General features: G+C 43.1%; 1 long non-coding RNA gene across 1 annotated transcript; it reads right to left on the bottom strand.

The window, feature by feature from the left end:
- Positions 1–45,354: 45,354 nt before the first annotated feature.
- Positions 45,355–141,911, bottom strand: LOC137223151 (uncharacterized). The gene is made up of 3 exons (XR_010942735.1): positions 141,648–141,911; positions 110,893–111,009; positions 45,355–46,417 (listed from the first exon to the last, which is right to left on the bottom strand). It is a non-coding gene; the product is annotated as an uncharacterized lncRNA (long non-coding RNA).
- Positions 141,912–144,179: the final 2,268 nt, after the last annotated feature.

Below are 144,179 nucleotides of genomic sequence, written 5' to 3'. Positions count from 1 at the left end.
CAGGGAAATTCAAAGACGAAGTGAATAGTAGATGATATTGAGGACATTAGATGCTATTAATTCTTGTGCATAATAAAGGCATGGTGAGGTATTTATGAATGAAATGACATGATTGATGCCTGATATTTCCTTTAAAACACTCTAGGGGAAAAAGTGGTGGAAGGAGATAGGTAAAACAAGATTAACAAAACTTGATAATTTTCAGCAATAGGGATATGTATACGGGACTTAATTTTATGATACCCTCTGCTTTTGTCTAGCTTTCAAAATGTCTATCATACATTATAAAGAGTTGAACAAATGCTGGGTAGCTCACGGTATTTGGGGGAGGGCCTGAGAAGGTAAGCTCCCAACAACCAATCCTCCAGACCACACCCCAGAACTGGCATGATAGGAGACAGCCCCAATGGTTCCACCCCACTGAGCACCAGAGGAAACTACTGCCCACTCATGCCTCCTCTGCACCAGCAACTTGCCTTTAAAACTAGTACTTCTGACACTATGGCCACTAAAAGACAGACATCTCGATTCCTCCTCCGAGCCAGCAAATGACGGAAACTTCACACAGAGCCTGTTTCCTCACAGCGCTCACTTTTGAATTGAAGTCTTATATAAGTGCATCTGATGTGTGGAGTCTAATCTGTGTCCTAGCTACAAGGGAGTCTGAATTTAAGTCCTGGCTTATACATTAGCAAGGCAGAATGTGTAATACCAGCAGGAAGCTTGTCCCAATTTTCCTCAAATATAGAAAATGGGCAGCCATGCCTAGAACGGATATCCACTGTCTCCTACACCATAATCACCATAGATGGATTACGATTCACTTTCGGGCTGGAGAGGGACTCAGTCATCCCTGAAATATATGGGCACCCCGTACCTGACTAATATAGGGTTCTAATGGCAAGGAAGAAAAGGGCATGGGTAGGGAGGGCCAGGCAGGGGACGGCTATTGGGAAGGTAACCCATAGTGAGTTCCACAGATGTTAAAGCATTAGTATGATAGTACATATGAAAGTGAACTGATCTGGAAATCAGATTTATATGCTAGCTGTATAGTCTTGGGTTACTTAACCATCTGCCCTCAAATCAAATAGCAAGTTGGCTTAGATCAGTTGTCTTCCTCCCTCCCACCCCCTACCCCCCCTCCCTCCCCTCCATCTCTGAAGAACCCTAGGGAGCACCTCAGACTTTTAAAAAATTACTGGACTAGTTGATATTTTAGTGTTTTTCCCCCTAGTTCTAGTATTTTCTTATTCAGTGACTCCCCCTTGGACCAATTTACATTTCATACTTGGCTTTACATGAACAGAGCAAAGTTTTCTGTGAGAAGAGTAAAATACACTAAGGGTCACAGCAGGTTGATTTTACTCTGTCCCAACATTATTTACTGTGTTTTGTCATTTGTCTATACCTCAGTGTTTCAGGCAGTCCGACGTTCAGGTCTTCAGATTGCCAGGATGTAGATCTCACATATGCTCTGTTCAAGCTCTCAGATTGTAAACTGCCCAGGGAAGAGGCTCTGTCTAATTCCTCTTCACGTGTGTCAGTTTCCCACAATGCCCTGCCCAGAGCAGGTGCCTAGGAACTGTTGTCAGATTACTGGATGATATACAAATACCGTTTTAACATTCTGAGCAGTTTATGTCTTCATGAATCACTAGTACAATGGAGACTGACTAGGGAGTGGGTTCCTCTGGGCTTTGGGAGCAGAGGGAGGGGCCCCCTTTGAGGCCACTGACATACAGAAGATACTCCAGAGGTGGTGAGACAGGCTGGGACCTGGGACCCTTTGCTGCAGTGCTGCATTGCTTGCACCTGGACAAACCTCTCCTGGAGGAACAAAATACAAAGAAACCATATGGGACTAAAAATAACTGCATGCATGCACAGTCAGGGCAAATTCTGGACCAAAGATACAAAGAGACCAAAAAACCCAACTGCCACTTCTGAAGAGCCTAGGGCAAAAACAGGGTGTAGGGAGCTAAAGCAGGGTACTGCACATACCTTCTGCACACAGCACCACCTAAGGGGTGGGCAAGCCACTAAGCCATCCCTCCGGCCTGACCCCTGGATACACCCCTACCCTCCCTCCCATGGAAGGAACCACTCGCCCCCACCCCCATCAGCCAGAGAGCCAGCAAGGGAAACTGTTACTTGTTCTCACTACCCCCTGCTGTAACAGGGGCCCCAATAAAGGCTTGCCTGAATTTGTTGCCTTGCCTCTTAGTCAATTTCTATTGATTGGGGAAGGCCAAGAGCCCTGGTCGGTATCAGTGGCAAGTAAAGCTGCATCTCTTACCATCTTCTCCACCATCTACTCTATCTTGGATCACTGATTTTTAAACGATTCCACCTGTTTTTCCAGATCCTTTTCCTTTCAATCTACTCATCTTCCAAGAGCAGCCTAGCGTGTGTCCTAGTCAGAATCAGCGCAAAATTACACGGATGAAATTCAAGGTGAGGCGAAATTCATAGTCAGTGTTGATATGACTAGCATTTTTCTTACAAGAATCAGACCTATCAGGAGACATTATGATTCCATGATGTCTCTTTGATGGTCTTGCTTATCATGAAGAAGGGAGAGAAGGGGGTAAATGTTAAAGAAAAGAACTATTTAACATTCTGCAATGGGTGGTCCTTTCAAATACAATTAGTTTCACACAGTATTCATCTCGTCTGCATTTGCTAAAAGACAAAGTGTCCTGTTAGTTCATCATTTCTGTCCTCTGCCTTTCAAACCACATTGAGTGTTTCAGCAGGAAAAGAGCTGAACCTCACTCCCTCTTATAAATTGTGTAATTGGAAAGCAATAAATTTAAATATCTAAAAGAACCACCAGAAAGAAAGTGGCAAACAATAACTTGCTCTAATTAATAATCATTTAAGTCTCCCATTTTGTAAAGTGCTTTGCAAACGCAATCACCTTTTAGTTTAAAGCATATTCTTTTTTGTGAATAGAAAATGATTTCATTTGTGAGAATGAGAATTAAATATGGCTTTAATCAACCTAGAGCTATTTAGTGCTGGGGGGGCTTTAAAAATTTTAGTAGTACTATGAAGAGTTAATTTGCTACAGTAGTTTAAAAATCTTATCTTACTATAGATGCTAATTTTTACTTATTTCTAATCAGCAGAAAATTAAACTTAAAGGATAAAAGCATACACACACACAAGTATATAGTATTAAAACTTAGTGTTTAAAATTCTCAAATGTTAGCACTATTTTTGAAAGTCGTGTCTTATTTGTGACTTGATTTTTTTATGGTTTATCATTTCAGGTAACAAGTTGCCCTATTTAGAACCAGCCGTCCAACTATTGCGTTGCAAATACAGAAAATTCTAAAGATATTGCTACCACTAATAATTTCACATTAATGGCACTAACTGTTCAGTATCTGTCCTTCCAAGAACAAATGTCATTTTCTGAAAAGTTTAGTGATTTTTTTCCCTAACTTCAGACTACCTTGTAGAAATCTTTGAAGTTTGTTTTTAATAAATGTGTGCTCTATAGGAGTTGGGAAGACATGGCAGTCTGTGGAAAGATCCTTGTAATCTTTGATTGGATTCTCACTATTAGCGTGGTCCAACCAGAAGGACAGAGAATGGTAGCCTTTTTCCCTCCAACATTTTATTATGAAAAATTTCAAATATACAGAGAAAGTTAAAAAGAGTTTTACAGCAAATACCTGTATACTCCTCGATAGAGTCTACAATTAGTATTTTGTTATATTTGCTTTATCACATAACTATCCATCTATTCATCCTTCTATCCATCCATCAATCTAGTTTATTTTTTTTAATGAAAAAGTAAGTTGTAAATGGTAGTATACCCTCTTATAAATATGTCACTATGCATGTAATAGCTGGAGTTCTATATTTTCAGCTCGTTATGGAACTTTTTTGGTAAAACTTATATACATTGAAATATGTAAATCTTAAGGATTTTATCTGATAAGTTTTGACAAGTGCCTGTAGCTGTGTATCTGAATAATTATCAAAATACAGAACATTACCATCACTGCAGAAAATTCCCTCTTGTCCTGTTCCAGTCAATCCCTGCTGCTACTTCCCCACTCCCATTTAATCACTCTTTGGATTTTTTTTCACCATGGAATAGTTTTCCCTGTTTTAGAACTTCATATAGATAGAACCATCTAGTACATACTAGATGTATAAGGCTTCTTTCACTCAGCAGAATGCTTTTGAGATTCATCCATATTGTTGTCTATTTAGTAGTTTGTTTCCTTTTTATTTCGCTGTAGTATTTCTCTGTGTTAATGTATCAACTTTATTTATCTGTTGGTGGACATTTAGGTTGTTTCCAGTTTGGGACTATTTCGATTGAAGCTGCTTGTACAAGTTTTTGTTATTCTTGTGGATGTTTGCTTTCATTTCTTCTGGTCACCTAGAGCCTCCAGAAAGGGATGTAGCCTTGATTTTCAACTCCTTACTGTTAGCCCATGAGACCTACAGAACTGTAATATAATAACCTTGGGTTGGTTTAAGCCACTAAATTTGAGGTGATTTGTTATAACAGCCATAGAAAACTAATACAGACTTTGGTACTGGGAAGCAGGGGTGCTGTTATCACCCCTCTTTTATATATCTATATATTTCTCATTGGTCCTGTTTCTCTGGAGAACCCTGAATTATACATGGTCATAATGTATTGTTCTTTTTTATATTACTGAATTAACTTTATTAAAATTCAGTTAAGAATGTTCATGAAGGATATTGGTCAGTAATTCTATTTTATTTCTAATGTCTTTATCAGGTTTTGGTTTCAAGGTATGCTGGCTTCATAAAACAAATTTTTGGAGAGTTTATCTAAGATTGATGTTATTTATTCCTTAAACATTTGACTGAATTTAGCAGCAAAATTATCTGGCCCTGGAGTTTTCTTTGTGTAAAGATTTTATATAAAAATTCAGCTTCTCTAATGAACATAGAGCTATTCAGATTTTCTGTTTTATCTTGTGTCAGTTTGGGAAAGTTGTATCTCAAGAAATTTTGTGATTCTAAATTGTCAAGCCACACTGGCTTCAGGCAACTATAAATAATTTCCCCATCCACAACCAAATACAAGTACCTGACACGCTGCTTATATAGCTTATTAATCATTATTTAGTCAAAGGAAATGTCAAGCAATGGACAAGCCTGGACAGAAGATGCATCTTTTGTGGAGAAACTCTTTTGGCTTGTTATATAACTACCAATATTTTATAACCATCATGATTTAGAATAAGACTGTTGAACTATCCTGCAAACTCATGGCAAGCTTTTGACTTTATAAAAGTGACACAGCTGGGTAATTTTATTTGGAGGAAAAAAGAGAATTTGATGGGCACGTACTGTTTGCTTTCCTCATTGCAAGCTCTTTTTTTCCTTTAAAAATATGTTTTCAACATGTTTTCATGTAACGCTAACCTGAGTGTGTATATTGTTTTGTGATCTATTTTTGCACTTGCGACTACTTTCTATACACATTTTTACATAACGATACAGATTATATATTTGTCATCATCGACTAAGGAGCGTTCTATCATGTTAAGATAATTTAGTGTGCTTAGCTATTCTCCTATTCTTGAGAATTTGAATTGTTTCTAATTTGCTAGCTACTCTAACAAATATTGGGCAAATAAGGTACTATCTGAATTATCCTCCCTCCTTTGGGGTTATTCCCTATGTATATACTATCACCTGCTCTGCATATTATATTAAAGCTTTCTTTGAGGGGGGATGATCAGAAGGAAATCTTTATTCTGAGTTAATTCTTTGTAATCAGATTTTACTTCAAATATTTGAGCAATGGGTTACTTTTCATAACGACGTTTCTTACGTTTTTTTTGCAACCTATGGGGCATTTCAGAATTATAGAGTCAAAATAAGAACTTTGGAAATAAGTTATTCAACTAATATATATTGTACATTTATTATACCTTAGGTATTATGCTAATCCCAGCCCTCCCCCCTTTTTATAAATGAGGAAAGTGGGACCTGGAACAGAAACTCTGACAGTGAAATACTAGTACTTTGGTCTTGTATTTGCATATGACGTTTTGCATTTCAAAATTTTTACCTTTAGCTATTACCTATAATTATCCCATTATATTGTCCCAACGGTCCCATAAAATAAAAAAGGACACATTTGTTGACTTTTATTTTGCTTTGATTTACAGAGGAGGTATTAAAAACTTACAGAACTTATTCAAAGTCACGTGGTTAACTCTTGGTCAAGCCAGGATACAAATTCATTTTAGTGACTGCTTTTCCATGATTCTGTCCTCAAGACTATATAAATATTCCAAAATTAGAAACATAAACCAATATCACACACGTGGGAATGTAACTTGCAGGCTACTTTTTATAACTGGGTTATAAAATCGTAGACTTCCCACCATAGGATTTTATCATTTTCAAATATCTGATCATTAAAAACATTATTTCTGAATGGATAAGTGAGCAAAGGTTATAAGTTAGAAATATATTTTTAAAAGTATTTATTGGGTGCCTTCTGTATGTCAGACACTCTTCTCAGCACTAGGGATTCAGAAATAAGAAAAATAGACACAGTCTCTGCCCTTATGGCTAATATATATTGAATTAAAATGTTCAACTTTATTAATAATCAAATATATACATAAAGAAAAGCAGCAACTATGTACTTTTAATTATTATTTTATCATATCCATCTTTAAAACAAAAAGAGAAAATGCTCAAGGCCTACAAGTATGTACAAAACTGATACTTTCATACACTACAAGAGGAACTCTGAGATACAATCTTATGCTGGGAAAGAAATTTTGCAATAGACAGAGAGCCTAAGAAATGCCTATACGTTTTAATCGAAAAGTCTCACTTCTGGGAATCTTTCCTAACAGAAAAAACTAGATGCACAAAGATGTTCATCTCAGAGTTCTTTATAACAGTTTTAAAATATTTTAAAAAAGGAAGGATGACAATGAGAACGATGAAGAAAAACATGAGGCATCCACACAATAGATTTAAATATCAGCTTTCAAATAAGACATTTAAAATACTTTGTGTAGAAAAAAAGGCTATGTAAAATGGTACATTCAGTATGATCTAGAAGGAGAAATACCAGAATGATAACGTTAGGAGAAATACCAGAATGATAACAAATGTTAATGATAACATTAACATTTATTTTTCTCCTCCTGTTACATTTTTGGTACTTTCTAGATTACGACAGCAAGATCTTATTACTTTTATAATCAGGAGAAAACTTTAGCTCTTACTCCCCCTGCCCCCTACCCCAGTACTCCCACCACCACCAAATAATGCGTTAGCTACCGATACATTTGTCTTTGTGGAGTCACAGCACTGAAAATGCTAATGGGAAGGAAAGAGTACCAGAGGATGCGTGAAAAATATGTTTTATTTTTCTCAATTGTCATCTTGTCTTATATTTAGCTCTGAATAGTTCCTTTTCTCTCTTTTATCTTATTCATGCTGGACTTATGTATAACAGGTTTCCCAAAAGAGAATTAAAACATTAATTTTACGTTAAAATTTTATCCTCTTGCCTTACAGACTGGATTAAGGCCTGCATTTGTTACAATGTTCACATTCAAACATCTTTGGGCAACTAGAATGATTCTCTTATTGGGTAAGCTCACTGTGTCCCTGATCCCACATTAGTCCACAACTCTACCTATCCAGGAAAGGTGGAAATGAATTCGGGCAACAGGCTCAAGAAAACCTGCCGGGAAGAAATGTCTTCATTCAGCCTTGTTTGTCCACAACTTTTCCGTGAACTGCTGTGGGTTTAACTGGATAGAACGTTCCATGCTGGCAATGGCAATGTCAACTTAAGAATTAAATCTGGCCAGGTCAGAAGAGTGCTGGGGGGCAGTCTGAGGGACTGGAGGGGCGGGCAGACAGTGAGGGGGGATTGTGATCCTGCCCAGCTGTTCTCAGGGTCTTGAGAGACTTCCGATCACCTGACCCTCCTCCCCTTCGGTCGCTTCTGCTTGTCCTGATGGCAGGTGCCAGGGGCTGTTAGGATCACTGATCTAAGTGGAATGAAACAGCAGAACAAATCTTGGCTACTGACGGAACTTCCACCAAGTATCAATTCGTTGCTGATGCATGCTGAATCCTTAAAGAAAAATCCTTAATAAGCTTGTGTTTAATATTGTCATTCAGTTGGAAAGCCTAGCTCTGAAGGATTTAGAAGATACATGTTTATTTCTTTTATTATTAATACACGTTTATATGTGTGCATTATTTAACAATTTTATTTAGAACAAAATATTATTCTACTATATCATGTTGTATTATGTTACACTAAATAAAGCCTTTAAGATGAAACTAATCCAGAATGCCCAAATAGTTTCCAAAAGAAAATTATTTAATATAACTCAACTCGGGACCCTGACAAGGTACAAAAGCTCTGTGCCTTCCATTGAGTAATTTCTACTGAAATATTTGTATTCAACTGAAAAACGTGCTGGAAAGAGAAGCAGGGAGACAGGGCACGGTGCAAAAACTCTGGACTGCCTAACCAGCTGTAGAGTTTGGGGAAGATGGTTACTCTCCGCCTCTGAGTCTCAGTCTCTGTATCTGTAAAATGAGATCATTGTAAAACGAGAGCCTCAAAGTCCTCGTCCAGAGCTTGTCACAGACTTGACGGGCTGGGCTCCCAGGCATCCGTGGTGGTTACTAAAGAAAAGAACTCCAGGGCCCAGACTCTTGCCTCTGCTTCCACTCCAGATCTCTAAGCATGTGCTGTGATGACACAAGAGTGTGTGTCCATGACTTCAGGCAAACAAACATGTTTCAAGGGCTAATAATAGTGAGACGCAAGGGAGGGAGAGGAACCAGAGAGAAAAGATGGTTCTGGGGTTATAGGTAGAGCCAGACATCATAGAATAGAAACACAGCGCTGAGAGAAGCTGGCCTGGGTACTGTTACCCGCTCCCCGTAGTCAGACCCAAACTCTCCCATCCCTTAGCAAGGACCACTATAATCTGCTCTCACTAAGGGTAACAAATTCCTTTTATCCTCCACAATTCTGAGGTTGGTTCAGGCTAAGGACAGCCCCCAGGGTTCAGAACTGGCCCTCAAAACTCCAGCAGTGGGCTTCCCTGATGCCACAGTGGTTGAGAGTCCGCCTGCCGATGCAGGGGACACGGATTCGTGCCCCGGTCCGGGAAGATCCCACATGCCGCGGAGCGGCTAGGCCCGTGAGCCATGGCCGCTAAGCCTGCGCATCCGGAGCCTGTGCTCCTCAACGGAAGAGGCCACAACAGTGAGAGGCCCGCGTACCAAAAAAAAAAAAAAAAAAAAAACAAAACCTCCAGCAGCGAAATACATATAATGGTTTTTTGCGATAGAATTATTCTTTTATTTAACCAGCTCTTGCCGGGCATCTTTTTATTGCCAGAGAGCTGTTGGGGCTGAAGGCATAAAGAGGATATAGTCCCTGCCCCCAGGGATAGCAAGAGCCTTGCACATAACCACTAACTCTCTTCTCAGTTCTATAGGATTTACAATGTGTAGTACAGTCATCAGAGACATGATCATATCGTACCTAGAGTGATGTCTTCTTATATCCATATCCTATCTCCTGGGCCAGTTATTAAGTAACTGTCTTTCAGTTTGAAGCCCACCCTTCTCTAGCCTGCAACTGGGTTCCTGCAGACTGCAGCTCTGCTCTGCCAGTGGGCCTCATGCTAGTTTGTGCCAACGTAGCTGCAAGGCAGAGGGGGGCTGTGAGGCCGAAAGAGGAAGAGACTTGCTTCTTCCTCTCTGCCTCCTGGTCGTGGGACTGTCATCCCAGCAATGCTTCTTCATTCCAGCAGTGACAGTTGCTTCCCAGAGCAGTAGCTGAATCCAGTTTGCAGTTTTCCGGACATTTAGAACCTGCTTTGTTGGGTCAGCCTCCAAGACATCGGCTGGCACAGGGCTTCTCCGAGTCTGAGTCCCACACTCCTCTGAGCTCAGAGACGCCAACACCAGCAAGTAGCATCCATTCTTCAGAGGCCCAAGTTTCAGTTCCATGGGGCCTGTTCTCTCAAGTTCTAAGTTTTAATAATGCAACTTCTTCCTGTTGTTTCCTCAGCCTGGGGGCAGTAGCTACTTCCTGCTGCAGCCACCCCCACGATACCTGAAGACTTCCCTTTTCATCTTTCATTTACCTGTGAACAGCTGCAAATAAGGGATCTGGTTTTTTGTCTCCTGATAAGAGTCTGATGGATAAGCCTCCCTGGATAAACTGAGAGGCAGCAGAGAATAGTGGGAATGGAATGAGTTTTGGAGTCACCTGGACTTGGATTTGAATTCTGGCTCTTATACACTTTGAACAGCTACCTAATTCCTTCCAGCCTTCTGATTCTCTGGTAACAAAGACGGGGTTTCCAGCTATCCTGAGGGTAGCTGAAGGGCTTGGCACAGATGGCCTGCTCAGTGATAGCAGTCATTATGATTACCAGAGTGTTAGCTTCTAAGGCCAAAGCCAAGGTCTTGTACATCTTATCATTCCCAACAGGATGTATCATAAATCTATTTATATGATATATGCTTGATAAAGAGATGCTGAATGAAAAAAGTACATAAACCATTTGTTGCTCTGAAGGTTACAGTTCATGGATCTAACATGAAACCCTTTGCGGTGATCAGGTTTTGTCTTGAAGTTATGGTTTAAAACATCTTTTAAATTGTTATTTTAAAATGAGGAGCCGTGAGTTGACCTGCATGATAGGAAAAGAAAATCAGTGTCATTCATTCTTCTACCGACCTGGGAAGTCTTCTTAGAGCCTGGATAATAAGACGTCGAATGTACCATAACTTCCAGAAAGAAGCCAAATTTGGTCGGCGAGTGACACATTTGGGGCTCTTTCCAGCTACACAGCAGACATTAGTTTTGTTTTTTGTTTCACTGCACGCTTCATAAACAAAAAAGATTTTGACGACGCATACAATCAGTGATATCTGAGTGTTGAATTCAAGACTCTAATGTAAACCCTGAAAATGAACAAGGTCCCAGAGGAGTGTCCGGTGCCTTCACGAGTCAGTGTGAATAAAAGTTGTTCCAACACAGAAGGGAGAACAAAGCATCTATTCTTTTCAGTACAACAGATAGATAGACACCCAATCTGGGTAATGGCTGTGTATGCTGGAGGGGTGGAAGTCAGCAGTGTTTTCTTGTTTCCCATTTAGGGTTACGTGGGGCAGGGACTGATAAAGTTATTTGCATCTAAGTCTGGAAGGTGTACAGCCCCGGCCAAGGCTTCCCCAGTCCCAAAGGCCTGAATGGGGATGTGGAAGAACTCAGTTCATTCCAGAATATTGCCTCCCCACAAAAGCCTAAAACTTCTATAAAGAGAAAAACAGCTGCACAAGATCCTAAATCATTCCTTTCTCAAACAAGCCATGAATCTCAGCTAACCAGGCGGGGCAGGTTTGAGAGAAGCAGAGCTCGCTGTCATCTTGGATGTCTTTCCTAGCCTCGAAGTAGGTGTTGATTGGGACTTCCCTGGCGGTCCAGTGGTTAAGACTCCGCGCTCCCAATGCAGGGGACCCGGGTTTGATCCCTGGTCAGGGAACTAGATCCCGCATACTACAGCCAAGATCCCACATGTCACAGCTAAGACCCGGCGCAGCCAAGTAAATTAATTAATTTTAAAAAATAATAATAAATGTCACTATTTAAAAAAAAAAAGAAGTAGTTGTTGATTTCTTTGTAGAAGAGCGTGACGCCTAAACACAGGAAAAGAGACTGCAGTGTGCAAGAGGAACCAGAGAACTAATCATTCTGTTTCTGGAAGACTTTTCTTGTCTCCATACCTACTTATTTGGGGTCCCCAAGACCATGTGCTCCAGGAAGCCTTTTCTGAGCATGCTCCCTTCTCCTAGAGCAGGTGGGCATCACAACGAACACAGAATCCCATCTGGACTGTGTGCAGGCACTGTCTGCTCTCCTATAGCAACACACACACACACACACACACACACACACACACGCACACACTGCATGAAAAACAGAAAGAAAGAGGGAGGAAGGAAGGAAGGGAGGGAGGGAGGGGGAGAGAAAATATGAGAGCGAGAGAATCATTCAGAAACAAAAGCGCTCTCAGGCTGTGTGAGCACCAGCCTTTTGTAGAGATCATTGCTGCTACACGGACTGGTATTATCTTTTCTCCAGTTAATCATTGCTCAGGTTGCCGGTGGAGTGCCTGAACCATCTGCAGAGAGCACCTGGGGGAAAAAGTCTGGGTAACCTGAGAGGGGGAAAAGATTTACTGTGTCTTGGACACTCATTAAGCTGGAGTGTGCTGTCACCTCTGCTCTGCTAATTCACTGCAAGCTAGAGGTTTTCCCTTGGCCTGGACACATGGCTGGTGGTGGTACACTAGGACCCCAGCTTTATAAACAGGTAGAGACCGCAGCTTTCAGTGAGCCGGGGCCAGGGCAGAGATGGCAGTGAGGGGAAGGCCCAGATACCAGGCTAGATCGAAGCCAAATATCCCATCAAGCCAGAGGGAACAGCTAGCTGATGAATATGCCTCAGGCAAGTTCAAGGACAGCTGGTTGAAGGCCAGGCAAAGCACAGAGGCCTGCGTGCCCTTTAAGTTGAGCCTGCACATCCTCTGTGCTGGCCCAGCCCAGCCAGTCCTCAGCTGGCTCTTATCTCAGGACACCAAATCTGTGCTTCTCCGCCCAGCTATGCCCAGCCATTTCGTTACCTTGGAGTTTCTTTCTCTCCTAGGTTTCCTAGCCACACTTATTTTGAAAAACGTTAACTCTTTCTTAGCTGAATTAAGGTATAAAGGGTATGCTTACATCTTAGCTAGGAAAAATAAAGAGAAAAAGCACACGTAGCCTAGGCATGAGTGACCGTACAATCCACTTTTTCCATTCTGTCAGAGGATCATACAGGCTTAGGGGGCAGCCAAACACTGTTCAGTCCCAATCCTTCGTTAATAGCCTTTCACAAGTTAACCTCTCTGAGCCTTGATTTCCTCATCTCTAAAATGAGGATGATGATCGTAACCACCTCACAGGACTGTGTGATAATAAAGATCAAGTAAGTTAACAGGATTGTGGCAGAGGCTGCTACATGTCCACTGATAATGTCTACTCCCTCCTTTTTTTCTAATGGAATTTTAGAAAAAAATCCAGGTAATGGATTTTTACCTGGACACATGGCCGTCTGAAATGAAGACTGCATCTCTGAGTGTCCCTGCAGTTAGTTGTTCCATTTGACTAAATTCTGGCCACTGAGTTACATATGGAGACATGGTGGTCAACTTCTAGGGAAGGTCCTTAAACTGAAAAACAAATGCCTTCTTATCCTCTTCCTTTTGTGCTGGTTAGAATGTGGAAGTGATGGCAGAGCTCAAGCAGCCCTCTTGGGTCAGGAGGCAGCACACTAACCATGGTGGAAGAACAAGAAGAAAGAAGCCTGGATTCCTGTAAAGCTGGAGGGGGCCATCATACAGCCAGCCCTTAAGTGCCTACCCCGGGATTCGTTATGAAAGACGAATGAACTAACTTTTGAAAAAAAGTTCATTTGGAGGGAGTCTTCAGTTACCATTGAACTAAAATCTAACTAGGGCTGTAGAGTGTGCAGAGTGATTAGCATAGAGTAGGTAAGATCTTATTGTCGTTCATTTGCTTTTTAGGAAGTACATGTCAAGGTTCTCAAAAATACACACATGAAGCAGATGGACCAAGAGGGCCAAAGAGGGAGTATTGGCTCACCCCTCCCTGGCCTTGGCACCACTCCCAAGGCCATGTGGGTGGGACAAGAAACACAGTTTTCGCCAGGCAGAGGCTATGGGTCACCAGCCAGGAGGGAGCACCCAACTTCCTGGCCTCACTTTATCCCCACTGCTAAGCCTCTCCCACAAGCAGCACTATGATCTGGAGGAGGGGGAAAAGAACAGAAAGAAGCCCCATGAACCACACAAACTTTGGACATAAGAAGACCTGGGCTTGCGCCCTGGCTCCTCCATCCACTTGCTGTGTGACTTTGGGCTAGTTATGAGCCTCTCTGAGCCCCAGTCTTTTTGTATTAAAACGGAACATGGGATAATATCAACTCCATGGTGTACTTGTAAGGCTTAAACAAAATGTCAGTCAAGGTCTGAATATAGTGCCTGACACATTATAAGTATCTGGTAAATGTTTAGAAGTGAAGCCTGGACTTCATCTCTTACCATTCCCAACCACAGCCCCAGGCTTCATCCAGAGCCATTTACTAACTGTCCGCAGTACGGACTTTTACCAACACTGTGCCTGTTGTTCACTTGGCCTCTACCTACAGCTCCATCACTTCTTTCTGTCCCTCCCTATCTTCCACAAATTTTCCGGGCAGCTTTAAGTCCTTCTTCACTTCCAGCCCTGGATGATCTCTCTCCCTCTTCCCTGAACAGTGCCAGCATCTGATGTCCAGCCACTCGTTAACATTGTACTGGTGTTGAATTTTGAAGTGTGTGTCTCATCTTACCAGCCTTACTTTATGCTCTGCGAGGGTGTGGCTCGTGCCTTTTCCACCTTATATCCCCTTAGCCCTTAACTCAATGAATACTTGTCTCCATGAATACCTGCTGAGCAAGGAAACCAAACCCAATTATCCAGAGCCCTGTAACTAATTTCTTTTTCGGTATCCTTTTTGAACCTACATGCCTATTGCGCACCTATGTTCCTCACAGTTCAAAGCACATAGACGATGGTACCTTCCTGTGATGTCATCAGGGGCTCAGTTACCTTTGCACCTAAGCATCCAACTTAGGTCCAGCGGCACAGATTGCTTGGCTGACCTTGGTCAGTCATGGGGAATAGGGGGAAAATGTGAGAGAGGACATCATTTAGGAGAAATTCATTACTCCAACCAAGTAAAACGATTTAAAAATATGTTTTATGGGTGATAAGTCAATACTACTATTTGGAGTTTGGGAGCACATCAAATTTGTCTTTTGAAAGAGGAATATTGAAATGTAAGCCATCACTATTGTTTTGAATATGAGAATGCATGTCTTTTTAAACAGATAGGTTGGACTTCTTTTCATGTAAGTGTGCGTTATTTGCATGCTGCCTCCAATGTCTCAAGGAGATGAACTGAACAGCAAAAGCCCTGAGCTGGTAGCTCTAGAATGAGTGTCCTCCCCCAGGACGTGAGGCCCTGCCTTCCTTCAAGCAAGCTAAAAAAGGCCCACAGGACTGTGAGGTCATTCCAGCTGCATGGTGGGTCAGAAATATTACAAAAGGAATTCTCGCGCCACCACTATCACTTTTCAGGTAATTGAAGACTCATCAGGGATGCTTATTAATAATATAAATTCCCTGGTTTCTAACTCCACCCCCCAATCCCCCAGTGACTCAATAGGGCTAGGGTAGGACTCAGGAATCTGCATTTCTACCCAAACTTCAAGTGCAGGGGGTGGTCCGTGGACCACACTTTGAGAAACATGACTTTAAAGGAAAGATGTATCACTCTGAACAGGAGCCGCCACTGCCTTCCTTCCTTCAATCTTTCTACCTGAGATGTGGCAATAATAAAGTAATAATGAGTTAATAATCTGAGTTAAAATGTAGACAGAACAGCTATCTGAGTATAATTTTGAACTAGAGATCCTCCCATCCTGGAGATGTGTGGGTGACTGTCTCTGCCAAAGGAGCTTTCCCTGGAGGGTAGGTCAAAATGTTTTTTGGGGGGTTAGGGGCAGGTCCTGAAAGTGCTCCCCAGCTGTGGACGAGAGAAGTATGTAGGCCACCAGCTGCTCTGGGAGGGTGACTCATTGGCCTATGCGGCAGTAACCGCTGGCTGGTGGAATGACTCCCTTGGCTGTGGGGGGCCCTGGGGGGGGTGATGGCTGTGGCTGGAGAGAGCAGTACATTCCAGAGGAGAACCAGACCTCCTGCAAGCATGCCGATCTGTGCTGTCAGTCATCTTGGCAGCCATGAAGGAGGGAAAGGGAGGGGCAAATGAGAGGCCTCAGCAAGAGGGCAGAGGCACCATTTAGTCATCGGCGCCCACAGTCCTGTGTTCACTATCCCTGGACTCATATTCCGCTTCCCCACCCCTGAATCCAATTATTAAGCCTGGTCGATTCTACACTTTAGTGTGTTCTAAGTACCCGCTCTACCACTACCATTGTTTCACCGCTGTCACATACTGTGCATCTTTCTCTTTCTGCATATTCCCACCACCGTGACCCAGGCTCGAGTCCCCATCATCCCTCACTTGGACTCAGTAGACTCCTAACCCATTGTCCTTGCCCCCTGTCTCCTGCCCCTAATCCATCTTTCCTACAGCCACCAATGTGTTCTCTCCAAAAATGAAAATCCAAGCATGGCCTTCCCTTACTTGAAATCCACAGCTTACCACGGCTCAGTGGTTCTTGAACTTCATTGTGTCTCAGAACCACCTGCGGGCTTGTTAAAACACAGCACGGGGCCCCAGCTGGAATGCTCTTCGCTCTTTCACATTTTCCCCCTTTACCCACTGAGTTCCTGACCCTATGGTCTCGGTGAAGCCTTCTCCATCTCCTTGCCCTCATTCTCACTCCACCTGCCCCACCACCATCACCATCGCCCACGCACATTGAGTGCTCGCTATGGTACAGCCCATGGAATCCTCAGAGGGGGGAAAAAATCCATCATGTGGGTCCCATTATTCTTCCCATATTATATAGATGTTGAAACTGGGGCTCAGATAGGTTCAGAACCTTGCCCCAGCCATACAGCTAGAAAATGGTGAAGCCAGAATTCAATCCTAGCAGCCTGTATCCAGTGCCTGGGCTCTTGACCAAGTACCAACTCATCCAGACGAATCAAACCTTTCTTCCTCTTCCTGTCACTTCCAGATATAAACCCATATACAACAGAAGGTAAGGTCTTGCTTACCAGGCTGAGTTATTCGAGGGTGGGTCTTCAACTTTGTTTCCTATGCCTAGCACATAGAGGGAACTCCACTCAGAGTGAATAAAAATATGAATTACTCGCACTAGAGTGTTGGCAAATGTAAAGTAAAATATTTTTGATGGGCTATGAGAAATGAGGAATATTCCAGAAGATTACTTAAGTTTCTTATAATATGCCAACTCAACATACAGGTACCATTTTATATTGGGGATACACAGGTATCACTCTATATTAGGGGAAACCCTGACAAGAATGAAAATCCAAAGAACACGATTGCCATCAGTTCACCATCTTGACCATTTCCATCTTGGCTCTCCTGACTACATCTTTTAAACATTCACAATGCATGGAGGTTTTCCTCTGGAATAGCGGGAAGGCAGAGGTGTTTGCATGGTAATTTTAGAGGAAACTTTGGTTAAGTCTTTTCTACTGGTCTAGAAAAATACCCTGGGATATCAACATTTTAAACCAAAAAAAATAAAATAAAATAACAGGAGCATGTGCCTCAGAGTGAAATTTCACGTGTATTTGGAACCAAGGCCAAAACAATGTTTTTCCGTAAATTAACACCATTAACAAGAGAATATCACTTACAATCTATATACAAATCCAAAGTATAGGCAAACGTCAACTTTCTGCTTCTTCTCTCTTTTACTAGGAAGGAAATTGTTGCCAGCCAGCCCTCTCCCCCTGCTGCAACTTTTCTTTCCCAGGTTAAGAAATTACAGTTTGGGTCAAGAAAGGGAAAAAAGCGAGAGAATGCTACACCCCGGAGTAAAAGTGACCTGTCAGCACTCAGTCACTCCAGAACTAGTGCATGCCTCAGAACTCCTCCCCAATCTCACTCTGGGCTTCGGGCCATGCAGTGCCAAAGGTATTATTTCTTTTCCATCTGACTTCAAAGCCCTTGTCAGAGTGCACCATAAGTTAATAGGCTCTGTCCATGTGAGCGCCTCCTTGAAGGTACCTGAAGGCCAAGTGTCCACCTGCACTGTTCTGGAAGACAGAGATGCAGTGAAAAAAACACATCCCTCCCTTCCCGCAGTGTACATTCTAATTCTCTTGCTACCAACTGTACAAATTCCTGTTCTCTCAGGCAGGTTTTGGACCCAAGGTAGCTCGTTGTCTGGGCCTCCGTGTCTTCTCCCTCCACACAGCGCACAGCTTTCAGGGCCTGCTAAGACCTGCGGAGGCCCAGAGCTTGGGGTCCTTTCTCAGTGGCAATGTGGCAGATTTTAGTTCCTTTCACGCAGTAGGCATATAGGTGACTTCGTTCTGCAACTCCCTGAGGCTGGTTTTTCCTTCCCTACAATTCAGTAGGCACAGATCTTTGCAGAGAAGCCTGCACACACACACACACACACACACACACACACACACACACACACACACACACACACACACACACACACACACACACACACACACACACACACACACACACACACACACACACACACACACACACACAACTTTTCCAACTCAGGCCCGTTAAGGGCACGGTCTCAGACATTTCCTGCCTGAGCCTCGCGGCTTCCTCCTCTGGCATACATGCTCCCCCTACTGCCTGATGCTGGCAACGCACCCCTGGCTCCAGGAGACCCAGGAACGCCCCAGCCTGGCCCTGGAAGAGCCGTGTGGGAAGACTGCAGAGGAATTGCCAAAAAATGGAACAGTAGATCCGTAAGAATTCTTCCATTGCTGTGGTGAAGGGCCCAAGCTCAGTCTTTTCTTTACATTTCAAGAATAAACTCTGTAATAAAGACTGAATAAAATGTAGGTGTGTGTCTATAAATTGAAGGATAATCATAAATAAAACAGTAATATCTATTAAAAAAAAGACTGAATAAATATTCAATAAATCCTCCCTGAATAGAACGTTGCCAAACAAATTAAATGCAGGCTTCCCCTTAAGAGTTAAATAAATGAAAAGAGCTTTAGACTTGGATTCAGAATCGGGGACTGACATTCAGGTTTTGCTCCTTTATTTGATGAGTGACCTTGCGCACTTTAACCATTTTAAGTCTCAGTTTCTTTATCTGTAATTTGGGCATAATATTATGACTCAGCTCCTAGTGTTATGGAAAGTGAATGAAAGAATGTGAATGTATGAGAAAAGTGTTTTATAACAAAAATTTAATGTGAGTTGTCATTATTTTTTTCCCTTCAAATCCAATACACACATACACACACACACACACACACACACACCCCTCCTTTTTCCATATATTTGAGAGGAAATGGTAGTGGAGGCAATTTAAACCCCCCAAAAGGAAGTAGGATAAGGAACCTCAGTCACAACAGGAAATAACAAAAATGCCACCAGAAAAACTGGCTCAAGTAAAAGAAAAAAAAAAAACAGTCCTAGGTTACATTGTAAAGATCAAGCTAGATTTAGTTCATGATTTGGGGCGTTGCCAGCCTGGTTTGACCCCCTAAATTAGGGGGTTTTCAGAGATGATTAGGTAATTCTTTTGACCTTGATTTGACCTCACAAATGGGAATTGTCGCCGGGCATTTTTGGATCTCTCTGTAGTCGACAGGCTCCTGCCTGTTTAAATGTAGGTCTCTCCTCCTTTTCCTGGGGGGCGGGGGTCGGGGAGCGAGCGCCGGGAGCTGGGGCCCCGCCCCCGCCCGCGCCCGCGCCCGGGAGCCGCCCTGCCTGCTCTTGGATGACTCCTCCCTTCCTGGCCTCACAAACTTGCCACATTGTAGGTTGGCTTCCGGAGGGAATGTAAGAAAAGCACTGCCCCGCCGGCCGCACAAAGAAGTTTTACAGTGTTCGGGTTTAGGTCCAACTTTCCTTCCAAATTTTTGTTAAGAAGAGACAAAATCTTGGATATTTTTCTAGGAGGAAAAAAAAAGAAACCCTAAAGGGAAACATAATAACTTGTCAGGACACATTGCGCTGTTTATTTTCTTGTTTTTCCTGTCTTATTCTTGAAACCTCCCTTCAAAAATCTTACCACCTTTCTTGCCTCTTCCTTAATTTTGTGTTTTTAGGGTAAAGAAGGGAGAGGATTCGAAGCCTAAGGATTTTAAGTCAGCACCAGGCATTCCTCAAACTTGTCATTTGTTTGCAGAACCAGTTTCTCTTCTGGCTGAGATGAAGAGACTACTTTCTGCTTCCTTTCCCCACTCTTTTTAAATTAAACGATCCCTCAGCAAGATGCTTGGTGCAAGTGAGATTCAGAAAGTGAGGAGACCCGTGTCCGTCCTTTAAGTGACTCCAGCCTAAGGACAGTGCCACAGTGACAAACAAGTATTCTAAAGATTGTACTGCAGCTCATGGTAAGCTTTGTATGTTTTGCAGTGACCTCCAACTGTACCTTGGCCTCCAGTTGTACGTGCACGATTGGAAGCTACTGTCGGGATGACGATAATGATGTTTTCAAAGGATTTTCACGTTTGGGCTTCATAACCGCTCTGGGAGCATGGTGAAGTGATGGAATTAGCTGGTGTTACAATGAAGAGGTGAGGCGCAGAGAGGAAAAGTAGTTTGTCCAAGGCCACTCAACTGGTACCCTGTGAAACCCAGACTAAGAGATCAACGTCTTCCAAATTCTACTCGCGTTTAATGCCCATTCTGTCATTACCACCAACAGGTTCTACTGGCTCTTGTTTATGCCAAAAAACAAATAAACTCTCACCATTTTTAAACAGAGGGTAACATAAGCATTTAAAGTAAGGTAACTTTATAAATTCCGTAGGGTGTGTATCATTTGCAAAGGGACTCAGAAGCCCTTTTCAATAGATAGTACATTTTCTAAAATTAAAATTTCATTTTTAATAAATGGAGGAATTCATTTACATGATTGAAAAGTCACAATTCTAAAGGCTAGTGCACCTGAGAAGTCTGCTGCCACCTCCTTCCCCTTTATCTCTTTTCTCCACTTCTCTCCTTCACTGGTAAGCATTTTTATTGTTTTAATCCTACATCTGTTTCTTTAGGAAAATACAGATAAGTACAAAAACGTATTCTTATTTATTTGCAGTCCCACAAAGAAGAGAGCATCTAGTGCATTTTGAATTGGTTTTCTGGACATGGTGGTGGGCTTTGCTAAACCATCTCCCTCTTGCCTGGGAACCCTAGGGATCTGCAAATAACTCTAGTGTAACTGAGAAACCAGAGGTTTCAACTGGGTTGGGGAAACCTAGGTCCCTCCCTTAACCAGAATCAGATGCGGGCCTCTGCAAGCCTGGGATTCTATGCCAGACTCTTATGGGACAGCTAGCTGTTTCACAAGGAGAAATCTGTCTAGATGCCCAAGTAAAACCCAAATGATACGGTAGGGGCAATGGTTTAAGCAGTAATTGTCTGTCTCTGTTGCTTGAAGGATGGTTAAGTGACGAGTCCCAGGAAGTAGCATAGTGTCTGACAGACAGAGGGGCCTTCTATGCAATCTCCAAGTAGGATTCTTCTACCAAAGGAGCTTTCACGTCCTTCCCATCATCAGTGGGCACTGAAAGAATGCAGAAGATCAAAGCCAGGCCACTGCAAGGAGGAAAGTCAGGGGCTCTCTGAGAACAGGAACACCAGGCCAAGAACTGAGAAATGGAAGGGCCAGTGTAGGTCAGACCACCTGGACCACCATTGGTCTAGACTCAAGAAAGGAAGGACACAGACCAAACCAGCAAATGTAGAGACTATCTAGGGTTTACAGCAGTTCCTCACAAGGAGGGACTGAAGGGGCAACGGGTCCCCTCCAGATTCTCTATACCATTGACAAGATAGGTCCTGAGGAGATGGCTAAGGGGTGTGTCACAGAATCACCTGCTGTCCCTTGTGTTAGTTTACTAGGGCTGCCACAACAGAGTACACATAAACTGGGTGACTTATATGACAGAGATGTATTGTCCCACGATAACTGAGGCTAGAAATCCAGGATCAAGGTGTCTGCAGGCCTGGTTTCTTCTGAGGGCTGTGAGGGCGGAATCTGTCCCAGGCCTCTCTCCTTAGGTTGTAGATGGTCGCCTCTCCCTGTGTCTTTTCACATCATCTTTCCTCTGTGTGTCTGTCCAAATGTCTCCTTCTTATAAGGACACCAGTCACACTAGATTAGAGCCCACCCTAAAACCACATTTCAATTTGGTTACCTTTGGAAAGACCCCGTCTGCAAATTAGGCCACATTCTGAGGTACTGGGGGTTAGGACCCCAACATATTTTTATTTTATTAATTTATTTAATTAATTAATTAATTTATATATTTATTTTTGCGGTACGCGGGCCTCTCACTGTTGTGGCCTCTCCCATTGCGGAGCACAGGCTCCGGACGCGCAGGTCCAGCGGCCATGGATCACGGGCCCAGCCGCTCCACGGAATGTGGGACCTTCCCGGACCGGGGCACGAACCCGTGTCCCCTGCATCGGCAGGCGGACTCTCAACCACTGCGCCACCAGGGAAGCCCCTATTTTTATTTTTTTTAATGTTTAAAGAATTTATTTAAATTAAAACTTGCAGCTTACCATGGACATTAGTAATAACACACTGCTAATACTTTTTACCCTTTTAACTGAAAATACCAAAACCCAAGATTTTCCAGGGTTGTTCTTGTAATTATTATCATTATTATTATTATTTTGTATGGCTCTTAATAAAGCTTTCTGATGTTAAGTGTGAGGAATTTGAAAAATCACATTCTACATTTTCTATTCTCATGGTATTTACACTTATAAAGTTTACCATCTTAACCATTTATAAATGTACAGCTCAATGGTATTAAATACATTCATATTGTTGTACACAATCAACACCTTCCATCTCCAGAACTCTTCGTTCTGTAAAACTCAAACTCTAGACCCGTTAAGCAATAATTCCCCATTCGCCCCTTCCCCCAGCCCCTGGCAATCACCATACTACTTTCTGTCACTGTCATTTTGAGTTCTCTAAGGTCCTCACATAAGTGAAATCATACGGTATTTGTCTTTTTGTGACTGGCTTCTTTCCCCTAGTATATTGTCCTCAAGATTCACCCGTGTTGTAGCATATTGCAGAATTTCCTTCCTTTTCAAGGCCGAATAATATTCCATTGTGTGTGTATATATCACATTTTACTTATCCATATATCCATTGGTGGACACTTGGGTTGCTTCCATGTTTTAACTATTGTTAAACATGGGTGGACAAATCTCTCTTCAAGACTCTGCTTTAATTCTTTTGAATATATACCCAGAAGTAGGTCACTTCATAATTCTATTTTTAATTTTTTGAAGAACCACCATACTGTGTTCACAGCAGCTGTGTCATTTTACATTCCCACCACCAGTGCTCCAGTTTTTACACATCCTTGCTTATTATTTTCTGTGTTTTCGATCGTAGCCATCTTGATGGCTGTGAGGTGGTATCTCACTGAGTTTTGATTTGCATTGTCCTGATGATTAGTGATGAGCATCTTTTCATTCCTTTTCAGATTCACAAGTGTCCTTCCCATTTCTAGGAGTGCTGGCCTCACACCCCTATTCCGGTATTGAGAACAAAGCCACACAGAGTCTGTGGAAGTGTTGTATTAATTAGGCGTATTTGGGGAAGTAGGAGGCGGTTTAAAACTCCCTACTTTATAATTGGTTGCATATATATTTAATGTATACTAAAACTAACGTGCTCTCATTTTGGAGAGTGGGTCCTGTCGTTTTCAACAAACCCTTTCTTTGTCTTTATAAAGTCCAATGCAGGAAAAAAAAACTCTCCAACTGCTACGCCATAAACCAAGCTCCTTCACCACTGTCTCCCCGCAGTACACACACCTGACCACTGAAGTTGAGATTCTGATGCCCAAATTGTGCAAAATCACATGCTGCTTTTACTCAGAAGTCAGATTTTTCTTTACCTACCATTTGGAAGATATACTAAGCTAAAAGGTACATCACTCTCTAGAGCTTTTAGTGATGTGGTTATTAATCACTTTATTTTTGTTCCTGTTAAATCTGGCCTGACATCTTGCTGAGACGCTGTGACAAACACTTTGGACCCATGACTTGGCGGGACCAGGTGTGGCTTGGCCTGCCCCTTGTCAGGCAGGCGAAAGCCGCCAAGCTCGGTTCAAACATGCTCGAGGGATTCGGCACCTGGAAATCCCCACAAAGCTAATTCCGTTCCAGATCTTTCTCAACACCCAGAGGAGGGAACACAAGCACTGATTGTCCTTACAAGTTTCCCTGCCTGCAACTCCGTGGTCTAGGGGTTTGTGAGGGCTGAGGGTAGGTAGACATGTCTGTTTATCAGCGTAGGGTCTCAAGTCAGGAAGCAGATCTGATGCCCTAGAGCTCAGTGACCCAATGTTGCACCCTGTGATTGTGAGGGGTGATATTTAGAACAGAGTGACTGCCAGCCCGTGGGTGCCAATGGCAAACCCCTTTCCCAGGCTCAGACCAATGGCCTATTTTCCTTAGGACTTTGTGATTCTTGTTGCTTCCTGTCATTCTTGTTTTCCACGTTTCTTGGGTTCCATCCTTGTTTTCCACGTTTCTTGGGCTCCATCCAATGCTGAGTAATGACTCAGAGCCAGAAGCCCCGAGGCATGAAGCCGCCACTCCAAAGAGGGGAGTAACTAACAGCTCCAGGCACGAAACAGTGGGCGCCTCACCTGGCACGCAGGCTCGTGGCCTCTAGGCGCCTATAGGAGGACTCGGGCGCAGCCAGGGTGGGGTGATTCATTTTCTGTGGCAGGGCTGGGGAGAAGCGGGGGTGTTCCTGGCTGAACCTCCATCTCTGGTCTTCCTGGGAGAGGTCCATTACTTCACACACAAAATGTGACACCCTGGAGGCTCTTGCCCCCCTTCCTTTCTCCTCCCCTGTTCCATCCCACGCCAGGTCCTTCTTTGGAAGTATTTTACTGCAACATTGCCTTGCAGGGAAGGAAGGAAAGATCTGAAATGGGGAAGAGGCAACACATGACGTCCCGTGCATGACCCCAGCCTGTGACATCCACCGGATTCTGCACTGGCCCCAACTCCTGGTGGGTGGACCACAGGGCTGGCATGGGAATTCAGTGGGGCTGACGGAAGGCCTGAGTGAGACGCCAGCCTCGAGAGTGAGCTCTCGACGTGCACTGTACAAGATGATGGCAAAGGTGAGGGTAGTGCCAACAGCCAACGTTCACTGAGTGCCGTCTGTGTGCCAGGTGATGCTCAATTTCATCCGCCTAACAATCCTATGAGGTCAGTACTATTACAGTTCTCATTTTACCAGTAAGGAAACTGAATCACAGAGAGGTCCAGGATCACACAGTTAACACAAGGCAGAGCTGACATTTTAGACCTGGCAGTCCAGCTCTGGAGTCGGCACTGCCAGTCATAGCTGTATATCAACAAAAACATGGTATTATTTTCCCCACATTACAAATGAGAAGACCGAGGTGCAGAGAAGTCCAGTCGCTTGCCCCGTCCACACTGCTGGGTGACACAGAGCCACCAGCCACCTCCCGTTCTGGCCCTGGCCCGCTCCCATGTCGGTCAGGGGAGGCTGAGGATGGGGGGAGTCAGGATGTAACTGCTTCCTTCTCCCCCTTCTCCACTCTGAGTTTCCACCTTCCTCCTAAAGCTTTGAGCTCAGGTGACAGGAAGCTACCAGAAAAAGAGCCAGATAGTGAGTGAGCGGGTGAGGAAATCAGAAACCTGCACCTGCCGATCCAGGAATCAGTCCAACACGCCTTATGGAACTGACACCTGGCCACCCAGGTAAAGTGTCCAGATGCCCCAGGCAAAGAGAAGTGAACATTAGAGGAAGTTAGAATTTCCAGAAAGGCGAACATGGAGTAGTAGAGAAAATAAAGAGGGCTAAGATGTGATGGAAACAGGCTGGAATCAGATACCCTAGATTTCTATGGTGGGAAGAACAATAGAGATTAATGAGTCCAACCTCTTGTATATTATTAATAATGCCCAGTAATTGATTGGGCACTTAATATGTGCCAGGCATTGTGCTAAGTGCTTTCCTTGTGCCTGCAACAATCCTATGGTGCAGGTGCTGTATTTTTCTTCATTGGGAAACTGAATCAAAGGTTAATTGGCCCAATAAAAGGTAGATCAAGGCAGTCTCCCTTCTCCAAAGCCCACATTCTTTTGTACTCTTTAACATTTTATGATGGACCATTCCAAACATACACAAAGTTAGAGAGAATGTTATAATGAACCCCCATAAATCCATTGACCAGTTGCAATAATCAACACAAGACAGATCTTGTTTCATCATCTATCCCCCATCCACTCTTCCACTACTCGATTATTTTGAATCTCATACATATTATTTCTGTATCATATCAGCCTCTTAGTATGTGTACATACCTTAATAGCTATCCCCAAGAAAAAAAGGACTTTCTTAACCTAGCCATAATACTAGTGTTATATCTAAAGAAAATAACAATAATTTCTTAGTATCATCAAATATCCCAACATTGTTCGGATATCTCAGACTATCCCATAAATGTATTTTTACAGTTAGTTTATCTGAATTGGAATAAAAAGTAGTCCCCACATTAAAAATAGAACTACCATATGATCCAGCAACTCCACTCCTGGGTATATATCCAAAGAAAATGAAAACACTAACTCAAAAAGATACATGCACCCCAATGTTCATAGCAGTATTATTTACAATTGCCAAGATACAGAAACAACCTAAGTGTTCATCAACAGAAGAATGGATAAAGAAGAGGTGGTATACATATACAGTGGAATACTACTCAGCTATAAAAAAGAATGAAATTTTGCCCTTTGCAACAACATGGATGGACTTGGAGAATATTATGTTTAGTGAAATAAGTCAGAGAGAGAAGGTCAAATACTGTATGATACACTTATATGTGGAATCTAAAAACCAAAACAAGCTAGTGAATATAACAAAAAAGAAACATACTTGCAGATATAGAGAACAACCTAGCGGTTACCAGTGGGAAGAGGGAAGTGGGAAGGGGCAAGATAGGGGTAGGGGATTAAGAGGTACAAACTACTATGCATAAAATAAATAAGCTACAAGGATATATTGTACAACACAGGGGGTATAGCCAATATTTTATATTAACTATAAACAACCTTTAAACATTGTGAATCACTGTGTTGTACACCTGAAACTTACAATACTGTAACTCAACTATACCTCGGTGTTTTTTAAAAAGTCCCCCATTGCATTTGGTTGATACGTAAGGTACCCTCCCCACTGCCATTCATTTGTGGAAGAGATGGAGTCATCAGCCCTGTAAAATTTCTGACATTTTGGATTTTGCTGATTATATCCGTGTGTTATCATTGAACATGTTCCTCCATTCTCTGTATTTCCTGTAAACTGATAGTTAGATCTAGAGGTTTGATTAGATTCACATGTCATTGTTCGGCAAAGCCACTTCATAGGCAGTACATAGTCGCAGCCCCGTGCTCACGCCTACTTTTCTCCAGAAGACAAAAGGTCTAGCCCAAGCTCACAAAGCTTATGAAAGCCAGAACCAGGGCTGGAACTCAGTCTTCCAACTCCAGGCCTCTGTCCTTCCACCCGTCACAGTTCTTGAATCTAGAATTTTCTCTTGGAAAGGGAGGACACTTTGGCTGACATTTAATCTTCTACCTTCTTCTATTAAAGAAGCCAAGAGAGGAGCGGTGGGAACGTTCAAAACTTTCTTTGGCTTATGGTAATATTTAAATTTTAAACAGATGATGGGAGGGAGGGGTCTCCCCAAGGCTGGGTGGGGCTATGCACCTTCTGCTTTTGCCGGAGGAGTGGAAGCACTTAAGCCAGAGCTCTGGCACAGAAAGGAGCCAGAGCTCTTTTCCAATACTGAGAACCAATTTACCTGAGTGAGTGCTGACAGGAACACTTCATCTTTTTGACTTATTCATTCTTCTTGACTGGAAAGAGGTGGGTGCACACTAGTAGCACTGGAGGCCTAAGGAGACACACAGAATTCCACTTGGGGGAATAGGAAAGGAAGAGCTAATGAAGGTAGCAAACATTCTGTGCACTTCAGCAGTGAGCATTTTTTTTTCTATTTCTGCTACACTGAGCATGCAAACGCCAGAACCAAGACTGCATGACACAGTAAACAAAACTCTTCCCATTGCAATGGGGAGAAATCACCTTATACCAAAAATTGGACCAGGGGAGGTATGGGGGAGGAAAGATGGCCCAAACACACAATAACAGTGGGAGTTCACTGGAAAACTTTATGGAAAACTAAGTATAAAACTAAGTTTATGGAAAACTAAGTATAAAACTAAGTTTATGGAAAACTTAAAACAGGCCAGGTACATTACATGTAGTATCTCATTTAATCCTCACAACAGCCCTGCAAGGTAGAACGTAGGTGATTTAACCTGAATCTGCAGGTGAGGAGGGTTGTGAAGTCACACAGATACTATCAGTGAAGTCAGAATTCAAATCTCTGTCTTTCTCATTTAGTGTCTGTGGCTTAACCATTAGGCTACAAGGTCAGCTAAATGAAGATGGGGTAGCAATTTAGAAGGGAGCTTTTGTAGGGTTCAGGAGTGGCTTGGGTAAGGCATACAGGGGTCCCCAGCCTTGGGGGACCAGTCATCTGACATTTTAACACAGGTCTCCAAAATCCATGAAGCAGATTTTACAAGTGGAGGGATCGGAAGGCTCCACAAGGAACTGATGTGGAGAAGCAACAGTTAGGCACTCTCCTGCTCTCTCTCTGTCAAGTTTAAGGCTCCTAACTGGGAAGGATTATCAGGGTCACACCTGGCACATGCAAAGCCTTAGTGTGAATTCAAAAGTGACACCTCCTGTGGGTGGATAAATTGCAAAAGCTGCCCCTCTGGGAGGCCCCTTCTGCAAGGGTGATATCTGTGTAGGGCTCACAGCCTGAGCCAGTGGTGGGTCAGATTTCAGCCCCCTTTGTGCCCTCAGCCAAGCCAGAGAGAAGGCAGAAAGCCCTGTAAGAGCGAAGCTGGTTTCCCACGCAACACGCTGTATACTTGTCAAGCCCAAGTCACCCTTGCTGAGCTGTTTCCATCTTTTGGTGGTTGGTTCACATGACTGTGGTCTCAAGTCAGCTCAGAAGAGGGCAAAGCCCAGTTACTAGATTACTCACAGTGCTAGTTTTCTTTCTTTTTTCTTTTTTTTCCACCACATTCAATGCTGTGGCAGCCAAATTTTCCCCATCTCACTGGTTTGACCCAAAAGGCCAGGCTGATAATACTCTAGCCAGCCAGACAGCCCAGAGATTGCAACCATACCAATCTTTCTTTTTTAATAGAGCTGATTAACTTAAATGGCTTATTTTTGTCATTGGATTTTGTAAAAGAACATGAAAAATATTTGGCATTTTATAAACATTTTTTAAACCGTGCTAAAAGCTCAAGGTAAATATGAATCAGTTCAAACCGTCAGGAAATAAATTTGGTCATAACTTAGATATGGTCATTCCACTTTTGGAAATTTATAGTCAAGAAATGCTAAACAGAAAACAAAAACTTCTATTTACAAAGATATTCACAGCTGTATTATTTAAAATAGAGAACAAGTGGAAATCAGCTGTTCTTTATGAGAGAGCATGTAAGTTGGTAAATTATGGCATGTATCACATAATAGTTTTACATAGTTTTTATAACTTGTCTTTGTTAGATGATATAAATGCCTATATTGTTATATTATGGGAGAATATCAGGAAACTTATAAAGTGTGACCACAGCTACGTAAGGCTTGCTTAAAAGAATTCAGAAAGACAATATACTAAAAGCAGTCTTATTACACCTAATGATAAAATAACTAACATTTCTTGAATTTCTACTATGTTCTGGGTATTGCTCTAGTGACTTATGTGTAGTAACTCAGTTTATCCTTGTAACAACACCTTGAGGTAAGTACAACAATTATGATCCCATTTTACAGATGAAGGAACTGCAGCAGAGCATTAAGCAACCCGCCCAAGTCACATAGCAAAGAAGATCAAATCTGCAAGAGAAATCCAGGAATCCTCAACAACCATGCCTCCTAGCCGTCGATAGGTTCATGGAAAAATAGACAAAGGATAGATAGTATGGAGAGATATCATTAAAAATGTTACACAGAACAGAGTGATCCTGGAACATCTTGTCATAAGGGAAAGCAAGGAAGCTATCAAACACTAGAGGGCTATTGTCAAGAGCACTCAAGAGCTAAATGGAAGAGGTTCCCCTCGCCTAAGGAAAATATATCTGAGAATCAATAATTGTGGTGGACTGAAATACATCTCTCTCTCTCTCTCTCTCTCTATATATATATATATATATATATATATTTTTTTTTTAAACCATTTTTGGTTCTTTTTTTTTTTTGGTTTTATTTATTTATTTTTGACTGTGTTGGGTCTTCGTTTCTGTGCGAGGGCTTTCTCTAGTTGCGGCAAGTGGGGGCCACTCTTCATCGCGGTGCGCAGGCCTCTCACTATCGCGGCCTCTCTTGTTGCGGAGCACAGGCTCCATACGCACAGGCTCAGTAATTGTGGCTCACGGGCCTAGTTGCTCTGTGGCATGCGGGATCCTCCCAGACCAGGGCTCAAACCCGTGTCCCCTGCATTGGCAGGAAGATTCTCAACCACTGCGCCACCAGGGAAGCCCACATCAATATTTTTAAACCTATATGTTTAAAATTACTCAGGGAAAAAACCTCATTGGTCCCTTTAGAGGAACTAGGAAATAACTCATTATTTTGAAAACTGGTAAATAGAGGAAAAGGAATCAAGCATTTATACTGTATAGAACCTAGGGTAACTAAATTGTTGATAGGAGCAAATTTTGCCTTATGGAAATAGTCTAGATAGTAACTGAGGCACGAATAATAGATTAGCACAATTTTTAACCCCTGATAAAATAATGGATTAGGCAATGGATGCTAACGTTACAGAAAAGGACATAGCCAGACAGTTGTGCTTACTGAGGGAATTATCACATCACCATCTATGAAGTATTCAAGCCAAAAAAACAAAACCTGCATCAGATTCCACCTCTAGATGTGACTTCCAATTTATAAGAAATGCAGAAGACAGAGAAGTATTTTAAATGACACAATGGGGAATGAAATTAGCAAAATCTAATTTTATAAGACAAAAGAGCTAGTTTCTTCAACATGTAAATTGCAAGGGAAAAAAAGGGGAGCGGGACCTTAGAGATTAAAGAGACTAATTGCAATGATCTCATTTGCATCCTATTTGGAGGAAAAATCCCTCAAAACATTTTTGAGATAATCAGAGAAATTCAAATACTGCTTGGATATTTGACTGAATTAAGGGATTACTGTTCATTTTTTGTGTGATGATGATATTGTAGTTATACTTTTAAAAAGGAGTCTTGTCCACACCATCTCGAGCATTTATTGTTTGTAGATTTTTTCATGATGGCCAAGAGGCACATGAAAAGCTGCTCAGCATCACTAATTATTAGAGAAATGCAAATCAAAACTACAATGAGGTATCACCTCACACCTGTTAGGATGGGCATCATCAGAAAATCTACAAACAACAAATGCTGGAGAAAAGGGAATGCTCTTGTGCTGTTGGTGGGAATGTAAATTGATACAGCCACTATGGAGAACAGTATGGAGGTTCCTTAAAAAACTAAAAATAGAATTACCATAATGATCCAGCAATCCCACTACTGGGCATATACCCTGAGAAAACCATAATTCAAAAAGAGTCATGTACCACAATGTTCATTGCAGCACTATTTACAATAGCCAGGACATGGAAGCAACCTAAGTGTCCATCGACAGATGAATGGATAAAGAAGATGTGGCACATTTATACAATGGAATATTACTCAGCCATAAAAAGAAATGAAACTGAGTTATTTCTGGGTGGACCTAGAGTCTGTCATACAGAGTGAAGTAGGTCAGAAAGAGAAGAACAAATACTGTATGTGAACACATATATATGGAATCTAAAAAAAAAAGTGTTCTGAAGAACCTAGGGGCAGGACAGGAAGAAAGACACAGACGTAGAGAATGGACTTGAGGACACAGGGAGGGGGAAGGGTAAGCTGGGACAAAGTGAGAGTGGCATTGACATATAAACACTACCAAATGTAAAATTGATAGCTAGTGGGAAGCAGCCGCATAGCACAGGGAGATCAGCTCAGTGCTTTGTGACCACCTAGAGGGGTGGGATAGGCAGGGTGGGAGGGAGATACAAGAGGGAGGGGATATGGGGATATATGTATACGTATAGCTGATTCACTTTGTTGTAAAGCAGAAACTAGCACAACATTGTAAAGCAATTATACTTCAGTAAAGGTGTTTAAAAATAAAGGAGGCTTGTCTTTTAGAGATGCATTCTGAAATATTTGTGGATGAAAATATAAGATTTCTAGAATTCACTTTAATATATTTCAAGAGCAAGGGGGAAGTGAATGGGGGACGGATGCAATAAAGATTGGCCATGAAGGTTTCCCTGGTGGCGCAGTGGTTAAGAATCCACCTGCCAATACAGGGGACACGGGTTTGAGCCCTGGTCCAGGAAGATCCCACATGCCACAGAGCAACCAAGCCCATGCACCACAACTACTGAGCCTGCGCTCTAGAGCCGTCAAATGCGCCATAGCTACTGAAGCCTGCATGCCTAGAGCCTGTGCTCTGCAACAAGAGAAGCCACCGCAATGAGAAGCCCGCGCACCACAACGAAGAGTAGCCCCCCGCTCGCCGCAACTAGAGAAAGCCCAGGCGCAGCAACGAGGACCCAACACAGCCACAAATAAATAAATAAAATTAAAAAAAAAAAAAGATTGGCCATGAATTGATCATTGTTGAAGCTGAGTGATGGGTACATAAGGGCTCATCATACTCTTCTTTCTGCTTTTATACAGGCTTTAATATTTTCGTGATAAAATATTTTTAATGGTACAAACATATCTTAATTTTGATCTTACTTAAAATATTTAAATCATTTGCTGTAGAATTGAGGGTTAATATCAGGCGATGGATGAAGACACGGACTAGGGACCAGACTACCTGCATTTGAACGTCAGCTCTATTGTTTACCAGCTGGGTAATCTAGAGTAAGGAACTTCATGTCACTCTATCTCAGGTTCCTTATTTGTAAAATGGGGTTAACAATGCCACCTACTTAATATTTCATTGAGTTATTATGACAGTAAAATGAGTAGAATTTCTCCAGTGTCTAGAACAGTCCATGGCATATATTAAACGCTATATGGATATATGATATTTATTGAGTTTCTTTTTTTTGTCTTTGGACATAAGAGTCCTGAAAAATGTCTCCACTCATTTTGCATTTTATAAGTATGATTCTGATTCTGATCCCACTTCTGATCACCAACTCCGATTCTGATACCAGCTAATGATTCTGGTACCAATTCCAACATGTGGCGTTTTTCCTCACGTATCCAAGCAATTAATTCTCGAACTCCAGCTGGGTGTCCTACTATTCAACTCAGTTCTGACACCATCTACCTGGAGAGAGCATCAAATCCCACAGGTTAAGGGCTCAGTCCCACAAGACTGCCCACACACCCCCAACTTCAGATGCCAATCAGAGGTGCAGGCACATTTCTGACCCACCAGCTATAGACTGAAGATTCCAACGACCCCCTCCTTGGGTTCAATTAATTTGCTAGAGGGCTCACAGAACTCGAGAGAAACACTTTACTTATAGATCACCAGTTTATTATAAAAAGATATAACTCAGGAACAGCCAGATGGAAGAGATGCATAGGGCAAGGTATGGGTAAAGGGCATAGGACTTCCATACCCTCCCCAGCTGTGCCTCTCCAAGTATTCATGTGTTCACCAACAGGAAGCTCTCCAAACCCCCTCCTTTTGGGTTCTATGGAAGCTACATTGTGCATAGGCATCATTGATTAAATCATTGGCTATTGGTGATTGAACTCACCTTCCAGAACTTCTTCTCTTCCAGGAGGTCTGAGTGTGGGACTGAAAGTTTCAACCCTCTAATCACTTGGTTGGTTCTCCCAGCCAGCCCCCCCATCCTTAGGTTACACAGGTGCTTTGCAAAAGTCACCTCATTAGCATAACAAAAGACACCTTTAACGCTCTCATCACTTAGGAAATTCCAAGTGTTTTAAGAGCTCTGTGCCAGAAATGGAAGACCAAATATATATTTCTCATTATTAATCACAATATAACAATATTTACCCATTCAACTGCTCACCCTTAATGCATCAGCTACAACTTTCCACTTTCTTTAAAGTAGAACAGGAATTTAAAGACGCTAAGGGCAAATCCTGCTAGATTTTTAAAAAATAAATTTATTTATTTTGTTTTATTTATTTTTGGCTGCGTTGGGTCTTTGTTGCAGCATGTGCGCTTTCTCTAGTTGTGGCGAGCAAGGGCTACTCTTCGTTGCAGTACACGGGCTTCCATTGCAGTGGCTTCTCTTGTTGCAGAGCACGGGCTTTAGGTGTTTGGGCTTCTAGTTGTAGCACGTAGGCTCAGTAGTTGTGGCTCGCGGGCTACAGAGTGCAGGCTCAGTAGTTGTGGTGCACTGGCTTAGTTGCTCCTCGGCATGTGGGAACTTCCCGGACCAGGGTTCGAACCCGTGTCCCCCTGCATTGGCAGACGGATTCTTAACCACTGCACCACCAGGGAAGGCCGCTTGTTAGATTTTAATGATTTACTTTCAGTTTTTTATAGTTGCTTGTCCACACCTAATCTAACAGTTTGGTTTTTTTTGCGTGCATCACCTTTATAAGTCTTTTCAAAGCAACTTGGTTCTCCCAGCCAACCCCCATCCTTATTTTCTTAAGACTGTTCTTTCTGCATTATATTTTCATAATTTACATGATTCCTAACTATATTACAAATTTTAATTGCAACCATTTTAAACACATCGGGGAACAAAGAAACTGGCTCTTGGTAAGGAGACAGCACAACTGGTGGAAGAAGTGCTCAGACGCTTTCTGAGAATGCCACTGGCATGTGTTAAGCTGGCTGAGGGCATCAGACATATGCTTTACAGATGGAATGGAGGCTGCATCAGTTCATCTGGTGGGTTTGTTAAGGGGAAATCTGTTAGGGGAACCTGGTATATGCAAGTTAACAGTGGTATGTTTGAGTAGTGTCATCTTCCTTCTATTCCAATTTGTTTTAATGATGATGTATGATAACTCCACCACAGAAAAAAATCAACACTTCAAATCTTTGAGAATATTTGTTTAGCAAATCCATTCACAGAGGACTAGAATGCAAACACAAGGAAAATGTGCAAGAATATTGCTAATCCATACACCCTTGTATGCAAACAACGGGTGGCTGGATTCTACAGAACACTAGGCTCTGAGCATCTGCAGTCCTCATTGTCACTTGTTGCAAAGACAATGTATATATCGAGCACTGCTGTTACAGGGTGTGATTCCCTAAATGCCACATCAGTCCAGCTTCATACTCATAAGGTTCACACGCTCTAATATTCACATTCTGGTTTCATTTTGACTATTAATTCTCATAGTCCTTCTTGAGCAGGAGAAAGGAAGTGAGAGATGTGTGTAGCTACTGCTGTATTAATTTTCATCACTTGATAGAGGGGGAAGCCAAAGTTACAAGTCAGATCTGTTTTTATCACCCCGGGGCATTCCGCATCTCTCCTCCGACTCGGAGATTGGATCATAGGGGCACTTACCTTATGGGTGCACTCGCTAGAGAAGTATTTGAACTAACTTCACCTCATTGCAGTGACAGTTTAAAAGGACGGGTGTAAGATATTGCGTATAGTTCCCTGTGCTGTACAGTAGGTCCTTGTTGTTTATCTATCTTATATATAGTAGTGTGTATCTGTTAATCCCAAATTCCAAATTCTTATAATAACCTATGATGGAAAAGAATCTGAAAAAGTATACATACATATATATACATGAATACTTATAACTGAATTACTTTGTTGTACACCTGAAACATTGTAAATTAACTATACTTCAATTTAAAAAGAAGGTACAAATATGGTAGAACTAATATTTTTTTACGAAAAGTACAAGTGCAAAGTTGTGGCTGGGAACCACCAGTTGCTACTCCTCAGCACTTCACTACATGCTTCTAGAAGTCTGAGTCTGGAGTCCTTTCAGATGGGTCCCACCACTTACGAATTGTGCAGATGAAACTGAACGAATCTTGTCCCTGGGCTACTTAAATATAATGATGTCACTCACAGATAGTACATTCACAATTACATTTAATCAGGGGAATGTATTTCCTCGTTATCTCAACGTTCCTCATGAAAACAAGGTCAAACAGAAAATAAAGTACACAGCAGCTCCCTCTGAAGAAACATCCTCAATCTAATATTTCCCGCAACTCACTCCACCTTATTCTATTTTTCTTTTAAATGCCAGCAAATCACTCTTTCATAGACTGAAATCTTGCTGGCATTATTCAAAATAACTCCAAACCACAAATATTTATTGGATTCATTCATTCACTTAACAATTGTTGAAGGATCACCAATAATTTATGCAAGATGCATGAGAACCAGGCTTGGAAAAGAAAGATCACTGTGGCAGTGCCATTTCTGAAGCCAAGGAAAAATGGTATCTATATGATTATGCAATCAGATACTTCTGAAATTATTGTTATTCTCATAGGAGTCTATGAATATAATCATAGTGAGAGTCTGTGAGTTTCTGCAGTACAGAAATCCAACTAAAGGCAGTCTGAAGTTATAAGAGCATGGAGTATCACTATGGTTTCTTTGGAGTCCAAAGGCAAGAAAGCACCCAACAGAATCCCAAAAATATAAGTTGCTTTAAGCCAAAATCTAGAAAAAGAGGTACATTTATCACAAATGTGTTCCTCAAACGCTATCTAAATTAAGCCCAACTATTTGGTTTTCAATCTGTCATTTGTCTCAGTCTAAAAAATAAAAAGTAGAAGACGAGAATGAGGTCGGTGCTGCTTGTGCAAGACTGTTTTCAACAATTTCTGCAATAATTTCTCTTTGCGTGGCATCTGTGCAGGGTGACTTTGCTGCTCTTTTAATGAAGAGGTGGCATATATTTTCCCCTCCTTTAATCTGGGCTGGCCTTGCAAATTGCTAGACTAATAGCATGGGGTAGAAGCAATGCTGTGTGAGTTCCAGACCAGAGCGTCACGAAGCCTTGTAGCTTTCTTAGAGCTGCCCTGAGACTGCCATGTAAGAAAAACAGTCTAGACTACAGAAATTTGAGGCCACATGCAGAAGCACTGCAAGGCATGTGAGTGAGGCTGGCTGGACCTTCCAATCTGAGCCTCCAGCTGGATGCAGACACACAGGTAAGCCCAGGTGAAATCAACAGGAGAAAAGCCCAGAAGGACTCATCAATTACTGTTGTTTCAAGCCATTTAAGCTTTTGTCGTTGTTTTTATATAAAATAAAAGTTACCATTCTAACCATTTTAAAGTGTGCAATTCAGTGGTATTTAATATAATCACAATATTGTGCAACCATCACTACAATCTAGTTGGACGATACTTTCAACACCCATAGGAAACCTTGTACCCATCAAGCCGTCACTCTCCATCATGCCTTCCCTCCAGCCCCTGAAAACAACTCATCGGTTTTTCTGTCTCTGTGGATTTTCCTATTCTAGATATTTCATATAAAGAGAATCATATGGTATATGTCTTTTTGTTCCGGACTTCTCTCCATTCAGCATGATGTTTTCAAGGTTCATCCATGTTGTAGCATATATCAGTAATTCACTACTTTTGCTGGTCAAATAATATTTCATTCCATGGACATTCCACATTTTGTTTATCTTTTCATCAGTTAATGGACATTTAGATCATTTCTAACTTTTGGCTCTTAAACTAATGCTGCTCTGAATATTTGTGTGTAAGTTTTGTTTTTCTTAGACTAACTGTTTTTCAATTGTTTTCAATTTTGGGGGGTTTATACCTAGGACTGGAATTCCTGGATCATATGGTAAGTCTATATTTAATTTATTGAGGAATCACCAAATAGGTTTGCACAGAAGCAGGTTTCCATTTTGCATTTCCACTGGTGATGCATGAAGGTTCCATTTTCTCCACATGCTCTCTCCCCATTCTCAGCAACACTCGCTATTCTCTCTCTCTCTCTCTCTCTCTCTCTCTGTCTCTCTCTCTCTCTTCGCTCTCCACCATCCAAGTGGATGTGAAGTAGTGTCTTATTATGTTTTTCATTTCCCTGATGACTAGTGATGTTGTGCATCTTTTCATTTGCTTGTTGGCCATACGTATATCTTTGGAGAAATAGCTGTGTCTGCTCAAGTCCTGTGCCTGTTTTTAAAACTGAGTTGTTTTTCATTCTATTGTTGTGTTGTAAGAGTCCTTTACAAAGTCTGGATACTAGACCCTTATCAGATACGTGATTTGCAAAAATTTTCTCCCATTTTGTGGGTTGTCTTTACACTTTCTTGATAGTGTCTTTTTTTTTTTTTTTTGGCCACACTGCACAGCTTGTGGGATCTTAGTTCCCCAACCAGGGATCGGACCTGGACCTCAGCAGTGACAGCGCCGAGTCCTAACCGCTGGACTGCCAGGGAATTCCCAATAGTGTCTTTTTAAAATTTTACTTTATTTATTTTATTTTTGGCTGCATTGGGTCTTTGTTGCTGTGCGTGTGCTTTTCTCTAGTTGTGGCCAGCGGGGGCTACTCTTCATTGCAGTGTGTGGGTTTCTCATTGCAGTGGGTTCTCTTGTTGCAGAGCACGGGCTCTAGGTTCGTGGGCTCAGTAGTTGTGTCACACGGGCTTAGTTGCTCCAAAGCATATGGGATCTTCCTGGACCAGGGCTCAAACCCGTGTCCCCTGCATCGGCAGGCGGATTCTTAACCACTGTGCCACCAGGGAAGCCTGATAATGTCTTTTTTGATGCACAAAATTCTTAACTGTGATGAAGTCCAATTTATCTGTTTTTTTTCTTGTGTTCCTTGTAATTTGGTGTTATATTGAAGAAAATGATGCCAAATCCAAGGTCATGAAGATTTACCCCTAGGTTTTCTGCTAAGACTTACTGTTTTAGCTCTTATATTTAGTTCTTTGATCCACTTTGCATTAATTTTGTATATGGTGTGAGGTAAGGGTCCAAATTTTCTCTTCACATATAGATTTCTAGTCGTCCTAACACTATGTGTTGAAGACAACTTCTTTCGACATTGAATTGTTTTAAAACCCTTGTCAAAAATGAATTTACTAAATCACTAAGTTTTGAGGCTTTTGTCACATAGCAATAATTAACTGATACCCTTCTTGATCTGGTGAACTTATATGCTGTGCTCATAATTATACTGTACCTCATATTTCCTTGAAACTTTACAAACAAAATATGTTAAGAATAATGGAAACTAAAATAACCTTTCCTTGACCACACACACAATCATCAAATAAGCCACGAATGGAAAGTCAGCCTGCATCACATTTAACGTTAATATTCTAGGGATGACCAGTCACGTCTTGATATCTAAATTTCCAAAAATATGGCTGAACTTATAGCCTTTGTATTAGTTGTCTATTGCTGTATACAAAATTACCTCAAAACTGAGTCGCTTAAGACAATAATAAACGGTTATCTCATACAGTTTCTGTGGGTACGGAATTCAAGCATAAGTCTGCTTAAATATCCCTATGTTATGCTTTCTCCCAGGTAAGTGATCCAAGCAAGGACTGTGATAGCCTGTGCTCCGCAACGGGAGAGGCCACAGCAGTGAGAGGCCCGCGTACCGCAAAAAAAAAAAAAAAAGAAAGAAAAAAAAAAGAAAGAAAATAGTATTGGCAAAACCACCTCCAGCCTGAACTGAAAGAGACAAAGATAATACAAAATGAAGAGAACTTTGGACCCCAAACTTTATAGGAAGAAGTCTGAGAAAGCTATTGAACTGTAAACCTTTTATGGGAAAGGAAGGATGCCTCAGAGGGCAAAAACATGAGCCCAAAGGCTGAAGTCAATAGCCATAGAGAATTATTACCAAAACTCGACTCCCAATCAAGGAATTACCAACAAATGCCCTGCTGAATTTCAGAATTTCTGTGGACCAGTGACTCTAGTGTATCTCTCCTTCCCCTGATGTGGTTTTCCTACTCCTATGTTACCATTCTATACTGGGTCTGTTGGGGATGGGGGTGCAGATAACTTCACAGGACTTCCAATCAAGAGAAACTCTACTCAAGGAACTGGACTTGAAGAGCCTCATCTGCACATGGACCTGATTTAGATGATTTAGGTAATGAGAGTCTGGGACTTCCCTGGTGGTCCAGTGGCTAGGACTCGTGCTCCCAGTGCGGCTGGAGGGGTGTGTGTCAGGGGGTTGCGGGGTGGGTGCTGTGTTTGATCCCTGGTCAGGGAACTGGATCCCACGTGCCACAACTGAAAAGACCCCACATGCTGCAACAAAAGATCCCGCATGACACAACTGAGACCTGGCACAGCCAAACAAATAAATAAACAAATAAATATTTAGATAATGAGAGTCTGGACTTCAAGCTGATGCTATGATGAAATGAGAGTTTGGGGTCCTTGAAAGGGGGTGAGTATATTTTGCATGTGAGAGGGCATAAATAATTCAGAAGATGGACTGTGGTAGCCAATCTCTAAGATGGCCCTCAATGATTCTCTCTTGGAATTCGTGGTCTTGTGTAGTCAGTCCCCTTCCATAATGAGCAGGGGCTGGTCTGTGTAACTAATAGAAATATCTTGAAAGAATTTTATATGACTTTAGTGACCAGGTTATAGAAGTCTTTGCAAGGCAGGCAGACTCTCAACCACTGCGCCACCAGGGAAGCCCATGGGGTTGTCAGTTTTTATAGGGGTAGGTAATTTCACAGGCTAATGGGTGGGAGGAATAGTCCAGCTATTTTGGGAATGCTCAGGGATTTCCAGGAATTGGGCCACCACCCACGTTTTTGATCCTTATGGTCGGCCTTGGAACAGTCATGGCACCTGTGGGTGTGTCATTTAGCTTGCTGAAGTGTTACAGTGAGCCTATACTGAGGCTCAAGGTCTAGTGGAAGTCATGACTTGTCTGCCATCTTGGACCCATTTGGTTCTAATCAGTTTATGTCATGTCCTCAGACTATGTCGTTCTTTCAAAGGTTGTGCCATGCCCCCTTCCTTCCTGTTTCAGTAGCAGAAAGTTTAGCAGTGTTATTGCCTGTGATAACGTGGGAAGAAGAAAATGTACCTGGTGAACTGGGGAATCTAGCTAAGGAGATTTTCAGGCAGATTATTAAAGGTGCTCCCTGATTTAGCCTTGCTATAAAATGTGAGAGAGAGAAGACAAATAAGCTAAAAGGAGAATTGTTAATCAAAAAAGAGCCAGGAATTTCTGGATTTGAAAATTTCTAGCCTCTCTAAATGTCAAATGATACTAAAATTTACAAATGGCTTCTGGGCAAAGATCGAATCCAAGGCCTCTTAGGAAAGCATGATATAAAGATGATATAAAGGTGTGCCTGAAAAATCCTTGGTAAGTCTAGAAAGATCTAAGGCAGTGCCTTAGAGAACTGTTGAGTCAAACAACAAGACTCCTAATAAGCTTAAGGGTGATGTCCCTGAACAGTCTCAGTAGAAGCTTAGAATACAGAAAAGCTTATCTCAAAGAGTTTTGTGGGTATGATTTTTGACTAATATAGTGACTATCAATAATATTTATATGTGATCCACGAAGTTTGAAGAAAATAGTATTGGCAGGCTTCCCTGGTGGCGCACTGGTTGAGAGTCCGCCTGCCAATGCAGGGGACACAGGTTCGTGCCCCGGTCTGGGAAGATCCCACATGCCGCGGAGCGGCTGGGCCCGTGAGCCATGGCCGCTTAGCCTGCGCGTCCAGAGCCTGTGCTCCGCAACGAGAGAGGCCACAACAGTGAGAGGCCCGCGTACCGAAAAAAAAAAATTAAGAGTTTTACAGACCAAGTTTTTAAATGGCGTGGTGGCTTTTGCATTACCATGTGTAATTATTTTTATATTTAAATTCTATGTATAGTTAAAAACAAATGTAACTATGTAATATACACATTAAAGTGTATACCCAGACATATAATTAAAGTCGTCCACTGGTATCCGTCAGGGATTGGTTCCAGGACTTTCACAGGTACCAAAGTCACAGGTACTCTAATCCCTTTATAAAATGGTGTAGTATTTGCATATAACCTATTCATATCCTCCAGTACGTATATTTTAAATCATATCTAGATTACTTATAATCATATCTATATTACTTATAATTTTATTACCTAATAAACTGTAAATGCTATGTAAACAGTTGCAGGTGCATGGCAAATTCAAGTTCTGCTTTTTGGAGCTTTGTGGAATTTTTTTCCAAATATTTTTGATACACAGTGGTTTGACTCTGAGGATGCAGAACCCACAGATACAGGGAGCTGACTGTATTTATAAATACTTCCTCAGCCTAGTCAGTGAACCTAAATCATACGTTTCTTATTATAAGCTAAAGTGATCTTTCTCAGCTGTAACCCCAGCCCACCCCCTCATCACTCAATCGTAAGCAAACTGTGCATTTTATAACATTCTTCGAAAGAATAAAACAATCAACTCGAGTGCCCCTTCAGGAAATGAATCAGCAGAGTACCATCTGTAGGAAACCAAGCTAAGGAAGTGGCCAAGAAAGTTAAAGGCATCCTTTGCTGGAGTATATGGGGTCTAAATCATCGGCCTTATGCGTGGTTTAGAAGACAATGCCTGTAACAGTGAGCACAACAGCATGGAGATTTTCATGCACTGAGTCCATAATGAATTAATGCCTGGAATAAATGTTATAGGACATATAATAACCAGGCTTAGTGTGGCCCTTACTTAGAATGTGAGCCATATGACTTATATCAGGGATCCCCAACCCCTGGGCCACAGACGGGTACTGGTCCAAGGCCTGTTAGGAACCAGGCCGCACAGCAGGAGGTGAGCAGTGGGCGAGTGAGCGAAGCTTCACCTGCCGCTCCCCCTCGCTCCCCATTGCTCGCATTACCACCTGAACCATCCCTCCCCAATCTGTGGAAAAATTGTCTTCCACGAAACCGGTCCCTGGTGCCAAAAATGTTGGGAACCACTGACTTACATGACTTCCAAAGTATGACTACTAATTCCGAGACTGAATTTTTAAAAAACACTCAGAATTGAGATAGTTGAGACAGTTTGTCTTTCAAGAGAAAAATTATATACTGATTCCAGTAGTGCAAGTATTTATCAACTGCCATAGTAAAGTACCAACCAATCAAAAGAGAGACTCAACAATAAAAATGGCTGCCCAACCAATTAAAACAAAAAGAAGTTGTAAGCAGCCTGTGTGTCCATTTTGGGGCAGCCTGGCTGTGATAGTCACCATCATTGCAGAGAATGTTTTTGAAACTCTCCATCTGGCACCTTAGATGCATTTATAACTAAAGCCAAAATGTCAGTCATGATATGTATTACAGTTAGGCATAGCTTTTGATTCTGAATAGTAATTCTCGACTTGATTGTAAACTCAGTTCACCAGAACTGGCCCCAAATGGTCTGGACTTTTTTCCAAATCCATTCAAAAGAATGTTCAGAGGCAATTCAAGTGAGTCTAGAAGAGAGGTTCCACCGGTGGACAGATTCTGCCGGGGGCCTGCTCTTTCCCAGGTTCCCTCCATCCTCCCTGCCAGAGGCAAGGTGAGGGGAGGTGAATTCTGGGAGTCAGGTTGGGTGAGGAGGGGCATCAGTCACGGTATTACATAAGTGAATCACCCAGATGGAGAGATAAAGCCCATAATTCGGAGAAACAGGGACACGTATCACTCCAAGGGACCTAGTGAGAAAACGAGGGCAGATTAGAGTTTTTCAAGCGTGGTCCTAGGATGGCTGCAATAAAAATTCTTACAGTGTTTCTTAAACATGCAGATCCCTGGGACCCACCCCAGACCTAGTGAATCAATCTTTGGGAGCAAGGCTGGGTTCTGCATTTTACACCAGTCCTCCAGGTGATCTTTACGCAGGCTGAAGTTTGAGAACCACTGAGTCCATGCAGCAAAACTTGGAAGAGGAATAAGACAAGGAGAGAAGTATTGGCTGAGCCAGGTGAGGCTGAACCCCTGGCACCACATAATACAGTGTAGGGAACTTGGGATTTCCTCAATAATACGCTGCACCTTTCCTTTCAATTCTCACATGCTGCGTAGGGCCTCCATAGAGCTTCATGATAAATTTGACATAATCCAGCAACGCTTTCCAAACAGCTTCTGGAAGCAGAAGGCAGGGATGAAAAGACAACATTTTACAGCAACTTTCCAAAGGAGGATAAAAGTGTATTTAACAACATCCTTACTTTACTCCTACTTTGATTTTTTTTTTAAACTTGCAATATAAAGTTAAAAGATGATTGTGTGTGAGAATAGGCTTGAAGGCATATTACAGAGCTGCCCCAGAAGATCGCAATGGCCAACATAGAGAAGGAAACTGGTCTTTCCTAAGAGTCTATCAGCAGTAGCATCCAGGTAGACTATACCAAACCGGAGTTGGACAGCAATATTCTGGGTTCCAAATGCTCACCCTACAGACGTACCACACAGAATGCCTTGTGCTATAGACTAAATGTGACCCCACCCCCACCTCAGAATTTGTATGTTAGATCCTAACACTCAATGTGATGGTATTTGGAATTGGGGCCTTCGGAAGGTGATTAGGTCATTCATTAGAAGCCCTCATGAATGGGATTAGTGTCCTTATAAAAAAGACCCCGGAGAGCTCAAGGACACAGGGAGGAGACAACTAACGATGAAACAGGAAGTGGACCCTCACTAGACACTGAATCTGCCAGTGCCTTGATCTTGGACTTCCCTGCCTTTAGAACTGTGAGAAATAAATGTTTGTTGTTTATAAGTTACCAGGCTATAGTATTCTGTTGTAGCAGCCCAAATGGCCTAAGACACCCTGCATTTAAGAAAACTACAACTTGACTCTGTGGAAACTAAAATCACGTATGAAAGTTATATTTCACAAAGAAAGAGCGTAGAGCAGTGAACAGGACCTTAAGAGGTTTTCAGAGGCCTGGGCCACTTTCCCTTTTTGGAGATTTCAGAACATTTAAAAAATAAGGAAACGATGGTGGGGGGTGGGCAAAATGTGTGAAGGTACAAACTTCCAGTTATAAAATAAATAAGTCATGGGGCTGTACATATGTACAGCATGGCGCCTGTAGTTAATAATACTGTATGGCATATTTGAAAGTGGCTAAGAGCATAGATCTTAAAAGTTCTTATCACAAGAAAAAAAAAATTTTGTAATTATGTATGTGATGGATGTTAACTAAACTTATTGTGGTGATCATTTTACAATATATACAAATATTGAATCATTATGTTGTACACCTGAAACTAATACAGTATTATGTGTCAATTACACCTCAATAAAAATAATAAAAATAAGTTATATTTATAATAAAAAATTTTTAGTTTAAATGCCAAAGCAAGGTTACAAAAACTATGATATATTTTAAACACATGCATCTAACAAATTAACTTTTAACAGCAACAAAAATAATACTAGTAAGTAAATGACAAAATATAATTTTCACACAGAATTTATTTTTAAAGTGGTAATTTATAATGCATCAAAAGTAGCAAGGTCTTGGGGCTTCCCTGGTGGCGCAGTGGTTGAGAGTCGGCCTGCTGATGCAGGGAACACGGGTTCGTGCCCCGGTACGGGAGGATCCCACATGCCGCGGAGCGGCTGGGCCCGTGAGCCATGGCCGCTGAGCCTGCGCGTCCGGAGCCTGTGCTCCGCAACGGGAGAGGCCACAACAGTGAGAGGCCCGTGTACCGCAAAAAAAAAAAAAAAGTAGCACAGTCTGGTTATATAGTAACGGAACAGGTTTAAGGTGATATGAAGGACAATTCTAAACCTTTCAGTGTGTTGCTTTGACTATATCTGTTATAACCTCTTTTGAGGGTAAAGAGAGAACACTAAGATAGAAGCATATTGTGAATGGGAGGTCCAAGCCAAGAGCACCAACACTTACCTTTCCACAGGGTCTGGTAGTGATGAGCTCTCTGGGCTGAACTGATTCTTGGGACACCAACTAGAAGTGTGACCTTGGGCAGATCATTTATGTCCTATTACGTGTGTTTCCCAAACTGTAAGATGAAGGAAGATGATTGCTGAGGTTCCTTCCAGCTCTATGCATCTATTATGTTTTCATCTATCATGGTCTATTTACTATGCATTTCTACAATACCTCTCATCTCTTACCAGAGGGGTACATTTCTAGAATTTCCCTGGTGCCAGTCAACTGTGTAAAAGCTTCCTCGTTCCTTTTATGATGCTTCAATTCAGTCTCTTGCTCTGAGTTCTTTTCTTTGTCAGTGGTACAGCTCTTTGATAAACATTTCACGTGCTGTCTCAATAATTAACAACTAATTAACAAGAAGGCTTTGCTGCTAGGGGTTGGTGCTTTCAAAAAGAAGTGAGCAGGAAAGTTGCTTTGCTTTCTGTCTTCACAAGGTCCTGCCATTGTCATTGTAATATGCTGGAGGTGGTGGTTCCTTAATAATGTGAACAATTTCATTAAAGATCTCTGCTGGAACAATCCATTTGCTGTCAGAGGACCACATCGATCCTGAAGATCTGTCACTGGGTTCCAGGGTGCCTGTAAAAAACTGACAACCGGAAGTATGCTTCAGTTTGGGCTATTTATTTCTCTGAGAAACACATTATAATCAGATGGTATCTAAGTGGCTCCTGCAGGCTGAAAACACTGACAAGGAATTTTTGGACAAAAGTTTTAGGAAGATGCCTGTTCCAGATACAGCAGTTACTCTGTCCCCTTCTGTTGTCCCCTTCTGTTCTGTTTTCCCCTTCTCTTGTTGAGATGGCCCTTCTGAGATGGCCCGCTCTTTGAAATTCCTCAATTTGCAAACTTGATATAATGTGGCCATGTTTCCCTGGCCACAGCTGATAGGACCCAAAGGGGCTCATCTCTCCATTGACCAATAAGACAGCCAGGCATAGGAGCTTTGCCCAGTGGAAGTACCGAATACTCGTTCTGTTGGAGAGTGGTTTGGATGAGGGGGAGAGACTATGGCAGAGCTGCCAGTGATAGAAGCAGAGGAAGCAGAGAGGGGAGCGTGGGGTCGCCCCAGTGGTGAACCGCTAGACTGTGCAGCAACAGACATGTTATAAGAGAACTGGTCACCGTGCTCTGAATGACAGCCAGTGGTCCATTAAGACCACTGCACAGTAAAGGGGAGGGAGCAGTTCAAGTCTTCATCACCATGCCGGTAACCTGGGTGTGCAGCTGGAGGTACCACCGCCACTGAGAGAGCCCAGTACCAGGACTCTGCCAGGACTCTGCCAGGTCAAACACCACCCTCCTGCAGCTATTAGGGTAAAGAACGGTGAGTCTCAACTTTACCCTCTGAAATAATAACATGAAAAATACGTCCATGCCTACACATGTTGATCAATACATTGGATATGACTTATTCAACTGATAATGTAGTACTTTTTTGATAAGGAGAAAACAAGTAGAAGACTGTGCCATTTCAGTGGAACTGGTTGAGTGGTAAAAATGAAGACTAATGACCCAAATTAAAGCAGAGGTTTAGCACCTGGAAATGCAGACTCCCATCAGTGGTGCTTTTCATGTTTGTAGGTAGTCAAAGGGCAGGCAGAGAATGTTATCACTTTCTGTATTAACTTCCTGTAAGGCATACATGGTTGCAGTGCTGTGCAGGAGACGTAAAGGAGGATGTTGTCTGGGGAACAAAGAGCTCTAAAATAACCTAAATGTACGCCATGAAAATGGTGGAATAAACCGTGGTTCATCCATGCTGTGGATTTCCACCCATCAATTTTGAAAATGAGGTTGACCTATAGGTATGGATACGGAATGATTTACAAACTATATTGTTAAATAAAAGAATACTATACCACAATTTCACTTTCTTTTTTTAATTTTTTTTTTTAAAGATTTAATTTTATTTATTATTTTTGGTGGCATTGGGTCTTCGATTCTGCAGGGAGGCTTTCTCTCATTGCAGCGAGCGGAGGCTACTCTTCGTTGTGGTGTGTGGGCTTCTCCTTGTGGTGGCTTCTCTTGTTGCGGAGTACGGGCCCTAGGCATGCAGGCTTCAGTAGTTGTGGCTTGCGGGCTCAGTAGTTGTGGCTTGTGGGCTCTAGAGCACAGGCTCAGTAGTTGTGATACACGGGTTTGTTGCTCCGTGGCATGTGGGATCATCCCGGACCAGGGATCAAACCCGTGTCCCCTGCATTGGCAGGCGGATTCTTACCCACTGCACCACCAGGGAAGTCACAATGTCACTTTCAATAAAAGTAAAAGCAAAACTTATACATTGTACCTCCACATATCTATGTATATAAATATATAGAAAATGGTTAGGAAGGGTGTACCCCAAACTGTTAATGATGGGTGTATCTGGAAAGGAAAGTGGGATGGTAGTATGGAGTTTTTCTTTTACTATATATTATGTATTGTTTATGTGTGGTTATTTGTTTATGTATATTTATAACAAAAATGTATTCTTATATTTCTTATTTAATGTAACAGTTTTTTATAATAGTTTTTATCGAAACTTCATTAATGGACCAAGCTCTCTCCCAGTTCTGCCACAGGCATCTATTTTTCCCAAGAAGGTTTAGGATTATTGCAGCATGAATTCAAGAAAGAACATTCAGCTTTTGACATTTAAAAGAAATGTAATGGCCCAAGCAATGCTCTTTAAAGCCAGTCTGAATTCCTTTAACTCCCAATACATATCAGGGTCAAGCTTGGAAGACTCTTACCTACAGCTTCTTCCCCAGTGCAAAGAAAATACTCCTTCCGTTTATGAACCAAGATGGGGAGAAAAAAGGGGAGATGATGGAAGAAAAATTAGGTCAGAGCCCAAAGCTTAGGAAAGAAAACTCAAGACCCTCTTGGGGATGTTGCAGGAGAAGGTGGATGACAACTTCTCCAGGCCTAATGAAAGGAGGTAGTAGGCTTTTAGGCTGGGACATGTTTAACATGATCCAGAGATAATGATGGGGAGGTGATGGAAGACAGTTCAGCACCATGAGTCCAAGATCATTTATCTGACTCCTCACAACCAGAAGAGCCCTTGTACCCCTGAGAGAGGACACAGTTTCTGAGTAGACGAGGGGCCCGGCAAAGACCTGGGGTTGGCCAGAGAGGCCACAGAATGCAGGGACTAATGATCAGACTACGGGCAGGATGAGAACCCAGACAGACTCCACTCAGCAGTCCCCAGTCAGGGAGCTGGTCTGTCCAGATGTACCATGAGGACAGAGAGAGTCCCCCAGTGTCCCCCACAGCATATAGACACCATCCTGGGGAAAAGAAAGGAAAGGACACCCTCTAAAAGGTTATTTATCCCAAAGGACAGGTTTATCCTGAGGAGACTTTTTAGACCACACTAGGTGACACCCAACTGAACTTGGAATAGACTGTTTAAATAGAGAGGAGACTGTTTTCCTCCAGAAGAGACTGGACTATTGCTTATTGTCAAGCCTGAACTTTCCTGGGTACCCTGAGGGCTGAGACATATGAGGAGCTAGGAGCAGTTTTGAAGAAAAAAGAAGTTACAGTTTCTTTGCAAATCTCAGTTGTGGTGAGAGAATTTTGTGACTCACCATATTTATATATATTTTTTGTCCTGGAGTTAGAACCAGTCTTTGAAGGCCATTCTAATAGGTAGCCTTTTATTTATTTATTATTTAAATTTTTTATTTATTATTTTATGAATCTCTATCCCAACATTTTAAAATGAGCCTGCCTGCTTATAACTCTTCTCTTCTTAATTGTTCCCTCTTCCGTTTCTATTTTTTCTGGAAGAGGTCATTTATGTCTACTGGAAAACCGTTTCTCATCCAAGAAGTGGTATGAGTCCCAAATAGCATAGAAATTAATTAATTAATTAATTAATTCCATCACAACAAACTCAAAAAAATTGTCCAAGTTTATTTGTGATTTTAAATTGAATATATTTTTTTTCTTTTCAGCTGGGCTATTGCTTAGCTTCTGAAGAAAAAAAAATACGTACATAGACCTAAACACACGCACACAGATTTCTGGTAACCTTGTTACCACAGAATTTGATCTGTAATAAAATCAATAACTATGACAGTGTTGAGGTTTAAAATATTTCTTTGAGAGAAGTAAATCTTCTTTAAGGAAGTGAAAAGGTAAGAGCAGAATTAAATATGTCAAATATTTAGAAATATACCAGACAACAATTATTTTATGCCCAGCAACATGAAGTGATAAAAAGACTCTCTGGATCTAGAGTGATGAGATGTATTCAAATCTTTTTCCATCCATCAATGAGAAGTATGCATTTGGACAAGTCATTTGACCTCCCTCGGTTTCAATTTCCTCACCAGAAACTGGAGATAACAACATGTAATCCACCATCCCACAGAGTCATTATGACAGAATGAAGTGAGACAGTGCATACGTAGGAACATTGTAAGATGATGATGTGATGATGGTGATGACCATTGTCAGCATCTGAGACGTTGACTTATGTGCAGGGATGGTCTCGGGGACAGAGGGGTGGAGCCAGCTCTTGCTGCCTTTGTAGCAGTTTCCCCACCTTTTTGCCTTCAGAATTCTGTGACTACTCTGTAACACTCAAGCTGTTTCTAAACAATTTCAGAACACTGGTAAAATGGTGACAATATGGTCAGTGAATAAATTACTTGGCAAAGTCAAGCCATGTCACCAAATTCTACTCTTATTTTTCACCAAATGGCCTCATCACCTAGTTTTCACAGAGTGACTAGGAAGAGTTAGGAGAAAGGAGCTAACTTTTGAGTGCTTGTGGGTGCCAGGCATATCACATACATCATTTCATTTAATATTCACAGTGAGAGGGGCATTATTTCCATTCTACAGATGAGAAAACCGAGGCTTAGAGAGGCTTGGTCAAGATCACGGAGGTAGTGCGTAGAGACGCCAGCATTTAAACCTAGAGCCGACTGTAACACCCGTGGTTTTCTCCTACTAGAGCATCATCTGCCCAAAAGCCTAGGAGCTGACCTGCGGGCAAATCTTAATTTTCCACAGCAACAGAAGACTGGGACACCAGTCTGGATGATTAAAATCTCAAATGCATATTTGCCAGTAGTTCCATCCTCTTCTTTCAACCTTAATTAATAACAAGGAATAAATTTGGCTGATTGATTTTCTTTTTCTATCCTCTGCTGTTCAAAATCCCTCTTGAATTTTGGTGAAAGGAACCAACAAGACATGAGTGGACTGATAAAGAAAGCAGGAGGACCACAGACTTTTCTCCAATTGGACTGCAGTCCCCAAGTAATCAAGGGTTGATTATGTAATTGGGATAAAAAGTCAAATAGGGCAGAATTTGTAAATGCTCAAAACCCTCCATGGCTAAAACTTAGGCTGTTTCCTACCTGGGATCCCAAGATACCTGGGTTTTCACAAAGGAATAAGGCAAGGGACAGTTAGAAATTATTTTCAATATTTTAACAAGTCTAGCATCACTCATGTATCTTAAGGTAAACAGGCCAAAATAAATGTCCAAGGATCTTGGCTTCAGGCTGGAGTTCAAAACACACTCATATGAAATATAACTATTATTACCTCCAACTTAATAATAAGAACAGCAAAATCAACAACAAATATTAATTGAGCACTTTCTCTGTGCTAGGCACTTTATACTCATTTCATCTGATGCTCAAAACAACCCAATAAGGTAGATAACATTATTCCTCTTCTCGTAGATGAAGAACTGAGGCACAGAGAGGTTAAGTTCCTTGGCTAGGGTTGTTACCGAGTCCAAGCTCATACTGCTCACCACACGACAGGTCAATAAATTGAGAGAGATTGTTGGGACATAGCGACCTTATTTGGAAAGCCAGCAGACTGAGAAGATGGTGGACTAGTGTCCCAAAGAACCATCTTACCCAAGTTAGAATTTAGGCTTCTTTTATACTAAAAGGGCAGGGGTGTGGTTGGTTGTTGCACACTTCTGGGTGTCAGAATCCTTTGTTCTTACAGTGATCCATGTGCAGCAGTCAGGATGTTCCTGTAAACCTCCAGCAAGACAAATGTTATTCTCTGTTCTGCAACTTTTTATCTCTATATGAATGGAAAAGTGTTATACCTTTAAAGGTCAGAGCCTTAAGAATGGGCTATCCTGTATATTTCAAGCTATAGGCAACATTCTTAAGGTGTAGCAAAAGCCATAGCCTATGAAGGTTAAAGTAAAAGAAACAGATCCAATATGGAGTCAGATTTGTTTTTCCATATTATAGGTTGGTACAGCTAATAAGTATAAAAACTGAGCTTCACTGGTTATTAGTTATCTCCTGGTGATCAGATGCCATGTTTGGCAGATATATATGTCTTTGAATAATACAATATGGGAGGAAAGGGGGAAATTTATTTTTACTTAGTCAAGACAGAGGAATAAGGAAAAGCAGTCCTTCATGGTAAAAAGTTTCAGAAGCACTGAGCTATGCCATTCTGGTAATGAGAGTCATACTCTGGGAACAGTAGAACCTGAAGTGGCTAGAGTGCTGGGAAATTTGGTCCCATCTGTATTGGAAGAGACCACCAAAGGTGATGCTAGGAAACTGATCCTTGAGATGAATATGATGTCCAGCATGGACACACACACACACACACACACACACACAGCTAAATTAGTTCACTGCAAAGATGGAAGCAGGGTTGGGTTGCCTCAGTCTGAGGCTATAATAATGCTACTATAATATTCAAATTTATTATACATCTGTGAGAGGGACTTTACAGGTATCAGAACTTTTCAGCGCAGCTTCCAAATCTCATTACAGGTATCAGAACATTTCAGTACAGCTTCCAGATCCCACTTAATGAGAAACAGTACAGTTGATAGGAGTGCAGTCTTGGGTGCCAGACTATCTGGGTTCAATTCCAGGCTCCTTACTAGCTGTGTGACCCTGGACAAGTCACTTAACCATTTGTGCCTCAGTTTCCTCATCTGTAAACCAGGGTGACAACCAAATAACCTATCTGATAAGGTTGTTGTAGGGATGAAGAGAGTTGGTATTTTGTCAAGCATTCTAAATATCGCCTAGCACACAGGAATCACTGCATAGGTGCTAGCTATCATTGTTGTTGAATGAAGAAGTCTATGGAATCAGTAAAGAAATCTGTGTCTGGCCTTTGAACAAAGTGAAACGATAAAATTCAGGGTCGTGTTTCCAGCAAGGGGGATGGAGGGCACTTGGGAAGTTTCTGGAGCTGACACTATTTTGTTTCTCGACCTGGGTGGTAATTATACAGGTATTCATTTTACAAAACTTGACCTAGCACTTCTCTGCATGTGTGTGTTTTTTTCCAACATCCCACTAGAAAAATATAAAGTAGAGGAAGGAGAAGGAAGGAAGAGAGGAGGAAGAGTGGAGAAAGGGGAGGAGGAAGAAGAAGAAGGAGAAACAGAAGCTCTGTCCAGTGTGACTCCCCGGGACTAAGCACTTTTGTAGCAAATGCCATTTCACAGAAAATCTAAGCCACGGATTTTTTTTAACTCCTGTTTTTCAGGTGAGAAAACCCTGGTATGGAGAGTGGTTATGTAGCATCTTGTTCAAAGTAAATGAATACCTAAGTTGAAATGTAACTCCTGAGGAATGAAATCTTAACCATCAATGTGCTGACAGGTCCACAGGGAGGCCCAGGGTGGGGACTAGGAGGGGCATGTCATGAGCCCAGCTCTACAACTAGATGGCAAGTGTGCGTGGTCCATGAATCACTGCACCTCCTCCAGAAGAGGTCCAGAAGAGTGAAGAAGAGATCTAGACACACAGCACCTGAGAGGAGGTTCTAGGGAGTCTGTTTGTAGAGTATCAAAGAGGGGTCATCAGTCTAAGGATATCTGAGCAGCCAGCTTGTAGGTGAGGAAGATGACATCTCGGCAGGCCTGGAAAATTATCTTGACAACCTGCCTATCATCAGAATTGGCACATATGAGGCTACTGCGGTTGGTGGCACTCCCCCCAGCATCATTGTGGAGGGCAGGGTGGGCAATTCAGGTAGGCAGTGGCGACATTTTATGGCTACATCCCCAGCTCCAGAAGAGAAACTCCTGGAAAACTCCCACTGCCCGTAACATCTCGTGCAGAGACCCTACAGAAGTGATAGGCCTAAGTGAATAAGACTGGCATTTTAGAGCTGGAGGAATCGTACAGGCCAATCAACTGCTTCTTCAAGGACGATGGTCAGAGACTAGTGAGGCAAGGGTACTCGCTCAAGATTACTTAGTTAATTAGAGGAAGAGCCAGGGGCAGAATGCAAATGTCCTGCTCCGGGGGAAACTCCTGAAAAAGGCAGCCATTCCTTGTAATGAAACAGACTCCCTCCAAAACTAGAAAGAAGAGTGTGAAAAATATTGGTAAGTGTTACGTTAGGCCGTAAATCTCAAAACTCAAGCTCATCTGCCCTAAAATAAAAACATCAAACGCACAAGCATTGCAGGTCTAAGAAAGGTCTCAGGATTTATTCCCCCACCTCACCCCTGACCCCAGTTTTAAGGATGCCACCCTGTAACAGGCACAAAATGAACTTCTAGAGATAAGCAGTGAGCGAGACAGAGGATGCCCTGTCTTGATGAGCTCACAGATCAGGGAGGGAGAGAAAAAGGACGAGGAAGAAGGAGAGAGGTTAACATAATAATCCTGTATAAATGAAGTGATTTGAAGAGAAAGCACAGGCTTCTAGGAGAGCAAGTAACAGGTGGATTATGCTAAACGATGAAGAGGTTGTCTCTTGGTTTCATTTCTCACCCCCTAGATGAAACTCTCAAGTGTAAAACATTTTTTTTTTTTTTTTTTTTTTTTTTTTGCGGTACGCGGGCCTCTCACTGTTGTGGCCTCTCCCCTTGCGGAGCACAGGCTCCGGACGCGCAGGCTCAGCGCCCATGGCTCACGGGCCCAGCCACTCCGCGGCATGTGGGATCCTCCCAGACCGGGGCACAAACCCGTGTCCCCTGCATCGGCAGGCGGACTCTCAACCACTGCACCACCAGGGAAGCCCTCAAGTGTAGGACATTTTTTACAACCAAGTTTAACCCAACAGAGAATACCACCCTAGATGCTAGAGACCCACTGAATCCTAGGGGTGAGTATTTTAGCCCCTCGGAGCCTAGGATGGAGTCCTCCAGCCCTTAGGGAAAATTTAGACAGTCTTTGAGAAACACAGGCCACACCTCACAATCAATCCTAAACCCATAGCTCACCTTTGTGGAAAACATGTTTTCTCATATCTGGCAAAATGTTGCTTACCAGGAACATGTCACTCTGCTCTGTTAACACAAATCAAAGACATTCATTGGAATGTGGCCTCCATGAGGCTGAGATTTTCTGTCTTGCTCCCCACTCTGTCCTCAACATCTGGGAGACATCTGGCCTGTAGAAGGTGCTGTCAGGCACTGCTTTGCAGAGTGAATCAGCGTGCTCTCATGAAGAATTCCCCCGTTCTGATCTCATGTCAGAAAATGTGAAGTCAGGAACAAAAGCACTAGCTCTGTGCCAGGGAACAACAACAACAAAAAAAAGCAGGGGGAGTCCAGTGTAAATCGGGCAGTGGAGACAAATTTATCAAAGAACCACTTGGAAACTCCCCCAGCTCTTTCCTTATTTGGCACGCAGGCTAGTGGCAAGCAAGCTCTGACAAGTCGAGGCACCCTGCTTGGGACTCCCCGCGCCCGCCCGGGGAAGGGAACTGTGAGTAGGATCTGAAATGTGCAAGCTCCGGGGTGCAGACACCTGAGCACAAAATGATGGGCTCGGGGGAAGTGCCCCTCCAGTGCTGCAGGCACTGGTGACACCAGAATGGTGCAGAAATGCACACGTGATCCCGACCCCTGTGGAACTCACAGTTTATGGGTGTGACAGATAAGATACAAAGAATCAGTTAGTGACAACTGCGACCGGTACCACAGGGGGAAAGCACAGGATGTTACAGGGGTGGGTGTCTCACTGGGGTCCTGACCATGCGTGTTTGGAGGGGGGAGGATTTAGGGAGGCTTAAATGTGGAAGTGATAGTTAAGCTGAGAACTGAAGGTTAGTAGAAATTAGCAGGTTAGCGAGCAGGCAAAGTGGTGAGGGCAGTGTGGCTTTGGCCCCAAACCAGAGAGGCACTGGCCATGTTTGAGGGACTGAGAAAAGAGGGGTTGCCCGGAAAAAAAAAACCTGGATCACTGGGCACCACCCTCAGAGCCCTGCTCTCATAGCTCTGGGGGTGAGGCCTGAGAATTTGCATTTATAACAAGCTTCCAGGTGACGCCAATGCTAGAACTAGAAGCCAATGCTTCTAGTCTGAGGACCACACTTTGAGAGCCCTGGAATGAATCATATGCATGGAATTAATTCTGACTGGTGGGGAGGAAGGAGTTTGGGAAGAATCAAAGTCTGTGTGGAGTTTTGAGGGATGAATAGGAGTTTGTTAAACAGACAAGGCGAACGAAAGGCTACTCTAGATTTGGGAAAAATCATGAACAAGGAGGCCAGAGGAGCTTGGTTGGGTGTGAGAAACCACAGGTGAGAAAGATGAAGCTGGAAAATTCCTAAGTGCAGCAAAGGGGGTGACAGGGGAGGAGGCTGCTGCCGTCCCCAAGGGAGAGATCACTGGCTTTTACCCACTCTGCTTAAGAGGCGTCCATCTGTGGGGAGGGCAGGCCGTTTCCAGAACCCCAGCCCCAAGCAGAGAGAGAGGCTGGCTGTGGGAAGGGCTGGGTCTCCCCTGCTCCAGCTCTTTGGGAGACGGAGCAGAATCGCCCGAGGTTAACTCAGCTGCATGCCATTTTTTGGTTTTGTTTTTGTTTCTGTGGTACGCGGGCCTCTTACTGTTGTGGCCTCTCCCGTTGCGGAGCACAGGCTCCAGACGCGCAGGCTTAGCGGCCATGGCTCACGGGCCCAGCCCATGTGGGATCCTCCAGGACCGGGGCACGAACCCATGTCCCCTGCATCAGCAGGCGGACTCTCAACCACTGCACCACCAGGGAAGCCCAGCTGCATGCCATTTTTTTCCTTCTCAGAATAGGTCACAGGTCTTTTTTTCTCAGGTGGCTTAGCTGAGGCCCACAGGGTCAAGACCAGAGCTCTTGACTCTGCCAGCCGGGGAGAAATTAGGTCAAGTTAATCACCATTGATGTCAAAAAAGCTGCTTTCTTAATGGGAGCCCTGATGGAGGGCGGGGAGGGGAAAAGGCTGAGGTCACCGTGGAGGAGAATTCCACAGACTACTAAGAAGCGCGGGAGAAAGGTGGGTCCCTGGGCACAGTGCCCGCCCAAGGCCTTTGAAGTTTCATTTGCTGTGGTTTACGCCCACCTGCTCTGAGGGAACCGCACCTGCGGGCCGCTGCTGCCCTTTACCCTCCCTGGCAAGCGGTGGTGGAATTCACACTAATGGTATCTGTTGGGAGGTAAGTGCATGGGGACCAGAGGGCAAGAAGGAGATGGGGTCGGCCTGTCCCTGACCTTGTAGCGGGTGCTGTGCAGCCCTCTGCTAAACTCCTGAGGGCCCTCTGCTGTCTTCCCGTATGTCCCACCGCCCCTAAGCCACCCTCTCAGGGCAGTTTGGGCAGGTCTTTGAGGCACCTGAGGTCTTAAGGATGAGGAGGAAAGCATTTGATGTTTCCAACCATGGCACTGAGTCCGTGCAAAATCAGAACTGAGGTGGAGGTGATTTTTGAGGAGTTGTTTGCTTTTGTGGTTTCAAGCAATCTTTTCCAAACACCTGTGCACGGACCAGCTGCCTCAGATTTGAGGCGCCTGAAAAACATACAGATTCCTGGCTCCGAAGGCCTGGGGTGGAGTCCATCCTTTGCTGAAAGGCATCCAAGTGAGCCTGGTGACCCACCAGATTTTGAAAGCTTTTGCCTGGAGGACTAAATGCAGAAGAGACCTTGAATGAGGCGGTGGGCTCCGAGGAGTGGTTGTCCACAGCTTGCAGCTCAAGTGCCCCTGCCAACCAATAGCATCACCTGGTGGGAGCTCGTTAGAAATGCAGAATACCAGGCCTTCTGATGCAGAATCTGCATCTCAGTAAGCTTCCCAAGTGATGTATGTGTAAATCACCACTTGAGAAGCGCTGGTCTGTGTACTCTACATCGTTCAAACAGCCTCTCCCTTCTATTGGCTTACCTGCTGGAGAAGTCCAAGTTGGCCTCAATGGTGGTGGGTCTTTGAACTAGCTTCTGATTCAGAGACCTGGCTGCTGGGAGCAAGGCTGCTCTGGGCATCAGCTTCTGCAGCTTGAAGTGAGCTCTTTGCATAGATCAAAACGTAGTAACCAATCTCCTGAAGAGGATTTTTCCAGCAGGGATCCTGACTCCTGGCACGGCTTTAGTCACTTTGAACAAGTGTGTATGTTTCAAAAGGGGGGAAATTTCTGAAACGGGACACATCATAGGATGAAGTGCGCTATGGTACAGGATTCTCAGATTAATTTGTGCCCATGAGTTAAGTGCAGATTCTGCTTCGGTGGGTCTAGGATGGAGATTAGATGGCACATCCCTAAAAAGTTCCAGGTAATGCTGCTGCTATGGTCCACATACCACACTTTGAATAGTAAGGCTCTAGTTGGCTTGGAGACACAGACCTGGGGTTGCTTAACTTCTTTGACCTTAAGTTTCCTCTCATCAGGAGAGATGCAATACACATCTAGTAGGATTATTAGGGAGATCATTGTTTCAGTCTCCTGTTGCTGCTGTAACTAATTATCACAAACACAGTGGTCGAAAACAACACATATATTTTTATCTTATGGTTATGGAAGTCAAAAGTCCAGAATGGGTCTCACTGGGATAAAAATCAAAGCTCAGCAGGACTGTGCTCCTTCTGAAGCCTGTAGGGGAGAATTTGTTTCCTTGCCTTTTTCAACTCCTATGGGCCACCTTCGTTCCTTGGCTTGTGGCCCCTTCCTCCATCTTCAAAGCCAGTACTGTAAGGTTGAGGTATCTCCTTCACTGCCTCTGTTGCTGTTGTCGCATCTCCTACTCTGACCCTCCTGCCTCTCTCTTATAAGGACCCTTGTGATGACATTGAGCCCACTTTGATAATCCAGGATAATCTCCCCATCTCAAGATCCTTAACTTAATCACATCTGCAAATTCCTTTTCACCACATAAGGTAACAAAGTCACAGCTTCCAGGGATTAGGACATGGACATCTTTGGGGGCATTATTCTGCCTCCCACAATTGTATAAAACAGTTTACGTGGAGGCCATCAACCATGTGCCTGGCATGTTAAGTACTTAATAAGTGTCGACCTGCCTGCTTTCTTGCTTGGCCCAGGGGAGAGATTCTAGAACTTTGGTAGTATCACAATCCCTCTCTACTACTGTAGCAGCGTTTCTGATTCAGTCGGTCTGGGGTGGGGCCTATGAGTCTGCATTTCAAACAAGTTACCAGGTAATAGTGATGCTGCTGGTTCCAGGATAATAGTTTGTGAACTACTGGTGTAATGGGAAGGCCAAAATCAGGCTAACCAGTTTCAAACCCACTCTACCAGGGGCTTCCCTGGTGGCGCAGCGGTTAAGAATCCGCCTGCCAATGCAGGGGACACAGGTTCGAGCCCTGGTCCAGGAAGATCCCACATGCCGCAGAGCAAATAAGCCCGTGTGCCACAACTACTGAAGCCCGCAAGCCACAACTATTGAAGCCTGTGCGCCTAGAGCCCATGCTCCGCAACAAGAGAAGCCCTCGTGCTGCAACGAAGAGTAGCCCCTGCTCGCCGCAACTAGAGAGAGCCCGCGCACAGCGACGAAGACCCGACAGTCAAAAAATAAATTAATTAAAAAAAAAACAAAAAAACCCCACTCTACCATTTGAGATATTACATAAGCAAATGGGACTCAGTTTTCTCATTTGCAAAGGACTCTTGTAAGGTTTAAATGATTCAGAGTTCACCATGGTGGTTTGTATGAAGATGTTTAATAAATTAAACATTAATTAAATTAAATTTTCGAACAAAAGTAGCCATAGATAATACATAAAAGAGTGAGTGTGTCTGTGTTCCAATAAAGCTTTATTTAAATAAATAAAGCTATATATTATAGATTTTTTCTCTTCATTTCAGTTAATAGACTTTCCTGTTGTGGTGCAGCATAGGCCTGCAGTGGACAGAGAGAGCCCCTGTTATAAGTTGAATTGTACCCTGCCCAAATTCATATGTTGAGTCCTAACTCCTAGTACCTCAGAATGTAACTTTCTTTGGAAATGATGTTATTACGTATATCATTAAAGTGAGACCATTAGGGTGGCCCCTAATCTAATATAATTATGTCCATATAAAAAAGGTAAATTTAGACACAGGGTACAGAGAAATGATGATGCAAAGATACAGGGAGAACAGCCATCTAAAAGGCATCTAAAAGCCAAGAAAACTACCAGAAGCTTGGAGAAGGCCTGGAGCAGATCCTTTAGTGCCTTCACAGGGAACGTGGCCCTGCCAACACCCTGATTTTGGGCTTCTATTCTCCAGGACTAGCATTTGCTATTTGACAATACATTCGTTATTTAAGCCACTCAGGTTGTATTATTTTGTCGCAGAAGCCCTAGGAGATTGATAAAGCCCCATCAAAGTAATTGCTTTGTTTCTTCATTACTTACTGGAATACCCTAGAGGATTGACCCTAGGAGAGTGGACAGCAGAGAGGAGCTCCCCTGTGAAATCTGAGAAGGCCTAGCGCCCACTATGAGAGCAAGGCTTCCTCCCCATCTTTCTGAGGCTGCTGTGGGCATTCTGGTGCCCTTGCTGTGCTGCTGCTGCCTGAAGGCCTATGGGCCTGGGCCTGGGTACCATCAGCTCTGAGGCTAGGCCCTCCCCTACACTGAAGGTGCACGCTGGCTCAAGGGAGCCCAACTCAGAAAGAGGAGGGTGTCCCACAGAGCTAGACGGTGGGGAATGGGGTTGTGTGTCTGGAAGGATGTATCTAACCCGGCAGCTGGCAACTGTGAAGAATCAGATAGTAAATATTTCAGGCTTTGCCAGCCATACAGTCTCTGTCACAACCACTCAACTCTTCTGTTTTCGAACAAAAGTAGCCATAGATAATACATAAAAGAGTGAGTGTGTCTGTGTTCCAATAAAACTTTATTTACAAAAATAGGCAGCAATACCATAGGCGGGATCTATGGAAGAGATAGTTGATAAGTTGGATTTCATTAAATCAAAAACCTCTGCTCTGTGAAAGACAATATCAAGAGAATGAACCGGCCACAGACCGAGAGAAAGTATTTACAAAAGACACATCTGATAAAGGACTATTATCCAAAATATACAAAGAACTCTTAAAACAATAAGAAAACAACCTGATTTTAAAATGCGCAAAAGACCTAAATGGACACCACACCAAAGAAGATATGCAGGTGGCAAGTAAGCATATGAAAAGATAATCCACATCATATGGTATTAGAGAATTACAAATTGAAATAATGAGATACCACTATACACCTATTAGAATGGCCAAAATCCAAAACACTGACATAAACAAATGCTGGCAAGGACATAGAGAAACAAGAACTCTCATTTATTGCTGGTGAATACAAAATAATACGGCCAGTTTGGAAGACAGTTTGGTGGTTTTCCTACAACATTAAACATATTCTTACCATACAATCCTGCAATCATACCCTTTGGTATTTATCCAAATGAACTGAAAGCTTACAGAGACACAAAAACCTCCATGCAAATGTTTATAGCAACTTTATTCATAATTGACAAACCTTGGAAGCAACCATGATGTCCTTCAGTAGGTGAATGGATAAACTGTGATATATCCAGACAGTGGAATATTTATTATTCACTACTAAAAAGAAATGAGCTATTGGCCATGAAAAGGCATGAAGGAAACTTAAATGTATATTACTAAGTGCAAAAATTCAATCTGAAAAAAGCTACATTCTGTATGATTCCAACTATATGACATATTGGAAAAAGCTAAGCTATGGAGACAGCAAAAAGATTAGTGGTTGCCAAGGGGTGAAGGGGGGAAGGAAGGATGAACAGGCAGAGCTCAGAGGATTTTAGGGCAGTGAAGCTATTCTGTATGATACTACAATGGTGGCTACTGTCATTATACATTTGTCAAAAGCCATAGAATGAACACCACCAAGAGTGAACCCTAATGTGAACTATGAACTTTGGGTGATAATTATGTGTCAGTATAGGTTCACTGATTTAGAATCAACCACCCTGGTTCAGAATGTAGGTAGTGGGGGAAGCTACATGTGTGAGGACAGGGATATATAGGATACCTCTGTACCTTTTGCTCAATTATGCTGTGAAACTAAAACCACTATAAAAATAAAGCTTATTAATTAAAAAACAAAACTAAACTAAACCAGGCTATAGCAGGCTGGATTTGGCCTGGGGGCCACAATTTGCCAACCCTTGCCCCATTGTTGGGGCCTGAATTTTTGTTTTCAAACTTTATTTGGCATTCTGTGTAGCCACCATACACCCCATGCAAATGGCTATCAATGTTGGGTCAAACTTAATGCCACAAGAAACCCATTACCAGACAGTGACCAGACACAGGGATGTTGTATGGAATCCAGCAGCTTTTTCTGCCTATAAGCAGGAATTCCTCATCTTAAGGGTGAATGATAGAAGTGGGCCTTCAGTCTACAGAGAAAAATCAGGGACCTTGGCTCCCAATAGGCAGCTCTTGGAGCATCTCAGCCCTTACACAAATCCTCAGGGTACCATCTTGTGTGAGTCAGTAATGGGTTAACAGCCAAACCCGAACTGACGTTTTACCTCCACTGCACCTTTAGAATAACAGCCCGGGTCTGGATTAACATTCAAGAAAATAACCCCTCAGGAAAGTGTTCTCTAATAAAAGGATCCTATTTCCACTCCACCCTCCACCTTCTTTTTTTAAAGCCAAGTCTGAAACAAGCTCAGAAGGCTGTGAAGCTAGGAGTGAGTGATGAGTCAGATGTTGAAGCAAACAGATTTGCTCTCCTTGTGCTATTTGACACCTGCATCAGGGTGAGGGTGTGGGGCTTGTAAAGAGGTAGCAGCCCCACACATGGGGCCCCGTGCAGGCACAGGCAGAGCACCTCCAAATCAAGGAGGGCAGCACAGCCACCCACATCTTTGGCACTGGCCTGGGTACCATGTTCTTTAGAGTTTTGACCTGAACTGTGTCATTGCTGACCTTTCTTAAAGTAACTACTTAGACCTGTGAAATAGTCAATGCCCAAGCCAGATGCTTAGACAAAGGGATGCCCTGGCAGCTGTGCCTTGAGAGGGCTGAGGTATTTGTGGGCTAGTGGAGGATTCACTCTACCTTCTCCCTCACCTCCTGTCAGCTAGGAGCAGTCCTCAACTGTTAAATCTGGGAGTAAAGGAAAGACATTACATTTACTATGTTAAAACATATTACATTGAATCCTCACTTTAACTTTCTGAGATAGGTCTTATTCCCCCCATTTTACAGATGGTGAAACAGAGACTCAGAGAGATGATAACTGTCCAATGACCCAAAGCCAGGAAGTAGCAGACACAGGGATAGAACCCATCTCTCCTGTCTTCCAGGGCACTGCTTCCTCCACTGTACCAGCTGGGGACTATCTCCATTCTTATCTGGAGCACCTCATGAGAATCCAGAAGTTTCTGGGGAAGTTGGAGGGGGCATGAATTTGCAGTAGCTCCAGAGTAATTGTGGGGATCTAAATCAAATCCAAGTACTGATACTACCCTCTTGTAAATCTAGTCTTCTGGGTTGGCCCCTAAGCAAAATGGAAATTTCAGACCCACATCGGGTAATCAGGTGGAATTTGTTGGGATATACACTACATGAATTCATCTTGCAGGCACTGCAGTCAATGAGGCTTCAAATATATATTACCTAAAATTTTACTCATGATTACTCCTAGAGATTTAGGCCCAGATGGAAATGGAGGACAGCTTGTTTATACTGAATGAACTGCAGGCATGTGGGAAAAAATAGAATAAAGGATGAGGCCCTCCAGTACACACCAGGAGCTTTTAAAGGTCCATATCCTTTGACCCAAAGTTGTAGATGGTTTGTAAAAATGGCCCCAGTTCTCTGCCCCTTCCTGTATCCATGTCCTTTGCAATGTGACATTACAGCGTTCCCATCCAAGGGTGGAGATTATTTCCCCAGTCCTTGAATCTGGGCTGGCCTTGTGATTTGCTTTAGCCAATAGAATGTACCAGAAGTGATGGTATGCTAATTTCAAGTCTTGCACACACTGCTTGCTGTCTTAAAGCTCTGTGCGTCCATTGTGTGACAAGCTGGGGCCAGCCTTCTAGAGAATGAGACCAGGTGAAGCACAGACAAGCTATCATAGCGGATGCCATCTTAGAAAAGCTGGCCCCCACCTCATCTAGCAGATGATTACGGATGCATGATTCAGACCAGTCAAGAGGATAAGAACCCCCTAGATAAAGCCAAGCCAAATTGCTGACCCCAGAATTGTGAACTAAACAAATGATGCTAGTTTTAAGTCACAAAATTTTGGGCTAGTTTGTTTACAATAGCTGTATCATATACTTAATAACTTTTTTGGTAGGAATCCATCCTAGCAATACAGTTAGAAACTCCAACTAAATATGGAAAAGCTTCTCAGTACTAATTATAATAGCAAAGCAATTTTTGTAAAAACTTAAATAACCAGTAATAGGGGAATGGTAAAATAAGTCTTGATATAGCCATACAATGCAATTGTAGAGTGCAGCTATTTAATGCACAGAGATTAAATAGCTTATGCTACAGCCACACTGCAGAGTACTCTGTAGGTATTAAAAAAAAAAAAAAAAAAGCTCAAGGAATATCTCAATACCCTATAGTGATCTCTAAGACATTGGATTAAAAAAAAAATTGAAAATGTATGCATATCTGGGCTGAGAGGAGGGAGGATGAATAGGGATAGAAGATTTTTAGGGCAGTAAAACCACTCTGTATGATACTCTAATGGTGAATGCATGTCATCATACATTTGTCCAAACCCATAGAATGTATATCACCAAGAGTGAACCTTAATGTAAACTATGGACTTTGGTGATAATGATGTGTCAATGTAGGTTCATCAACTGAAACAAATGTACCACTCTGGTGGGTGATGTTGATAGTGGGGAGACTGTACATGTGAGGGGGTAGAGGGCATCTGGGAACTCTACTTTCCACTTGAGAACCTGTGAACCCAAAACTACTCTTTAAAAATTGTCTTTTTTTAAAAGTATGCATAGCTAATCTAGAAAAGGGGAAGATAGCAAATATATGTGTTTGCTTGGATTTTAAGATGCAAGGGAAGAACAAAACAGATTTTTAATGGTTATCATAGGACGGGGGAGGAAATAGGTAGAATGTACAGAAACAGAAGCTGAACTTCTCTAAATGTACCAAGGTTTGTAGATTTGACTTAGGGACATGTAAGTATTTTGTGTAATTATGAAATAAAAATGTATTAAGTCCCTAAAGATAAAAATTAAAATGAAATATAAGAACCTAACAGTACATGGAATTGGTGGCATAACCACATAGAAGGCATTTTAAACAACTTTAAAACATAGTAAGTTGATTTGACACCGGAGAAGGATATAAACTAAGACCAAAAAAAGATAGAGAGCTATAAAAAGTCTTAAATTACTATCAATAATTATTGTTGGTGATAGTGCTAGTATAATTATTTTGAGGCTGTTGTGCACGTATTATGGGATTAAACCCTTGGGATAACTGTCAACATGTTGGTGTTGTTAAGAACCAGGGAGGAATGAGATACAGATATTAGATCAATGAAGTTAAGAACCCATAGAGTCCTGGAATTGAATTGCAATATTTTTATACACTTTTGATATATTTTCTCCTTAATTACAAAATCTTAACTCCCGACTATTGAAAAGGCCTAAAAATAGTGACTACCCCAATAGCACTGAACACCCTTAGTCCCAGATTGTGGTCTCTAAATACCTTTTTGTACCAAAAGGACTCTTGAAGAAATGACTGAGTCTAGGTCTACACAAGAAATGTCTGAGGTGTAAGTATGAATATCTTAGAAAAATAAGGAAGCTATCAGATTACAAGTGTTATACTGTCAACAGACACAGGAGCCAATCTGAAGAGGATCTCACTTGTTAAAGATGCGAAAATTTGAGCCTCAGTAAGGACTTTTACTGCAATTACCTACAGTGAATGGATTCATAATGATAATGATTTTTTAAAATTTATTGTTTCTGTTAGCAGATACTAGAAACCAACTCATTTAAAAATAATTGGTAAATAAAGTATCAAGCACTTATCTTGCATTTTCCTTACAAAATGTCCTTCAGGGTACCAAATAGTTGATGAGAGGAAGTTTACAGAATTATTCCAGCTAATACATGGGGAAAAAAAAGAATTAAAATATCATTATTTTGCAATTCCTAACAAATGAATGAATCTAGGCAAAAATTATGAGTGAGGCTGACATCATACAAAGAGTGACAACAAGACCTCATGTGTCTCCTTGTGAAAGTTCACAGCACCATCTACGAAGTATTCTTCCCAAAAGAACTGAACCTGAAGCTGATAGCGCCTCTAGTTCTAATTCCAATTTACAGAAAATACAGAGGAAACAGGAACATGTCAAATGACATCACAGAGATGCAATCAGCAAAACCAGACTGAGGGACATTCTTCAGGACAGAGGACCCCGTTTCCTCAACAAATAATTTGCAAAGGAAGTAAATACATAAATAAAAGATATGGAAGGAAAATCTGTAGGTTAAGACTTATCAACCTATTTTAATAATAATAATAATTATGAAACAACTGCAGAAATTTGTGCCTGGGTGACAAAGGATTATTATCAAATTACTACTACCATTTAAAGAAGGGACTAACGTGCGTTATTATTTATTAGGAATCCACTATGTGCTCAGCACCATGCAAGGCACCAGATGTTTAGTATCTCATTTAATTCTTACAGCATCCCCCTGCATAGCAGCTATTGGTCTTTTTTTTCAGTGGGGCCCCAGAGGCTTGAAGTACTTTTCCCAAGTCCGTTCAGCTACTGAGCTACCAAACCTTGTGCTCACCTATGATCCAGGCTCATTTAACTCATTTTCTATTAGAGCAAACGTTGGCTTCAGCCAAAATGCTTAACAGCTATGGAAACATTTGGTAAGTTATGGCAGATTCTCCCAGGGGAGTATTGTGGAGTAATTTAAGATGATAATTATGAAGACATGGTAGCAATTTAGAAGTATGCTTATGATTAAGCAATCACAACATTTTACATGTATTCTAATTCTAACCACATTTTAAAAATACATAGTGCCAAATATTGAAAGGAAACAGGATCTAATGACAGACTTATTGCCACAGGGTGATGGGACTTGGATAAATTTTATTTTGACTTTGCAGTTCTTTAACGTTAGGTTACTGTTACAATATAAAATATTTTCTGACCCATGTTTCATTTCTTTAGGACTCCGTTCTCTGTTGAGGTAATATATTAGTTTCCTATTGCCACTGTGACAAATTGCCACAAATTTAGTGGCTTAAAACAATCTTACAGTTCTGGAGGTCAAAGTCCAAACTAAGTTTCCCTGGGCTAAAATCAAGGTAACAGCAGGCCTGAGTCCCTCCTGAAAGCTCTAGGGGTGCATTTGTTTCCTTGCCTTTTCCAGCGTCTAGTAGCTGCCCACATCCCTTGGCTCAGGGTCCCTCACACCATCTTCAAAGCCAGCAGTGTAATGTTGTCACATGTCCTTCTCTGCCTCTGCTTCCATCATCACATCTTCTCTGGCTCTGATTCTCTTTCCTCCCTCTTATAAGGACCCTTGTGATGACATTGAGCCCATCTGGATAATCCATGACAATCTCCCCATCTCAAGATCCTTAACTTAATCACATCTGCAAAGTCCCTTTTACTACATAAGTTTACATAGTCACAGGTTCCAGGGATTAGGAAGGACATGGACATCTTTGGGGGGCTATTTTTCACCTACTGGGGGTAGATCATCTCACCATCCTCTCTGCTCACATGTTGCTGGGTACTGTGTGTTCCTGTGTGATGCCGACAAGATCTTAACCAAATGGGAGAAATGAATAGTGGAGAAAAGTAGGCACCAAAACAGGGCAGAGGACAGGTAAGTAGCCAGTGAGCATCTCTGGAATAGTGTGGAATCCTGGGGTCACATCCAGTGTGCAGAGTCACTGCTTTCTGGGAATCACCAGGAAATGCGCTACTGATAGGTGTGGTATTCTTGTAAAGTAGGCCAACTCCCTTCGGTGTTTGGGAGCCATGCCCAGGTCAGCTGAGGCTGAGCAGTTATAATAAACAAACAAACAGCTTCCTGTAACTGCAGGTGTCACACATAAAGGGCTTTTGGAGTCAGGAGTGTGAAGTAGAGACTGGGGGTTTCTTGCAGTTACCCAGTGGCGGACGAGAATATGAAGAGAGACCTTGAGTGCTTGAGACCTGAAAAGTAGGCACCTGGGAGCCAGGAATTCCTCTGAGAAAAGCAGACCACTGTGTTGGGACAGCTGGGAGACATGTAGCAAGAACCCCAATGTCAAAGTATTTGGCTGTTTGGGGAGCCAACAAAATTGTTCAACTCCATCCCACACCTAGTGGTAGCACTTGTACCTCCAAATCCTCTGGGGATTCTTGGGGTTATGGAAAGGTTCTCTGGGTCTTCTCTTCCCCCCCCACCCCCCATCACTTCAATCTGTGAGCATCTTTTCCCTGAATTAGTCCAGTGAACAAGTTACCTTGCCATTGTCCATGGGCTACCCCATGTGAGGGCACACAGATTTCTCCCTTGATTTCTCCAAGAACACCATCCATGCAAGGCTTAAGTTTGAGGCTCAAAAAAGAACTATGGCACCAAAACTCTAAACATCTTCAAGTTGAACAATGGACCTTCCTCTTCTTGTAAATCCTTCTGTCTCATTATTAGTAAATCCTCCACTGTGTGTCTTTGTTCCCTTAATCTTGTTCTAGACTTCCTTATTTTCTGTTCTCCCACTACCACTCTTTGTTTTCTTCTCTCCCTCAAACTCAGTTCTCCTCACTTTTTAAAGCAGATGAATTGATCTCTACTCTCCCTCCACTCCACTGCGTAACTGAAGAGTCATTACTGTGCCCTGCCAAGCCCCGGGTAGTCCACTCCGGGTGCTACCCTCTTAGCAGCAACAAAGAGCAGAAGTAAGTTTTGAAATGTGACCTTTCTTTTCTATCTCCCTCTAGTCTCTGTGAGAGAAAGGGGGCACTACAGAGGTAGATTCTCTTGTCTGAATGTATGCAGTATCCCTTAGGTGCTTTGTGTTTTAAATAGCAATTCTCCTCCTCACATTATATAGACAACAAGATAGGGAAAGCATCAATTTAGGGACCCAAAGACCCAGTTTCCATTTCCAACGTTGTCAAGTGACCTTGTGTAAATCACTTCGCTCTCCTGAGACTTGGTTTCCCTGCTGGTAAAGAGCCACAATTATGTCCCAGAGCTGTTGTAATGCTTATAGAAGAAACCACGTGGGAATCTTTAAAAGTGGTAAAAAGCTATAGATGAATAGAGGATTGCTAGTAACGTTAGCAAGGAAACTACTATTTATGCAGTTGGTAATCAATCAGCAAGATAAGCCGTTGGTTGGTTGGTTGGTTGGTTGGTTGGTTTTGCCATACTGTGTCTCAGAGAGCTGAATGATACAGAAAACCAAAATGAGTTCACTGGATGACCGGTTCAGCCCACGCTGGTTTGAGAATCAGGCAGTCCTATTGTCAAGTGCAGCCAAGGCCACCCACAGTTGCCCTAGCACGTGCAGAGGGTGATAGGGCAACTGTGGGTGGTCTTGAGAGGCAACTGGCATTTTCCATGGTTTTAGAAGAAAAGAAGAGAGTGACACCATCACCAGCTGGACCCATGTGGGGGCTGATGTCATGGGACTTGGCTGGCCTTTACATGAGACCTCTCACTCCTGCATGGCAAAGCCAAACACAGACTAGTTAAATACAAGGTGTGCTCCCCTTTGGTTTGGAGTCACTTTTCATTGACTGTTAAAAATTGGATTGTTGCCTGTAACTTAACAACATCAACTTCCATATTATCCTTTCAGTCTTTTTATTTTTTTTTGCTTTTGCTTTTAATCAATAGGTTTTAAACTAAAGCAAGTTCTTGAGGATGCAAGAGCTGTGAGATACTTTTAAAGTAAAGGATCCATGGTCATGGCCAACTAATTTTGGTAAATCACATGGCCCATCAAACTGATGGACCAACTAAGTGTGGTCCATTAAAGAACCACAATGTACATTTCAGAGCTCCTAAGAAGTCCTAAGTAAAAAGATCTGTTTAACTTCATTTAACTCAGTATTCTCCAAACTTATCCTCTCGCTCAACCCTCTCTAATATTCCTAAAGAATACTTCTTAACATCCAGGAGAGAGAGTTTCCAAACAAGAAGATTTGAGGAATGCTGCTTCACTGGACATTTCCGTGTGCCCACAGGTCTGTTCCTGCCCTTCTTCTTGCTGCCCTGTGGTTGGAAAGGCTGGCTTGTCTGAACTGCTTCAGGAGTCCCTTGCCTTCTGGGTTGGGTCCAACAAATGGGAGAAATAAAAGGGAAGGAAAAGAGTGAGGTCAAAGTATTGATTTCCCCAGCTCGTTCCTTTCAAGGTTGCTGCGTGTTGCTACTTGAAGGTCACAGTGGCCCTCTGTACACAGTGATTTCCTCCAGGTTCCAGTGACCAATCTTTCTGCTTGCCCCTTCAGGCCAAGTGTGGACCTGCTCCCCCAGGCTGCTAATCCATCCTGGTTCCTGCTCCATCCTGGTCAGTTTCCCTTAACTCTGCCTGCTCCTTGGTAAATTGTCCTTTTAATGCACTCTTCTTATTTACCCCATTTGCATATACTCCCTTTTTCCTGCTAGGACACTAACTAATGCACTTCTTTAAATCCATGACAGGCTAACAAAAAAATCTAACGTGATAACATAAGAAAAATATTTTTAAATCTAGTTAATAGCCAATTGCATATCCTGTAAGATATGGAAAACAGAGCCTAGGCTGCCAGTATAATATTCAAATCCAAGAAATGGCTCAGCCTGACGTCACTGGCATCAGTTCCTGTCCTGACTCATCCTGCATTACAACCTCATAGCTTTGAAAGGACTTTGACAAGGTCAGGTCACGGTGCCCATCCATATCCTAGCTGTTGACAAAGACTTCCAGTTCCTTTTAGGATATTCCTGTTTCTAAAGTGGAACACCAGTTGGGAAACAATTTCTAAAAGAGCAGTTTTGATGCCAGACTAGGCATCTGTAGTGGGACAGATGCCTTTATAAATGGGACACTCTCTCATGTGCTTCCTTGCCAGGATTTTTGAAGACTAATGAAAAAGCAAATTCAATAGATAGGTCCCTCATCCTCAGTTGGTTATTAAACATGTACTAATGTCTACTGAGTGTAAGCACTGTGCTAGAGCCAGGGGGCCTGCTGGGAGGGGGAATAGAAACGAATGAAAATGTTGGTCCCTTCACTTGAGGAATTTACAGTGTCATTAAATAATTAAATATATATATATATATATATACATATATACGTATGTGTGTGTTTATATATATATATATATATATACTCTCAACATTTGAGCCCATAGAAAGCTTAAAAATGGTTGCTATAAATAGTACAGTTATCTAATGTAGGTACAAATAAAAATATTTATATTTTGTTCAACGTTGAGGCTAGGTCTTGTGTGTCTGTCTGTCTGCATGTCTGTCTATGTGCATGCCATAAAAAGCGGGGGGCAAGTTTAGAAGCAGTGTGAAATAAGGAAAAGAGTGTGAGTTTTAAAGTTAATTATATAAGTTTTAGGCTTAATTATTTGAGTTAATTTGCTTAGACGTAGGTAAATGCTTTAATCTTTCTAAACTTTTCACAACTGAAAAATAGATGAAATATACTGAAGACATAGATAGACAGAGCTGTCCTGAAGATCTGATGACATGAACCAAGGAGCCTAGACTGAGCTGGCACTCTGGAGGCCCTCGTGAAATGTCAGTTGCCCTCTCTTCCTTCAGAAAAACAATAAACTTTGAAATCTATTTCTAGTTCGTTTATAAAGGCTTTATGGAGAAGGTGAATCTTTTAAAGAACTTTGACTAGTAAAAAGCAGGGGGCCAAAATCATGACCTTTTCAGATACTGCCAGAAAGGGAAATCAGAAAATTGAAAAATAAAAAAAAAATTAAAGTATCCGCCTAAAGGTTATGCCACCCATTCTTTTGCCTCTAGAGAGAATTAAAGTAGTCCAGAGAATACTCTCTTTTCTAAAGGAATTTCTAGAAATGTAGTTTCATAACCCACCTAGGTAGTATCTTTTAGAGCCACTCAAATTTACTCTTTAAACTTTTACCTTCAAGCACTTCTCTCTACTTTTCAATACAGATTTTTCATCTGAAAATTCAGCCCCACTGCCCCCTCCCCATCAATCCTGTGTCCCCTGAGATGGTGTAATTTACTCCCATTTCATACCGTGGCTGTCTGCTTTTCCTGTATACCATTATTTGTACCCTTTGTGTTCCAATCTTCAAGAAAATTTTATGTAGGAACCAGACTAACACGGGAAGGAGACTTTGGAAATAAATTCACCTTAGATCCTGAGCTGCCTTAATCCCAGGGAAACTTTAAAAAGCAGCTGGAGAAGAACTGACCACTTTGTTCAGAAGAGCTAGAAAGCCTCCAAAGCCAATTCACACATCTTCCATGACCCTGTGTGTGTGTGTGTGTGTGTGTGTGTGTGTCTGTGTCTGTGTGAGAGAGTATGTGTGTAGGACATTTGCAAACTGCTTCCTCAGGGACTGTGCCCCCTGCAACAACCCATAAATTAGCCACTGGAGAGGTGACCTCTGATGACTGCAAATACTGTTGTACCCAGAACTTCAAACATCATTGAAAGAGAGGCAACAATTCATTTCCAATCCACAAGACAGTTTATTTAGCAGGAAGACACAGGACCCTCTGTAAATTGGCAAGAGACTAGGAAGAGCTGGCAGAGAAGGGCTTGTTTGTTTCCTGGGGCTGTGCCCGGTGGACTGTGGAAATTAGAAAAGGTGCTGTCCTAATTACTGCATTTTATTGAGATGATACTTGAGGTGTGGTTATTACCGTCTGTTGAAGTTCATTAACTAGACCTCATAAGTGGCAGGCTAGGGCTTTAAAGGGAAGTGACAATATTACAGATTGCCCTGGAGCCCTTAACTGGAGACCGTTCAAAGACCAGGTTCAAATGGTCACGTTAAATACAGGGATGGGCTCGGCGTTTTTGCAATGAAACCATTTTGGGGAAGAAGATACCTCTGGATGCATGGCCCTCTTTGGGGTATCCAGTGAGCATTTGAGCACCTGGGGACAGGCATATATGGTCCTGGCCCTTACTGAGTTTATCGTAATTTCCTGTCTGCCCTGCTTGGCAATAAAATGTGACAATTTCTATGACTGGGAAAGAGTAGAGTGTTCTGAAATCACATGGCAAGGACAACTAATGGAATTAAGAAAGTCATGGGAAGCTTCCCTGAGGAGGTGACATCTCAACCAAGACCCAAGGTGAGGCAGTCTAATCGAGCCGAAAGATAAGGATGGCAATACCACCTCCAGCATGGTTTACCAAACCGGTGCCTCTCAAACTTGACTGAGGATCCAAACCACCGAGAGATCTTATTTAAATGTGGATCTGATTCAGTAGGTCTTGGGGGCCCTGAGATTCTGCATTTCTAAAAAGCTTCCAGGTAAGTGCTACTGGACCAGGGATTACTCTCTGAGGAGCAAGGTGTTGGATGACCTTCTGAAGTACTCAGCTTCTCTATGCCTTAGTTTTCTAGTCTGTAAAATGGGCTTCCAAGGGCTAGAGAAACATGGATACGAATTCATCTGTAGCATATTCTGACATGATCACACTACTGACAAATACTTGCTGATTGAATAAGGACCCCTAGGAGAATTGCCAAACTGCTTTCCCTTATATCTTGTCAGTATTTTCTTCACCTAGTTAAGTAATTTTTTAAAAATCCTTTTCCTACTTCAGGTTTTGTACTATTATTAGCCAGATGACAGTTCCTAAAGTAGGATATATTACGCAAAAGAACAGGATTATTTAAAATATTAAAGTTCTTCAGCTGAAATTCAAAAGCTGTTGGTGTCTTGTAATTTTGGAGGTTACCTGTTTCATGGATACATGTCATAATCTCTGAGCAAAAGCAGGGCCTGTGTATATGCTGATTTCCTAACTCAGTGACAAGCATTTGGTGACATACAGCCTCCTTGCTATAATTAGCTTTCAGGTTAAACAGCACATCATTCATCTCAAAATTGCAAAATTGATACTTGCAGTCAAACAGATGTTAAGTTCAGGCGCTTCATGACTAACCGTGAAATTCACCCTTTGTACTCTGACATCTTGGTTTTCTACAGCATCTCACCCAGAGCCTGAGTCAGGGTGTGAAGGGAATTTTTGAAAAAGCACGCACAGTTCAAGCAAACTGAGATGTGGGCGGGGTTCTTCTCAGATAAGAAAGTGATAGCAAAACAGGAGGAAATTCAGGCCAAGCAGACTTAGTCGTTTTTTGAAGGGAAATTATATATTCCATTGATTAGTTCACCAGCACTACTCTCTTTGAGAACACTTTGTTAATATTATTCTTTTCTTGCCTTTAAGACATTTCAGATCTTTTTGTTTGTTTTTATCTTTTCAATTTTTTATCTATAATTTTTTTATTTTTTATTGAAGTATAGTTGATATACCATATTATGTAACAGGTGTACAATATAGTGATTCACAATATTTAAATGTTATTCTCCATTTATAGCTATTATAAAATAGTGGCTATATTCCCTGTGTTGTACAATATATCCTTGTATCTTATTTTATACATAATAGTTTGTACCTCTTAATCCCCCGCTTGGGAAGTTTTTTAAAACTCCCATTTCTTAATTTCTGCCTGATTGCTCCTTCCATCTAATTCATGCTCAGAATTAATTCTTCACAACTGTGTTGTATGAGAGTGAGAACAAGTTTTATGTACTTTGGTGAGAAGACACCATCCTTCCTCATTTATTGAGTTCCTACTATGTGCTAGGGCCCCTGAGGGGCCCTGAGCAACCAGTGGTGAGTACAGTGGAGATGTGTTCTGCCTTCTTGGACTTTTTAGTCTAGTTGGGGGAGGTAGAAACTATGCAAGTAAACAAACAAATAAGTGCATAACTTGAACAATGTGCTCTGAAGGAAATGGAAGGGGTTTCATTCTAGAGAACAACAAGGCAGGGGCACAGGGTCTGGTTTATTAGCCAAGTAGGGAGGGTCTCACTCAGGGAGTAGTACTGAAACCTGAACTGAAGAATGAGCAGAGGCCACTGTGCAAAGCACAGGGAACATGTTCTTGGCAAGGGAAGAGCATGTGCAAAGGCCTGGAGTGTTCAAGAAACGGAAATGGGTGCGTTTGTGCTTCTTAATACCCCAAACCAGCTGCCTGAGAACCTTAATGTTCCTCTGTAGGAAAACAGTAAAAATATTGTACATAGAGATATACTATAGAGGGAGTTATGTGATATGATGGTTAAGAGCATAAACCCTGAAGATATACCAATTTCTGGCTCTAGCTGTGTATCCTTGTGCAAATCATTAAATCTCTCCATGGCTCAGTTTCCTCACCTGCAAAACAGAGAATAGCAATAGCTCCCACCTTATAGGGTTGTTGTGAGAACAAAATGATGAACAGGTTAATACTTTTCTGGCACATAGTAAGTGCTTTGTAAATGACAGACCTTCTTACATGCAAGTTTTAGGATATAAGAGAAGTGGGAGGGGTGCTGAAGCTGTAAAGAGACAAAGTGCTATGAAAGCACGGAGACAGAAAAAAGAATTTCCACGGGGAGATATCATGGTGGAGGTAGCTTTTGAACTGTATTTTGAAGGATGGAGAGAAGTTCACTCTCTAGAGGTAGTGAAAGCAAAATCAGCCACCTAGGAATCTTTCTCAGCCCCTCTTTTCCTCCTTCATCTTTCACATCTAATTGATCATCAAGTCCTTTCTCTGATCACCCACCACTGCCTTTATTCAAGCTCTTAGAGTGTCTTGTCTGGACCACTGCAAGGTCCACAGACAAGGACCAATTGCCTTGTCACCGGACTCCCTTCAGACCCATGCCCACCCCTGTGCTGCACTTAGTACCACAGTACAGGGAAATTGTCCATGTTAAGTGCTTGTCTTCCCAGGAGGCTGGACCTGCTCCCTAAGTTTGTAATCGATGCCTGTTGAGCTGAACTGCTATCCACTGCTGTTCTCCTCTGTATCCATCAGAGTTCAGTCAGAATAAAAGAAACCATTCTAGGTGTTGCCAAAAGTGGGAACTGAACACAGGGGATTGGTTCACAAAAGAAGAGTCAAGAGGCCAACAGGAGAACTTAGGCAATTCGTGGGTTAGCATGTGCAGGAAGCTGCTGAGGTGGGAAGGAGGTAGGGTTGCCAGAGACCAAAGACTGGCACTGTGTGACCAGGGCTGAAACATGGCAGGAGCTGGAATGTTTGGAGGGGCCCTCCCACAGAGGAAATGGAGAAATGCAGCCTCTAAGTGAGATGCTGCCAGAGGCCGAAGGGGAGTGAAAATACCCTGGCTTCTCCCCCACTCCCTCCCGCCAGGCTTCTGCCAGTGCCTTCCAAGAGCCTCATCCAAATGGAAGCCAAATGGCAAAGGGGCCTGGGAAACATAATTGCCGGGACACCGTGCAGAGCCAGGAGCAGGGGAAGTGGGACTGGGAACAAATAGATAACCTATGGGCACCCTCTGATTCTCCCCCCGCTGCTGCTGCTGCTGCAGATCTGACCTGGCTGTCCCCCCAGCTCCCCTAAATGTAATCAGAACAGCCCCTAGACATCTGCAGGATAAAGACCAAACTCTGAAAAATAATAATAGTATCTGAGAGGCTGGTCAGAGAGGACCTCTGTGAGAACACCCCCCCACAGCACCACAGGTGAGACCCGAGGCTCGGCGAGGGGAGGGAGGCCTCAGCTCATCTCTCCAGGGTGCGGGGTATTGAATAGGCTTGAGGGCCTGCAGCTGGTCCTGTCGGGACTGTTCGCCAGTGTTATCACAACGAAGAATAGGAAATAGTCACGTGCGTGTTCGAATCACTTCTGATATATTTCGAGGGGCTTTCAGAAGCATCGTCCAATTTTATCCTCACAACAACAGGTAGGAGGGACATTATTATATCTCATTAAAGTAATGAGTGAGCACAGGAGGCCACAGGAAGGTGAGGTGATATGATCAGAGCTCGGCACAGGCCAGCGACAGGGTGGTCCCTGAATCCGGGACCCCTTATTCCTGGTCAAAGGTTGTTTCCATCAGACCCAGGGGCCCAGGCCTGGGGTCTCAAACCTCTCAAAGTCCTTGCAATCAGGATGGGGCCTCTACACAAGGTTCTCATACACAAAACGCTGATCAGAAATAATCACACGTTAGCTAAAATTAAATGTGAGGTTGATTTTTTTTTCCATTGAACTTCAGACCCCTTAGTTTGGTAACTAAAGTTATCTGTGAGAAAAATGAATTATTAACTAATAAATTAACTTTATTTGGTGGAGAAAAAATAAGCTCCAACACATGGGAAATGAAGAGGGCAGGAGGAGGTGGGGGAGGACCGGAAGCTATGATATGATTCTTTTCCATCATCCCCTTTCTCTATGTGCAGCCCTTCATAAAGTCCTCATACTTTGTTTATTGGCTAGAATTTTTCTGTTAGGAGAGGGCAAGATGAGGAAGGTTGTGAAATGGGGACAAAATAAAGAGAGCTTAAAAATAAACTTATGGAAATTGGTGCAAACTCTCTGCAGGGCAATTTGATGACACCTATATCAATATCCCTAAAAACATGGCTTTCCTTTGAACCGGCAGTGTCATGCCTAGGAATTTATCCTAAAGAAATAAATCATGCTTATCCACAAATATATACATGAGAATGCTTATTGCAGCTCTACTTATGAAAATAACAAATTATATAGTACTTAAATGTCCAGTACTAGAGAATTCGTTAAATAATCTGTAGTATGTTCATACAACAGAATGTCATGCAGCCATGGGAAGTGATAGTGTAGAGAAATGTGTAAATATGTTAAGAAATCAAAGTGAGCTACAAAAATGTATATCAAAAAATGTATGTACATCAAGTTGTTAACACTGACCATCTCTAGGTACTGTAATTGCAGTTGATTAATTTTTTCTTGCTTATTAATGTATTTTCTAAACTTTCTACCTGAATTTGATCTGGTTATCTTTTTTTAATGTTAAATACATCTATTAATGTTATGGTAAAGGTAGATAATTATGTTAATCAGGTTTATTAAGGTGTTTTCTGTATATACAGAAAATATTACATTTTAGTATATAGTGCTATGAGTTTTGACAAATATATACAACACAATCAAGATACAAATTTTCCATCACCCCAAATAAGTTCCCTTGAGTCTCTCTGTAATCAATCCCTTCTCCACTCTCAATCACTGATCTATTTTCTCTCATATAAATAGAATCATATCATGCGTAACCTTTTGAATCTGTCTTCTTTAACTTAGCATCAAATTTTAAAATTATATTCTTCCATGAATTAGCTGTTCATAGTATGGATATAGCATAAAAATTTGTATATCCATTCATGAGTTGATAGACATTTGGGTTGCTTTTAATTTTGAGCTATTATGAATAAAGAGCTGGGTTTGGTGTGGACTTAAGTTTTCATTTAATATACATTTCATAAATACTTAGAAGTGGGATTGCTGGGTCACATTGTAAGTGATGGTTAGGTTTATAAGAAATAACCAAACTGTTTTCCAAAGTGGCTGTACCATCCCAAGCCTCACCAGCACTTGGTATTCACAGGTTTTTTTGTTTATTCATTTTTTTTTAAGCCATCCTGATAGGTATGTAGCGGTACCTTATGGTTTTAATTTGCATTTATTTAATGCGTAATGATATTGGGCATCTTTTCATATACTTATTTGCATCTGTGTCTCCTCTTTGGTGAAAAGTTTGTTCAAATCTTTCACTTGTTTTTGGTGGGATTGTTTCTTTTCTTATTACTCAGTTACAAGACTCTTTCTTTGTTCTAGATACAAATCTCTTATTGATATGCAATTAGTAAATTTTTTCCCAGTTTGTGGCTCTTATTTTAACAGTATTTTTAAACAGAAATTATTTATTTTGATGAAGTTCAACTTATTAATCCTTACGAATTGTGCTTTTGTGTAGTATCTATGAATATTTCCTTCGAGAGTTTTATAGCTTTAGGTTTTACATTCAGGGCTTTCTTTAGTCAGGTATGTGTTTGCAAATATTTTCTCCCAATTTGTGCCCTGTTTTTCCGTATTTATCATATCTTTCGGTGAGAAAAAGTTTGCAATTTTGATGAAGTAAAAACCAATTTTTATGGCTTGTGTGAATGTTCTTACACCTATATTAAAAAAAAATCACACACACACACACAAACTTTCTCTTTCCCTCACTCTCTATCTCCCTCCTTTCCATTTTCCCTCCCCCTTCCTTCCTCTCTCCTTGTCTTTCCTTTCTTTCCTCCTCCTTCCCTGCCTCCTTCCTTTCCTGGCAGAGAAAGGCCTAAGAGATTTGCAGAGGGCAGTGTAACACAATGGTCTATGAAAACCCAGCTCCTCTTGAGGGTTTCTGCACACTGTGGTTTTCAGGACACAAGTCATAAGCATAAAAGAGGTAGATGAGCAAACCTGGTGGATAAAATCACAGAAAGATTATAAATAACAGCCTTGTGGTTAAGGGGATTATTAAACCCATACACTTCATAACCACACTTCAAAGGTGAGATGGGCACACATTTTTCCTCTTGTGTCTCAAAATTTAAAGGGGGGATTGCTCTGTGGAAATAAGTGAATACTTGCCTTCAAAGGGCATATTTCAACACTTTCAATCCAAAATTTTGACTATGGAAGTTGAAACCTTGGTCAGTGAAGCCCATTTTCCAGGGTAAGGGAGCGTTTGGACAGGTATCTTATTTCATGGATCAAAAAAGGCCAGGGCCACTTCACAAGTGTTTTATGACTTGCACTAATTTGAGGTCTTAAGCTGACCTCCATTTTATATAGCTTTGCATGAGTTAAGGGCCAATTAAAACATAAAAAAAGAACTGTGAAAAGTATAATGTGTCTGGACAAAAATACTTAAAATCAATAATGAACTGGCTGAGAGAAAAATGAAAAAAAAATCCCTTATCCCTATGAAATCATTCAAGGAGGAAAAACTTGAGGTCAAACATAAATTTTCATAGTACTATGTTTCAGGAAACACAGTATCCCTCTCTCTCCCTACCTTTGTCTCAGACTTGGGATTGGCAAAAAAAAAAAAAAAAAAAAAAAAAACAGCAGGGCTTTGAAAGGAAAATAACTTCCAAATTCTCTTTCAGTTCCCCATGTTTGGATGGGAACCACCTCAGGACCTTTGAACAAACAAAGAAATCAAGACACTGACGTATAAGGTGGCAAATGGTTTTGTAAGCATTGGTGTCAAGACTTGGAACAAACATCTACTTTTATTGGGCTGCACTCTTTTTTGATACCTAGAAATAGTGGAGGATAGAGCAAAGGAAGGAGCACTGACAGCCAACATGTTCCCCAGACCAGTGAAGTGTAACACAGTTTGCTCCCTGTTTCTCTAGGGCACTTTTGGAGTCTTAGGAGGTGATTCAATACATGACAATTCACATTTCTTTCTGAATGTCCGGAACAAAGAAACCTGTGGACAGGACATGAGCCAAATAAATAGGTGTGTGGAGGCACCCAGGGTTTTACAATGACTCCTCTTTATGAACCCTTTAATGACAGGACTCTAAGAATTTTTGCAGGAGGATGAAGGCATAGACCAGGCCTTCCTTAGAACTCTGTTGTCCCACGGCTGCCATCTGGCACTTGGCACTTACTGGCTTGAGTTATGGTTAGCTGTCCTCATAGAAATGACTTTCCCCTGGCTAAATCTTAAGCTCCCCGAGGGCAGGAACACCCACAGTACAGCACAGTAAAGTCTTGTATAGAATAGGAATACAATAAATATTTACTGATTGATATCTATTGATGTAAACACAAGGGTATATACAGCTTCTAGAAGATTTTAAAACAATAACTGAAATAATCTTATACAACTCCTAGAATAACAATACAAAATATTTGGACTCTTTCCATGATGTACGTTTTTTTACATAGAATTTTAAAATTTTAGTGCCCATTGCAACGTTATCACAAGCATAACTTTCAGTTTCCTTTACAACCCTATAAGTCTAAGCATAAACCACTTTAAACTTCTACATTTGTGTCCATCCTCAAAGCCATCAAATAAAAGGCACTTTAACCTGATGTGTCCATATATGTAAAGTGATTAGAACAGTGCCTGCCATATGTGGGTGTTAGCAGTTATTACTGAAGGTACCTGTGGCAGATTGGATTATTGTTCACAGCTCTTTACTCTCTCCCTGTAATGGAATTATATGTCCACATTCTGTGATGTGGCTTTGCTGTGCCTTCCAGAGTAGCTGTGAGGACAATGTAAAAGAGAGTGTGTGTGTGTGTGTGTGTGTGTGTGTGTGTGTGTGTGTGTCCCCATATCTGAAATATAATAAGTGCTCATTAAGAATTTGTTGGATAAATAAAGGCCTAAACCTAAGGAAAAAAGGACATTACCTCTATGTCTTATATATATATCAATACTATAACCATATCCTTTTCTTTGAAGGATACGTATTAGTCAGCTATTGCTGTGATGGTAGTGTATAACAAACACCATATATAACAATATATATATCTCCCTGTCTAACTTTGAGCTCTATGACTTGCTTTGGCTAATGAAATATTAGGAGATATTATGCAATCAGAGGTTTTAAATGTACTTTTCCAGCTTGGTTTGGCCTCTTAATTTTCTGAATCCACCATGACCTGGTAGCTGCTGATCTCACAAGAGATTTAGGCAGCAGACTTGAGCTCAAACTAAAATAAAGCCACCCAGTCAACCCACAGACTCATGACTCAAAGATCTTGATGTTGTAAACCACCAAGGTTTTTAGAGTTGTTTGTTATGCACTATTACCACAGAAATAGCTGACTAATACACAACCATCAAAGCAAAGGACATGGTCACAGTATTGAGATATATATAGATATATATATGACATATATATAAATAGAGATAAAATGGCCTTTTATTCTCAAGTTTAGACATTTATTCACTCAACAAATTCTTAATGAGCTTTTATTAAGTTCCCAGACATGGTGATAGAGATTTAAAATTAATAATATTAAAGAAAAAGGACCCAAATAATGCATAAGATTGTTTTAGCTTGTTCTTCCTCCCACAGTGACTGGTGTTCAAATCCTTCTCCCCATCTCACTCTTCAAAAACCTAAACCCCCATACCCACCATATACACAGCCCTCTCAAATCCCTAAGGGCTGCCTGCCACTTTCCCTGGGCTGGGGGATTTCCAGCCGAGAGTGGAAATTCCACATTCTCCTGCATCTTCGCAACTGTCTGCTGTGATACGCAGTTGGGGAACTGCAGGACACCTGGCTACTGGGTGCCCAAGTACTGCTTGTTGTCCTGCCTGCCTGGCAACACTCATCATTCATATTGCCACCTCTCACTACAAGTATCTCACGGCTGGAGCCAGATCATTACTGAAATATCTCAGCATTTAACTCTTAAGAGCCACAAAATCAACATTCAACCTGCTTCTTTTTAGCTCATCTTCCTCAGAGGGCTTGGGTACCCAGGCAATGCTTGAGAAGGCCTCATCATGGAAACAGGAACAGAGAAAGATTTTGAAGGGTTGCTGTTGGTAACCTCTACAGCTGGGTCTTGATGCCTTCTGGTTGCCAAACAACTCTGTGAAACACAGACTTCAGAGCAAGGAATATTATCAAGGATAAACGAGGAACACTATAGAATCGTGAGGGGTATCAATTTACCAGGGAGACATAACAATCCTAAATGTGTGTGCATCTAACAACAGAGCTTCAAAATGTGTGGAACAAATATTAATAGAACAGGAAAGAGAAATAGACAGATCTTCAATTACAGTTGAAGCTTCCAACACTCCTCCCCAGTATCAATAGAATAAGCAGACAGAAAATCAGTAAGGCTAAAGAAGACCTGAATAATACTATCAACCAAGTTAACCTAACTGACATTTGTAGAAGACTCCAAAAGGTCAGAATAGACATTCTTTTCAAGTACATATGGAACATTCACCAAGGTAAACAATGTACTTGGCCATAAAACACATTTCAACAAAATTTTTATTATTTTTTATTTTTTAATTTATTTTTTATGTAACATTTATTTCTAAAGGATTACAAGATATGATTTTAAAATGGGTGTATTTTATGGTTTTTATATTAATTGATACAATCATAGCAAAATACCTATGTGTATAAATTATTTGGCCAGTATCCGCTCACTTCATACTTTTAAGAAAGAGAATATAAGGTCATTTGCAATAATAATAATTAACTAGTTAATAACATAAACCAAGCTAAAATAATTTTTAAAGAATCAATAAAATTTTTAATTGAAATCATGCAAAAGATTTCTAAGACCACAATGGAATTAAATTAGAAATCAATATCAGAAATACATGAGGAAAATCTCCAAATATTTCAAGATTGAACAGCATGCTTCTAAATAGAAGTAGATCAGAGAGGATTTCACAAGGAGCATTAGAAAATATCTTGAGTTGAGTGAAAATAAAAATAAAGCTTATAAAAATTTGTAGGATGCAACCAAAGCAGAGATTAGAAACAAAGGTATAAGATTAAATGATTATATTAGTTCCAAAAGGATGGAAATCAATTATCTAAGTGTTCATCTTAAGAAATTATAAAAAGAAGAGCAAATTAAACCCAAAGCAAGCAGAAGGAAGGAAATGATAAAGGTAAGATCAGAAATTAATGAAGCCAACAACTGATTCTTCATAAAGATTGATGAAATTTATAAACATCTAGCTGCACTGATCAAGACAAAAAGAGACAACACAGCCAGCCCCACCTGTGCAGAGAGAATCCTGCTCATCCTGCTATTGAGAAACGTCAACTTAAGAAAGAGTGTGACTTTTCTAAGAGAAGTAAAATGACACCCCCTAAAAATAGTGTTGAATAGTGGAAAGGGAAAAACATCCAGAAAATTCAGCAAGAGGGTGTGTGAAAAATTTAGGAAGCATGTAGATACTCCTAGTAGAACGTGAGATGGAGCAGCCTCAGTGAATGAGAAACACAAAGTCCATGGAGAGAAACAACAGATAAAATAGCATCAAAATGAAATGTCTCCTAGGATGAGAATAACAGGTAATGACTTAAAATAAAGAAGGACTGCAAGGAAACAAAAATTATTTTCTTGAAGTTAATAAAAAATGTATAAAAAATAAATAAATAAACCATTTTGTACATGTTTAAAAAAAGAGAGAAAGATGACGCAAATTACCAATATCAGGAATAAGAAAAGTGATATCTCTTCTCTTATAGATCCTACAGACATTAAAAGGAAAATAAGAGAATATTATGAAAAACTATGTCAATAAATTTGATAGCTTGGCTAAAATGGACCAATTCCTTTAAAAACACAAATTCCCCAAACTCACCAAATATAACCTCAATAGCCCTATCTCTATTAATGAAACTGAATTTTTAGTTTAGAGCCTTCCCACAAAGGAAACTCCAAGTCCATATGGCTTCACTGGAATTCTACCAAATATTTAAGGAAGAAAAATGTCAATTCTACAGACTTTTGCAGAAAATTGAAGAGGAGGAAATATTTCCAAACTTATTCTATAAGGTCAGCCTGAGTCTGATACCAAAACCAGACAAATATATGTAAAGAAAACTACAGACCAAGATAGATACAAAAATTCTAGACAAATTTTAGCAAATCAATTCCAACAATATAAAAACATCATAACTTAGTAGAGTTTAGCCCAGGAAGGCAAGATTCGTCTAACATTTGAAATTCACCACATTAACAAAAACGAAAACCATATGAGCATCTCCATAGACTTAGGAAAAACATTTTATTAACTCCAACACTCATTCCTGACAAAAATTCTCAGAAACTAGAAACCTCCTCAACTTGATAAGGAGCAGCTATGAAAAACCTACAGCTAACATCATATATGATAATGAGATATCCAATGTTTTCTCCCTAAGATTAGGAAAAAGACAAGGATGTCTACTCTCACTACTTCTATTCAACATTCTACTGAAAGTTCTAGCCAGTGAAATTAGGCAAGAAAAAAAAAATAAAGGATTTATATCCAGAATATATAAATAATTCTCAAAAATCCATAATAAGAAAACAGAAGCCCAATTTTTAAAAGTGGACAAATGATTTGAACCAACACTGCCAAAAGGACATACAAATGGCAAATAAGCACATGAAAAGGTGCTCAACATCATTAGTAGTAAAGGAAATGAAAAACTATAGTGAGATACCACTTCACATATCTTAGAATGGAAAAAGTAATGGTCAATATCAAGTGCTAGTGAGGATGCAGAGCAAGTAGAACTCTCCTACGTTACTGGCAGGAGTGCAAAATGTACAGCATTTAAAAAAAGAGTTTGGCAGTTCCTAATACATTTACTTACCATATACTTGCCATATGACCCAAGAATTTCACTCTTAGGTATTTATCCTAGAGAAAAGAAAGCTAAGTATGTGAATACTCATAGTGGCCTTATTTTTAATATAGAAAAACTTAAAACAGCCCAATATCCACTACCTGTTATATGGTTAAACAAACTGTGATACAGCCATACAATGGAGAACTATTCACAAATAAAAAGAGACCAACTCCTCTGATATATGCAACAACACGGATAAATATCACACCCATTATGCTAGATGACTAAAGTCAGATTCAAAAGACTACACAATGTATTTTCCATTTATATGATGCCATAAGCTGAATGTTTTTGTCCCCAAAATTCATGTTAAATCCAAACCCCCAATGTGATGGTATTTGGAGGTGGAGCCTTTGGGAGGTGATTAGGTCATGAGAGTGGAGCTCTCATGAATGGGATTAGTGCCCTTATAAAGGAGCCCTCAGCTCCCTTGCCCTTTCTGCCAGATGAGGACATAGCAAAATGCTGGCCATCTACGAACCAGGAAGTAGGCTCTCACCAGACACTGAATCTACTAGTGACTTGATCTTGGGCTTCTCAGTCTCTTGAACTGTGAGAAACAAATTTCTGTTCTTTTTAAGCTACCTAGTTCATGGTATATTTGTTATAACAGCCCTGAATGAACTAGGACATATGATGATCTGAAAAAGGCAAAATGTTATAGAGACAAAAAACAGACCAGTAGTTGCTGGGGTGAGCCAAGGAGAGGTGTTGATTACACACAGGCATGAAGGAATTTTTGTGGAGTGATGGAAATGTTCTGTCTCAATTGTGGTGGTCACTTGACCACATGCAGTTGTCAATACTAACAGAATGGTTAAAAAAAAAAAAAAAAGTAGGTGGGCAGGGCTAGAATTCAAACCTGGCTTCCCATACCCAAAGAATCAGAATGGGTTCCCTGAGAGCTGCCCATGGGAAGTCTATCAGTGGGATTACACTGGGATCTGTACTCCCTTTGTGCCCTTCTGTGTGGCCTAGTGAAGGAGCACACCCTGAGACCCCATTGTCAGCTCTATCACTAAACAGCTGTGTTACTGTGGGCAGGTCACCTCCTGTTTCAGTCCTGTTTTCTCATCTGTGAATTACCCCAGGAGGACTATACATGTCAAGCTCAGTCCAGCTCTAAATTTCTATGATTTTCCCCGAGGTTCTTTCCTTCTGTTGGAGACTCAGCAGTTCAACTCCAATCCATCTACCTTTGGAGTTTTAAGTGCTTTTTCAGACCTCAGCTCATTGGCCCTCACAAAATCCTGTAAGGGAGCTAATTATCCTTATTTCATTGTTTAAGAAACGGAAACCCAGAAAGATTCATTAATCTACCCAGTCACAAAACTGTCACAAAAAGCAGAACCAGTACTCTCATCTTTCCAGTGGCCCAGTCCCAACGGTAGGTGGGACCAGCTGTTGAGCTCCAGATCTGTTCAGGTGTCTCTCTGTCCTCCATTAAGTTTAGGGATCTTGTGAAAATCTTTTATGTAATCCAACAGTTTTCTAGTCAGATAAGCAAAAAATGGGTCCAACAGAAAAATGGTATTTATATATTGTCATAAAGCCTGGTCTTCAGAGGTCAACGTCGATCCAGGATTCAAAGCAGACCACACAGCTGCTGGCCCCATTGGCTCGTTAACAGAAGATCCTTCAGTAATGCTAACATTTTACAATATCGAGTCTTTATTGTGTGTTAGGCACTGTTCCAAGTGTTCAACATGTGTTCTCCCATTTAATATTCCCAACCATCAGTGGGGTTACCATAGTTAACCCCATATTATACATGGGGATCTGAGCTCTGAGAGGTTTAAATTAAACCCATGTTCCATGGTCCATGCTTCTCCTCCTATCCATCATACATAGGTGCCTCTTCTAAGATCACAGAAAGATCTACTCTACTGAAGAAAGAAACAAAGGAAGGGAAGGAGTGGAAAAGGGAAGAAGGGAGGAAGAAACAGCAGGAAGGCTGGCAGGCAGGTACAGATGAAAACAAAGCAAGATTAAGGCAAGCATCAGCTCCTCTACCAAGGCAGACGGAGGTTGCTTAAAAGACTCATGAAAAAGGCCCAGGAAATAGACCAAAGGAGAGAGAGGCAAAGGGCTGTGGGGGTCCTATTGGCCATCCCATGTCATTGCTCACACACACACACACACACACACACACACACACACACAACTGCCCAAGACCGCTGGATGCCCCTACCTTACCGGCTGCATCCTTCACATCTGACGGCCCTGGCTTGTTTCACTCGGGTGTTTATTTAGTTTAAGGTCTGCTTTTAAGAGCTCTCCAAGAGAGGCGGAAGGGGGAGGAGGAGCAGGGGAAACAACTCTTGAAAAGAGAACTTAGTGATTAAAAAGGAGCCAAGATTAACAGCTCCAAGAGCTCCAGCAGCCTGAGAAGTAAGCAAAGCCCTGGAGGGGTTCTCCCTTTATACCACCAGCACCACTGCTGCTGAGCCCTCCTTGCCCTCTTTCCCATCCTCTCTCTGCAGCAGGTGGTGGTCACCTCTAACGCCACAGGCTTCTCCTGTCATAGTTGACTTTGCTCTGAGTGAGAAAGTCTTTTTAAGATAGCATCTGCAGCGACCTCAAAGCACAAATCATTATAAAGAAGTGTCTACTGGCCAAGCACATGGCATCTGTACCTCACCTTCATCCCCAGGCTGGATTTAGAGACACAACCTGGGAGTAGAGAACAGAGTAGATGATGATCAGGAAATCCATGTTTCAGCCCCAGCTCCGTCACTGTCTAGCCTTGTGATCTCATGCCACCCAGCCTCTAAGGATTCAGATTACTTACCATCTGAGAGTGGCATCTGTCCTGCCCACCTCACATGGGGGCTGAGAAGAAGAAATGAGACAAAGCATCTGAAAGTGCTTTCCACAAATACGAGGGAATGATAGGTACCCAGGGAAGATTTTGCTGACTGACTGATGGCCTGAGTGATTGATAATGCCTGAGTGACAGGCCCTCCCTGCCTTTTTTGAAATACTTTTCACCAGAAGCTGCGGGATGAGAGATACAGTCTTCAGGGGCAAAGACATTATTACAAATGTCAAACTGGTTGAACATAGTGTTCTGGCCAAGGAGTTCCGCACTTGCTCCCTCCTCTAATGGAATTCCTGTCCCATTTCACACGATGTGTCTGTGATGGAGTCTCTAAGTAAAGACTTGCAAGAGAGATAAAAAGTCATTATGTCTCCCCTTAGGAAGCACTCTTATTACTTAGGGTTTCCAGTGAGAGGCCCCAGGGAATGTCTGTCTTCTGAGACTTGGCAAACCCACCAGCCTTCCTGGACTTTTCTACACTTGGTCACCAAGATGCAGATGTTCAGAGGCTCTAAGGACCCCTGTCAGCAACACTGTTGAGCCCGGTTAGTTTAATCCCGGGCTTCAGAAGGAGCTAAGAGAGAAGGATCAAGGCCCATCAATCTTCCAGGGCTTGTGGAAAGAGCAAGCCTGTCACTCCTGGGGAAGGAGAATCAAGACACACTGCATTAAATAGGGATGTGGGGGAAGCAGGGGCGAAGGGAGAGAAAGAGGAGGAGCCCCCGTGGCTGTGTTTGACTTGAGTCTTAAAAGGGTAACGCCACTGCTGTCTGGAGAATAGAACTGGGAGTGTGGCTGGGACAGGGAGGCAGAGTGGGAGGGAGGCAGTCAGGAAGCTACTGGGAGGGTTCAGTGGAGAGATGCTACTGGTGAGGAGCAAAGTCAGCAGTGAAGTGAGGAGTGGCTGGGTTTGCTGCCCATCTCAAAGATCTTTTGGAGCCGTGGGGCACTCTCTGACGGCTTCCATGTGTCAGACCATTTGCTAAATGTTTTCCCTTTAAGATCAGGAATAAAGCAAGTATACCCACTTTTACCACTTATTCAACATTGTATTGGAGATCTTAGCCAGTGTAATAAGGCAAAGAGAAAGAAAAAGAGGGGAAGGAAGAAAGGAAGGAGGGAAGGAGGGAAGGAAGGAAGGAAGGAAGGGAGGGAGGGAAGGAAGGGAGGGAGGGAAGGAAAGAAGGGAGGGAGGGAAGGCAGAAGGGAGGAGGGAAGGAAGCAAGGAAGCAAGGAAGGGAGGAAATGCATTAAGAATGGAAAGGAAGAAGTAAAATTGTCTCTTCTGTGCAGACAGCATGACCCCATATGACTGGTACAATGAGACTTACAAACCTTCACTGAGAAAAAGCAAAGAAAGAGAAACTAAACAAATGTAGACATATACCACATTCATGGATTGAATGATTCAAAAGTGTTAAGTTATCAGTTCTCTCCAAATTGGTCTATGGATTCAACATATGTTAATCTGTATTCCAGCTGCCATTTTTGGTAGGGGTTAACAAGCTAATTTTAAAATGCAGGGAAATACAAAATACATAGAATATCACAGACAATTTTTAAAAAGAACAAAGTTGGAGGCTTACAGTACAAGATTTTAAGACTTACTGAAAAGCTACAGTAACCAAGAGAGCCTGGTATTGGCATAATAGGCATGTAGATCAGTGCAACAGAGTAGGGGGTGGATAAATCAGCCTACACAGATACGGTCAATTAGTTTTCAACAACTGATTTCCTACGGTGGAAAGAATAGGATTTCAAACATATAATGCTGGACCAGCTGAATCGTCATATGTAAAAAAATGAACCTTGACCTATAATCACACCATATCCCCAAATTAACTGGAAATGCTATTAGACACTAAAAGTATAAAACTTCTAGAAGAAAACATGGGATAAGATCCTTGCAGTCCTAACGTAGGCAAAGATTTCTTAGATAGTACATAAAAATATGAGTCACAGAAGAAGAAATTGAACTTCATCATAATTTAAAACTTTTGTTCCTCAAAATATACCATTAATGAAAAGGCAAGCCAGAGACAGGGAGAAAACATTTGCAGTACATATTTCTGACAAAGGACTTGACTCCAAAAAGTATATACAGATCTCTCAAGCTAAGTATTAACGAAATAATCCAATAAAAAGTGGGTTAAAGATTTGACACTTTACCAAAGAATACACCAAAAAAATGCCATGACTTTTTCAATCCTGCCAATGAGTGCATTGACCTCCAGGACTACACACACACACACACTCACTCACTCCTTTTTTACTGACTGTTAAATTTTCACTTGTCTTTCAAGGCATGGTTTAAATATCCCTTTTCTTAAGTCACACTCAAGGTCCTCATCTTCCTCAGTAAATATGTAAATATTACTGTCTATGAGATTTTATCACTTGATAAAGAACTTGCCTCACTTTATTATCATTGTCTGTTTCAGGATCTGTTTCCTCCACTTGAATGTGAACCCCTTAAAGGAGAAGATTATGTCTTCTTCATCTCATTATCTCTACCACCTGACACAAGCCCTGGCATAGAGTAGGTGCTAAATAAATTTTTATAAATTGAGGGAAAAAACATTTCTTCCTTACTTCCTGAAACGCAAATTACATCTCGGTCCTATTATTTCTTTTAAATTAGGCCCTTTGGGGGAATAAGGAATCCTAGATCCATTAAATCATCATATTTTAGAGCTCAGAGGATCTTGAGGTTTATAAATTGTTTCCTGCAAACCTGAGGAGGGTCCTTAGAAGCCACCTGCAAGGGCTGAAGGATATGCCTCTGTGACCTCATTTTAAGGGATGCATTGTATTCCACTGTTGGGGTTTATTAAAAATTACTTTGAAAAATCCCTTCTGTTAGAAGTTTTGACATGTGCCAAGTTTTTACTTTTATATTTGATACTAGAATGAGCCTCTGGCATGTCTGACTAATGATTTCTATAATTTTTTTCAGTCTAACAATCTATTATTAGATTCACCCGAACTCCATCCCCCTCCTATAATTGGCTTTGGTATCATTTTTATTCAAAGCCAAGTAATAAATAGTTCACAAGCCAAATGCTATTTCCTCCTTGAGGTTCAGTAATTCATGATCTTCCATTGGTTTTTAGATATATTCTTCAATGTCACATAAAATACACATGACCTCCTTTGTGCTCTCTCAATTCTTTATCCAACCTCCTCTAAGTACCTCTGCACATCCGTCTCTAACCTACCTTACTGATCTGGGTGTGACGCCAGAGTTAACAGGTGCGGGAGAGGCAAGAAAGTCCTCTCTGTGGGTTTAAAAAATAAAATATAAAATAAAATAAAACCCCTCCTCAAGGAGAAAATACAACATGTCCTCCCAAATTCTAGAAATACGTTGAGAGGTTTAGATGGAAAAAGTAGGGTTTAGTATTCTAGTAAAATTTATTTGATTTTGAAAAATGTTCTGAAAGAGGACACTGAAAATTTGTTGGGATGAGTTACCAAATGGATTTTCATCACTGCAGATGAGACATAGGAAGAATAGAAGGTGGAGATTTTTTTTAATTAAACATATTTTTAATGTGTTCTTAGGAGAAAAACCATATTTCACTAGATGAGCAAAAAAAAATTGCTTTCACACCATAAAGTAATGCATGTCTACTGTAGAAATTGAGGTAGTTTGGATAAGAAAAAAAAAGGTGGAATTATTCGTATATATCTTACATATATTCATTTACCTTTTTTAGAGTTAATCATGTTCAATCGTTTCACAGACATCTTTCCAGTCTTCTTTCTGTGTGTATGTGTATGTGTGTGTGTAACCAAAATGGGATCAAAGTGATACAGAGTCTGTTTTGCCCTCTGTAAACCACACATTGGATATATTCCGATGTCATTCAAATTCCCCTATAACATCTATTCATATCTAGCAAAATTTCTTTCACCAATCCCCTACCATTGAATATATAGGTTGTTTCTCATTTGGAGCCATTATAACAAACTCCACAGTGAACATCCTTATACCTATAGCTCCAAGAATTGCCCTGATTATTTAAGATAAATTCCCTGAAGTAGAATTCTGGGTCAAAGGGTATGTAAAAAGCTTGAAACAATTTTTATTTTTATTCCACAGGAGTTAATCTTTTAAGTTTTGTGAGAGGCCTCCATCAGCACATATGACTCTTCTGCACTTAGCTCTGTGCGAGTTCCTAGTTAATTAAATGATTTTTAATTATTTAAAACAATTATTACCGTTAAACTCATGATTGCCAAACTACAAGTACGTTTATGCTGCAATGAATCAGCCAACACAGATTTTTCCTTCTACCAAAAGTCCCCAGGAGGTTAGCATTTCCTGCAGCCCGTTTCACCCTTAGTTACGGTTGCCGAGTCTTGCCTTCCCGTCTTCTGCCTCTTAGTGGATGTGTATGCTTTAAAACATGCTGCCCCCGGATTCCCCAAATCTTTTTTTTTGGCTGTGTTGGGTCTTTGTTGCTGCACACGGGCTTTCTCTAGTTGCGGTGAGCGGGGGCTGCTCTTCGTTGCAGTGCGCGGGCTTCTCATTGCGCTGGCTTCTCTTTTTGCAGAGCACGGGTTCTAGGCGCGCGGGCTCAGTAGTTGTGACTCACGGGCTCTAGAGTGCAGGCTCAGTAGTTGTGGCTCACGGGCTTAGTTGCTCCGCGGCATGTGGGATCTTCCCGGACCAGAGCTCGAACCCGGGTCCCCGGCATTGGCAGGAGGATTCTTAACCACTGCGCCACCAGGGAAGCCCCAAATCCCATCTTTTAAATCCAGAGGCATTTTCCGCTGGTAGGTCTTTCATTAGTTTGTTTCTGCCAGAGTTTATAACACCTTGTAATTTGGTCACCTTGGCCAATTTCATCAAGATGTTTATATCTTATAGATCATTAATAAGGATTAAATGGGCAACACCTAGGCTGACCTCCCTGGTCCCACCCGGGGCTCCACCCTGTGTCAGTGTCATCCCTGTATTTCGTGACACGTCCGTTTTCTAATTTTCATGTGACCACACTTTGGCTGAAGGAGCTGGACTTCACGGTCAGACCACACATTGCCTTAAGTAGTGACCACACCCAGACGCTTGAAGACTCCACCTCACATTTTATTTTCACCAGGCTCTTAAATGGTCCTCTGGGCTGGAACTCCTCCATGAACCTTTCCATCTCCAAGCCCCACCCTTCTTCAGCTTGCTCTGTACCCAGGAGGCTGACCTGTAAGGGCTGCCTCAAGAGACTCCACAGCCCTCTGGCATCCAGTTGGGTCCAGCCAACTGGGAGCACGGCAGGGGAAGGAGGGCAGGAGCATTTGATGTCAGGTTATCTACTCACTCAGCTTCCTCCCTTAGTGCTGATGCCCAGTGCTTCCACCGAGGTCAGGGAGTCCAGCTCTCTCCAGGGTTCCCACCCACACCCTCTCCTTGCTCTTTCCCTCCTGAGAGTGGTAACAGCCCTACTGCACCACCCTCAGTCTCCCAACCCAAACCCTGTGGTTTCCCTACACATTGCCCATCCCTTGTAAATAGTCTCTATTAAATTCCCCTCAATGTACCCAGTATGAGAGTACCCTCTGTTCTCTACTGGGACCCTGACTGACATACCATGTAACTTGGCCAGGCCTTGGGTAAGGCTATGATGGGACTGGGCTGGACGTGGCCGAGGTCCATTACCTCTGCTTTCAGACAGGTTGCAATGACACCAAATCCCTTCTGGAACTGAACCTCTCATCCTTCTCTCAGATCCATACACATTTAGCTCTTTTGGAGTTCTCACATTTTTTTTAATAAAAAAGAAAACTTTGAAATTCTCTTAACAAGAGCTATTTCAGTTGTTCCAGCAGTTTCCATTTATTCATTTAACAAATATTTACTGAGCACCTGCTGTGCACCAGACACTTAGCTAGACAGTCAGCACACGTCTGGGACAGACACACATGCTCAGGGCCGTGAGAATAAGCTGGACCGTGAGACCAGTAACCCTGGATGTTCTGCGGAGAAATTGCTTCCTGCAAAAAGAGGTGCCTTTTGTTCTATGCTCCAACTTGCTGAAGGCCAGTGCCCCTTCCTTCTGGGGGTTTCTATTCAACATTTCATTATGCCCTAAAAGAACTTCAGTCCCAGAAGTACGAGAAGACAGGGAGGTAAACTGAGGGAGAGCCTCAGTTTCCTTGTGAACAAAGGTTCGCCCTGAGCACCCATGAGGCTGATCGGTCCTGTCGCGGCAGCACCAGTGTTGTCACCATCATGCCCCTGCCCTGCCTCTGCTTTTCCCATGCCTGTCCATCCTCTCGCACCTGACCCGCCCCAGCCTGTTCGGCAAGGTGTACATGTCCCGAGAGGCCGCAGCCATCACCCCAGCGCCCCCTTTCTTCTTCCTGACCTGGTCTCACTCCCAACCCATTTGTTCTGGGGACTGAAGCTCGGACTTGGCTGCCTCTACCATCACCCCTGGGCCTGTGAAATTGGTGTTTCTCCTCGACCTTCCAGGTTTGGGACTCTTGACTCCTTCTGATGAGTCTGATATATTAAGACCTCGTCCCTGGCTTTCCTTATCCCAAGCTGCCTTAAGGAGTGGCCCCTTTCTTGGTTCTGGTCCCTTGAAGCCCAACTCCCAGCATGAGCTCTGGACTCCCTCCTCCTCCCCACCTGCTCCCAAACCCCAAGAGTTCTTTTTCCAGACAATTCCTTACTAGTGTCTCTTCTTCAGACACCCCCAAAACTAATCCTCATTCTTTTCTTTCTTCTCTACTCTCTTCTTGTGCCGTTTTGCCTTTCCTTCTCCATATTTTTGCCTCTCACTCTTCCTTAAAAGAGCTGCAGGAATTCCTTGCTTTGAAAAATATTTTCCTGAGGATTTGTGTTTAATGAAAGTTTATAATATATGAAATTCGGAAAATGTGTTCAAAATCATGATGGTGACGCTGATAGCAATAGTAACAGTAGCTTCCAACTACTATGTTTTCTACACATGAGGCACTGTACTGAGAACTTTATATACATCAGCTAATTTAATCCTTACAGGAGCTCTTGAGAGAAGTATTATCATTCTGCCCAGTTTACAGTCGAGGAAACTGAGGCTGAGAGAGGTGCAGTGACTTGCCCAAGGCCACACAGCGAAGAGCGGAGATAGGGCTCCAGCACAGCCCTGCTGGATTCCAAACTCCAAATTCCAACCTTCTTGCCTCCCCCACTGCACTAGTTAAAGCAATCGGTTGTAAGTTCTCTTGAAATAAGCAAGCTTCTGCAGCAGAAATAGCCCCTCCCCAACTACCCACATTGTAAGTTTAAACTTTTATATAAAGAGTTTCTCTCAGCAACGCACACCCATCCTTCTTATTGGGTGGGGGAAGCCTCACCAGGCGAAACCTCCTATTTACTCTCCATCTACTGCTCATCCTGCGCTGGGTGTGGCAGTGGGTGGGGAACTACCCAAACTACCTCTTTACATCCTCTCACTCACTCGTCCTCCCCAGGATGACTCCGTCCACAGATTCTGCCCTCCTGAGAGCACCACTGCAAGGATAGCAGCAAACATAAGATTAGAGCTTCTAATGACATACAACGTCTGTCTGGTCTGTGTTTCTAAAAGGAATGACTTTCTCCATGAAAAACAGATGCAAATGGAGAAAGACCATGCACCTAGTTAAACTGAGCCATGGCAGTTCAATCACTCATTCAACAAACACATGCCGAGTGTCGGTGTGCCTGGCAAAGAGCAAGGTATTGGTCTCTCTCTCCAAGGAGTTTACACCTCCATCAGCAGAAGGAATAAAAATATTCTAAGTGTCCCTGTGGTCAACTGGATTATAATTTAGCAAACATTTATTTTGCTCTCTCCTCTCACCCCCCCCCCCCAATTTCTGCCCCATTCATTGGGGACTTGGCCATGTAAAATACTTTGGCCAATAGAATGTGGGCTGAAGTGATGACATGCCAATTTCAAGTGAAGCCTTGAAGAGGCATTCCAAACAACTGCCGGCTGACTTGAACACCTATCCTCCAATATGGGAACACTGCAGGCCAATGGGGGCTGTTCCTTCAGCCCAGGTCCCAAAATAAGAAGATAATATGGGGGCAGCCCTAAACCACAGCACAACTCACAGCTACTGACATGCCACATGAACAAATAACATATATTTGTTATTGAAGGCCATCAAGATCTTGAGGTTGTTTGTTACACAGCACTATCGCAATAAAAGCTGACTAATCCAGTCCCATACAGAGTTATATTCCAAACCTACCCTCTGGTATTTTTCTTGCTCTTGAATTGAAATCTAAGACACCCTACAGGTGACAAGTTTCATTGATCCATCCAAGGTATTTGTAGAATGACTTGTCAGGTGGGGAAAGCAGTCTGAACAGAAATGACTGGTTTACCCATCATATAACATACCTGCAGAAACCCCAGACACCCAACACCAGCCCTTCTACAGAGGATATTGTTAATCACTGCTACCCACAGACACCTTATTTTCTATTGTTTATTACCAATTTCCAAAGTTAACATTAGCCACAGCAAGGGCAAGCGCTTGTTTAAATACTCGGAAGGCTCCAAATGAATTTGATGTTTATAACCCAAGACCAGCTCGAGTCATGAAGACTTACGAAAACTGGGACTGTGGCTCAGAGGCCTCTCCAGTCACCATCTGGTGCCCTGTAGGCGTTTAATCATGTTTTTGTAATTTCCTTTAGTTCAATAAATATTTATTGAGCACATCCTACGTACAAAGGGGAGAAGGCATGCTTCCTACTCTCAACGTACTAGCTTACCATCTCATGGAAAGGATGAGTATTTACATAACTGTAATTAAAGACAACACAAGTAAAATATTTTGAGAGGAGTGCCAAAATTTTGCTGGAGTGGTTTCAAAAAAGAGAAGCACTGTATCCAATCTGAGGGAGTCAAGAAAAAAAGAACATTTCAAATAGAAGGAACTGGGCTTCCCTGGTGGCACAGTGGTTGAGAGTCCACCTGCTGATGCAGTGGACACGGGTCCGTGCCCCGGTCCGGGAAGATCCCACGTGCCGCGGAGCGGCTGGGCCTGTGAGCCATGACCACTGAGCCTGCGCGTCCGGAGCCTGTGCTCCACAACGGGAGAGGCCACAACAGTGAGAGGCCCGCGTACCGCAAAAAAAAAAGAAGAAGGAACTAAGGTATAGAGGCTGAATGGAATGGAATCTGAACTGTGGAGAGATTCAACGGAAAGATCAGGAGAGCCACACTGTGCACAGCTCCAAGGCCAGGCTGCTGAGTTCATGGTCAAACCCAAGAGCCACTGAACACTTAAGGAAATTCATCACGTCCATTTTCACCATGCCCTTCGCTGGGCCCAGAGTTTGAATTTTTCTGAGAACTTCAAGTCATTAACAGCTTGAGCCTCCACAAAAACAACTAGTGGTGAAAGGTGCCAGTGAGCGGTAGAGAGGACAGCAAGACAGTTTCTGTGACTACGACCACGACGAGCAGGCTGCATATCTGGGGACCGACGAGAAAGAACTTCTCAGCCACAGGTGCAACTGCAGGTATTTTCACATTCAGTCCTGACCGAGGGAAGAGGGATGAGGCAATGCAGTGGACTGTCTAGAACCTCACTGCCAACATTGACAATGGGGTCTCGCCTCTGCAGGAAGTAGCATGCCTGTAGGCTGCGCACGGCAGGGCCTCACAACCTCTTCCCCAGGCTGCACCTGGCCTCTGGCCTCACCTGCCCCACCTAGTTGCGCCCAGGACTCCACCTAGCCGGAAAACACATCACTATCAGGCAATTACAAAACAAGACAAAGAAACTCCAGCAGTCTCAGGTTCACAGCTGCACTCTACGGAGCTGCCCTCGTGCCATCTGTGCGCCTTTAACTTTCTGCTCCCACCCTACTGAAGCCATCTGTTCATAAGTCCAACTTCCTCCCTGGGCCATAAACTCTGCATGGACTTTTACCTTTGTGCCCAGCGCCTAGTCCATAGATGGCACATGTTACTTAATAGCGACAGCCTTTCCATGTATTAAATGCTTTCTCTCCACCCGCTCCTGACATATTATTTCACTGAATCCTTCCAACAACCCACCCCTACAGAGTAGGTGTTATTATCCCCATTTAACGAACGAGGGACTTAAAACTCAGAAAGATTAAGGAATCCCTCCAAGATCACGCAGCTAGGAAGAGAAGGCGCTGAGATCTATCTGAGTGTCAGGCCCTTTTTATAGAAGTGGGTTTATATGCATTGGACTGAACCAATAACCAGGTTTCCAGAATAGTAAGACCTAGAGGGTCCTCACTAGATCGATCGTTTGCAAGAAAGATTCCTTCGAGGGTTGATGTTTGGGAAACTCACCCTCGGCTGGTGTTCGGCAGAGACATACAGGGCCTACTTTTACTGTCTTAATAACTCTGAAACTGAATTTGAATCTCAGGCTGGGGTATAGGAAACTGACAGGAATAGCTCTGTAACTCTTTCACCAGGGTTACACATGCCAGGCCAGGTGAGAGCTTCCCCAAGAAAGCCAAGAGCAGGGCCCTGGACAAGTGACAGGGACTTGCAGGCGGGCCTCACACACCTGTTGGGAGCCCACAGCGGTGGCCTCAGCCCCGTGCACAAGTTCAGAGGACGGCACTGTTGGAAGGAGGGCAGGGGCTGGCTCCAAACAAAAACTTGAATTGCCGCCGGGAGGTTAATGGGAATCCGAACTAAGAAGATTGGCCTGCTAACACTAACGTGAGTATTCAAGAGGTCATTTGTCTCAGGGAAGCCTTTTTTAACCCACTGGGGGATGAGCCTGAAACCCTTCCAGATTTTTCCAAAAAACAAACTTGAACACTCTAATACTGCCAGATGATATGACCAACATCTGTGGAACCACGTTCCACAGTCCGGTGTCCAGACACATCACGAGGGCTATCGTGAAACAGCCGGCCTTACTGGCATACTGACCATGGGTCAGGAGCCATAGATAAAGAGTGTGACTCCAGGCTCTCACATTGGGCTTGGGCAACAGCAAGCAGGGATCCGCCCTGCTGACACCAGTCCCGACCATCTGGTTCATCAGGATGAAATTACTTTTGGTTGCCGCCACGCCACACCTACTGCTCCACCTCAAGAAATAGCCCGTAGCAGCATCCAAGCTGGTCTGATCCCTGTCAAAAGACACGCACTCAGAGCGCAGGTCTGTAGCCAAACCCAAGAGAGCAAAAATTCTGTAGAAATCCAGGCGGTCACAGGGAATGCCTGCACAGAAGGGAGGGGCTTTGAAACTAAAAGCATTTCCTTCTCTCCCTACCTAAGGACCAGTTAGGGAGCTAGTGAATGATTTACAACTAGACTATTTATAAAAGGGAGCACATTAACTTTCTAGATCACTCATCCACAATAAATGATGAAAACCCAGTTGAAATGCAAGATTCCAGAAGGCTTAAAAGGTAGATCAGGCAGTAGGCTAATAACTGTGATTTTTTTTTTTTTAAACTTTGCCTAAATTCAGACTTTAAAGAAATTAGCCCTGTTACATGAAAGGCTGGCATTTTCTTAGACAAGCTCGAAGCTCATTAACATATGATGACAGTTCAAAGTAAGTACTCAAGTAAGGAAAGGGAGGGCTAGATGCCTCACTGTATCAGAATCCTAGAGCTACCTCTCTCCCCTCTTCCTCCCCCATTCCGTAAATCAATGGAAAGTGGCAAAGTCAGGTCACTCGTTTGCAAATGATCCTGCTTTAAGAACGCAGGAGAAATGTTAAAATGATTAATTTAGCAAACACATTGGAAAGAACTTTGTGTTTGTGAGTTTTGCTGAGTTAAACTGTTTTCAATTAACATCGTTTTTCGACTACACTAATTTGGAGACAGGCTTGGAATATTTATCTTTCTTTTCCCAGCAGGAACTGCTTCTTGTGCTTATTTCATTAACAGTTATGAGTCGAAAATCAATTGACTAATATGAAATGTCAGGGGGAAGAATTGGGACCAGCAGGATGATTCTGCTCTGTAGAATGTGTCCCCAGTCTTAGAATAACCAATCACAAAAGTCATATTTCTGGGGGCCTCCTTGGCTCTATCTATAAGGCACGCAAGTCACATCGGAAATGAGGACAGATCACCCAAGACTAGCACTGATTTTCAGCTTGCGCGCTCTGATGTGGCCCGGCTACTGCCAGTATTTGTGCAGTGTACTGCCTGCACAACCAGACAGTGCAGGACTGGGTATGGCCTTTCCAGTTGTGTGTGTCTGGTATCATCTTTCTGACTGGCTTGTGCCCTTGCTGGTAGTTAAACACTGTGGCTATCATTCTGTCAAGGGCCAAGACCCTGCTGCTTACAGAGGCTCCTTCACTGAGGTCTAATTGTGGCTCATTTTCCCTCTATCGCGGGGGACTTGCTTAAACTATCCCCTGCCAATTTGGAGCGGGGAACACTGATAAGTGTTCGGTCTGCATATAGTCACTTAATCCTCCTCTTCTGGCCATAGAGCCCATCTACCTGTTATCTCCCAACCAGAGATTGTTTTTCCAGAGAATAAACTTCCAAATACTTTTCAGGTAAGTGTGACCCTCAGAGGGATGCGTTGGGAGAAGGTGATATAGAGATCCGAAACTTTCTCAAATAGCTTTCACCCTACTGCCTCTATTAGCTCCCCCTTTGTGACAGTTCCAGAAACATCTATGCCTTCTGTGCAAGTTAGTTGGCAGCTTTCCTCATTGCCAGTTTGAGCTTTTTCCAATCTGCTAAGTCGGCTATTAGGTGTCCATTTTTGTCCAACTTCCAAAATTGTGTTGCTGTTTTCTCTTCTCCTGGCCTCTCTGTCCTGTCCTTGTGAGTTTATTTTAAAAAAGAAAAGAAAAGAAAAGAAAAGTCTTGCTGTCATTTTAGCTGGGTTTGGGGAGAAAGCTAACTTAGGTAAGCATGTTGAATCCACCATCTGAAATTCATACTGGAACACAGTTTTTAGGTCTAGCTATACATTCAAGTTTTCCTAACATTTGGTATTAGGAAATATTACTCTATTAGATATTTAGTAATATAATCTCTGAAATAATCTTTAAGGGTTTTTTAAATTACTATCATTATTGCTGTTGTTGTAGTAGTTTTAAAAAATAAGAGAATCCAAAAAAACTTGAAATACAAATCAGAGTTCCTAAACCATTGGCAAAAGCTGTTTGGAACCTCATGAGAACATTGGATCTTCTTAGTGGAGCCCAGCATAGAGGGTCAGCCTCTTGACCGGAGAGTACGGGTCATGTTACGTTTGTAGCCAGCAGTGAGGATGTGCGTGTGCCTGAACAAGCTCAAATATGGAACAGTTATTTACTCTGACATAGTTGGAACTTGGGAAAGATCTTTAGGATATTACACACAGAGACATGTCAACAGCATAAGTTATTGACCTACTCCAAGAAAAAAACTTGACTAGTCATGGATGTTACCGCATTCTCTTGAGAAAATAAAACAAAATAGCTGAACCATTCATGGTAGGGATGAGAGAAGAAGGACTCAGCACAGCTGGGTTTGCCCCACCATATGCTTTGTGGCCTTTCTGCTCATTTCTTAGACCACAACAGCTGCTGCAGGACACAGCATCCTGCAACACCCATCCAGAGTGTTCCTCTCTACACCTCACGGGGTTCATTCAGCCAGGATTTACTGAGTTCCTACTCTGTGCTGGGATCAGTCCCAGGTAGAGCAAACAATAGAAAGTCTCTGCTTTCATAGAGTTTTTATTCAAGTGGGTGGCAAAATAACACAGCTGACAAATGTATATGTAGTAAATGTGAAGGACTAAGAAGAAATTTCAGAGGAGTTTTGGGTAGAGTGTGCAGGGATGTCCTCTCTGATAAGGTGAATAGCTGGAGAAAGAGCATTCTAAGTAGAAAGTGCGACCTGAGGCAGGGTCTTAAACAACCAGCATGTTTAAGAAACAGCAAGGAGGTCTGCGTGGAGGCGTGAATAATAGGAGATGAAATCAAGAGGGTGGGTATGTAGATCATACAAGGTTTTGCAGGTGCTAGAAAGAGCTTCTGATTGCATTCTAAGAGATTCTGAGGAAACCACTGGATGATTTTGAGCAGGGAATGACATAATTTGACCCTCATTCTAGCTGCTGAGATCTCGGAGGCAGGGCAAGGACAGAGCAGGGAAACCGGGCAGATGCTATTGCAATAATCCAGGCAAAAGATGAAGGTGGCTCCAAGCCCAACAGGAGCTGGAGAGGTGCTGAGAGGAGAACAGTTGGATTAAGAATATATTCTGGGCTTCCCTGGTGGCGCAGTTGTTGAGAGTCCGCCTGCTGATGCAGGGGACGCGGGTTCGTGCCCCGGTCCAAGAAGATCCCACATGCTGCGGAGCGGCTGGGTCCGCGAGCCATGGCCGCTGAGCCTGTGCGTCCGGAGCCTGTGCTCCGCAACGGGAGAGGCCACAACAGTGAGAGGCCCGCGTACCGCAAAAAAAAATAAATAAATAAAAGACAAAAAAAAAAAAAAAGTACAGATGATGTACTGGATGTGGAGTTTGGAAGAAAGAGGGGCATCAAGATGACTGTTAGACAACAGGCCTGAACAGCTGGGGGCTGGATCTGACATATATTGAAATAGGACGATGAAGGGAGAAGCAGGTTGGTACTGCGCAAGGTCAAGAGTTTGGTTTGGGACACATGAAGTTTAAGATGCCTACCAGACATCCAAGGGAAGATGTTAAATAGACAACTAGATGCAAGAACCTGGTGATAGATGCAAAATGGACATATAACAAGTCCCCTTTGCCCCCATGCCCACATACAGTGGTCTGAGATAGGAAAGGAAAGAAGCAGCACACAGTTGTGGACCCTTAGCCCACAATAGGATCCAGAAGATTCTTGGTAGGTTTTCAGAAGAAATTGTGGACAAATTGAAACTTCGGGTTCAGAATTAACAAACTTAGAAAATCTGGCTTTGAGGAGTCCAGAGTAAATAGGACAGGAAAAGCCAAAAGACACTGGCCACTGAGAACAGACCTTGCAGAACTGAGAGCCCTAGGGGCGGAGGACCCCCACCCCGTGCTGCTCCCCCAGCTCTCCTGGGACCTTACTGTGCACTCCCCTCTCTTCTTCCTATGGAGGGAAGAACATTCCTCTTCCTCTACAGCTATAGGGTGAGACTCTGTGGCCAGCAGATACCTAAGATGTCCTCTATGATTTATGTCTTTTTCCTATATATTCATCTAACCACACTATCTTTTTCTTCTCTTTTTTTTTTCCTCAGAATTTTTGGATCATCCTTTTTTTTTACACCATAAATATTTTTTGAATCCATACGTTCTGATGTATACTCACCTTTGTGCAAAATCCATGCAGAAGTACAAAAACATATAAACGTTGGAGATGTGTATACATAACAGCAGTAGAAAAACACTGTTTAAAGGAAGCTTCAAACTAAGTGCAGCAGGATTTTTTTCATTAATTCATTCATTCATTTATTTTTGGCTGCGTTGGGTCTTCGCTGCTGCGCGCAGGCTTTCTCTAGTTGTGGTGAGCGGGTGCTACTCTTCGTTGTGGTGCACGGGCTTCTCATTGCAGTGGCTTCTCTTGTTGCGGAGCACTGGCTCTAGGCGCGTAGGCTTCAGTAGTTGTGGCATGCAGGCTCAGTAGTTGTGGCTCGTGGGCTCTAGAGCTCAGACTCAGTAGTTGTGGCGCACGGGTTTAGTTGCTCCGTGGCATGTGGGATCTTCCCAGACCAGGGCTGGAACCCGTGTCCCCTGCATTGGCAGGCGGATTCTTAACCACTGCGCCACCAGGGAAGCCCCAGCAGGATTTTTAGAAGAGGAAAGATTCCCGGCTGGGTTGGTCTGGGCAGATTTCTCAGAGGGGGAGCCATGTGAGCTGGGCATTAAAAATATGAGTGGATTTCCCTTCAGAGAAGATCCTCATGAGGGAACCCTTTATATTAGGAGACTTTATACTAACATTCCCCAGCCTTTTAAATTCCTGCTTTCTTGAGGGTAGGGCAATAGAAAAAATGTTGTTTAGGGTACACAATGGCAACTAGTAGATAAGTAAGTCCTGGAGACCTAACACACAGTATAGTGAATATAGACAACAATATTGTGTTAGAATCATCAAGATGGCTGAGACTAGATCTCAATTATTTCCCACCACAAAAAACAAATGGTAATTGTGTGACGTGATAGACATGGCTAACCATGGCTGCAACAGCAATCATATTACAATATATAGATGTATCAAAGCAATGCATTGTACATCTTAAATGTACACAATGTTCTATGTCAAATACATTTCCATTTAAATAAATAAAGTCATGCTTTCTTTCAATAAACATAAAAAAGCCATATCCTCATTTAATATTATTTGAATCTCAAAATAAATGAAATATCAACCCTTAAAACAAATTGAAGCCATGAAATAAAACAAAGAGCTTAAAGTAAATCCTAACCTCCCAACTCACTCTCTCTCTGCTCCCCCTGCCACCCAATTCTTATTAAGGGAACAAATAATATGAAGGTGATCCTCTCCAAAGCCAGACTATGAACTAAGCCTCCCTCATCCCTCCTTCTCACTTCCCCACAGCATTACAAGCACTTACACACACACACACACACACACACACACACACACACACACAGTTTCAGGCAATGCAGTGAAAGCAATCGGGAGAGAGGGGGCAGAGCTCTCATTGCTCCCGGCAGGAAGAAGAGTTCCAGAAAAACTGACAGGCAGAGTTTGTATTTTCTTGCTCAAATTCAAGCTGAATTTACCTAAAACTAATAACTTGGCAAGAGTACCTCTAGAGACAACCTCTTTCCCCCATTAAGCATGGAAAGAGTTTGAAGAATAGGAAATAAATAACATTTGCTGTAAGGAAAGCAGACACGTGTAAAGAAAGGTGCCTGATTTTATCAGAAGTGCAAAACAGCCTCTGCTGGGTCTAGATTGGTTAGTGAAGCGCTAGCAGGCCACACAATCAAAGGGACTTTTATATGAAACACTGAAAGGAGGCCCCGCTGCGACAAGCATCAGTCCGGGAGCAAACAGAGGCCAACAGAACTTCTTCAAACCAGAGGAAGGAAGGCAGCCCCCAGCCTGGCTCTCATGGAAAAGCCCACTGATCACAGCCTTCTCTCACTACAAAGTGAAACAAGGAGCATTAGAACTCCACCACCCAGATAAATACCGGGCTCATTTGTGTGTCTAATGGTTAACACGAGGTGCAGATGCCATGGGTCATATGGGTTAATTCAGAAAGAAAACACACTCAACCATACCATTAATCATTGACTCAAAATCTTAACTCCCACGATAGGTGCAATTCTTAGACATTCTTCTGAAAAACAGTAATAAAGAAGAGTGGTGCTAGATTGAGTTCCTAGAAGCTTTTTAATCAGAAAAGATTGCCTGTGCCATAGATTTCACGTTGGCCATCAAGCTTCGAGGCTGAAATAAGCTCACTGGCCTGATACAGTTCCCTGAAACCCTGTATTCAGTAGTGCCGTAAGTTGGCATTGCATGGCACAAAGGGAGCAGATTCAAACTGTTGCAAAGCAAGTTCACCAAAGTTCAACCTTGAACTTGGCAGGCCAAGGCAGGACATGTTGGCAACTCCACAGATTTGGATTCCAATTCCCTAAATCTGCCCTCAGGATTCTAATCTCCAGAGAACGGGTTGGCAACAAGAAGGCTCCTCTGGGATTGATTTAATAGCTCCTACACCTTCTTTACAATTTTGCAGGGTATTGTACCAGGGAAGAAAAGACGGTTCCACGGAAGTACATCAAGTCTCATGTGGTTTGACATTTTCTGCTAACCTTATAAAGCTCTCCCCGTAACCCCGTTAATTTTGGGAGCATGTGTGAGGAACCTTAGGAAGAGCTGGTTTGGAGGATGTAACGGTGAAACATAGTTTCCTGGTTTTTTTTCAAAAGCTCAAATCACCTTTGCCTCCAGGCCTCAAAACACAAAGGAAAGACAGTCTTTAAAGAAGAGAGAGATGGGACTTCCCTGGTGGCGCAGTGGTTAAGAATCCACCTGCCAATGCAGCAGACACGGGTTCGAGCCCTGGTCTGGGAAGATCCCACATGCCGCGGTCCGACTAAGCCCGTGCGCCACAACTACTGAGCCTGTGCTCTAGAGCCCATGTACCACAACTACTGAGCCCACATGCCACAACTACTTCAGCCTGTGCGCCTAGAGCCCGTGCTCCGCAACAAGAGAAGCCACCACAGTGAGAAGCCCGCGCACCTCAACGGAGAGTTAGCCCCCGCTCATTGCAACTAGAGAAAGCCCGCAGCAACGAACACCTAATGCAGCCAAAAATAAATAAATAAAATTTTAAAAATGTAGTAGTAATATTATTCTTAAAAAAGAGAGAGGAAGGGTGGGATTGGGGCATATTTTTGAGGGAGTGGTTATCAATCTGCCACACCTGAATAGGTGCCGGGTAAATAGTGGAGTATCTAAGCACAGGGGCTGGTCATTTCTTCCAGGACCTGAGAGCTCTTTCTAATCACCTGATGAAAAACAATGTTGGCTCCATGTTTCCAACAGAGTAAAATCTAAGATTTTCTACTCTTTGATTCTTATTTCACTTTCTAGTCTTTTCTCCCACTACATCTTCCTTCCCCAGTTTTTCTCAACACTACCCACCCATACCCACCATCACTATAACCCTCCCACCTCCCTGCTCCCACCTTCCTGTCCACCAGCAAGCACGTTCCCAACACCACACACATGCGCACTCAAGCACACACACACACACACACACACACACACACACTCACACGCACATGCACTTCATTTTGAGCATTTACTGAGAACCTCCAATGTGTCAGATACTGAGCTAAAATCCTCCCAACAAACCTACGAGGTAGGTCCTTTTTCCCCCAGTTTTACTGAGATATAATTGATGTATAACATTGTATCAGTTTAAGGTGTACCACATAGTGACTTGATATATGTATATATTGTGAAATGATCACCACAATGAGTTTTTTTTTTTTTTTTTTTTTTTGCGGTACGCGGGCCTCTCACTGTTGTGGCCCCTCCCGCTGCGGAGCACAGGCTCCGGACGCGCAGGCTCAGCGGCCATGGCTCATGGGCCCAGCCGCTCCGCAGCATGTGGGATCTTCCCGGACCGGGGCACGAACCCGTGTCCCCTGCATCGGCAGGCAGACTCTCAACCACTGAGCCACCAGGGAAGCCCCACAATGAGTTTAATTAACATCCATCTCACAGTTACAATTTTTTTCTTGGGATGAGAGCTTTTAAGATCTATTCTCTTAGCAACTTTCAAGTGTACAATACAGCATTATTAACAATAGTCACTATGCTGTACATTACATCCCCAGGACTTACTTACCTTGTAACTGGAAATTTTTACCTCTTGGGTAGCTACTTTCTAATATCCCCACATTATAGGTGAAAAACCAGAGTCTCAGAGAGATAGTGATTTGCCTAAGATCACACACCTGGTAAGGATTATAGAAATGGAGGTAGAACCCAGGTCTCCTGACTCCTGAGAAAATCATTACCCTCTATTCTCATCCCCCAACTCTCACAAATCTGCCTGTTCAAATATAATGTTTTAATTTTTTTTATAAATCCATCACACTGAGCTGGCTTTCCCATACCCCCCATCCCTCTCCTACATTCCCTTTGTATTTTGATTTACCCTCTAGTGGGACATAACAGAGTCAATTTTTTGTCAAAGTTAGTATATATCTGCCTCCCTAAGGATATTAAGCACAGACGAAGATTAATGCATTCATGGGTCCCTAACAATGCCTGCCATCATATGCTCTGCACACAGCAAATGCTTAAAAATATGTGTTGACTCTACTAGAAGAAAAGAAGTCCTAAACCTCTTCAACAATGTGAGCATGCCAACGGAGACTGGGAAAACCGCACTCTGCATTTCATTTTGTTTTAGGTATTTTTCCTTATTCTTGAGCAACAGCCAGCACAGCTAATGATCAATACCCCAAACAACTCTGCTTAATCTGGGATCAACCGGAAAGGTCTGGGAAAACTTCTGGGAGCCCAGCAAGCCCAGTGTGGAGATGGATGGCAAACTCCAGGAAGTCTCTGTGTCTTTACTTTGTGTCTCCTCTCCAACTCTTCCTTTTCATTTTGTTTGTTTTTATAATCCAGAACATCAGCAAATACATTTCATAAGGTCAATCATTCCATCAATAACTGAGGCCTAGCCATGAGACAATTTCCCACCCAACGAACTTTATTCAACTAAACTCACTGTCGTGGCAGAAAAACACCCTCAAAAATAGCACAGTGGAGAAAAAGCAAACAAATGTAATAAATATATATACCAATAAATCTATCTTACAAAGGAGAGAAAGCAAACTAGAGGAAGAGAGGCAGAGAACTTATGTCAGAAGACTGGGTAGCATAAAGTTAGTAGTATAGGTTTTTGGATCAAAGCTCTTTTTTTTTTTTTGCGGTATGCGGACCTGTCACTGCTGTGGCCTCTCCCGTTGCAGAGCACAGGCTCCGGACGCACAGGCTCAGCGGCCATGGCTCACGGGCCCAGCCACTCCGCGGCATGTGGGATCTTCCCTGACCGGGGCACGAACCCACGTCCCCTGCATCGGCAGGCAGACTCTCAACTACTGCGCCACCAGGGAAGCCCAGAAACTAACTTTTGATTATTGAAAAGTTTAATTGGAAAAGGAAGGAACAGCCTCTGACCATTTTTGTCTCATCATCAGGGAGATGCCTGCCCTGTTAGCCTGGTCTAGGACAAGGCCCTCGTGTGTGTGTGCGTGTGTGTGGGTGTGGGTGTGGGTGTGGGTGTGAAAGAGAGAGAGAGAGAGAAGAAGGAGGAGGAGAAGCATCCAGAACTTCTCAAAGCAGTGAGGGAGGAGTTTGCTTTACACTCACCTCTCCTCTTATTCCTTCCCTCTCCCCATATTCCACTCCCCTGCCTTTCCAGAGTGAAGAAACAGAGAAAATGTGCATGTAATAACATCTGTTAGTGAGGCAGTGAGGGACCAACAATGTCAGCAAGAAAAAGGGTTCTTTAGAGTTACAATCTGAAGTATATGAAGTCACTGTAGAAGGTACACAAGACCCATGGTTCAGTTGCAGACCCTGGAATTTGAAGCCAGAAACCTGGGGCAAAAGACATAGAAGACCTGGGGAAGAAAAGTGGGAAACAGTAAACTGGAGTAACTTCTATTTCTATCAGTAGAGCAGACTAGACACCCAGAGCAACCCTCCTACTGAAAACACCTAACATGCTAATATAACATTAACAAATGTACCTTTATAAACGTATCACTGAGCTGGTAAGAAAAGGACTTCTCAGAGGCCAGAAATAAAGTAAAAGTAAGAATTTAGATAGGTGGGACTTCCCTGGTGGCACAGTGGTTAAAAATCCACCTGCCAATGCAGGGGACACGGGTTCGAGCCCTGGTCCAGGAAGATTCCCACATGCCAAGGAGCAGCTAAGCCTGTACGCCACAACTACTGAGCCTGTGCTCTAGAGCCCGTGAGCCACAACTACTGAAGCCCACGCACCTAAAGCCCGTGCTCCGCAACAAGAGAAGCCACCGCAGTGAGAAGCCCGCGCACCACAACAAAGAGTAGGCCCCACTCGCCACAACTAGAGAAAGCCTGCACACAGCAACAAAGACCCAACGCAGCCAAAAATAAATAAATTAATTTTTTTAAAAAAAGAATTTAGACAGGTAATCCACTTTGCTCTTGGGGACTTAAGCCAAACCCTGGTGTCACTGAACTTTTGTTTTGACAGTGAGAACTCAAAAGCTAGGTTTCATGCAAGAAAAGAAGCACAGGAAGTCCCCCACCTTGTGGATACAAGAACTTACAGGCCAACACTGTCAGTATTAGGGTATACTAGAAATAAACCCACCCCACAAAATCAGAACTAATATTAAAAGTAGGAAATAATAAAGTTAAATATAAACATACAACAGCGAAGGTCAATAAATCAGGTTTTTTGAAAGTGCAATAAAGTTGACAAGCCTCAGAAAATACTGTTCAAAAAAGAAAAATCATTCATTTAAAAAAAATTGTGATATGAATGAAAAGGAAACTACAGTTGCTGCAGATATTAAAAAGATAGAATATATAAATAGATTTGTGCCCCGAATTGTAAACAGGTGAAAACGAAAAAATTTTAGAAAATAGAAAATACTAAAATGTTATCTAAAAGAGAAAAAAAAACAATGATTTTATAGAAAATTTAAAATTAAATCCCATAGATAAAAAAATCTTCCCATAAAGTAAACATATCATTCCAGTCTTAGATAAATTCTTCCACAGAATAGAAAAACAGATAAGTCTTTCCATTTTATGAGGTTGGCACAACCCTTACCAACCACCAAGGACAGTTTGGAAAAAGAAAACTATAAGACAAATTTACTCACGAACATGGATACAAAAGCCTAAACAGAACATTAGCAAACTGAACCCACCAATAAATAATAAAAAAGACAATACAATAGGGTAAATTGACTACCTTCACAGGTCAAAAGGAAAAACATCTCATGATCATCTTAATAGATGCAGAAAGATGTTCAATGAAATTCAACATCTATCATGATAAGAAAATTTAAGTAAACCAGGAAAAGAAAAAAGCAGTATTCTTAAAGCTTACCACAAACATAATGTTGAATGCATAAAACTCAATGGCCAGGAGCCATTTCCTTCAAGATCAGGGCCATGACGACAATCTTCACTATTACCACCTCCATTCGGCATCAGCCAGGAGATCCTGGCCAGCACAAGAGAACAGAAAAAACACAGAAGAGAAATTATCTCCTGCAAAGTTGACTTTCTGTAAAAACAGGTGACAAGAGAGGGGGGAGTTTTGAAAGATCTTCTGCATGCTATGTAAATTCAAGTCCTGCTAACTGTAAGACATTGCACAAAACATGCCATTTTTGGAGAGACATGCATAGAAGGCCCAGATGCCCAGCCAATATTACAGGTGAACTAAGGAGTAGTACTGGGGAATGCGAAAGGCTATTGGAAATCTTATACCATATCCAGCCTTAATGAATCACCACACACAGTAGGACCAAGTCAGTTCTGTGAGTGAAGGAACGACAGAGCTCTTATTTTCCACTGTTCTCCCAGCAGCCACAGCCTGCCTGCATGCAGTTTAGAGCTCAGTAAAGACCCATTGGACTAACTAGTCTATGTAGAGATTCCTCTCCTGGCCACACACACGCAAACAGTTGCTAGAAACAAACAACAAGAAAGAAACACACTTGTGCAAAGGAAAACAGCTTTTCAGGCAACATATCTGTTTTTGTGGATATCTGGTCTGAGATATTCCCAGCATCCCCCTGAGGTTTAAGCATTTCTATCCAAAATCACAGGATTCCATCAGAGGAGCAAAGAGTTGGGAGAAGAGACCCCTTTGGCCATAAAACAATTATGAGCCTTTCATGGTAAATAAGATAATGCAAATAAAATTGCTTTTTAAGTTTTAAACAGTATGCCTTTATCAGTCTTATTTTTGTAACAGTATTTATTCCTTGTCAGTGTCTACTTCAAAATAGTACCTCCCCTTACTCCTTCCAAGTTAGTTTTTATCTTTCATCTAAAAAATGTTTGCAATTTCTAAAGTTTCTCAATTTTCACAGTCTTCAGACTCTGAACTAAGCAAGGCTTTCTGTGATAATTAGGTTCTCAACTCTGGGGGATTTTGGTACTTCTGACAGCTTAAATTCTGGGGCAGCTTGAATTTCCTTCCTCTTTCTCTTCCACATTTTGCTTCCTTGATTTTTGTGTTCGGGGAAATTTTTTCTTCTCTTCTCCCTGAGTCCTAAGTCATAGTCTCTCGCTGTTTAAAAAAAAAATCTTACCCTTCTCACCACGGCCATCACCCTCACATTCCCTTTCTGGTTCTATTTCCCACAGTCCTGGTAGCATCCCAAGGATAATGACGGAAAGCACGTTGGACCAGAGTCAGCAGACCAAGCTTTCGCTGCGATCTCTCTTCCAGGCGTGGAGAGAAAAAGTTGGGTTGGGTATGAAAGGTCCTGGGTTAAAGTCCTAGCTCTGACAGTTACCAATTTATCTCATCTTGGGCAGGACATGTTCCCTCTGGGGGCCTCAGTTTCCTCAAAGATAAAGGAAATGTTGGTTTACAGCAGGGATTCTAGAGCCCAGCAGCAAATGTAAATGATGGAAACTGACTGGGTGGGAGGAAAGTTTCCAGAAGGCAGTAGGGAGCGGTGGGGATGCGGAGATCTGCAGGCACAGATCCCCTGCCGTGAGGACCTCCTACTCCACTACAGCAAGTCAACTCAATTACCATAGCAATTCGAGCTCTGTGCTATCAGTCTTCTGATTTCTTAAGAGAGCCCTAATATGTGGATTTTTATTTGAACTCTCTTGATTTTTTTCCTTCCAGTGTTTTTGACATATAATTGACATACAGCACTGCATAAGTTTGTGTAGAAAATAATGATTTGACTTGTATACATCACGAAATGATTATCACAGTAAGTTTAGTGAATATCCATCATCTCATACAGATACAAAATTACAGAAAGAGAAAAAATTTTTTTTTTTTTTTTTTTTTTTGTGGCACGCGGGCCTAGGCTCCAGACGCGCAGGCCCAGCCGCCATGGCCCAGGGGCCCAGCCGCTTCGCGGCATGTGGGATCCTCCCAGACCGGGGCACGAACCCACGTCCCCTGCATTGGCAGGCGGACTCCCAACCACTGCGCCACCAGGGAAGCCCCGAGAAAAAATATTTTCGCTTGTGCTGGGAACTCTTAGGATCTACTGTCTCAACAACTTTCATATATAATGCACAGCAATGTTAGTTATATCTAGCATGTTGCACAGTACAGCCCTAGTACTTATTTATCTTATAACCAAAGTCTGTACCTCTTGACTGCCTTCATCCAGTTCCCCGTCCCCCCCAGCCCCTGCCTCTGGTAACCACAAATCTGACCTCTTTTTCTATGAGGTTGTTTATTTGTTTTTGAAGTATAACTGACCTACAACACCATGTTAGTTCCTGGTACACAACATAGTGATTTGATATTTCTACACGTTGCAAACTGATCACGATAAGTCTAGGTACAATATGGCACCACACAAAGATAGTACATAGTTCTTGACTATACTCCCCACACTGTACATTTCATACCTGTGACTCATTTATTTTGCAACTGGAAGTTTGTACCTCTTAATCTCCCTCACCTATTTCTTTCTTCCCCCAACCTCTCTCCCCTCTGGCAACCACCTGTTTTTTCTCTGTATCTGTAAATCTGTTCTGTTTTGCTATGCTTGTTCATTTGCTTTGTTTTTTAGATTCCACGTATAAGTGAAATAGTACAGTATGTGCCTTTCTCTGTCTGACTTATTTTTCACTTTGCCGTGTTGTCACAGATGGGAAGATTTCATTCTTTTATATATATATATATATATATATATATATATATATATATATATATATATATATATATATATCTCACATCTTCTTTACCCATTCATCTACTGATCGGCACTTGGGTTGCTTCCATACCTTGGCTATCATAAATAATGCTGCAGTGATCATAGGGGTGCATATATCTTCTCAAATTACTGTTTTCATTGTCTTCAGGTAAATACCTAGGAGTGGAATTGCTGGATCATATGGTAGTTCTATTTTTAATTTTTTGAGGACCCTCCATACTGTTCTCCATAGTGGCTGCACCAATTTACAATTGTAACAACAACGCATGAGGATTCCCTTTTCTCCACACCCTCACCAACACTTGTTATTTGTGGTCTTTCTGATGATAGCCATTCTGACAGGTGTAAGGTGATACCTCATTGTGGTTTTGATTTGCATTTCCCTGCTGATTAGTGATGTTGAGCAACTTTTCAAGTTGCCTGTTGACCATCTGTATGTCTTCTTTGGAAGAATACGTTGATTTTTTATTGTTTGCTCAAAATGTTGTAAACCATCATGGGTCTTTTTTGAGTAAACTCCTAGAGTCTAATTTGTATGATCCTAAGAATATGCCTGGTTGTTCTGCTGCTCTGGAATTTTCAGAGAACCTTCCACAATCCTCCCTCCAGGTTTCCTGAAAGTTCTTGACGGTTTGTATTGGGGTACCTCAGCCTCTGAGGCTTTGCTACAGGTCTGGGGAGTGACCACCTCTTCCTGAGGGGAGAAATATATCGGAGCTCTAATTTCCTCACAGAGACAGGATTCTCCTAATTCTGATGTCTTGGCTTAGAGTAAGAAAAGACGGGCTGGCTGTTGAAAGTTCTGCATCTAGAACAGTCTTCCTCCCACACACGACCTCTTTTTAGAAGTGGAGTGTACTTTCTTGTTCCCTTATCTGAAGTGAAAGGATTTCTGGAGTGTGAGCATCCTCACCATTCTATCTACCCTTGGAGATGCTGGAATTCTCGGTCTTTCCCTACTCCATTCTCTCACCCATCACTTATCCTGCCCACTCTGCTCTAAGTCATACATCTCACCACCAGGGAACCAACCAGCCAATGTCCGGTAAGTCTGACTATCCCCACTTCCCTCAGGGCCCTCTCACACCTGGTTCCTGAGGCCCCCAAAGGCCCTCCCCTGGCCAGCATCTCTTAGCCACTGATGCTCTGTTTATCCTTACACCAGCTCATTTGACAACACTGACTGACTTTCCTACACATCGGATTCCTCCAGAGCCACAGCCTGTAAGGAGATAACAGAACCAAATGGCTAAGAGCCCAAGCTCTAAATACAGAAATACCTGCATTGGAAACAATGAGGGAAAAAAAAAAAAAATTCCTCCAGCTGCCATCTACTGGCTTGTGATCTCAGTCAAGTTGTTTCAAGTATCTAAGCCTCAACTGCCTCACCTGTGGAATGGATGTAAAATTAAATCTTAATGTTATAATTATGTGTTAATTTTACGTGTCTTTTATGTGTCTTGCCGGGGCCACGGTGCCCAGATACGTGGTCAAACACCATTCTGGATATTTCTGTGTGGGTGTTTTGGGATGAGATTAACGTTTAAATGGGTGGAGTTGGAGTAAAGAAGATTGCCCTCCACATGTGGATGGGCCTGTCCAGTCAGGGAAAGGCCTGAACAGAACAAAAAGACTGACCTCCTTTGAGCAAGAGTTACTTCTGCTAGTAGGCCTTCGGACTTCAACAGTGACCTCTACTCTTCCCAAGTCCCCAGCCTGCTAGTCCCACCTGCAGATTCTGGACGTGTCAACCTCCCATGAAGCCATGAGCCAATCCTTAAAATCTCTCTCTCTCTCTCTCTCTCCCTCTCTCGATAGGTAGATGATAGATAGGTAGATAGGTAGATAGATAGATAGATAGATAGATAGGTGATAGATATACTGTATATAGCAGGTACAGATAAACTATGTGTGTTATATATCTATATCTGTATCTGTATCTTTCTATAACACACACACATTCTATTGTCTTTTTTCTCTGGAGAACCCTGACTGATATAATCCCTCATTGGGTTCCTGTAAGGATTACATGAGATAAAGTTTATAAAAGGCCAACCACATGCCTGGTACGTACCAATCTCCGACCAAAAGGTAAAAAGAGACAAATGATTCCAGCTGAGCCCAGTGCCCCTGGGTGCTGGCACTGTCTCACCGGTAATGCTGCTGTCTGCTACCCAGGTTGCAGGTGGATGCAGGACCCACGTATAGGCTGGAGGAGGATGGAACGACGGCCACCCTTTCCACAGTATTCTGGGAGCAAAGTCAACTATTTCAGAGCCATGGGCTCAGGTGTCCCTGTGGGGTACCTGCAGGTTTGGGGACCTTGTTGGCCACCTTTAGTTCCTTCTAAAACTGGGAAAGTCCGAGCCAGCTTACTCAAAGGCCCCCAGGAGTTAGACCAGCCTAGAGAGATGGACCACTAACCCAGAGGTCTGAACCCTAAACCCTCTCAAGGTACTCAGACTCGCTGACCAGGCTACCATCAGGCCAAAGGTACAAACTCTCACAGGATGTGCTAAAAGGAAGCAAGGAAGACAGAAATGCATTTTCTGAAAGGTGAGCCCTCTACTGTCTAACTACCTTTTATTTACTTAGATTCCGGAAACCTGGCCCTGCTGGGGCATCAGCCAGACCAAAGGCAGCCTCCCTGCATCCACAGCTTTGCTCCCTCCACCACAGGCCCTGTTGGAGGGGAAGAATCTCGAAAACATCCCCCTCCCCTGACAAGCTGCTTCCTGGGAGTGGCAGCTCTGGGTTTCTGCCCCGATCATTCTTTTTTTTTTTTTTTTTAACATCTTTATTGGAGTATAACTGCTTTACAATGATGTGTTAGTTTCTGCTTTGTAACAATGTGAATCAGTTATACATATACATATGTTCCCATATCTCTTCCCTCTTGCGTCTGCCTCCCTCCCTGTTCCACCCCTCTAGGTGGTCACAAACCACCTAGCTGATCTCCCTGTGCTGTGCGGCTGCTTCCCGATCATTCTTCTGCTTGAACAACCTCTGCTTTTACAAACAGACCCCGGCCGCTCTGAAGTCCTTTCTGTGCTGGAGCTCCTCCCAGGCCGCTGCATTGTTTTCATTTCCTGTGCTTCTGAACTTCTCTGTCATAATATTATCTTACAGCCCCGGCGCCGGTGGTCAGCAGGCAGGGTGATAGGCCATCCTTTGGCATCAGTGGAAATGTTTCATTCAGCCTCTAATCGCAGTCCCTCTGAGGGGCCCTTTGGTAGCTGTGTTGCTAGTTAGGAGTGAATGTCACAGGAATGCGAGGCCTGACTTTGCACGCAGTAGATATTTTCCAGATAGGCTGCCCCATGTTGAAACTGATTTGTGAGGACTCCTGTGACCCAGCAAGGAACTGGAAAGTGGGAGTGTGCCACCCGGAGAGGTGGAGGTGGAAGCCTGAATCTCCCTTTCACCTGTGTCTCCTAAGTCAGGTAAGTTATCAAAACCCTGGGAGCACCTGGCCCCAGCCCTGACCCACATCCCCCAGCCTCCTTCCCCCTCCTGTGGACAAGTTGCCCAGGCTCCTTCCACACGGTCACCTGGAAACCCCACTCCCATCGTCATGACAGACTTGCAGCCTCACTGCAGACACTCACTATAGAGGTGAAATCAATAGTTCATATTTTCTCTCAGACCTCCCTGGTTATAGATTTCAGAGACATGAACATCCGGGGAAATGGCTAATGGTGATTAAAAAACATTATTGTCAAAAGACACATTCTTATCTCAGAAATGTTAAAAGATAGGGTGGGGAGGTATGTGTCTAAAATGGATAAAATACAATATTACAGACTTGATAGTATTTTAGTAGCTAAATTATTTGTTTGGGGTACAAGGCATAGCTATTCTATCACCTTATATTATTAACCACGTGGACGACTACAAAGGTCTCAGTAATATATTACATTTTAATTGTTTTACACTTTATAACATATGTGAAAAGACTTCATACTCATATTTCCCCCTTCATCCACCCAAGAAAACTCTGAAGTTGTCAACTTGATTTCTCTCCTCTGTCCAAGAAGAATTCCTTCTTCCTGGGAGAGAAGCTAAGTTAATTTACATAATGAAGGGGGTGCAAGGGATAAATGAGGAGTTTGGGAAATACACACACTACTATATATAAAATACACACACTACTATATATAAAATAGTTAATCAACAAGGACCTACTCTATAGCACAGGGAACTATACTCAGTATCTTGTAATAACCTAAAATGGAAGAGAATGTAAAAAAAAGAATATATGTACTTAGAGACACACACACACACACACACACACACACACACACACACACATATATCTGTAGACTGCCAATCATGACACTGTTAAAAGTGATATTAAAAAGAGTTGTGCCCATCAATTCCACACCTAAGTATATACCCAAGAGAAATGAAAGCATATGTCCACACAAAGACTTCTATGCCAATGTTCATAGCAACATTATTCACAACAGCCAAAAAGTAGAAACAATCCAAATGTCCATCAACTGGTGATAAACAAGAGGTCGTATACCCACACACTGGAACACTCGTCAGCAATAAAAGGGAACAAAATACTGGTACAGAATCCACCCAGGTCTTCCGCATTACTGAAGCCAGCACTTGGATCCAGAAAGGGTGGGAGTGTAGTGACAGTACTCAGACGACTATGGTCGTCATCATGAAGCAGCCCGAGACCTCCCGACGCTGAAGATGAGCTGCAATCTATTAGGATCTTCTATGAACCAGGCGCTGTGTCAAGTGTTTTACAGGCATCATCTCATGGGATCCTTACCGTTGTCCCCTAAGATTCATACTGTCACTCTCCCTTTTTACGGAAAAAGAAACTGAGCCTGGGAGAGGCTTAGTTTACTTTGCCAAAGGGTACACAACTAATGAGCGGGACTTCTAAGCTCATGCCTTCTCCATCATGCCATGGGTACCCTGGAATCGCATCAGGAGCTGGGAGCTTTATGAGAGTCAGGGGTCAAGTTCACATTCCTGTTCTTCTGCTCCAGCAGGATGAGCTTACCACGGCCCAGAGGAGGCCAGGCTTGGGGGGTAGAATGTCAGCTCTGTCAAAGGGCCAGGCTGGTGGGAGGGGAGATCGGGGGAGAATGGATACATGTATATGTATGTCTGAGTCCCTTTGCTGTGCACCTGAAACTATCGCATCATTGTTAATCAGCTATACTCCAGTATAAAATAAAAAGTTAAAAAAAATAAATAAACTCAAGTGGAAAGACAAAAAAAAAAAATTATAAATGGAAAAAAAAAAGAGCCAGGCTGCCGTCACAGATGTGAGGACCCCGGGAGTAAAGCTGAGAGACGTCCCGTGGCAGTTGGTACAACAGGTTTCTCTCCCAACCTGCGTTTGCATATTGTTAAAAATATGTTTCTATTCATTTTCTCTTATTTGTTTTGCCCCATTTTAAAGAGTATAGAGTTTGGAATTGGAAAAACCAGGATTTAAAACTGAATGCTCTGCAGTGTGTTGCTGAGTGACCTTGGGGAATTTACTTAGAGCCCTGAGCTTTGTCTAAAATGAGCATGATTGGTCATACCTACCACGCAGAGTTGTTTAAAGACTTAAATAAGATCCTTCTCTAGAGAAGGGCTTTGTAGGGTGCTACGTATGTTAACTGTTGTTCTAAAATTTTGGACCCTTTCATTTTTTTGTATTAGCTACTCCCACTTGGTTTACGGCCCACCAGTTTTATAAACCAGCCTCCTGCATCTTCATCCAAGTTGTTCAGAGAGATGAGGGGCTGTGGGTGGAGGTGATAGGATCTGGCTGATGACAGAGTTCTATTGTTTAATAGCAACAGCCTCCCTTGAGCTCTATTTAATCAGCACATCTGATTAATGACAGCATCATTTTTTAACTACCAAGAACTAATCTATTTGTCCTAAATCAGCCTGGGTTTCCCAATCTTCTGAAAGAGATCATGAAAGGATCTGTCAAACCCCTTGAAATCCAGTCACCACCCTCATGACCCTCCCTTGATCTGCCAGTCCCGCTTTTTTAACAAAGGAAATCAGATTTGCTAGACCACTGTTCATCCTTACGGAGCTCATGCCACCCTCCTCGGATCACCTTTAGAAATGCCCATGAGCCACTTGGTCTAAATTTGTTCTAGAATGTTCTAGGGAAGGTATCCCTCCTCGGGGTGACGGGACTGGGGAGAATCCTGGTGGCACGCAAGGTTGATAAGGAGAGCAGGGGTCAGGCACCAGGCTTTGTCTGGGAGCCATATGCAGGGTGGCGTGGGTGACCGGCAGAAACACATATGGACATTCGCGCAAGCAGCCCTCAAGCCATCCCTGGGGGGGACCCAAATCAAAGGCCCGGGGTACAGGCAAGTGGAGAATTAAGGTAGCCAGGCATTAAGAGCATCAAGCCCACAAGAGTATAAAACCAAGACTGAGGGCAGATGGGGTGACCAAATATTACCCTCCAGACTGAGTGATCAGAAAGAGGAATTTCAGATGAACTCCACCCATCTCCTAACAGCGCCCGGCCTGATACATTAGCCCAGACACAAGAATGGTGGTTTCTTCCCTAAACTTTTTCTTTTTGTTTTTGCAGGCCAGCCATCCTTGACACAAAACGAAACTCAAGCTTATGTACAGTTTTAGGAGCCCACTTTCTCCCACTTCTTGAAAAATGCATCTATTTGTGTGTGTCTAGTCTTCTGGTTCTTTCCTTACTACCCACGGTTTTTCAAAAATTACTGGCATCTCCTCTTCCATCACAGCTGAGAGTTTTCTCACTAGAGTTGAATCAAGGCTAAGAATAGGGGCTTCAGTTGCCAAACAGACCTGCGTGTATGTCCCTGCCAGGCTATTTACTTCTGTGAGACTTTGAGCGACTACTCGATTTGAGCCTAAATTCTCTCATTGAAAAATAGAGACGACAATAATCCTACCACATAAGATTTTTGTGAGGCTTCAGCGAGATACTCTATGTTAAGCACATGGCCCAATGCCACCACCATGCACATTCCACACGTCCCTATGGTCGATGGCATCATTACTCCCCTCCATCACTCCTCCAGGGATTGATATCCTTTGCCATTTGCCTTTGCAGTTCTCCCCACTAGACATGTTAGGTACTTCCCATCCCATTTGTACTGGGCTTGGCTGGAATGTGATTGGCTTCAGCCAATGGAATTGTTCAGAAGGGACAATGGATAATCTATTTCCTCTCTTCCCATCTGTGCTTCTGCCATCACCAAGGGAAGGACCTGCCCTGGAGGCCTGCTGGTACCAGCAGAATGCAAGACTCATGCAGCAGACCTGACCCAACCCGCAGCTTGGAGCCACACCCAACAGAGCTCAGCCTAGATCAGCCAAACCCCAGCCAGACCACGAACACAAAAACAAGAAATTAGAGCTTACTGTTGTCCACCACAGAGTTTTGGAATGGTTTTGTTAAGGACCATTATCGTGGCAGCAATTTATACTTACCTTGTCCAGGGCTTAGAGATTTAAGCTTATTTAAAGCAGTTAAAGGACTCATTTCTCTTTTTTCTTAACTTCTTTTTTTTTTTTTTTTGAGATACAATTGGTATATAACATTATATTAGTTTCAGGTGTATAAATAATCCGATCTTTGTACACACTACAAAGTGACCACCACAATAAGCCTAGTTACCGTCCACTACCATACAATAGACCCCCTTACCCTTTCGGCCACCCCCAAACCCCTGTCGCCTCACGCAACCACCAATCTGTTTCCTGTATCTGTGAGCTTTGTTCTGTTTCATTTGTTCATTTGTTTTGCTCTCTTAGATTCCATATATAAGTGATATCACAGGGTACTAGTCTTTCTCTGTCTCACTTCTCTTTTACTCCAGTTCCCACTGAGACTCAGTGTAATGGAAAGGGAGAGGGTTTTAGAACCAGAGAGACTTAATTCATATCTAGCTTCCACACCTTACTGGCTGAGTAGCTTAGGGCAACTCCTTTAACGTCTCTGAGCCTTGGTTCTTTGTCTATAAAATGGGAATGAGAATACCAGCCTCTATAGTGTGAGGGCTAAATGGCATTATCTATGTCATACATGTGGACATAACATGGGTTCTCAGGAAAGGTGAGTTGCTCTCCCCTTTTCTTTATAAGTGTGTTGTCCTTTATGCAATTTGGAGAGCCTCATCTCCAAATCTGGACAGAGTAGACAGAGGTGAATAGAGTCTGGATACCTCCCCTAGAACATAGGGGTGGAGGTATCTAACTTTGTCTCAGCCTTTGGTTCATTTCATTCACACTTATGTGGCACCTGACATGTGCCAGACACTGTTCTAGGCCCTAGTAGCCAATAAGGCAAATGAAGCCACTACTTTCATGGAGCTTACATTCTAGAAGAGGTGAAAATAGATGATGAACAGGAGAATAAGGAATAACCTAGATAATTCCAAATAGCGATCAACGCTATGAAGTAAACCCACAAGGGTGATGAGATAGAGTGGGACAGAGTGGCGGTCAGGGGGCAGGGAGGGCTCATTGAAGCAGCGATACCCTCTGTTTTCCAAACAGCAGAAATGCTCCCCTCTAGTCCTTGCTCCACAGTCACCCAGAGAAGCTCTTTTTGTCTTCAACACTTATAACAACTTGATTTTCCTTCTTTCCTTAACTACCTGCCACTGTTGGTACAGATGCAAGCAACGCTTCTAAATTCACACCTGGTCTTTTCTTTCTCCCTCCTCCCTCTGTGCACACCTGGATTCTATAAGGTACCTTGGGCAACCACATCCATCTTTTTAGATACCACATCCTTTCCTTCCTCACTGGCACCATTTTGAGTTCCATACATAGCAGAGGCTCCATTTTTGAAGGCTCACACCGTGTCACGCCATCTTCCCTTAAAGAACCTCGCACTGATCTCACCTTTGGACATTTTGAAAACTGCTTCTTTGTAGCCCACAATATTTGACTATCCCTCCAGTCCCCACCCGGGCTGTTGAGAACTTCACGTTAAATGAGAGAACCACCTTAATGGTCCCAGCTCACGTCAACCTCAGCCTTCTTCATGGGCCAGAGGAGAGCTCACATGAGCAGTTCCCCTCACTCCTGACAGGTGAAGTCGTCAGGTAGTTTTCTGAGGGGATGATGTTCAAGCTGAGAGCCCAAAGATGAGAAGCAGGAAGACCTGTGAAGAGTCAGAATGGAGGCGGAGGGAAGAAAGGTCACATCAGGGAGAAGGAACAGTACCTGCCAAGGCCCTGAGGTGGGAAAGGATCTAGTGGGTTTGAGGAACTGAAATAAGTCTGTTGGCTGGAGCCTCACACCGTGGGTGGGGAGAGTGGCAGGAGGGGAAGTTAGAAGGGCAGCTCATTGTCTCGGACATTTGTACACCAATGGATTAACCATGACTATTAAGCAAAATGAACTTGAAATCCTAATGCGAGAAGCAAAATGAACTTGAAATCCTAATGCGAGAGGTACTTTTTATTGAACAATTATTGTGTGTTAGATTCGGTAGGGTTGGATTTTTTGGAACAAGTATTTCCAGACTGCCTCCTGTTTCCAGGATTGGTATATGGAAATCCATGGTAGATTAAATAAAGTATCTGATCGAATGAGAAACACCATCAGTCACTGGTCAGAAAGCTGTTTATTTGCTTGGAGAGTAGACGTGAAAATTTCAAAAACTCAAGCCCTCCATGATCTCGGCAGCTCAGCCACGCTTTTTCGTTTTTGCCGCCTCTTACTAGGACCTGTTCACATGCTGAGCGCCCTCCCTTGCTATAGCCACCTCACGGGCCCCGGTTTGTCACTTCGTACTTGTCCTTGCAGCACACATTGCTCCCCAAATGCAGCACCTCCTACACCCCCGTGGCTCTACGGTCTCCACAATGACCACTTTTGAAGGGCATCCCCTGCATTTGTTAACAAGAAAATAATTTTCTTCTCCTTTAGCAGTTATGAGGCCGTGTTTTGGAATCAGACAGGCCTGGAGTCAGACCCTCATTTTGCCATTTACCATCGGCACAACTTTGGGGGAACTGGCCTCTGGAAGTGTCAGTCTTCTCATCCATGAAAAATGGGACAGGGACCCTCACACCTCCCAGAGCGGCTATGAGAACTAGATTGAGATAGTGAATACAGTCAGCCCTCAGTATCCACAGAGGATTGTTCCCAGGACCCCCTTCGGGTAACGAAATCCAAGGATCCTCAAGTCGCCTATACCAAACGGTGCAGTACGGCTAGCCTGCTGTATCCGGAGAGACGGAGGGCCAGCGACCATGTAAACTGAACCTGGAGGCTGGCACACAGTAAGTAAATGGAAGCTATTTTATTAACAGCATTATTTTTACTGTTCTCCTTTAGAAATTTCAAACAGGATATATCACAGCGCAGAGGAACTCTGAGTGTAAATCCCTTCTTAGTTTCTTGGCAACATTCAAGACCCATCGTCCCCTCCTTGAGAAGTGTCAGAAGGGCTTGGGAGAGCTTCTCCTCAAATCAGGCTACAGCAGTGCCCGGGCACTCACTCCACATTTCTGCAGCCCACCCCACTCCCTGGTCCTGGTTTCCCTCCTAAACAGGGAATTACCTTCCCTAATCCTATTGCTTTCAAGGGGGGGTCCATGTAGCACCACGTTTTATAATACCACGTAAAGGCTTTACGGACACCAAAGCATTCCTCAGACCCCTGAAGGAAAAACATTTACCAAAGCTTCCTTCAGGGGGAGTTCAGAAGAGCAGATCCTTCACGCGCAGAAAGCACTGCCCACCACCACTGTCCCCTGACCCCCTCAGGGTTTCCTGCTTATTCATATTCTCTCCTACAGGCCACGGATCGTCCCTTTCTCCAAATTTAAGGGTGAATGCTCTTCGTAAAGTACCCAGAGACATTTGACACCTAACATAATGACAGCAAGTTGTGTGTGCGTATAAAATACCCAATAGGACAGTTATTATTCCTGTAGGGAGGTATAAAAATGAATCAGTAGAATTCTCTTCAGCAAATCACTTATTAAGCACTCATTCATTTGGGTACTTTTTATTGAACAATTATTGTGTGTTAGATGCTGAGGAGGATACTAATACTAATCAGGCATGGAAGAAACTTCTGTATGTTGACAGCCTAATAAGAGCCGGCGCAGGTAGAACACATGTATAGGTATATATTTATATGTGTACTAATATGTATATATGAGTACGAGGAATAGACAGTAATGCCAGAAGAAAGGTTCGGATAAAGTGTTACAGGAGTTCAGACAGGGGACACATTCACTTCTGCTGAGGCCTGCCCTCACCACCCTACTTACTATCACAACCTGTTCAACGCTCACACTTCTAATCTGCCTCTTCCTGCTTTCCCAAGGTACTTATCCCCTTGTGGTATACCATACAAGTTATCTATTTATTGTTTTTTTATCTGTCACCCCCACTAGGATGTAATCTCTCTCCATAAAGGCAGAGATTATTGTCTGTTTTGATATACCCCAAGTACCTAGAATAGAGCCTGGCAGATAGCAAGCACTAAATAAGTTTCCCTAAATGAAAGACAGGCAGAACAAGTGTGAGAGACAGCCATGCATCCATGCATTCATGGAATAAGCATCTACTGAGTCTCTTCTCTATGCCCAGCATTATGCTAGGCCCTAGAGATGTAAAGAAAGGACACTCTGCTACCCCTCTAATGGCTGGCAACCTGGACAGAGGGCAAGAGCTTCCTGTGTAGATAAACAGTGTGAGCAACGGCTCCAGAGACAGAAGTTTTAAGGAAGGTGCAAAGCGGCGTGTGATGGGGACTAAAGCTGCAGAGTCACCGTGGGCACCAAGTCCAGGGAGTGAGAACCCCTGACGAAGCAGTCCATGCTGACAGCTGAACCCTTGCAATCCTCAGCGATAGAAGCTCTATTTAAATAACTCCCTTCGATATAGACATAAGACTCCATCAAAACCAAATACATCAGACTTAATCCGAGAGGTGAAGTTCAGTCCTTACAGCCTGTGTATTTTTCAGGCTTCATGCTTTGCCTGTCTTTAGGTCACAGAGAAATGCGTTCACACACACAGACACATACAGAACACACTCAGGCTGCTTCCAACTTTGCACAGATTATTCCAGCCAAGGGAGGAGAAGGCCAGGTGAAGTGAATACACCTGCCTGTCTTTAATTGTCCAGCCACCTTGAGAGGAGTAAGGATTGCTTATTCAAGCAGCACATTTCTGGAAAGGTGTGGGCTGCAGCTCCAAGACACCATCCGACTCCCCCCACCTCAGGCCCGAGTACAACCAGCCATCAGGACCACTTGCTGGGCCTTCTGAGGGCCGAGCTCAGAGCCAGGCACAGGGGAAAGTCAGAAAAGAAGTAGAAGAGAGAGTCTGAAAAGCTCACGTCTGACCCCAAAGAGGGAGAAGGGAGATGCTACAAAAATAGATGCTTATAGCATAATTAGATTGGATGGCTATACTGAGCTCTGGAAAAAAAAATAGCATATAAAAATAATTCTGTTAGATGCTGACTCTCTCCTATATATAGCGAGCACAAATAATCATCCATTTCCTCAGTTCACCTGTTTTCTGAGTGCCTGTTTTTAAATGTCGCATTTTCTTAAAATCTCACCTCGGAAGCAAAAGTTCTAGCGGCAGTCACAGAGGAATGTCCAGCCATCAAGGTGAGCTGGAGGTCCCTGCAGGGGGAGGGGAGATCGGAGGGGGGATTTGCAGGAACTAGGTGATTCATCCACAGGGGCCGTCGGGCCACTGGGGCAAAATCAGAAGCATGCATTCCAACTGCTGGTGCTACGGGGCTCCCAGTGCTGTTTCCTGGGACCCCAGAGTACGCTCTGAACGTTCCTGCCCCTCACCCCCTGCACCCGCTCTGGACTTCCTTAACAGCATCGCTATCAAATGCCCGGGAGCAAAGGTGGGAAGAGACTACCTACATTATGTGGTATACAGTCATTCGAAGAACACAAATCTCCAGGTAACCACGTGGTCCCAGGTTTGACACGCTGTCGAGGGTGCCTTTCCCTGTGTGTCCAAGTGTGACTGAGAAACCACAGTCTCTCTTCCTCTAAGCAGCTCAGCCAAAGCAATGAGCCCCCATAACATACCGGCATGGCTGCCCGGGCTGCGGCTAGGAATGCGTGGAGGGAGGGGCCGGGCAGATGTGAGAGCTCACTCTTCTGACGGACAACAAAGTGCTAAGAGACTTCCAAGCCGAGTCTTGTCAGGAAATGCAACCTGGTGTTAAGCCTTGTAATTCTACCCAAGAAGCCTCATTTCCCATTTCTTTTTAATTGTTTCCTCCCTCTGTCCATGGGAACAATTTAAGTCACTCTGATGCCCCATTAACAGCCTATTGGATGACAACAGACCAGAGAGAGAAGACATTCCAGAAATAGGAAACCACCGTGAAAAAGGCCTGCTTAGAGTTTCATCAAGTCTCGGGTAGCAGGACCACTCCCTGGTCATTGAATTGTTCGGAATGTAAGGGACTCTGAAATAGCAGTGGAATATATTTCTGGTGGCCTTCCGGCTGCTCCAGACAGGGCGTGTGGGTAGGGTCATCCACATCCAGCAACGCCTTGAGTGCCTGCACCATGTTAGGCATTGACCATTGCTAAGAGCTGATATCTGGTGGACCCTTACAGGCCAGATACTGGGCAAGTGCTTCCTTAGGATACATTATCTAATTTAATCCTCCCAAATATCTGTAAGCATCTTTCCATCATGGCTCCCAATTTATGATCAAGATAATGACGGCGGGGCTTCCCTGGTGGCGCAGTGGTTGGGAGTCCGCCTGCCTGCCGATGCAGGGGACACGGGTTCGTGCCCCGGTCCGGGAAGATCCCACATGCTGTGGAGCGGCTGGGCCCGTGAGCCATGGCCGCTTAGCCTGCGCGCCCGGAGCCTGTGCTCCGCAACGGGAGAGGCCACAGCAGTGAGAGGCCCGCGTACCGCAAAAAAAAAAAAAAGATAATGACGGCACTGAGAGGTTAAGTAATTTTCCCAAGATCACAGAGCTGAATCCTGGAAGAAGCCAGGATGGAGCCCAGTTCATGCTCCAGCTTTAACTGCTACACTCCACAGCCCCTAAGAAAGATGCCCAAGGAAGATTGTGCAACCTGCCCTGAAAGTCTGTTCCAGGCTTTGCCCTCAGAAAGTCCCTTAGAGTGAATTTAATTGTCTCTAACTTCCCTTACGGTGTATTTCCTCCTGCTCGGCTGGAGAAGAATGAGGCAGGGACAGCTTCTGAGAAGAGTGAGGAAGGAGGGGGGTCCCCGGCGGCACTCTCCCCCGAGCAGAGTCCTATTTACATCCTGGTTGAGGTCCCCAGTCCTTCCCACACTGGGAGAGCTCAGGCTCATTTGCCTGCCGATAAGTCAGAATTCTGCCTCTGTTGCAACACTTCCGGCATTTTGTCAAGCTGACCCCGCTCCCGGCAAAGGACGCACTGTGCTTTTGTGTCCATTTAGATAAGAGGCTCTTAGGCCGACAGTGTTTTCCCCACTTTGGAACCTCCACCAACCTGGGGGTTCAGTTCTGCTCAGCACTGGCTAATACCACAACCTTAAGCAGCTCTCTAGGTCAATGGAACAGGCCTGAAACACAAGATGCTGTGTCCTACAGCACCATCCACTTGTTCCCCAGGTCTGGAATGGGGCCCAAGAATTTGCATTTCTACCAAGTTCCCAGGGGATGCTCCTGGACCAGGGACCCTGCTGTCTCCCGAGATCGCTTTACAGAATTCTTGGTGCTGCGGTAGCACCAACACACCATTCCTATACATCCCAGCTCCAAACAATTCCGGTACAACGTGCTATTTAAACCCTCAGGAGCACAGATAGGTGTGTGAGCTAAGAGGTAGAGGGAGTGGAGGAATGATGACACTGACCCCAGGCTGAATGGCCATTTACGAATAAACCGCTCAAGGCCTGGGGGGACGGAACGAAGAGTGAGCTGAAAGGGTTTTCGGAGAAAGCCTTGTTTAGAGCCGGGCTTTCCACCTCCTTACTAAGAGTACCAGAGTTGGTCTGGGCAAAGCCAGCCCTGCCCGGCCCAGCCCAGCGCCTTCTCTACTTCCTCAGGAGGGAGTCAGTTGACCTTCCAGCCACAGCTCAGTGGCTGCATTTGCATTCTCTTGCCCGGGCAAGAAGGGACGGATGGATGGTCTCCCTGTCTTGCCCTGCCAGCTCGTTAGCATCCTTCATTGATGTCTTGGTTGGACCCTGGATTTCAGGATAAATGACTGAAAGGAAGGGATCTTGTCTCTCATCTGCAATCACTGACCCTTCTGAAAAGCCTGGAGGTCAGGAGCTAGAAAATAGAGTAGGGGCCTGACACAGTCCACCCAGGGACTCAAGCTTCTCTTGTCTTACACAAGGGGACGTTGCTCCCTCTGAGTGGAAATCCCTTTCTCCTTGGCCTCTTGGTGAACTCCTAGGCTTCCTTCAAAACTCACCTCAGGCCTTTCGTCTGTGGGAAGCAATCCCTCCGCACAGGGTAGACTCTGTCATCCCTTCCCCTTTGCCTTGGATGTGCTGCATTTCAGGCTTCCGTGTTTGCAAGTCTGAGTGACAGGAGAGGAATTACTAGCCTCTAAGTATTTGCAGCCTGGCTTCTCTCTCCTTCTCAGCTAAAAAGGCTCTTCCCACTGGGTTACCACCTCTCTCTTTCTCTCTCTCTCTCTGGGCATAGTGATCTCCCTTCCAGGATTCTTCTTTTCTGTGATGTAGAAACAAAGCTGGGAGAGAAAACTGAAGAGACAGAGGAAAGAGGTGTTGAGAAGAGATGAGAGGTGTGTGGACTAGGGCTAGGAAGACGTTTTCTCTAAGACAGAAAAGGAAAAATTGTATAGATCAGGACAGTTTTCAGGAGTCTTTTAAAGAAAGAGTGCCAGGGCAGGCTCAGGGTGTGAGGAAGTGGATTAGAAAAGGGAAGAGGTTGTATTGAGGGGAGCTCTGGGTGTCCATGAGGATTCTAGTTACCAAGTTTGAAAGTACAAGTAATGGACTTAAGTTACTCTGAAGTATCTTTTGGTGGCTGGAACCCAGTCTCTCTGATGCTGCTCTGGGACTGGACCACATGAGTTATGCTTTCATTGGGTCACATCCTTGGGCTTCTCCCATCTTTCACTTTGCTGTTCCCAGTGTCTGGCACAGAGCCGGTGCATAAGAGATGCTCAGAAAAGTTTAGCTTTTTTCTTCCCTTCTTTCCTTCTGTCAACCCCGAGCAGCCCATCAGGCTGAAATGATGGCAGAATGGAGCAGGAACTGACAGGGCAGCTCGGGGGAGAGAGGTAAATAAAACATCCCACTAAGTCTCCCTGGACTGAGCGAGAACCAGCTGCATATTGCTGATCTTGGCTGGGAGCCCACCATTTACCAGCCCCCTCTGGGCCTCTGGGGTATGGCTAATTAAAGACATGGTTACTCATTTCATTCCCAAGTTGCTATTTAAGGAAGTAGAATCATGCCATTCCTATAAGGCCTCTGACCCTACCCTAGAGGCAAACAATGCCGGGGCTTGTCCGAGTGGCTGTAAGTACAGAGCTGTTGGGAGAGACCCGGGAGGGGGTGGAGGAGGGAGGAGACAGGAGGCCCCACCACTGGGCCAGCTGCTGGATTATCCCTCCTTCCATGCCCTCCTCTCTCCCTCCCCATAAGTGGCCGGGATCTAGTGACAACCACTCCCTGAGCCCCCTGCCAGGGCAACTCCTGTGTTTTCTGGACACACTCAGAGTCACACAGCTGACTCAGAAAAAAACACTAACAATCTCATTTTGGATTTCAGCAGCAACTTGGAACATTTGGGATTTTTCAGTTATTTTTTTTTTTAAGAAGTGAAGAAAACATTGCTTTTAACCAACAGACTTACTGAGATCTGCTCTATGTCAGGCCCAGTGCTAAGCATTGGGAAGAATGAATAAAAATAAGTCCTGCCCTCAAAGAGTGTCCAGTCTGATAGATGAAAGAGATGCATAAACAAATAAATTACACTAACATGGAATAAGTGTAAAGGTAGAGTTATGTGCTAGGCACACTTCAGAGAACGTGGTGATAACCTGTAACTGGTAGGGAAAGAAAGGTGTGTGGAGAGGGGGTGAGGGTGGGGAGATCTGAAGTGGGTTTTGAGGTGCAAATAGGAGTTCATCAGGTAACCGGGAAGAACATCCCTAGCAGGGGATATTCAAAGTCATTTAAATCATGGAGAAACAGGTTGAAACCACTAGTTTCAATGGGTCTCAAACTTTCCTAACAAATAACTCATACAGAAGATTAGAGTGAATGGAAGTTCTCAATTTATTATTGAGAAATAATTGACATACAGCATCATATTAGTTTCAAGCAGCAAGAAATTTCTTAGACTTTTTAAAAAAAATTTTAAGCTGCACAAATTATGCATTATGGTTTATGTCCCACGTTTCAACATTAAAATAAGGTTTTCAATTTCTAGCAAGATTATTTAACTTCCCAAACATACATTGTCAAGTAAACTTGATCGTCCATGAAAGGGGGAAGATCTACATTGACCCCCTGAGGGAGAGAAAGGTAGTTTGTACCAGCTTGAGAACTAGAAAGCCTTTAAAAGAAGGTTGGAGACCAGAGCTCTGTCTCTGAATGTACAAGCGATTTTTCACTCTCATAATTAGTCGTTGGCTGGGTTTGACCCCAGTTACAGTATTTTCCAAACACCCTTGTACAAGTAAGTTTGGCCTGGTGCCTGATGAACCATCCTGGTTTTTGCAGGAATGGAACTGTTCTCCTCACCCTTGCTCAGGCCACCACCCTCTGGGCTGTAGTGTATGTGGTAGGGGTGTGGTGCCCGGGGAAAGAGATCACAGGCTAGGAAGGCAATGATTACTGCATGGAGATTTCAGAACACAGAGGAAGATAATTCTACATTTGTGCTAGAACATTTCAAACAGCAAATTGAACATTCCCATTTTCTTTCATGCTAGGGAACACTTGGCGTTTCGTGTTCATTGTCAAGGGGGAGGCACAGTACGGCCTTTGAGAGGGTCCTGGGGAGCCCATCTTCACCCACAGCACATGATGAGGCAGCTCACCAGTCACCATGTAACAAGCCTTAATTTAATGATGCTGGGGGAAAGCTGAAGGGAGAAGATCTATTTTGTTTCAATACAAACCAGACTCTGAGAAGCCCTAGCACTGGAATAACAAAGTTGCTTCCTCCTTACAGTGGGGGGATGGGAAATTAAGCAGAAGGGTGCATTGGAGGATAAAGGACAGGAAGACAAGAGTGTCTGGACCCTACAAAGAACCTTCTATTCTTTACCCATTATTCTAATTTTTCTTCAATAAATCACTATAACTTATATGGGCCCATGGAATTTTGTAATACATTTTGTAATCAACTTGTTTCGTAGACAGGGATCCAACCAGACAATATTGGCCCAGGCTCTGCACATGCTAGGGGCAATCCTGCTGGGCACCCTGTTTTGTCATTTTTTTCCAAAAGCTTCCCAGTTGATTCCAGTGTTGTCCCAGAGCCAAGTGTCCTTGTACCAAAGGCAAGCAGGTAGATGTCCATGCCTCTGGTTTCCGCTAGCAATGTCGAAGTGCTCCAGGTGGGGTTAGAGGACGAATTGTGTCGTTTCCCCCCTCCACCCCAGAATTCGTTTGTTGAGGTCCTAACCCCCAGTACTTCAGAATGTGGCCTTATTTGGGTATCGGGTCATTAAAGATATTAGTTAAGATGAAGCCAGACTAGAGTAGGGTGGGTCCCCTAATGCACTGGGACTGGTCCCCTCATAACTTTGGACACAGACACACAAAGGGAGAGCAGCATGTGAACATGAAGACAGAGACCAGGGTGATGAAACTACAAACCAAGGAACGCCAAAGACTGCCAGCAAACCACCTGAAACAGCTCCTCCCTCACTGTTCACAGAAGGACCCAACCCTGCCGACACTTTGATCTTGGACTTCTAGCCTCCAAAACTGAGACAATAAATTTCTGTTGTGTATGCCACCCAGTTTGTAGTACTTTGTTATGGCAGCCCCAGCAAACTAATAGGGGGACAGTCCTCAAGGGAACCGAATGGAAGTTCAGTAACAAAGGTTGAAAATGGATCGAAAGCAAAAACAGAAAACAGAAGCAGAATCTCTCCAGGTAATGAGAGAATTGGAAATCATTGGAAACTATCTGGAAACTCAGAGAACCAGTGTTTTGTTTTTCTTTAAGGCACTTAACTCTGCTGCAGGAAGCATCATAAATCTCAGTGAACAGTCCCAATCTGCTGATAGCTGGTGAGAAAGCAGCTGTCTTGCTTTGTATAAAAGCTCCTACACTTCCTTCACTGCCTTGTTCGTTTCAGCCTGTCAGGCCAAGGAGAGATAATTGCATTAAATCACCTGGCAACTTAAATGCTCTCCTTTTTAGAATCAAAGAAGCCTTTCTCTTTAATCAATTAAAAACCTGAGGTCTCCCTGGCAAGTGGGAAAGCCTTAGAATTAGGGGTTGGCCAGGAGCTGGATTCAACAAGAGAATTTCTGCATACAAAAGGAAGCTTCTGGTGGGCCCTAATCAGGCCCCTTGCAGAGGAACCCACTTGGTGTCCCAGGGGGCCCCAGACAACCGTGCCCTGTCCATCTCCCACCAGATACTGAGTCCTTTGAGGGAGAGGACTGTGTCCCTCACCACAGGCCCTATTTTCATGACTGTGCCATTGAATTCTCCTATCCAGCCCCTTCCTGGGGCACCGAGATTGTTCTTCCTCACCTGATTCCCGTATAACAGAGACAAGGATAAACAGAGCTTGCAGCCTGCAGGATGCAGAGAGAGGGCAGGAAATGAGCATCTTAACAAGGCATTCGTGGCCATTTTCAGGGTCATGCAAGCCAGATAGAAAGATGATAAACAAATTTAATTAGGGTCAGTGAAAGGAGAATGGGTGTTGAACTTAGAAATTAATTTTTGTTTTTGAAGATGTAAAAAGAACCTTGGAGTCCTTTCCTTCTTTTGACCTATGGAAATCGTTCTCTAACTGAAGAGCCTGGGACTCACTCATCTTCCTATATGAGATGTGAGCAGATCTAGGGAGCTTTAGATAAGGCTTTTAAAATAAATGCAAAAGAAAGAAACACATGTCTTCCATCCTGACAGCTCTTCTCTGGTCCCCTCCTACTCTAGGACTTTTCAGTGGGTAGACTTGGAGGGGGGAAAAAAAATTCAAATATGCAATTAATTGTTCAATCCCAAGTCAGTTTCATCTCCTAGCTCTTTAGCAGGTTGCCTGCCAAATCGACCACTATCTACCACTGTTCCCTAGACATGCCCTTGTTCAAATATGTGAACACCTGGTACCATTCTAAGTTGAGCCCTGCTCCTCTACTGACTGACTGGATCTCCACTGCTGAGAGGAAATTCGGCCTTGTGTAAAGGGCTTCCATAATAACGTCTCAGATTTGAGTCCAGGTCCTTCCCTGGTGCAAGTTACTTGACTCTGTAGGACTTGGTTTCCTCTTCTAAGAATAGAGAGTTGAGTGGCTTCACAATCTTCTTGTGAGGATCCAGCAGAAGAATAATAAACAAAGAGTGCTCCTTAGATACTGTGTCAGGAGAATAATAAGTAAAGCAAGCTCCTGGTGTGCTCCTAATAGATAATAAATAAAGTTCCTGGTTCGCTATAGTAGGTGCCCAAGAAAAGGGCCTCCATGCCACATTGTCTTCCCTGCAGCTGAGCTGTGGGTCTGATCCTTCTCCCCCTTCCATACGGACAGGGGATGAGACCAGTGTTCTCTATTCCCCCTGCCCCGACCCCTCTAGAGGTGGCTCTGAGCCTAGGCTCCTGTGCTGTGCCTTCTGAGAAGGGAGCTAGTGTGGATAGAGAATGAAAAAAGGCAGAAGACTAGCCCTTTCCATTTCCATTTCAGAGAATCAAACAAAGGAGACCCCGTGTGCTGGACTTTAGTTCCAATCAGGACACATGGGTGGAGTGCAGACCACACGTCGAGGCTATGCTAGGGCCTGAGGATGAAGAAATGAGTAAGACTTGGTCCCTCCTCCGGCCTCTCTAGATCTCCACGTGCCGCTGTTTAAGAACGCAAGACGTCTTTCAGTCCATCCATTTCCTAACAAACTGTCACGATTCCATATTTTATTACACTACTTTGGTTTATTTTTATTTTAACAAAAAGATTTATGTGCGCCAAAGAAAAACACATTATTTTTTCTACTCTCTTAATCCCTAAACCTCATTGACTTTTAAGATGGAATTAACTTCTAATGATATAAACAGGAAGTGACTTTCTTTTTAAGTTACTAAGTAAATAAAGCCAACCACGTTCTCCTTGTGATCATTTGACAAAATAGTTTTTAAGTCCTGGAGAAGAACTTGTTCTCGAATTGGCTAATTAAAACTCACTTAATCTAATAAAGTAGATTGTTTATGGACCCCCTATAATAGAGAAAATTTTATTAATTTGAGTTGAGCTACAGTACGAACGTAGAGGAAATAACCTGCATTTTGTGAGGAGAACAAACATGCTATATGTGGAAACTCTCACTTATCCACACCGGATCTTCAACTGACCCCAACAGCTGTGTTTACAAAAAAGCCTCCACACGCCATCCACCCCCTTTTTTAAAATTGTTTTATTTTGTTACTTTTGAAAATTTTTATTTATTTATTTTTGGCTGTGTTGGGTCTTCGTTGCTTCGGGCTTTCTCTAGTTGCGGTGAGCAGGCGCTACCCTTCGTTGCGGTGCGCAGGCTTCTCATTGCGGTGGCTTCCCGTTGCAGAGAACGGTCTCTAGGCATGCAGGCTTCAGTAGTTGCGGTATGCGGGCTCAGTAGTTGTGGCGCACGGGCTTAGTTGCTCTGCTGCATGTGCGACCTTCCTGGACCAGGGATTGAAACTGTGTCCCCAGCATTGGCAGCACACGCCCCCTTTGACGGGGCGCTGTCTTCTCCAGTTAGGAACTGGAAAGCCAAATCCCCTCATGGATGGCTGGTCATGTTTTTCCTCTGGGAAGACAGCATTTGCTTTCCCGCTCCTTTTTCCAGGTCAGAGTGATCTTGTTCTGACACTTCCTCTCTTGTGCAGCAGTTTCCCATTGAAAAGTGAGAGCATTCTGGCCAGCTGGCTTTGCCCGTGCCAGCTAAGGGAGATCAGGGCAGAGTGGGAGCTGGCACAGTCTGGTAGTCCTCCCACGCAGAGGATGCGGCACAAAACTCTCCCTCCCAGGACCCCCAGAAGAGTTGCTGACACAAGAGTGGATCGTCATTTGGGTTATGGGGCCTCTAAGAACATGCTCCTCGGAAAGTCACATGTATGTGTTACTTATGTATGTATCTGCAAAGATACAGCCATGACTCTCTCTACACGTTCAAGAAAGAAGCTTCAGCTGAGGCCAACAAACGTTTCCCTAGACCCCAGATGTCTCTAAGGAACTTGCTTTAATTAACAGATCAGAATAGTTTGCATTTAACATATCAAATAAATAGATGATAGATACATAGGTACATTGATTGATAGATAAATGGATAGATGGATGGATAGACAGATAGCTTTGGAAGTCAGATAGACCTAAGTTTATACCAATTATTGGCTGAAGGAGCCAGTATTAAGTTTCCCTAAACCTAAATTTACTCGTCTATAAAATGGGTTCAATTACCTCTCCAGACAGTTTCAAGGCATAAATGAATGAGTGTATGTCAAGTGCTAATTAACGTAACTGCCATAAAATAAGCTTCAGTAAACAAGAGCCATTGCCAATTTCATTCTTATTGGAGAACAGTTAATTGGGGGCATGCCTTTGAGTTCAGGATTTCAGCTGCGGAGAGACAGACTGGTTTCATGGGAAGGCTCTGATACACCTAGGTGTAAATGGATACTTTCTGCAACAATGCACAGCTTAAGCGGGGCCAGTCACCTGGTGGTCAGATGTTTCCCAAGTCCTGAGGGAGAGACGGTTCTTGGGGGGGGGGGAACCCAGCTTGGTTTCCTGGTTCAAAAATCACACCTGTGAAACTTGATCCAGGTGGGAAGTTCTTCTGGTCGAGTCTGCTGAAGCAACGGTTGGTTATCAACTTATTTCTCTGGGTCACTCTGAGGTCATCTCCTTAATTAATTTAAAGGCCAAGGGAAGTCACAAAACCTAGCTGCTCAGCCTTTGCCTAAAAGTCCATCACAGCAGCTCTCCTGTGTTCACTGCATACATACTTGGTGCCAGGCACCATGCAAACAGCCTTATGGCCATGTTTCTTTAATCCTCCAACAACCCTCCAGCGGGGCAGCTGCAATAATCCCCATTTATGGATGAAGAATCTCAGGCTTGCAAAGTCCAAGGTCACAGCTAGTAAGTGCTGCAGCCAACACTGCAGGTAAGTGAGGGAGCTCTGCCCACCTTCACAGAAAACCATTCATCCTGCTTCTCTCTCCCCTGTCACGTGTGTTGATATTGCACCTGAGAACAAAAGGTTTAAGATTCTGATTTTTCTCCCCTGCTAAAGAGCAGCACAGCCTATTGTCATCAGGCTCTACCTTGCTCCGGGGTCTCTAGACTCTTCCTCCAGTCCTCTTCATAGGGCATCTCTGTTTACCCCAGTCCCTGCTCAGGATTCTTTCTGGCCTTTCAAAAAACAACTGGCAACAATTTAGCAACTAGTTTAAATCCCTTTCGTTTGGCTAAGATGCCCCTTTTCAGGGGGACCTGGTTGGAGCAAGAGTGCCACCTGCTGGAATACTTGGGTCACTGCCAACACACATTCCTTGGGCCAAGGTGGGCAGGCGGGGTAGCTGAAGCTTAGCAGAGAGGGAGTCGCAGTGCTCATGCTGCCCAGACCCTTCCTGGGCGGCTACGAGAAATAACTCGTGTCCGGGCACCAACTTACTGAAACTCAAAGTCTTGCTCAAATACAAGTTTGGGACTTTCAGGGAGTCCATTTCTTGGCTCCAAAGCCTAGGGCTGGGATAAGGGTAAGGCGAGTGGGGCAGGGCCATGCAAATACAGGACTGCATCCCATCTTTGTTGAAAATTGTGAAGTTTTGTTCATCGTGGGTTTTTGCATTTATTTTGACCTCTTTTAAGTGCGTTAAAATACGACTTATCTTGGGCTTCCCTGGTGGCGCAGTGGTTAAGAATCCGCCTGCCAATGCAGGGGACTATGGGTTCAAGCCCTGGTCCGGGGAGATCCCACATGCCGTGGAGCAACTAAGCCGCTGTGCCACCAACTACTGAGCCTGCGCTCTGGAGCCCGCAAGCCACAACTATTGAGCCTGTGAGCCACAACTACTGAAGCCCACGAGCCTAGAGCCTGTGCTCCGCAACAAGAGAAGCCACTGCAATGAGAAGCCCGCGCACTGCAACGAAGAGTAGCCCCCGCTTGCCACAACTAGAGAAAGCCCATGCGGAGCAACGAAGACCCAACACAGCCAAAAATAAATAAAAATAAATAAAATATATATATGACTTATCTTGATTACTGAGTTGTTTGGCGGCACACACTCTCCCTTACATTTTACACCCACTGCAAAGCCCTCATTTGCCTCACACTAGTATCGGCCCTGCTGCAAAAGGATTCAGTTTCCTTTCAAAGCTCTGTCTGTAGATAAGCTACACTCAAGACTCTCCAGGCCGAACGCCCACATCAGGTCACCAAGCAGCTCTATGTCTACACTGGGTCATTCCAGTCCCCTGACCTGCAGCCTGAGGCCAGCTGGGGAGTTCCTTACCTGGAGTGTATGGGAGGGTTTGGGAGGGAGGATAGTTCTGGGAACTCCTGAAATGTTATGGAAAATGATGTGCATTTGCTGGGGAGATGGTTTATCACTCTCCTTCCAATCTCCGAGGAGCCTTGACCCCATAAAGGGTAAGAATCACTACAGTCTTTATAAAAGCTTCAGGCTTTATCAAGGGTCTATGCAGGAAAGAGCAACAAGAAATGTCTTCCCGTGTCTGCCCTTGTAGAACAAGTGTCAGCTGCCTGATCTGTGGTCTATAAACAGTGTTGGGCAACCGTGATACAAAGATCCAAGTGTTTCTCAGAGTTTGGAGAAGGGAAAAATTGCACTCTTTTGATAAACTGGAATCTCAACTGGACATTGAGAACTGAATAGTTCCTCCTTTAACTTTGCCTTCCTTAACTTTCACTCCCTGCTGAAAATCTCTCTCAACCTTGCCATTGTTTTCAGGCACAGCTCTTTTGCAAGCTCCAGACTCTCCTCTGGAACAGCCTTCCACCCTCTTGGCATCCTTTACCCATCCTTCAAGATCAACTTTCTCAACATTTCCAGGCAGGGCTGGGCCCTTACGCACTCCCATTACCCTGCAGATGACTTTTCTCCATTGATTTGCATATTGATCTACCTTGCCCACAAGACTGGGAGCCCAGGAGGGTAGGAACCCAGTCTTCATTTCCATAGCCCCAGCACCTGGCACAGAGTCAGTGTGCGGGAAAAAAAAAAAAAAAAGTTGGATGAATAAATAAACAGATCTGTGAATGAATGAACAACCCCCGCCCCTGCCCAAGCCTTCTGATCCTAGATGAGGACGACAGTGAGGCTGCATAGACACTAACAGGTCATTGAGCCCGGCTGAGCAGGACCTCCTCCGGGAGCTCCACCCTGGCTGGCTGCAGGCCCCCGGCAGCTGTGCGCTGAGATCACACTGCAGCGGCCCTTCGCAGTCACTGCTACAGCTGGCCCCCTCGCCCTGCTTTTCCTTCCTTTTGCTGCTCCCTGGTCCAAGCAAGAAGTAGGGAGACACTAACTGGGGGGAATTCAGAGGCGAGAGAGTGGTCGCTGCAGATGCCAGCTGTGCGCCTGGCAGGGTCCGGGAAACCTGAATCTTCTCCGTGGTTCTCTGTCCTTACCATAGTGAGGACCCAAACGGAAAAACTATTTGACTCTTTCGAACTTACTTCAACGGCAGGAGAGAGAGAGCCACATTTCATGCCCAGAAGTGCATTGTCCATGAACCTAAACAGCTCGTTTTTCTCTGCTTCCTCCCACCGGAATTAGAGTCACAAGAAGTCTGATAAAATCTCCGAACGGACGACCGCTCCAAGCGCTGCTGGTCCCAAACATGGTTCAGAAACTGGAAAGAGAGCGGGGAGGAGGGGCAGCCTCATCAGCTGCTTCTGTTCCTACTCTGAAGGCGGCACAGGCCTCCGAGGAAAACCCTAGGCCCGAACATAGCTGTGGTCATTACTGAATCGTTAGACTGGCCACAAACGAGAGAAAAATTTCAAACAACAAAGAGCATTTTTCCGTGGTCTGCTGAATGGGGTTGGTTTCTCTTTATGTTTTGGTTCCTTCTGGTGGCAAGGCCTCACCTACATGGTTTCCTCAGCTTGGGCTGCCTTCCCCAGAGAGCCACACGAGCCCTACACAGCCCCCCCTCCGCGTTCTCCCCAGGAGCTCTCCTCAATGAGGCAAAAGATTTTTTTCTTAATGTAGGTAAATCCGGAAAAGACTCAGGGTTTTAAGTCATTGTTTTGTAAGCAACTACTGCACCTTCTCTTGTCCGCTTCTCAGAATTACTGGTCCCTTCTCCAAAGAACACAAAAGCCCACACAGGAAAAGAAAGGACTGTCCCAAATTTATAGCTGGGAAAAGGGAAATCTGTTACTATTTGTCCTCAAATGTTCACCCAGTCCAAAGTCCCCACCTCTTCCGGAAGTCGGGTAGAAACAGGCCACTTCTCCCAGACCCCAAGGTTCTCTGTCCTGCGCGTGTCTTTTCGGTCGCCCTAGATCTTAGATCTTTCTGTTCCCTTTTGTACATACCAAGCGAGTAATAAATATTGATTGATAATAGCCAAGTCTAAAACCAAGGGCATTTTTATAAAAACAGAAACCATTTAGGAAGTGTTACTCTAAGCCAGGCCCTTTATTTCATGTTTAATCCTCACTGCCATCCTGTAAGGTAGGTGTTTTGATTCTGTTTTGCAGATGAGAAACAGAGGCTCAGAAGGATTCTGCGGGTGTAAGCAGCTTCTCAGGGGCGGCGTTAAGCTTGTGAGACTGTCTGACTTACAAAGCTTTGCTCTCCATCATTTTGGAGTTCCCAGTGTTTCAGCAGATGGCCCAGGGAAGCTTTCACTTACTGACACGAGGGACTTAAGGGATCAGGACACCATGTAAAATGTAGCTGGGCCCAGAGCAGGGAGAAGCTCCCTATATGCTAGAGGTGCCAGTGCTTTTCCTGGCAGAGCTGCACGTCCTGCCCAGGCCAAGCTCTTGTTTCTAAAGTTCTGCCATTCCCTCCTAACCATAAGCAGCTCTTCTCACTCCCGTCCACCTTGGCTGGGTATCAGACTAACCCTTGCTTTGTCTCCTCCAACTAACCAGCCCTGTGCTGAGTGCGTGGCACAGTGTGGTGGTTCTGAGGATGTGTGTGACTGCTGACACTCTCTACAATCATGCCCATACCTGATATCTCTGAACCTATTCCAACATTCTCTACTATAGAAGACAGACTGGACCTCAGAATCCTTCTTAACACAGCATTCCAGGCCTAGCCACTACCAATCAAGTAGCCTTGCCCTGAGATTAAGCCTATTTGTCATCACTGGCATCACAAGTAATCAATAAAATTTAACTTCCATTTCCTTCTATCCTTCTTGCCTGCCTTCCCCAGTATTTCTGGGATGGATAGTGTGATGGACGGATGGATGGATTAAAAAAAGAGAAATTGAGTTCTCATCTTACAGAGGAGCCCTGGTTGGCACCACTCTCAATTCTGCTGACTTCACTCAATGCCAATGCCTCCTTGACAAAACTTGCTCTAGCATGAGGCATATTTTGTGGCATTTGTTACAGGAACTGGTGAGATTCCTGGGTCACTTGGAGGCCATGGAGGGTCCTCGACGTCAGCACTTTGCTTCTCACTCAGTCTCATTTCCTCCCCCTCTAACATATGCTTGAGCTTAAAAACATCCACTCACCCCAAACTTCCTTCTTCTTTTTAAAGCTCGAGCTGACAAGAGAAATCTCTTCTCCCACTCACCTTTTTTTTTTTCTCTGCAGGGGAAAAATACAGCTCCGCTGTGGGGTGTGTAGGAATGGCCAATTAAAAACTCTTCTGCGTCTTTGGAGCGATCGGCATCTTTAACCTATGCCATTAGCTGCATGGAGTTTCTGAATCATCCCATGTTTTTCCAAGGCCCTTTCAGAAGCCCTGACTTCTGGTTTTGAACCAATCCAGTGATGGTGATATCAGGATATTCCTTCCCTTAGCAAAATACCACTCCGTGTTCAAGAGGAAGGAAATGTTAAGAAATTCTTATTCAAGAGAAGAGGAATAAAACAGCACTTACAAAGCAACATTTTTGAGAATTGAGTAGAAGTAAATCAGAAGCATCTGGACTGTGTGCTGTTAAAACATGCTTTTGTTTCCCTAGAAAGGAAAAAAAATACTTGGAAAATATACCTTTTATAAAATGACACGTATTGGAAAATAGCTGAAGATTTTTCAGAAAATCAAAATGTAGCATAGATGGCCCAACCCTAGTTATAAATATCCTGGAACCAGCTGGGGAGCAAAATTAGGCGGTAAAATGATTGTATCATTTGTTGTTCCAAGCTGGAAATGACACACGTACACACTGCTATATTTAAAATGGATTACAGGGACTTCCTTGGTGGTCCAGTGGTTAAGAATCCACCTTCCAAAGCAGGGGACACGGGTTCGATCCCTGGTCAGGGAACTAAGATCCCACAGGCCGCAGAGCAACTAAGCCCACGCGCTCTAGAGACTGCGTGCCACACTAGAGAGAAGCCGCACCGCAACTAAGACCCGACACAGCCAGATAAATAAACAAGTGAATAAATTAATATCAATAAAATAAAATACAATGGATAAGCAACAAGGACCTACTTATAGCACAGGGAACTCTGCTCAATATTATGTAATAACCTAAATGGGAAAAGAATTTGAAAAGGAATAGATACATGTATATTTATAACTGAATCAAGTTTCTGTACACCTGAAACTAATACAACATTGTTAAACTATATTCCAATATAAAATAGTTAAAAAAAAATAGAAGAGGAGGGAACACTTCTAACTCGTTCATTCTATGAAGCCAGTACTACTCTGATACCAAAATTCTTCCCTCATTTCTTTCAAGAGTCTGCCCTCCCTGACCCTTCTATATAACTACAGCATCAGCATCAAAAAACAAACATACAGGGCTTCCCTGGTGGCGCAGTAGTTGAGAGTCCGCCTGCCAATACAGGGGACACGGGTTCATGCCCCCGTCCAGGAAGATCCCACATGCCGCGGAGCGGCTGGGCCCATGAGCCATGGCCACTGAGCCTGCGCGTCCGGAGCCTGTGCTCCGCAACGGGAGAGGCCACAACAGTGAGAGTCCCGCGTACCGAAACAAACAAACAAACAAACATACAAACAAAACTATAGCATCACTCACACACACACACTTATTCCCTCACCCCGATTTGTTTTTCTTCATAGAACTTATTACAGTTGATACATATTTATTTGCTTATTTACCGACTCTCTTGTCTCACTAGAATGTGAGCTCCATCAGAGCAGGAAATTTGGGATTATTTCCCACTATTGAATTCTTCATGCCTAGGAGAGTGCTTACCACATAATAGTTGCTCATAAAATTGAATTGAATGAATAAATAAATTGTCTAATCGTTCCTTCACTGACAAAGAATAGAGGGAAAGCTAGAGAGGACCTAGGGATGGCAGAGCTCCAGGACACAGCTGATGAGAAGAAAACAAGCCTTCAAAGCAGATAAGCAAGAAAGTGTTGTGTCAGGAAGACAAAGGGAAATGGGATTTCTGAAAAGCAGGGAATGGTCAGCCGTGTCAATTAATGCTGAGAAATCAGGTACAACGAGACTGAAATTGTCCACTGGGTTGAGCTGCGTGACGATCACTGGCCACTTAGAGAGAGTCACGTGGGACCATCAAACTGCCGGAAGCCAGAAGCCAGTCTGCCTTGAAGGGTGGATGAGGGGAGGCAGTACATTCTAGCAATATCTTAAAGATGTTTTCCTGTAAAGAAGAATGTACAGAGAAGGGGAAGTTGCTGGACAGGGTGAGACAAGCAAGGATATTGTGTTTAAGTGGGAAAGACCTATGGCTGTCTACAAGGCAACGGAAGGAACCGAGTTGAGAAAAAAAAAGTTGAATATTCAGGAGAGGCAAGGTTCCCAGAAGGAAAGGCATGGGACCCAGATCGGAGGACTTGCCTAACAAGGGGTAACATCTCCTACAACTCAGACTGCAGACAAACAAGCCCCGGAGAACTGATGTGCCCCACCCACCAGCCCCAACCAGGACCCAGGTCTCCTGACACCTCGTCCAGAGCTCTTTTTACTATGTAGTTTTTCTCTCTTGCTCAAATTAGAGTGTTCAAGGGGCAGTGCGAAAGTGAGAGGAATAGAAACCAAAGCCGATGAGTAGAAAATGCCAACGGTAATAGACTTTGGCATTTAAGACTTGGAGAGAAGGTACTTCCTCCCATGAAGTTGTTCCCATCCCTGTGGCGTGCACCCCGTCAGCA

This window comes from Pseudorca crassidens, chromosome 4 (genome assembly GCF_039906515.1).
Source record: "Pseudorca crassidens isolate mPseCra1 chromosome 4, mPseCra1.hap1, whole genome shotgun sequence".
Classification (NCBI taxonomy): Eukaryota; Metazoa; Chordata; class Mammalia; order Artiodactyla; family Delphinidae; genus Pseudorca; species Pseudorca crassidens.
The sequence above is the reverse complement of the archived record's forward strand: the minus strand, read 5'-3'. Positions and strand labels throughout refer to the sequence as shown.